The 144,179-nt window shown below is 40.3% G+C and overlaps 2 protein-coding genes across 2 annotated transcripts; both read left to right on the plus strand.

Annotated features, from left to right (window-relative positions):
- The first annotated feature begins 23,207 nt into the window (after nucleotides 1-23,207).
- Nucleotides 23,208-92,157, plus strand: med13a (mediator complex subunit 13a). Its single transcript, XM_017717462.1, is given in 31 exon segments — nucleotides 23,208-23,816; nucleotides 31,228-31,462; nucleotides 42,684-42,852; nucleotides 57,265-57,410; nucleotides 64,013-64,210; nucleotides 64,715-64,909; nucleotides 65,117-65,279; nucleotides 68,385-68,495; nucleotides 69,953-70,661; nucleotides 70,663-70,682; nucleotides 72,525-72,741; nucleotides 74,105-74,135; nucleotides 74,628-74,749; nucleotides 75,286-75,376; nucleotides 76,040-76,251; nucleotides 77,316-77,515; nucleotides 79,165-80,090; nucleotides 80,346-80,513; nucleotides 81,265-81,488; nucleotides 81,753-81,942; nucleotides 82,356-82,755; nucleotides 83,206-83,410; nucleotides 83,730-83,921; nucleotides 85,665-85,888; nucleotides 86,069-86,211; nucleotides 86,974-87,132; nucleotides 88,480-88,659; nucleotides 88,841-88,995; nucleotides 89,285-89,449; nucleotides 90,350-90,450; nucleotides 91,018-92,157. Coding segments are annotated over 31 exon segments (6,450 nt in total). The 5' UTR covers nucleotides 23,208-23,750; the 3' UTR covers nucleotides 91,151-92,157.
- Nucleotides 92,158-93,083: 926 nt separating this feature from the next.
- Nucleotides 93,084-110,425, plus strand: ints2 (integrator complex subunit 2). The gene is made up of 25 exons (XM_037547635.1): nucleotides 93,084-93,459; nucleotides 94,039-94,339; nucleotides 94,594-94,732; nucleotides 94,866-94,968; nucleotides 95,208-95,321; nucleotides 96,195-96,325; nucleotides 96,447-96,617; nucleotides 97,101-97,327; nucleotides 97,647-97,772; nucleotides 97,950-98,021; nucleotides 100,041-100,155; nucleotides 100,959-101,027; nucleotides 102,804-102,938; nucleotides 103,420-103,596; nucleotides 104,148-104,256; nucleotides 104,774-104,878; nucleotides 105,181-105,345; nucleotides 105,995-106,196; nucleotides 107,503-107,628; nucleotides 107,806-108,007; nucleotides 108,199-108,522; nucleotides 108,742-108,849; nucleotides 109,047-109,152; nucleotides 109,303-109,479; nucleotides 109,705-110,425. Exons 2-25 carry the CDS (start codon nucleotides 94,047-94,049, stop codon nucleotides 109,884-109,886), a joined length of 3,678 nt encoding a protein of 1,225 aa, XP_037403532.1. The 5' UTR covers nucleotides 93,084-93,459; nucleotides 94,039-94,046; the 3' UTR covers nucleotides 109,887-110,425.
- Nucleotides 110,426-144,179: the final 33,754 nt, after the last annotated feature.

Raw genomic sequence — 144,179 nt, forward strand, 5'->3', positions numbered from 1 at the left:
ACACATGTATGACCTGTAACATCCTCAAGATCAGTCAAGCAGACAGACTGTTAGCAAGTATTTTAAAATAAAACTGCAATAAACAGAATTAACAATAAAGAGTAAAGATTAATGAATAATAAAGAGCCTCATGAAGGAGCTAAATAGAAGTGCGAATATCAGAGAATATATACAGATAAAAATACCTATACATATGAAGGGCTGATGACATATGCTATAAAATTAAATATTATAAATATTTAATATATATTAAATATAGAATATTACAGAATTATAAGGGTATTTGCAGAGGTTTAACATCTGTACAGTTGTACAGTCAGCTGTAATTTTGCAGTTGCTACTGCACCAGGAGACTGCTCAACTCTTTCTGTAAGCAGAGTCACTTTTGTTGGCTGTGAGGTTCACAGCAGTGGTGTCATTTGCAAATGTCAGGATCTTCACCTGAAAACACAGTCCTTAAAAACACGGTCATTGCTCATTGCTGCAGAGACTGAAGAGAAGAGGTGAAAGCACACAACCTGTGGTACTGTGGTACACCAGTACTGAGGGTCTGATATATGTTTTCCAAACCACACCTGCTGTTTCCTGTCTGTCAGGAAATGTATGATCCACTGGTAGATGGGATTTGGCACAGACATTTGGGATAGTTTGACCTGAAAGCCTTACTGTCCATAAACAGAACTCTAGTGCAAATTCAAGGACTGTCAAGGTGCTGTAGCATAAAGTCCAGGGCCAGGTTGACTGCATCATCGACAGATCTTTTAACTCTGTATGAACTGCAGGAGATCCAGAGGATTTATAATGGCCTTCAGGGGGGTGTTCATGAACTTTTCTGGTTAAAGATGAGCGTTTTTTCCCCAGCAGGTGTATTTCAATGTATAGTGGTCATATTAAACTCAATCACTGTAAGGTTATTCGTTTTTAGGGGAGCTCCAGAACCCCAAGGAGATTCTGCTGTCCAGACTTGAAAAAAGGATCCCCCGCTGTTTCACCATTTCCTTTTCATGGTTTATTGTCTTGGGGCTGAATCAGTGGGCCCTGAAGCAAAGAGTGCACATTACTTAATCAGTTCATTTATTAATAGGGATTATTACAGTACTGTGAAGTTAAATTTTAATGCAAGGAGTTCTAGACTTTGTAACCTGTTCCATTGTTGTGGAATTGACTTATCTATGCTCTGCTCATGAATGTTCTTTTCTAGCAACTGTTGTGAGGTTCAGAAAGCTTTACATAACATAGGTAAAAATGCCTTCAGTCTAATTAATTTAGGATGGAGTTGAGATTTGCTACATAAGATTGAAATGCTATGTTCCTGTAGCTAATTAAAAATAGATAACATGGACACCATGACAAATAGGGGTGTGAAATTGGAACCAGCCTAGATCGATTTCAGCCAAGACTGCCAATTTTTATTTGCATTTTGGCCAGTATACAGTGCTTTGATACACTTTGATATTTTGTCCTGTGTTATATTTTATTTAAAAAAACTGACCCTCAAAATGAATGAATTTAAAGTAAAATTGGTTTTATTTAAAAAACTACTAACTGAAAAATGATGTTTGCACAAGTATTCACAAGTATGCTGTGGCTCCAAGATGCAGAAGAAAAATATTGCCCTAATGTCTTAATTGACTTACAATTGACCTCTACTTATGAATTATTAAAATAGTTAACTTTTTTCTGGTTAAAATACTTTAATTCAAGTATCACTGGTCAAAGTGTGAATCTGAAGGAAAGCTATGAAAATGAAAAACAAAGAGCATCCTAAAGAAATTACAGATAAAGTTTTAGACATGCACAAGATAGGAGAAGGCTACAAAAATATCTATGTGTTTGGATATCTTAGTAATAATAATGAACAAATGAAAGCTGCAGCATACAAGGCAAAATTCTAAATGCTTTGTGTGGTGCAAATGCTGGAATTCCTCAATGAACACTAGCCCAGCAGTGAAGTGTGGGGTGGCAGCATTATGATGTGGGGATGGTTTTCCTCAGCAGGAACTGAGCATCTTATTAAAACTGAAGGGTGGATGGATGGATGGTGCAAAATACAGAGACATACTGTAAGACAACTGGCCTAAGTTTATTAAAAAGGTTCATTCAGCAGGACAGTGATCACCAGCACAGGGCCAAAGCAACACAGGAGTTGTTTGAACAACAAGAAGGGGAATTTTTAAGCCCAGATCTCTATCCATTTAAGAGTCTGTCTCTGCTATTGTTTGCTGTCTGTTGTGATTATAATAGAAATGAATGGAAATGGGACAATGTATTTCATATGAGGAATTTGAATTTTGAGCCATACAATAAAATTTTTATTTTTAGGCAGCCAGGTTACTTACTTTTCTCAGTTAAAATTTTAAAAGTTAAAAGTTTTTACAGTCTATAAAAATATACTCATTTGGAACCCAGCCCAGCCCAAAAATATTAACTCAATAGTTATCTGTCAGCCTGCAGACCTCTAACAGTGTTTAAGAAGACACTTAAGAAGAAACTTACCAAGATGGCTTTGTTTAAGCGCAGTCTTTTATGTGAATGTTGTTTCTTGTTTAGTATAGGCTAGAATTGAGTTTTCCTCAATGTTCTGCTTCTGAAATATAATAACAATAGACAAAATGTTTCTGTGTTAGTAGGATATTATAGTGGAGAGGTAGAAGAAATGAAATGTTGAAAGAGAGGAAACGTGCAGAGGATGTTAAGTTCAAGAAAAATGTCCCTTTTCACAGATTTTTTACATTTTATGTTACATACAGTGTGTTTACTCTTCTTTTCTTTTGCTTTTTCATTATTTTTTTCCTAAGACATGCCAATCAACATTGTGTAAATCCTCACATTTAATAAAAAAGTAGCAACTTTTAATTTAAAAAAATCTTGGGGAGAATACCCCAAAACAATCCTACAAGGAACTGGACTGATTTTTGAATCTTTACATGCTGAGGCAAGACCCTTAATTTAATTAGTATTATCTCACTTTCACTCTCAAATTCTGTAAATGTTCCAGCTTCGTGTCATTCAAATTTGCACCTTTTAAATGCTATTTTATCACAATACATGCATTCACAAATGTCAGAAAAGTTTCATTTCTCAGTCATGCACAAAATACACTCCCATGATGTTTTTTTTTTTGCAAAAGACTGAAAACTCCACGAGCGGCACGGTGGCGTGGTGGGTAGCGCTGTCGCCTCACAGCGAGGAGGGCCTGGGTTCGATTCCCTGATTCGGGTGATCAGGGTACTCTGTGTGGAGTTTGCATGTTCTCCCTGTGTCTGCGTGGGTTTCCTCCGGGTTCTCCGGTTTCCTCCCACAGTCCAAAGACATGCAGTCAGGCCAATTGGACATGCTAAATTAACCCTGGGTGTGACTGTCTGTGTCTGTCTGTCTGCCCTGCGATGGACTGGCGACCTGTCCAGGGTGTATCCTGCCTTCCGCCCGAAGACTGCTGGGATAGGCTCCAGCACCCCCCCGTGACCCTGACGGAGAAGAGGCTTAGAAAATGGATGGATGAAAACTCCACTGCAAATATAAGAGTGCTGCAGAAACATTCTCCTTCAGTGGTTGTAATTAAGATCTTGTTGTCTTTTCTGATAATGTCCTTGCTTCTATAAATGTTAATATAACAGTAAAATAATGCAATATTGAATAGTTTATGATTCTTTTACTCATGTGTGCTGATGTCTGAATGATGTGATATACAATCCAATTTCCAGAAAAGTTGGGACGCTGTGCATAATGTAAATAAAAGTAGTATGCAATGATATGGAAATCATGTAAGCCATATTTTTAAAGGAAAATACTATAAAACATCATATCAATTTTATTGTTTTTTGAAAAAAAAGTACATTTTGAATTTCATGCCACCAACATATTTGAAAAAATTGAGACTTCTTTTAATATGCTAATATGTTGTTGTAATACATGCAGAATGTGGTTTGGCACTTGTCCTGCTGAAATAAGCAAAGCCTTCCCTGAGAAAGACACTAGCAGCATATGGCAGCATATGTTGGCAAAACTTTATTGTTCAGCATTAATGTCTCTTTCACAGATGTGCATGTCAACCATGCCATGTGCACTAATGCACCCCTATACCATCATGAATGGCTTTTGAACTGTGCACTGAAAACAAGCTGAGTGATCTTTAGAAATGTTATTCTTGAATTGTTGCACTATTTGCTCATGCAGTATTTCACAGAGAGGTGAACCCTTCCTCATCTTGACTTTTTGAAAGACTCAGCCTCTCTGGGATGCTCTTTTAATACCCAATCATGTTACTGACCTGTTGCCAATCAACCACCATTTTTTTGTTGTTTTTTGTTAAACATTAGCTGTTGTGCACACACTGTTTATACCAGATATGTAGTTTGCTATTTTGTTTTTTTCGGCATTCTTTCTCAAGTGAAATAGCTTTTTCAGCAGGCATACAATACTTTTTGTGAGACTACAGCCTAAATGTTTGCATTGTGCCAAATGGAGTACAGAGTGCTACAATTTCTTTTAGGGTTAAATGGGATTTCTGCTAATGTTTTGTAAACCTTGTCTAGCCTCCCTACAAAAGAATGCATTTGTAGGTTAGGCATATGTAGGTAAATGTAACCAACATACATTTTTATGTTGTGAAATGAGAAATATCCTGTGCTGCCGTGGCACATATTGAAACTGATTGGATTCAAGTGGAGTGTAGTATATGATTATCATGGTGTGGATATTTGCTTGCCAATAGATTAATGCCCTCTCCTTTCAGATGAACGTATGATCCTGGCCAGGTGCCGAGGAGTCTGGGAAAGTCTGCTTGTCATGAATCAGAAAATGTTCCCAGTGTGTCTGCAGGCATCCACGCCATAGAATCCAGAGAGCAGCGGTGAATTGCTCTCACTGCAAGAGATGTTTAAAAACATGAAAATCACATTCACCAGTGCCTGGGGAACTGCTCCTCTCCATTATCCTCCCCTCCTCTCTTCACTTCTTCCACCTCCTCTCTCTTCCCTGTGTTCTCTCTGCTGATCCAGCTGTCCTGTCTTCTAGCCTTGGGTTAAAAAACAGGAGGAAGCAGTCACACCAATCTGTTAGCTACAGAAAAACGTGTGTGTGCATGTGGTGATGTATGTGATCACCATCCTGCATACATAATATTTGCTGTATAATGTTAATCTTTGCATTTATTGCATCAATTATAACACAATCAAATATGTGTATAATATTTCATAAATATTATATTTTGATGCATCAACAACCTTTTAAACAGCTCCCTACACCCTCAGAAAAAAGTACTGAACAGTCAGTGGGTGGTACTCTTCTGGTCACTAGTGTGGTATGTCTTCAGCACCTTTTGCTAGGGAATATAATTGTACTATAATACATTACAAATACATATACTATATTTCCACGCATATGAACTTGAGTAACATCCCATTCTTAATCCATAGGGTTTAATATGATGTCAGCCCACCCTTTGCAGCTATAACAGCTTCAACTCTTCTGGGAAGGCTTTCCACAAGGAGTGTGTTTATGGGAATTTTTGACTATTCTTCCAGAAGCGCAATTGTGAGAGACACTGATTTTGGACGAGAAGGCCTGGCTCACAGTCTCTGCTTTAATTCATCCCAAAGGTGTTCTATCGGGTTGAGGTCAGGACTCTGTGCAGACCAGTCAAGTTCTTCCACACCAAACCAACTCATCCATGACTTTAAGGACCTTGCTTTGTGCACTGGTGCGCAAGGAAGGGGCCATCCCCAAACTGTTCCCACAAAGTTGGGTGCATAAAATTGTCCACAAAAATGTCTCCACTGCTCTAGAACCCAGTCGCGGTGCTTTACACCACTGCATTCAATGCTTTGCATTGCACTTGGTGATATAAGGCTTGGATGCAGCTGCTTGGCCATGGTAACTCATTCCATGAAGGTCTCTATGCACTGTTCTTGAGCTAATCTGAAGGCCACATGAAGTTTGGAGGTCTGTAGCAATTGACTGTGACCTCTGCGCACAGTGCACCTCAGCATCCGCTGTCATTTTATGTGGCCTACCACTTTGTGTCGCTGTCGTTCCTAATTGCTTCCACTTTGTTAAAATACCAATGACAGTTGACTGTGGAATATTTAGTAGCAAGGAAATTTCACAACTGGACTTGGAGATAGGAATTCCCTGAGCTCATGAGAGCAGCCCATTCTTATATACAAATGTTTGTAGAAGCAGTCTGCACCCCTAAGTGTTTGGTTTTATACACCTGTTGCCATGGAAGTGATTGGAACACCTGAATTCAATGATTTGGATGGGTAACTGAATACTTTTGGAAATATAGTGTATTTTAAGGTTGTTTTGACTCAACATACAATTGTCTCTAGGCTTTCTAATATGTTGTTGTGTTTTAAAACATTAGGTTGCATATGCAACTTTTCCTTGTATTTAATCTGCATAGTTGGACCTTAAAACCATTGTTCTACTTTTGAGGGTACATGTAAAGTACCTTTTTATGACAGTGTAGTATATAGAGGGACAATAGACTGGGGCTGTTTTTCAGGGTTTAGGTTAGGCCCCTTAGTTCCTGTGATAGGTAATGTTACTGCTACTGAATACAAAGACATTTTAGGCAATCATATTCTTCTGTCTTCTGGCAACAGTTTGGGGAAGGCCTTTTCCTATTCCAACATGACTGAGGTCCATTAAAACATGGACTGACAAGTTTATTGTGGAGGAACACCAATACTCTGCACAAAGCTCTGACCTCAACCCCACTGAAAACATTCTTATCATTTACATTCACTCAATGAGCACTTTATTAGGAAAACTACACTTTGTTTGCACAGAATAACATTTAATGTTTCTTAATATGCTATGATGCATTTTTATTTGGAAAAGAGTGCTTGAATTCTCAGCCCGCTTCTGAGGGTTTGTAGAAGCCCAAGGTGAGTGTGGTTTAATTTAGTTTGGCTGCGTGAAGCACAGATGAGGTTGTGGACAGAGTGAGAGCTACTGGGATGAGCTGGGCAGGTATGAGTCATCATTGCCACAGAGATGATGAATCAGAGAGAGAGAGAGAGAGACAGAGAGAGAGGCATCGTGGATACAGTGAGCCAGGCTCAGCAGGACAGTGATACACCCACAAAGTTATGAAAGAGATTTGTTTAGTTAGTCTGTGTGTGTGTGTGTGCGCGTGTGTGTGTGTGCCTGCTTGCGTACGTGAGTGCATGTGTGTGTGTGTGTGTGTGTGTTTAGGCTGTGGGCTCACGTTTCTAACAGTAATGCTTAAAGTAATAATTAGACTAAAAATTATATTTACACAATTTTCCTCTTCTCTCAAATACGGTCAATTAGCCAAGACATATTTCATCTTAAGTTTGCTCCTTTAGTTCTGCACTGTAGCTACACTGTATATCAAAAAGTTTGTAGATACCCGCTCATCCAGTGTTTCTTCTTATTCAAGAGTTTTAAAAGTGAGTTTGCACTCACCGACCTTTGCTGTGGTGACAGGCTATTCTGTTTCATTGAATTCTGTCTCAAGAGCATTAGTGAGGTCCGGTACAAATGTGATAATTTGTTTTGAATCACAAACGCTACTCCAACTCATCACAAATGTACTGGATGGTGATCCATTAGTCTACAGAATGCCGTTCTGCTCTACAGCCCAGTGCAGGGGTGCATTGTACACCTCTAGCTGGGGCTTGGCATTGGACATTCTGCTGGCAGTACTTTTCTATGTGTGTGTGCAGTTATAAGCTAAGATTGTGTGCCTTAAAGTAGCTGTATTCACTTATTAAATGTCTAGCTTATTTTGAACATCCAGTTTCATGCAAAAGTTTGGGCATCCCTTGAAAAATGACATGTTTGGTTAATTTTTTTGACATGATTTTTGACCTCTGCAGCAGACTATATAAATTTATCTGCAAAAGTCAATGTAAACTTTATATTTGATTAATGTCTGGACACCATATTAAGATAGTACTTATATTATGATAGTTCTGATACTCTTGGGCCATCTTACACGCACAGCATGGTTACGCTTTACCTACAGATTTTCTATAATGTTCAGGTCAGGGGACTGTGAGGGACATTCCAAAAGCTTTAGGTTTCATTCCTGGAAGTAGTTTGTGGTGGAATTTTGAGATGTGTTTAGGATTATTGTCCTAATGTAGAAACCAGCTCTTTCCAGCTTCAGTTTATTGACTGAACATGTCACTTTTGCTGACAGAATTTGCTGTTCTTCAGTGAAATCCATGTAGTTGACACTGCCTGCGTTTCTCCTTCAATAAAAACAGACAGACAATTTCCTCCAAGTCCATCTGGCTCTTTATTCTAAATAAATACAGTTTCCTGCCCAGCCGTTTCAGCTGTTTCTTATACTAATAACACTTTGGTGCTGATGTGCCAAGAGTACAGAGTCCCAATGGTGACATCCTCTATAAATAAAAATAATGTGTGGCCATGACTTAGTAAGGCATCGTTATGAGATGATTGAGTCATGGTGTCAACTTAGTAAAGCATGGGAGCGAGATCCTAATGCGTGGCCATGACTTAGTAAGCCATGATCTCATTTCCATCCCTTACTAAGTCATGGACACAACTTTACTATCTCATTCCCACACCTTACTGAGTTGTGGCCATGCATTATGATCTCCTTCCCACAAGTTAACAAGGTGTGGCCACGGATTATTTTGATTTATACAGGATATCATCAGTGGGGCTCTGAGACAGGGAGACTGAGCATTTTTTTATTGATTGAAATGGATATGAAAGTATAACTCCACCAACTCCTCAACGCCCCTCATTTTAACATGAGGAGGTGCTGCCTTCCCTTTGCAAAAATTTTGACCACAGTACTGTGATTGCAGTATTAATTGCACTTTAATGTAAAAATAAAGACTTTTTTTCTCAAAATATTAGAACTTTTTTCTCAAAGTCTACTATTTTTATTTTATTAACAATGTCCCTAAAACGCCATTATATGGTTCAATGTCAGAGCAGCAGAATAAAATTTTGTCTATGCCAACATATATGAGGGAACTAACCTAACTTTGTGTAAACAGACCACAATATAGAAATATGTACACATATGCAGTTGTAACTGGCATGTGTCTTTTTTCTGAATTTATACAAACACAATTTCATTTAATAGTAAATTTGTTTTGGCTAGTTTATGATCAGAGACCTACAGTTGAAATATAGTAAAGGAAACCTATTTGTTAACTTTTTTGTTGGCAAAAAAGTTTAAAGCAAATTTTTTATTAAACTTAAACTCGCAACTAAGTTGCAAATAAATCTTAAACTCAAACTTGTTTGCAAAAAGTTATTTCAGAGCCACTCGGTTCTACCTAATGGATACTGTTTGCCTTCAGTGTTTTGTGATTATGATCTTTTTAAAAAACATTAGCATCACTAATTAATGACATTCTATTAAAAGATTGGTTTAAAATGATGGTTTATTGGTTTATGGTTGGTTAATGAAGCAAGAGTATTGTTATGAAAATGGTAATGGGACATTAGAGCCTTAATTAATCTTTTAGTACTTTTACTTTTGATACTTAAGTAGATTTGCAGGCAAATACTTTTGTACTTTTACTCAATTGGAGGTCTAAAGGGAGGACTTCTAATCAAGTATATTTGTTAAGGAATGAATCTACTTTTTACTCAGGTTTTAGATGTTTTAGATGAACTTTTATTTAGTAATTACTATTTTATGTTTCATTTAATTCTGTTATTGCTGCCGGACATCAGACAACAAATTCATAACCATTTACTGTAAGGTAGCTTTAAGAGCCATTAAACTCATTGGAAGTTTGGTTTCTATCACCAATGTTGTGAAGAATTTTGACAGGGTAAATTTGTTTAGAAAGAAGCATTTTGTATGAAACCACTTTGGTTACATCAATTAATTAGCACACATTTAGAAAACTCAGTGGAAATCCCTATTTAAGTATTTTTAACTGCTGCTTTTGTAATTTTACTTAAGTTTCTATTTTACCCAAGTAACAGCATTTTTACTTGATAATGGGTTTAGGCTACACTCATATGGACAGACGCCATTGATTTATGTAATTCCTGTTGCAGCTGTACACATGTAAACGTATCTTCCCCAAGTTGAAATATTCATGTTTTTGTGATAAAATCTTTTATGGATGTAGTCTAATGTATTCTGACTTATAAGCCATGCAGCTGACAGCTCTGGCTTGCCAGTTAAGCAGTCTTCCCTCTTTTCCAGTGTGTATTATGAAAGCAGTGGGATATTCAATACCTTTCAGCTCGCTTCTTATTTGCAAGCCAAATCTCCTCAGACAGAGAGCATATGCAGTAACCTCAAACTGTTTAGAAATGGAAATATCTTCTTCAAAGTCAAATAAAACAGGCAGTGACAATTTAATTGAAGTCAATCACAAAGCCTCCTTTATGCTGACTGATTATCATACTGTATGTTTGCTTTTTAAAGGTATACCTTGTTGTGAGGGGAAAGTAATGTATGTTGCTCTCAATATTTAAATAGTAATCAAAGGCTATTGTGAAAAAAAGGAAAGCAAAATAAACTGCCAGCTGAAAAACTGGCAATCTGTGTTCTGTTCATATTGAATACAGCACAAAAAGATTTTTTTTTCTGAAATAGTCCAGTCACACTTTGTTTATTCATGTACTGCATTTGACAGTCTGCGGAGACACAAACTCATAAACATATATAAATACATGTGAATACTAGTGTAGCCTACAAGTGGTATGAGTTAGGATGAGAATTTACTCATAAAGTTATCAGGCGCAAGATACAGCTCTCTAGCTGCACAGCTAAAAATATATTTTATTCATAAGGTCTGAGCAAGTGTGTAAATTGCTTTGCTAGGGTGTATGTTCATATAGTCTATGGTGTATCTCTCCATAGCTAATGCTGAAATACCCATAATTGACTTCTGCTCTTTTTAGCTAGGCATGTGTTATCTTACACACACACACACACACACACACACACACACACACACACACACACACATAGAATCTTGCATCCTCTAGGGAGTTGGTCATCATAGTTTATCATACACTTTACACCAAACACTCTTTATTTTATCCAAAAATTAATTTCCACCCTGTTTCCTATGTTTTTATGGCAATGGCTTCACTGTGTTCTACCTCCCAGTTCAGTGTTTAGGGTCATTTTCTATGAAGGTTAGTACCACACAGATTTAATAACATGCTGATCATCAGCCAAAAAGCAACATCTGGATCACCCTGTATTTCTGTCCAAGAAAGTGCCCCACTCTGACCTGTCAAGAAATGATGACCACACAGCAAGTCCAGCTCCATGTCCTTAGTGACACTATCCAACAGCTCAGGCCTTGACTCTACTGCCCATCCACAGGCCACCTGGCTGGGTCAACATGCCGTCCTTGATGTTCAACCTGGCAAGGGCATGTCCTCCCATTGTTTCATATCTAATTGGCAGCCCCCATAGCAGGAGTGCAGAGAAGAAACTGCAGTGTGTGCAAACCTCTGTCAGTATCTGCCGGAACCTGGAAGGACAATGCTGTCTGACCTTTGTTGTCATTGCTCTCCTTTGGGGCCAAGGAAGAATGATCCAGCCAAAATGTGTGGGTGGCTGATCTGTCTGTCTTTTGCCGACATTTCACCATATTTGAGCCTTCTCAGACTTGCTGAGGCAACTGTTTCTCCTATTATTCCTGGGAGCCACAATCTCAAGACAATATTTTATGTGCACCTGCACCTGAGGGATGAAGATGAAAAATGTCAGACAGTTGCTGGAGACATTTTTTTCAAATATCTGTGTGCAGTCAACAGTAATGTCACTTAATCCTTTATAGAACAGGCTAAATTTAATTTCTAATTGTTTATTCAGATATGGATTTTAAATTTTATAATGATTTTCAATCATTGTATTTGATTATGTCACAATTATTTGTTCTTCAGTCTAGCTTAAATAAGCAGACATGTTTACAATGGATCACCCTCCCTAAAAAGCAGAAAACATAGAAAAGGTATGGAGCGAGTTCCTTTCATCAAACTCAAAATTCACATTGAATTTATTAATCCGGTGTTGGTTCTAATGGCTATAAAACCTTTATACAAACACCTTTCATCCATCTGCTCTGTGAGAGACAGCGAGAGAGAGAGAGGGGGGGGTGCGACAGGGAGCCGAAGGAGGGAAGTGAAGGGAGGGAGGTATAAGAGTGAGGGAGGGAGGGAAAAGGCAGGGGGAATAGTCGGATGTGAGAGAATTCCTAACAGCGGTGGGTCGAGAATAGACTGCAGCAAAAAGAGAAAGTGTGTCAGATCATTTAGCAGTGAGGAAGTTCAACAGCAGCTGTGTGTCTCTGAGAGAAAGAAAAAAAGAAAGAAAAAAGAAAGAGATACTGACAGAATATCTCTTTGTCATCAGCTGCACAAAAAAAACCCACAATGTCTTTATTCATGTAATGAGACTGTTCCTGAACAGACTGTTTTTGTATTGCGCTGGCTCTTATTCAAGTAGTAACCAAGCAGTTACACATACAACACTAACATGCCTAGGGTATTACCAAATAGAAGCAATTCTGGATAGTAACAATCCTTTCTCGCTGATCTTGAGTAAATTTGTGTTGTTGAAATCCTAAAGGAATAGTTTGGTGAAAGCTCATTTATACATGATTCATCTTACCTAGGACCAGATTAAGACGCTGTGGTGTCCCTGGGTACTGGAGCTATAGTGCCTATGCCCACAAGTCCACTGATAATAACCGAAGACTGTTTCCTTGTAAAATTACTTAGTTTTGTAAGAATATTTGTTCAGTTGATTCTTCAACAAGTATCTGTACTGAACCAGAGTTCCCAGCTGCTCTGCTAAGACCTTGTCAAGATTGGTCAGGTATGCCAGTGGGAGGGCATCAGCTGAATCACAAAGATCACCATTAGATGCCAAAATTATTCACCTCACTAATTAGAATTGGGCAAACTGCATACCTGAATCACTACACAGCCTTTAGCTGCTACTAATCTCAAAAAGACTCGCTAATGTGGTTTCTGATGCTCATCTATGGAAATGGTCAAATGTACAGTGGGGCCCAAAAGCCTGAGTCCCCTTGTGAAAATGCATTTATTTGCATTCTTTTCTAATTTAATATATGTTTTACAAATTATTCATTGTTATACTGAACAGAAATCTAAAACACAACATTTTTACTGATGTCACGGTTGGCTCCTCCCACTACTCCATGTGCTCCTTTGTTTTGGTTTAGTCCATGTGCATTTGTTTTGGTATCTGTAGTCCTGCCCCTGGTTTTGTAACTCCGCCCCTGATTGTTTGCACCTGTCCCGCGTTTTCCCTGTGTACTTAAGCCCTGTGTTTGCCCCTTGTATTTGCTGGTCTTTGTTTGAATCTCGGTATTGTTTGATGTCTTGGTCTCTGTTTGTTGTTTGCTCTGTTGAACTCGAACTCTGTTGAACTCTGTTGTACTCTGTTGTTAGTTCTATTCTGGCTTGTGTCATGTCTGAACCCCTATCTATCCGTGTTGGCTATGTGAACCTGGACCATTTTGACTATGACCCTGGATTTGCCCCTAATAAATCTTGCTTATCTCAGCGTATGCGTCCGCCTCCTCGCTCTGCGTTACAACTGAAAGGTTTTACTAAAGCCCTGCAAATGATGACCAGAATTCAAACATTCACAGAGTATCTGGTGTGACCTCCATTTGCCTATAAAAGCACCAGCACATTTTTAGAGGAAAAAATTTTGGATTTTTTTCTTTATCAAACTGCTGCAATATGGAAGCAAAAACAAAAGTGCTGGGTTAATATTTTGTTCAACAAGTCAGCATAACATTGAGTTAAAAGTGGAATCTTTTAAGTACCTGAATTAATTTTCTGAATTTCTTAGTATATGGTTTGTACCCTTTTTGCTTTGATGACAGTGTGCACTCAAGCTAGCATGGTGTTTACCTTAGATGAGGTTGATGATTTAAAAGGCCTCACAAAGGCTTTGATGTGGTCAGTGTCACAAATTTGTTTCAATTTGAATAGTGACCTAGAAGTGTGAGAGAGGGAGGAAGGGAGATAAGAAATGAGATACAAAAATGTGTAAATAGGATGTTACAGTGAACAACTCCTTAAACGCTACTAAATAGCAGAAAAGATCGGAGTAAATGGCCGTTGTCTACTAACAGTGCTGTTGATGCACCACCTACTCACTTACTCTCGCTCCCTTCCCCCTTTGAATTAAAAAATAGTCCTGGACAATTGAAGTCGCTCTGAAACCTCTGAGTCAACAAAAGGGACCGACTGACCTTAGTACTCCCCCACCCCAAGGGTGGCTGAAAGGGCCCCTGAGCTCTGTGTTGACTGACACAATCAGCCATGGTCCAGAGGATAGCTGTGCCCCAGCGGATGCCTGTGAGATCCCCAACCACATGTATAAGAGCGTCAGACATTGAGCACACACAAGAGACAGGAGAACTTATTCCTCACACACCTCCCATCATTGTAGATCCGAGTGGCCAACAGAGAGGACAGCTAGGGCCTCAATCATTCTCTGAAAAGACCTGTTAACCAAAATAACATAGGGACTTCACAGTGCACACGTCGACTGGGAAGGCTAACAGGATATTAGCCTGATTATAGTTATAGAGGGCCTGAAGAGGTGTGCATTGACTCTGATGCTGGGAGTCTTTTAGGCAGTGCTCCCCTCTAAAGCTGAGATGAAAGCTTGGCTGAAGAGTGGTTTCGATTCTTTATGCCTCTGAATATATTTTGTTAAATGAAGAAGATTTATTAGATTCTCTTTTATTATGGAATGTAAGTATGTCAATATTAGTCATATTAATACAGGAATAACTAAAGTCTTTTACATATTAGTCTGTTCTATTGCACATCTTTTTTACTTAATACAGGATTATTTAATTTATTTCTACTTTTATCAAGTAAATTATTGCATTATATTGGCAGATAATTTCATTGTTTCAAGCATATTTCGTAAAGTGAAAAAAAGTTAAATAATATTATAATAAACTTACAACAATCATAATATGAGAAATAGTCAATATATGGACTAAATTTAAGCTTTTTTCAGCTGCCAAGATACTATTTTGTATGCATTGTAAAGTTTATCTTTGTACATATAAAATATTCACAAGTTGAAAAACCTCATGTCTGTGTTTCTTTCCATTTTCATGTTTTAATTTGATTAAAATCTTATATCTTATCTACTTATGTGCAACTCCAGCCACAAACGGTTATGTGGGGCTAAAGTTTGTCCTCTGTGTGTTCTAATCTGTGTGTGTGTGTGTGTGTGTGTGTGTGTGTGTGTGTGCGTGTGTATGTGTGCATGTGTGTTTGTATGGCTGCTTTTCTCACATTGTTTACTGGGAGGAATAGTCTGCAGCCTCCTTTGTTTGAACATATTGCCCCTGTTGACCCCCTTGATCACTCACTCATTCCATTCCTGGTGAAACGGCGATGAAGGATATCAGTGCTTGCACTGTGTAAACAATCGCTCAGCTGCTGAACAGTGGCCGGGGAACCCTGGCCTTATGTTCCTCTTGCTGATCATGCCTGGGATCAGACCTTACCCCGTATGTGTCTGACAGGCTGACTGTGTGATGTCGGAGTTTGTGTGTGTATAAGTAGCTTACTTAAAGTTAAATAACGTGAATTGCATGTATTTAGTAATAAAGTGTGCAGCGCTGTTTTCGTCTTTCCTGCACTTTAGTATTATTCCTACACTAGTATTGTGTCTAACACTTTGTATTTTTGTGTGAATATCATTTCCCCAGAGGGTCTACTGAATGAGCTTTTAATTTTGTGGTGCAAGTGTACTGTAATTGCTGAGGCATGGAGGCAGGGTGTAAAAACGAGTTGCTTTTATTGAAATTATAATCCAAAGTAACAGAGGATTGGAAAAAATTTCCACGCCAAAAACAAACTAGAAGATGCAAGATACCACAAGACAAGGTAACATCCACAATGACAAAGACTGAACAAACATAGGAGTATAAATACACTGAGGAAAAATAAGAAATACCTGGGACTAATGAGGGGTGGAGCACAGACAGGTGGAGCAGATAACAAGGGGGCAGGACCAGGGAGGAGACACAGAACAGCAACAAAAACACATGGTACTAGAAAACAAAGGCACATGGCTGCCACAGAGGGGAACAAACAGACACTCAGAGGGACATGGGGAAAATCCATGACATGTACAGACAATTAATTTTAATAAATTTAGACTGAAATTTCAACTGAAATCAAATTACATTTTTACACTGCTTAGTATGAGGTTATACCAAAAAGTAGTCTTCAGCATGAAGTGCGTGAAGATGGCACAAAAAACTCTGTAAGCAGAACATGTTTATGATGAACTGCAATATTTTGAAGGAGGCATTTAGAATTTTCATCTTTTTCCAGTTATTATCCTCAATTCCCTTTTGCTTTTCCTATACAGCACTGTGCAAAAGTAAGAAACTATTAAGTACAAGTTAGCCATTAAGCACAAGTTATTTATTTTTAACAATGAAAATCTGTTATTTTCATTTAAGTTTTAAAGTGTCCAGGTGCTGCACTCCTGCACTTTCATGTTCTACCCTTTGTGTTCCATCAACATTACATCATAAATTAAAATGAAGAAAATCGTTTTTTGACATTTGTGAATCATTCACGTCCGCATCGCGATGCATCTAAGAGTCAATTTCCCCCCACCCCTATTGGCTATGATCCTTCAAGGATACAAATTATATTTACAACCCCAATTCCAATGAAGTTGGGACATTGTGTACAACATAAAAAAAACAGAATATGATGATTTGCAAATCCTTTTCAACCTATATTCAATTGAATAGACTACAAAGACAAGATATTTAATGTTCAAACAGATAAAATTTATTGTTTTTTGCAAATATTCACTCATTTTGAATTTGATGCCTGCAACACGTTCCAAAGAAGTTGGGACAGGGGCAACAAAAGACCGGGAAAGTTTAGGAATGCTCAAAAAACACCTGTTTGGAACATTCCACAGGTGAACAGGTTAATTGGAAACAGGTGTCACGATTGGGTATAAAGGCAGCATCCCTGAAAGGCTCAGTCATTCACAGGCAAGGATGTGAACAACTGCGTGAGCAAATAGTCCAACAGTTTAAGAAAAATGTTTCTCAATGTGCAATTGCAAGGAATTTAGGGATTTCATCATCTACAGTCCATAATATGATCAAAAGATTCAGAGAATCTGGAGAAATCTCTGCAAGTAAGCGGTAAGGCAGAAAACCATCATTGAATGCCCGTGACCTTCAATCCCTCAGGCTGCACTGCATTAAAAACCAACATCATTCTGTAACGGATATTACCACATGGGCTCAGGAACACTTCAGAAAACCATTGTCAATGAACACAGTTTGTCACTCCATCTACAAGTGCAAGTTAAAACTCTGCCATGCAAAACGAAAGCCATATATCAACAACACCCAGAAACGCCACCGGCTTCTCTGGGCCCGAGCTCATCTGAGATGGACTGATGCAAAGTGGAAAAGTGTCCTGTGGTCTGACGAGTCCACATTTCAAATTGTTTTTGGAAATCATGGATGTTGTGTCCTCCGGGCCAAAGAGTAAAAGGACTGTCCGGATTGTTATCAGCGCAAAGTTCAAAAGCCAGCATCTCTGATGGTATGGGGGTATGTTAGTGCCCATGGCATGGGTAACTTGCACATCTGTGAAGGCACCATTAATGTTGAAAGGTACATACAGGTTTTGGAGCAACATATGCTGCCATCCAAGCAACGTCAGGGACGTCCTGCTTATTTCTGCAAGACAATGCCAAGCCACATTCTGCACGTGTTACAACAGCATGGCTTTGTAGTAAAAGAGTGCGGATACTAGACTGGCCTGCCTGCAGTCCAGACCTGTCTCCCATTGAAAATGTGTGGCACATTATGAAGCGCAAAATATGACAACAGAGACCCCGGACTGTTGAGCAACTGAAGTTGTACATCAAGCAAGAATGGGAAAGAATTCCACCTATGAAGCTTCAATAATTAGTGTCCTCAGTTCCCAAATGTTTATTGAGTGTTGTTAAAAGGAAAGGTGATGTAGCACAGTGGTAAACATGCCCCTGTCCCAACTTCTTTGGAATGTGTTGCAGGCATCAAATTCAATTTGAATATAGGTTGAAAAGGATTTGCAAATCATTGTATTCTGTTTTTATTTATGTTTTACACAACATCCCAACTTCATTGGAATTGGGGTTGTATTATCTTTCTGATTTCCAAGAATTGCAAAAGACAGGCTACAGACGGATTGACATGAAGTGACATAATGTCTATCTTTATCTTTAAGTGTTATGCCTTGTAAAAACATCTGTGACCTGATTGTTGATTTTGTTCATCTATACCAAAACTTTGCTTTGCATTATTTCATTGAATTTGCATTGTTTCATTGAATTAAACCACTTAAATTGCTTGTTATTTTATGAAATAGTTTTAGGTTGAACTGATAAACTGTTTTTACCCTGAGTGACAAAAACAATCATTGCATCAGAGAAACATTAAAAACAGAACAGTATACCATTATTGTATAGGAACAAATGATGTAATATGAAATATGAAATATGTTATCGAGCAAGTAAAAAGTCACAGATACTTTAAATACTTTGTTTACCTGGTGTGCATTATTTTGGACACATGCTCTCGTCCACATCACACCTAATGTCCTGTGTTGGTTATGCATATACAAATAATTACTTGCTTATTATGTTATGAGCCCATCATGGATCCAATGGATCATGCATTGTGAACACAATAACTCCCAAAGTGTCCATTGTTATAGAAGGTTAACACCTGGGTAGGACTTCAGCTCAGATCAATTTTAATTGATAAATACGACAAAGTAGCACAGAGGAGGAAAGAAAGGACATCTAGAGAAAGATTTTCTTTTTTTTTTTTTTTAGCATGGCAAAATATCTCCTTACATGCCACCTATTAAATATAACTTGCTTTCATGTTTCAATAAGAAAGCTGTAAGATTAGCAGTGTAACCCACAGTGCATTGGTCTGATCTTCAGTGAGCAGATTCCAGTTCCTATGTTATGATGGACTAACAAAAAATTCAATTCAATTCAATTCTAGTTTATTGGTATAGCGCTTTTTACAACAATGATGTCACAAAGCAGCTTTACAGAAGTTTGAAAACACACAGTTACAACATATATCCCCAGTGAGCAAGCCAGAGGCGACAGTTGCAAGGAAAAACTCCTTCAGACTGGAGGAAGAAACCTTGGGAGGAACCAAGACTCACAAGGGGAGACCCATCCTCCTCTGGTCAAACAATATTTACAATTTAATAAGCTAAATACCAAATAAAAGCTAAGAGGATCTCTGTTTGAAGTCTGGACAATAAAACTTTAGTAACTGCACTGGTAGAGGCAATCTCTGACTGAGGCAGTATCTGACTGAGTCTTTATGAAAAGTGGAAGTGAGCTGAAAAAAATCTCAAAAAAATAGAAATGAATTGTTCTTAATTTTTTATTACACATATTTATATTCAACAATATTTTTACTAGGTACAGCATGTACCTAGTGTTTAACCAACATAAACCTGTGGGCTCACCCAGCTCTCAAGCTGTTTATTGTGCTGATTAGGAGAAAAAAGGCGACGCTAGGCATTTGATTGCTCACTTCGGTTAGTAGATTACTGCATTTACCTGATGACTTTCTTTAAAGTCTGTGTAAAAACATGCAAGAATGGAGACCGGCAACAATGAGCATTGCAATCACAAGAAATGAAGGGTGTAATAGTAAAATTTTCACACAGTTCTGATCCAATTAATCAACTCAAAAATGAAAACAGATAGTTAGACTTGGCCCACCACCTAGGTGGATTTAATCCGCTGATCAGAGGCTGTTGCACAGACTAAGGCAGTCTATGCTATATTGTGCACATGTTGGCATTAAAGCAAAATGGGAACATATCAAATGCATTCAACTATTCTACTTTTTACTCAAATTGTTCTGCTGATAGTATATTCTTTTAGAAAGAAAAGCAGAACAGAAGCCTCACCAATTAAATATAATATCAATATTTTTAATTGATTGTGTCCACACTTGTCCTTTATTATAGATTCTATTCTGTTCTGAAGACTTGCTTTCCATTTTTCAAAGAAATGTGTAGGAATATTTTTCCACATTTCCAAAGTTCATTCTTAGAAGTTGGTTGCATTTTATGTTTCTCACTATAGGAATAATCCCAAAACATTTAGTGATGTTGAAGTCTGCGCTCTGCGGTGACCAGTCCATTATTCTGGGAAAACTTGCCGCTTTTTTTGTTTGATTTGTACGGTGCCCCGTTGGTGACACCCTGTATAAATAAAAATAATGCATGGCCACGCCTTACTAAGTCATGAATGGGATTTTTAAGTCATTACCAAGTTGTGGCCACACATTATTTTTATTTATACAGGATGTCACCAGTGGGGCTCCGTAGATTTGCACCATTTCCTCTTTTTTGACAGTTTCCTTTTCTCCGTAATGGCTTCTTGACATCCATACATCCTTTGTGACATATAGTGCTGAGTTTTAGATCTGAAGCAAGAGCGCAGCATGATTTTTTTCCCCATTTCTTAAAGGTGAATGCTTTAAATACTGTTTAAGTACAGTTTTGGTGCTCTGTAGGTCTTTTTCTCAGTTTTCTCATTTTCTCTATAATTTTTAATACGTTTTTACTTCTTTTCTTTTGACTGCACTTTTTTATGGCAGTGGATTATATTATATCTAACCTCCTCAAAAATATTTCCTGACATATAAAAATCTTTTCATTAGATGTTTTGCCTTGACCTTACTCAGTGAAGTATTACGGTCATGGAATAAATCATTAGTACTCATGATTTTAATCAAACATAAGACATTGAGGCTTCAAACATTGTGACAGACAGCAAAAAAGAAACCCAGTTTTTCACTCATGCAAAAAAACACATGCGAGCTCACAAATAGGGAAAGTACGGTCAGAGAGTTATTCAGTATCTGGCTAATTGTCCTGTCCCTGTACAATACAGTACAAGGCATCCATTAATACACCTCTTTCTAACAGAGATCAGTGTGCGATAAAAGACGATAAAAGAGCAAGGTTATAGTACCTGAGCAATGGCCATTATCTCATTGCACTGTTTTCCTTCTTTCTGTCAAACTTGAACTGTGCTAGAATAACTGAATTGAGTTTAATTTACATGATCTTTATTCATTTTATCTGCCTCTTTTTTCCTTATGAGATATTTTAGTTAAGTATCTAGAAATATAAAAAAATTACAGATACAAATACAGATGAAGATAAACCAATGCTTGTGCTTTTGTTTGACAAAGACATTCATTGCACATTTTAATGAAGTTCACAACACTCAACACAGCAGGAAATGCAGCACTAGCAAGAGATGTGGTAGTTTTATGAACCCTAAATCTATTTTTTAATAATAAATTCTATGTTTATAGTACAGAATTGATACATATGTCCTAGAGGGGCCTGGGAACCAATGTTGGTCTGTGAGGATGTTTAATTCGGCCCTCCAGAAATTTACTATAACCCCATCTCCTCACCGAATGAGACAAAAATGTTTTTATACTACAAATGTATCATTATAGTCAAGATTGTCAAGTGTTCAGTAACAAATTCTATTGTAATGCTATAAAATATATTTTCACGCTGTTTTACTGTTTTGTCTTTTTGGACCTTGGCCTACAAAATTTTTGGGTGCTCCCGTCCATATATGTCCGTATAGAAAATTCAAGCTGCTAATTGGCATAATATTGGAAGCCTGCATATATAAATGTGTGTATGCATATTAGTATAATATACATATGTATACATATTCATATATATTCCATCACCTTATCTTTTCTCTGTCATGTGTAAAAGGCAGGGAACCTTATGACAAGAAACAATAATTAGATAGAAAAATGAACTGCAGAGACACACTCGGAACAAAAAAGGAGACACGAATAGGGACTGAGACCACGATGGACACAGGAACAAGGACAGGAGAGGTAACAGTAATGGGAAAATAGACAGCTGTCTTAGGGAGTCTAACTGGCTAATTGGCAAGGGTGAAAATGCAACTAGCTGCTTCAGAAGTGGGTAGAGCTGCAAGAGCATAACAACATCCAGGACTGCTGACAAGTCAGTGGTGCAGTTCTCGGCCACAATCCGGGGCACTGGAGTGATGACAGCTTCAGCTGCAGGAACAGAGACGGGAGAGAAGCAGTGTTTTTAACCACTGGCGAGGAAACTGGAGTGACAGCATTCTAAGCAGCAGGCAGAGAAATTGTGTTGTGGCAGGGCCTCTTCGAAGGCAGTATTTCTGACTGTGAGGAGAAATGACATCACTGATAGCTGAATAGACTGTAGCAAGTTTGGCTGCGAACTTGCCCCATTGTACTAACCAAAATATGATATGCTAAATCACTTGTGATAAGTTAATGCACATACTATGTTAGAGTGTTCTGTTATTGTCTCCATCTCCAGTCTAATTTCTTTAAATACCAAAGTTGTTAGTGATAACGATATGAATTGATAAGGATAAGAATAATGATAAAAATATGTAATTGTATCCAGCTAATAACATAATTTCAAGAAACTTCCCAATAGAAAGTGAAAACAAAAAGACTTTTGGAAAATCATAAAATGTGTATTATTTATTTATTTATTAATTGTTGGCCAAATCTGTATTTTGCAAGCATACATTACCAGTATGCTATGGTGTGTCAAATTATGATACACTGTATACATGTAACTTCAAGCAGGGTAACTCCATTGGTAAATATGCTATTTTATTTTTCGTCTGGTACCTGATGTAAAGCCTGAGTGTGAACCTTAAGTAGGTGTGGTGTAAAATGATCTTTTTCTTTTAATTTTTGTAGTGGTTCACAATCGTGGTCTTGCAGTAGCCCTGCCCTGCATGTTTTAGTGTTTGCCCTGCACCAACCAACCTACTGAAACTCAGGAAGGGCATGTTAATTAGCTGATTAGTTGGATCAGGAGAGTTGATGTACGGGGAACGCTAAAAATGCAAGGCAGGGTACTCCAGCATGAAGGTTTTTTGAAACATTTAGCTACAGTAGTAACGCATTCTCTGATTTCCGCTAGGTGGAGCGCTGCTCAAGTGCCGAGTTTAGAGCTTTGCTCAATTAGGAACAGCGTGATACTGCTCGGCAGCGCCTCCTGCCGGCCCCTAGCGGCAGCACCCCGCAGCGCCAAGCAGCGGCGGCCCTCATGACCACAGCGAGCCAATCGGCTGTGGGAGGCACAGCTCTCCCTGTGGCCGCCATTAGAGAAAGGAATCCATGAATTCAAATGGAAACCAGTAGGAACAGATACCGAAAATATGCGTGTAAAACGACCGATTTGATGTAGTTTATCGCTATCCTTCGACGCTCTTTAACGCGGAATGATTTTCGTTTTAAAAGCGCTTTTGGTTGGAGGTGGAGGCAAAGAAGGCCATTTTAGCAGAGACCGTTTTTAAGCTAAGGGGGAGGGGGAGAGTTGCCTCTGTGCTCTCCCTTTTTCTTTTTGTTTTAATAGCGTTTTCGCAGCTTTTTGCGTGTAATTTATTGTATCGTATTTTGGCCTCGTCGACGCGGAGGTTGCTGTGGTTTTAGTCCTGTTTCGGAGTGTCGTGGAGGACGAAAGCGATCGAATGGGGTTGGCGAAATACATTCCCCCAGCGATTGTTTAAAAATAATTCTCCTCAGCACTGCTTACATACAAATCACATTCGCAAATCGCTCTTTATTTCCCGGGGACCGTGATGATGGAGTGCTCTACCACGCAGTGAAAGGATGAGTTCTTGTTTTGTACCAAACGGGGCCAGCTTGGAGGATTGCCATTCCAATCTATTCTATCTGGTAAGAGATTTAAAACTAAAGGAAAGCAGCCATTTTTAACTAGCCGAAAAGAGCCAGTTAGCTACTTAGCATGCTAACGCTAGCCACAGTGTTGGGAAAGCAGGCTTTTAGGGCCTGTTGCCCACCACAGCTTCAAGTGCACAAAGTCTTTAGTGTTTATGTGTGTACATTGTAGTTGCTTAACTAAAATGAAGTGGTTTAATACGTTTTGCGTTCGTGTAATGCATCTCACGGCCATGTTATTTTATCACAAATCGTTTGCAGTGTTCGCCAAGTTCGCAAATTGACAAAAAGTTCAGTTACTTTTGAAAATGAACATTATGAAGCATCTATCGTTTTTACGCCGAATAGAGAATAGTGACACAAATGTTTGTCTTATGCATTGCTCGATAACGTCCCAAGTGACAGTGTGTTCCCATTTAAAGTCAATTAAAACTTTTTAATAAAATGTTCTTTCAGTTTGGGATTGGTTTTTACTAGTAAAAGCGCTTCAGTGAGGGCTAGTTACGGCTTCTGCTAATGGTCAGTTCAAGCAGACTGTATTCCCTTATGCCTAGTGTGATTTTGGTCCCTCGTCGTTGCAGCCCGAAGGATCAAATGTTTTGAGCAGAATCTCGAAGGAGCACAGTGACGTGTTGCCTTTGGGTTTTCGCCTCGGCTTACGTCACCGCAGAGGGGACTTCGGATTTGATACCAGTGTTAGATACTGATGGTTGTGAATCCTGCAAACCCTGGGTGGTGTTTACGACACGTTTGCTTGCTACACTCTCACAGAGCGAAGGCTTCGGAATTATATAACTTTTCGTTAATCCTGTGTAAAAGGCTCGTCTGTCGACTGTTTTATAATGAGATATAAGAATGTCTCACTCGACAAAAGGCCCGTTTTACCTCATTCCAGCACACACCACACGATGGTTTGTATTAAGGTGATGTTATGAGCTGTGGTAGTAAATACTGGTAATACTCTTTCTTTTTGTGTCCACTTCATTTACACTAACCTGGCAGTTTTAAGTGTGTAGTCACACTTTCCCTTTATTTGCATTAATCACTAGATCGGTGAAATGTTATGGCGGATAGTTTTGTCCAGGTCTGCCTAGTTCTCTCTCAGTAGAGGTATGTTTCATTGCAGCGAGGCGAAAAACCCATGAGTAATCATGTATCTGGTCTTTTTGTAGCAGAACTCAGGTAAGCTTTCAGCTCGTTTTTGTTTTTGTGAAGGTAATTTTAGCTTTGGACCACATGTTGAGCATGAGAAGGTGGAACCCGGTATTAGGTTGCAGCTCACCAAACCAGAGCTTTCCAGCCTGCTTAGTTCAAGGTTGGCTGTAGTAGTTAGTTGACACAGTGGATCGAGTGTATTTTTGAGGTGATCCTATGAAAAACGCATGTGTGTTGGCAGTGCAAAAGTCACATGGTCCTGACTTCAAAGTTGGTAGTTGTCTGTATTTCTGTTCACAAAACATAGTCCTGCATCCTAGCAGCATCATATTACTAAGATCAACTTGACTATTAAGCAGCCCAAATAGAGTCTATAGGTTGGTCGATGCTAGTCTGCAGTTTTATTGGTATAGGAAAAAATAGTCAATAATGTGCTGATTATGTATTTATTTATGTCTGTCTGTCAGTCTGTCAAGGCATTTTCTGTGATCTCCCAACCATAGGGCAAAGTGTTTGTTTATTCCACTGTTTCATGAGGGAGCCTAGTGTTATTTACTTGTTGATTTGAACTGACAGTCATTAAAGCACTAATTGATTTAAGGTATAAAAGGGAATTGAAATATTATATTAGCTGAGATTATTGGATATTGGAATGTTTTGACCCATACAGGGGTATTAATGTTGGCTATGAAATTTTCATATTAATTGGGCCCTAGTTCAGAGCTATCTTTGCAGCTTAGGTTTTTTACCTGGGATGTTGCTTGACATTTGAATGAGGGCTACATTATGTGTTTTGTTCTGTTTGCAGTATTCTTCTCAATGTATTGAAACCACATTGGTAAACCTCACAAATGTAAATAATTTTGGCCAAAATATTTTTGACCAACAGATTTATTCAGAGTGATATTTGGGCTTTTGCCCAGTGTGTTGCTTGACTTTGGAACTTGGTTGACTTGGATTATTTTTAAATTAAAATATTCACGCTGAATGTCTGAGATAATAATGCTAAAAACAGTTTCCAAAGGTTTTCAATAGGGTCTGGCTGCAGACATGCACACTCAGCCCCAGGGACGTCATGTGCACATGCACTCTCTGCCACAATGGCAGAAGCAGCCCAACAGCACAGTAACTTTTGGCTGCTGCTGCTTGGCAATATCATCACTTAAAACATTTTTTGTCCATAACTCGGCTAGAGAGTTACATTTAATGTACCTTCCTGACGAAAAAGTTCATAGAACCCATTTAAAATGTCTGATGGTTTGTGCTGGTTTTCAGTAGTCGCTCATGGTGTTCTGTGTTTTCCTGATGAGTTGATATTACAGAATATTATCAGAATGCTCAATCAGATGCTTTTGCACTGATTCAGTGTACTTTTGATCATTTCCTAATGACCTCTAACAGCAACCATTGAGCCAATTTCTGTTGGGAAGCAAATCCAGGTTTTACTCCTAACGGCCCTGCAAACACAGTTACTTTGTGATAACGTAGTGTTTTGGTGCCCACAACGTCGTCTGCAATGTAATTCCTAAGAAGGTTATGATCGTTGTCTGACAACTTTGTAGATGGCATCAAAAGTAATCTGCACTACGTTGACGACCACCTATACTCCTTAAGTTCAATTTTAATCAATATTACAATTTTTGATAACTGGTTCGGATCTTCAGCATGGCTCGGTTTCAGCGGTAGCTATTTTGTGTTTTTCTGTGAATAAACCCAACATTCATTATTATAGTTTCCATATTTAATTACCTTATTATCGATATGGCAACATTAATATACAACCCCAATTCCATTGGACGTTGTGTAAAACATAAAAACAGAATATGATGATTTCCAAATCGTTTTAAACCTATATTCAACTGAATACACTACAAAGACAAGATATTTAATGTTCAAATGGATAAACCTTATTGTTTTTTGCAAATATTCAATCATTTTGTATTTGATGCCTGCAACACGTTCCAAAGAAGTTGGGACAGGGGCATGTTTACCACTGTTACACCACCTTTCCTTTTAACAAACTTAATAAATATTTGGGAACTGAGGACACTAATTATTGAAGCTTCATAGGTGGAATTCTTTCCCATTCTTGCTTGATGTACAACTTCAGTTGCTCACCAGTCCGGGGTCTCTGTTGTCATATTTTGCGCTTCATAATGTGCCACACATTTTCAATGGGAGACAGGTCTGGACTGCAGGCAGGCTAGTGTAGTACCGCACTCTTTTACTATGAAGCCATGCTGTTGTAACACATGCAGAATGTGGCTTGGCATTGTCTTGCAGAAATAAGCAGGCACGTCCCTGAAAAAGACGTTGCTTGGATGGCAGCATATGTTGCTCCAAAACCTGTATGTACCTTTCAGCATTAATGGTGCCTTCACAGATATGCAAGTTACCTGTGTCATGGGCACTAACACACCCCCATACCATCAGAGATGCTGGCTTTTGAACTTTGCGCTGATAACAATCCGGACAGTCCTTTTCCTCTTTGGCCCAGAGGACATGATGTCTGTGATTTCCAAAAACAATTTGAAATGTGGACTCGTCAGACCACAGGACACTTTTCCACTTTGCATCAGTCCATCTCTTATGAGCTCAGGCCCAGAGAAGTTGGCAGCGTTTCTGGGTGTTGTTGATATATGGCTTTCAATTTGCATGGCAGAGTTTTAACTTGCACTTGTAGATGGAGCAACGAACTGTGTTCACTGACAATGGTTTTCTGAAGTGTTCCTGAGCCCATGTGGTAATATCCGTTACAGAATGATGTTGGTTTTTAATGCAATGCCGCATCTGAGGGATCAAAGGTCATGGGCATTCAATGTTGGTTTTTTGCCTTGCCGCTTACGTGCAGAGATTTCTCCAGATTCTCAGAATCTTTATCTTATTATGGACTGTAGATGATGAAATGCCTAAATTCCTTGCAATTGCACATTGAGAAACGTTCTTAAACTATTGGACTATTTGCTCACGCAGTTGTTCAAAAAGTGGTGAACCTCGCCCGTCCTTGCTTGTGAATGACTGAGCCTTTCAGGGATTTGCCCTTTATACCCAATCATGACACTCACCTGTGTCCAGTTAACCTGTTCACCTGTGGAATGTTCCAAACAGGTGTTTTCTGAGCATTCCTCAACTTTCCCAGTCTTTTGTTGCTCCTGTCCCAACTTCTTTGAAACGTATTGCAGGCATCAAATTCAAAATAAGTGAATATTTGCAAAAAACAATAGTTTATCCATTTGAACATTAAATATCTTGTCTTTGTAGTGTATTCAATTGAATATAGGTTGAAAGGGATTTGCAAATCATCATATTCTGTTTTTATTTATGTTTTACACAATGTCCCAACTTCATTGGAATTGGGGTTGTACATTCAGTGTAGCTCTTGTTGCCCAGCAATACGTGGTTTGCTGTTTTTCCTCATGAAAACTACAAAAACACTGTCGTTGCAGTGTGTGCACTGACGTCATCAATATGCTGGCGATGCATGTCAGGCTAAGAGTGCATGGCTGCAGCCAGACCCTTCTCAAGGTTTTGGAAAACTTACTTCAGTGCTTTAGTGATGATGATGATGATGAGGGAGGGAAGGCACGTGGTTTGCTAGATTTTTTTTGCAAGCATTTTAATGAGCAGTTAACACATAGTTGGGTGATTGAGCTGCTACGAGTATTATAAAAGATCTGATGTTTACTTGTTTAGCAGAGTGCAAGTACCTTATTGATGATGAAAGTTCAAGCCCACAAGTTGTTTATTTGTTGTTAGTAGGTAGAAAAGTTTGTCAGTGTGCTTAAAAATGATAATGGTGGCTTTTTGTTTGTTAGAACTGTCGAGTCAAGACAAGTCACATTTGTTTTCTTTGTCCCAGCAGAGCTGTTTTTAAGCTTGTTTTATGTATTGTCACAATATTTTCCTTACTGTAGGCTGTCTAGTACTCAATTTGCTGACTGAAAGCTGTTGAGTACCTAACAGATGCAGGAGGAGAGCTGGGTTGATATGTGTCTCTGTAGTGTGAACAACAAACAGGATCATTTCAGTGTGGCAGAGTTGCCACCATTTTGGGGAACAGTGGTTAGGGGAGGTGTGGGTGTATATGTTTGTCTGTCAGGGAGTTGAAATGCGTCATTTCACCTGTTGCTTTTGTGATTTTCAAACAAGGCAGCTGTTCCCCCTTATAGTAGTGCTAAGTTGGTCAAATTGCGACCAGATTTCTTTTCAACTCCGTCAATTTGCTTGTAGTTTGTAGTTGACAAATTGTCACCATTGCATTTAAAAAAAAAAAAAAGCAAAATAATGCGCTCTGTCTCACTTTTGCTATCTCTCTCTCGTCATTATAAATTACACACAGTATATTTTTCTCTGTATATCATGGAACAGTGACTATCTGCATGTGTCATCACAAAGAGAGCATAATTTTGCCTGTGTAATTAGATTTTGTGTGTTTGTCTGTGATGCACTGAATAAAAATTACTGTGTACATAGTTTTTATAGTAATTTTTAAATGCAACATAGGCTTCTTATTTTTATTTATTTATTTATGGTCTGTTCCAGCTTATCAAACTCTATCCAGAAATGTGGTCCATATCATGTGTTGTGAAAGTCTTCAGGTATCATGATATATTTTTGCCATATTGCCCACCTCTATGTCGAAGTGGTGTGGATTTCAGGGGAAAGACAGCAGTCTTTCATTTCTGGAACCTTGTTTTTTATCTTAATGTGCATCGTGTCATTGATTAAACTGTAGTTTGTTTGCCTCAGTTGCAGTGGTGGTGTTTTTAGGTATACACAGTAATATCTTGTGTATTGAATAACGCAGCATGCCTTATTGTTGAATATCATTGTATTGTAGTTTGTAGACTTTTTTTATTCAAAGGAATTAATTAGAAGAAATGGAAGAAATTTTTAGCTGTTTAATACAGAAAGGCCATGGTTTATTTGCACAATACTTGCATACTCTTTTGAAAAGATGTCCTATTTTTATGTCAGTGGATTTCATTTGTCTTTTAAATATAGATTTTTACCTTAAGGTTATTTTAGCCTAAGCTGTCATCCTGCTTTAAACACTCAAAAGTCACAGATATTATTGTGTCAATCGTCAGATAATTCAGTCAGTATATTTTTCCTCATTGCTGATTTTAGAAAACACAGCACTCCCCATTCCCCCTGCATCACTGCTCATCCAGATGTGCACTTTGCATGTTTTTGCAGGTGTTTTTGTTGGTCCCTTTTATGAGACAGAGAATGGTCTCCAGTTACTGCAAGTTTCATTGTGCTTTAGCAGAAATATTTTGCATTTCTGACAGAACCTTATATTTACAGTTTCTTAAAATATTGCTCTTAAAATTTTTACTAGTATGTAGTAAAAACATATCACATATACATATTTAGAATTACACTTGACCAGTATAATGAAAAATGCACATTTCCTATTAAACTTTTTTTTAACCTTTTTTTTTCTTGCTGTTCCTGAAAAATTTCTGCTGTGCTGCATTTTTGTGAAGTCAACACATGAAAGGAAGCTGTTCAGAATGTGCTAAAGAAATGAAGCAGGTTTTTGTTTGGATATGTTCAATTGTTTATATAAGCCTCTGTGATCATTTCAAATTATGAATTGCTTGTTCAAAGCCAGTTAGTATCATCTTCATGATTACACTACTCATGGCTTAGATTAGGAGGACAAACACTTGTGTAAGGTTGCTAAATACAGACGTTTCTGCATCCCAATTGTAGGTTACCTAGGTTTTTATACATACAGTACATACTCATGCACACATACACACAGACAGTGATCCACTCATCACAACACTCATTAACACAAGACCACCACATCAGTGTTACTGCAGTGCTGAGAACGATACGCCACTCAAATAGTGCCTGCTCTGTGAGGGTCCATGGGGGTCTTGACCATTGAAGAACAGGGTAAAAGGGGGCTAACAAAGTATGCAGAGAAACAGATGGACTACAGTCTGTAATTGTAGAACTGCAAAGTGCACCTATATAGTAAGTGGAGCTGATAAAATGGACAATGAGCATAGAAAAAAGGTGGTCATGTTATGCCTGGGATGTGGTATGTATGTATGTGTGTGTGTGTGTGTGTGTGTGTGTATATATATATATATATATATATATATATATATATATTTTGACCAGTTTCAGTTTAAAATAGGTGGTTGCACTGAACAGTGTAATGACTAGGTTTGTTGACGTGGTTATTAAGACGTTAGACAAGCATGAGCTGACTCTGTATCTCGCTCTCTTTCAGGCTGACCTGACGGGAATAAAATGGAAGCGATATGTGTGGCAGGGTCCCACCTCAGCTCCTATGCTGTTCCCTGTGACGGAGGAGGATCCCATCCTCAGCAGCTTTAGCCGCTGCCTGAAGGCAGATGTGCTGAGCGTGTGGAGACGGAGCCAGCGGCAGGGCCGCAGGGAGCTGTGGCTGTTCTGGTGGGGTGACGATCCAAACTTCTCTGAGCTCATCCACTCTGAGCTCACAGGTGAGGATGCAGCACTCACCTTTTCTCAGTCTGTCTGTCTCCCCCATTCTTCCTTTGTTACTTTTTCCCACACCCACAGTTTTCACACACAGTTGATTTGACAGAGTTGCACCTGAAGCAGATAGTGCAGTTGTGCTGTTACTATAGTTGTAGATAAAAGCAGCAGTCTGCCATCTGTGGTTTCAGCAGGTTTCTGTATGCTTTTTTAAAATGAGTGTTCTACAAGTATATGTATACAGAAAGCTAGTCATCACTGTCCTGCAGTTCTAGACAGATAGTAATAGAATGAAATAATGAAAAATCTGTTCATGGTCTATTTATGTATAGATAATCTCTCATTTAGCTTTTTTCTTTAGAAAGCTGTAATACTATAAAATAAATGACAAAGGGCTGCTCATGTAAAATTAGCTGTCATCACCTATAGACTGTCCTCAGGCTAACAAAGTAGCAGTACTGCCTTACTACTTGTGCTGATGGTTAACATTTTTACCAAACAAAAAAGCATTCAGCTTTCCAACTTGTCATTTCACATAGTCGACTCAAGAGAGAAAGCATTGCAATGTTTCAGTGAACTCTTCTTTGGCTTACATAGTGCTTGGTTGCTCCTTTGAAAAGCGTGTCACAGGTGGTTGATGCTAGGTCATAATAGTGTTGCGAGACTGCCACAGATATGTGTCTCTGCACAAACCATACAAAACCAGAATCTGAAGATTTCCAAGTCATAATTGAACAGGTGTCGTTAAGAATGTGTGGAAGTTGGTCACTGGGCATATGTAAAAAGCTGAACATAGACCTGTATGAGAAACATGAAGTTTATTCTGCATTTCGTTAACTTTCTAAGTTGAGTCCTACTAAACAGCTTTCTTTTTCTCCATCTTTTTTCTCCCCTTCATGGCCCTAAAGGCTTGGCCCATTCTAACTTCACTCATGTAAGAAAGAAGACAGACAAAAATGAAAGGACAAATAATAAAATAAAATAATACTATGAAAGCAAAAGAAGAAGAGAGGTCATTCTTCTCATTGTGTTGTCCTATAATTATCTGCATGTGTGACTGAAGATGATTGGAGATAGAGGAGCATATGTACAGGGGCAAGAAAGCACTCCATAATAACCCTGGCAGAAGTTGCTGGGCAATATTGTGTATTGCATTACATTACTACTATTTATGAACATTTGCTTAGCAGTGACCAAACTACCGCAGCTGTTATTTTGGACTCAGCAGACAGGTCCGTCTTTGTAGTTTGTGTATTGGTGTGCTGTGGTAGGTGAAACAGTTGTGCTTGTTCACTTTATCAGCATGATGGGTCATGATAAGAAACATGTGAAAGTCTGTGCTCTAATAGCTGTTCTCCGAAGATTCACATAGAAAATGTTGAAAATAGTGAGACAAGGAAATTTCAAGACTACAGAAACATCTTTGCACAGTATTAAGGAGTAATAGGTTCAAGGAGTGTGACAGCTTGGCCTGTCCCTATCATAATGGCTCAGCTTGTTAATTACTTGTGAGCTAAAGCAGTTATTGAATCTATTAGGAAGGAAGAAAGAGACATTTAGTTATTTTATTGTCTAACTTTAACAAAGGATGAAGGTTGCTTCTTGGAGACAAGAAGTCTGCAGGCGAGAGAGCAGGGATGGACATGATTTTAATTTAAACCATAGTCATTTAAATTATACCCCATGTCGCAAACACGTTAAGAAGGCATTATATTTGAGGACACATCAATCACACAATCTATATGCTATGGACCTTCATTCTTTTTTCCTGCTGTGCGCAAACTGGTATTCAAGGATCATAACTGGAATATTAGATACAGTGTGCAGGCTATCGTGAGACTGTAAAATTAAGTTAAGTGATACTTTTTTGATCCCACAACCGGGGAAATTCCACCTCCACCTCCTCCGCATTTAACCCATCCGTGAAGTGAAACACCACATACACACTAGTGAATATACACACACACTAGGGGCAGTGAGCACACTTGCCCGGAGTGGTGGGCAGCCCTATCCACGGCGCCCGGGGAGCAGTTGGGGGTTAGGTGTCTTGCTCAAGGACACCTCAGTCATGGACTGTCGGCCCTGGGGATTGAACCGGCAACCTTCCGGTCACAGGGCTAGATCCCTAACCGCCAGTCAGATAAAATCTGCCCCAAAATCAGATAAAATCTGTCAGAGACATATCTAAACATTTGACGAGATGTTCGGCCGTTGGGGCACATTGTTGGCCCTTGTGTGGTAAACGGGTCTGTGGAACCCATTTTAAGTGTTTATCAAAAGAAAAAAAATAGGCTATTATTATTATTATTTCAACCTCAGATTGCTAGTCCTTTCCTCATTTTCTGAGAAGGACTTTTTTTCAGTGACTTCACACTGTGCACCCCTACACATTTATATTACACGTGATGTTAGGGTGAAGCTGCAGGGAATAAAGGTGTGGAGGTGCTGTGTCCCTTCACTCTGTTCTCCTCCCACATGGCCTGCTTTTAGCGTGTTTGTCTGTGTGTGTGTGTGTATGTGTTTGTATGTGTGTGAGGATGGTCAACATGGAAAGGCTGCTGATTGGCTACAGCTGCTAAAGGAGAACCCTGAGCTGGCCACTTTTGAGATTTTAAACATCTGGACTGTTTACATAAATTGTTATTGCTGTATTGACTTAAAAAAAAACAAAAAACAGATGACCTCAATCGCAGCAGCAGAGCACCTTTGGGATGATCTAGAATAGAGATTTTGCAAAACAAGTCCTCTCATCCAACATCAGTGTCTGGCTATTCAAATGCTCTTTTGGATGAATGAGCAAAAGAATTCCCACAGATGCAAAAGAAAAGCTTCTTAGAAGAGTGGAAGCTATTGTAGCTTTAAAGGGGGGACGAACTACTTATTGATTGATTTAGAGTGGGATGTCATAAATCACTCCTGTGTCATAATATCTTTGTTCATGTAGAGTGTGTTTGTGTATACATACACAAATACATACATACACACGTGCGTGCATACATAATACATACAAACACAAAGATAAATAAGCCAGTGGTCACTTGAAAAACCTGAAAGCAGCAGAACAACAAGTACTCAGAACAATATAATAAGCAATAAACTGCACCAAAGTCAACTCTGTTCATACACACCACTAAAACTACTCAGTAAGAAAATAAGCACAGATACGTGCATCTTAAATTTACACACATTTTGCGTGGGAGCATCATGATAGCGGGCTGTGTCTCTGTAAGCTGTACATGGGCATTACATGTTATCAAAGGAAAGATAAATAAATGCTGTAAGAGATTAAATTCTATTGTTAGAAAAGAATTTAATCTCTTGCAAAAATGGAATCTAAGGAGAAGAGTTTCAACAAGACAAGACTCCCAAACAACAAAATACAACCAAAATAGGACCAATTTCTAAACACAAAGGTGAAGGTACCGTAGATGTCGTTTACTGTAGATGTCTTGAAGCTGTATTTGCCAGTAGCTGCTTTTACACAAGGTTATAAAGTAAATTTGTGTTGTCTGAATATTTTTGTTCCCTGTGTATTTCATTCTTTGAACATATGTTTATGCTAATGAATGAATACTTTTTTTCTAGTCAAAAGACAGTATATATGCAGTTTAATTATTTTAACTAGAAAAAGAAAAATCAAACTGAGTGCTTGTTTCCCCTTGCTGTATATGTGAGCCCTCATATTTATGACTTATTTGAAAACTTGCTGGGTTGCACCTAAATTACTGTCACATTATGCTGTTCTGAGTAAAAAATGCAGGGAAGCTTATGCAAACTATTGCCAAAGGAAAGGTGTATGAAACATGTCTTGAGTTGATATGTAAAATTGGCTGACCAGGGGTGCCCGGGTCTGGTGTCGAGCAGAGCTTGGTGATTTTCTTGTGCATACCTACTAAACCTGGTGCCTAACTGCTGAGTCTGATCGGGTATGTTCAGGCAAGGAAAACGTCCAGTCTCTGCTTAACTAAGGTCCTCCAGAGCCGGATAAATTTATAGTAAAGAAAAAGTATTCAGTTATGTCATTGAGCTGTAGATAAGCCGTGATACTTGTAAGAGGTACTTTAATATAACCTTTTTTATAGATCTTTTTTTTTTGTTTTTGTTTTAACCTGAATTTAACTACTTTAGATTTAAAAAAAAAAGATTGGATTAGTCTCCCAATATGATCTGAAGAGACCTCCAGCTTGGATAGTGGCTGTAAACAGACTTGACCTTTTTTCAACTAGCACATTTGCAATCTGCTTGTATATCACTTTCTTTCTTCTCCACCTCTTTTTCCCAGTCCTCACTTCAACAGATTAGCAGCCTGTGAAAGCCTTTTAATTTTGAGGCAAGTGCCATTTCTCCCAGCTCTTAATCCCTTTCCTCCTGAGAAGGGACTGAGTAAAGAACTTGAGGGATCTTCTGACACCTTGTACTGAGCAGTAAGAGAGTGAATAGAACAGGCTGCTGCATGTTTTTACACTTTCAGAGTGGTTGGCTCTGCTCCCAGCAGTATGGTGTAGAGAACCAAGGTCCCTGTGGCTATGTGATGGAATGGTCCAGAGTTAGCAAATCCTCTCACTAAATTAAATGAGCATCTTCTTGGTAGGCCGCAGACGTCTATTCTCATGTAAATGGACAGTTGCCTCCCCTCCCCCCTTCTCCTGCTTCTTCTCTTTTTATCCCTTCATAAAGCCTGCTGATGTCTTTTCTATCCAGGGGCATCCAAAGAGCAGAGGATAAATGAGCACACTCTCTCTTGCTCTCTCCCTGTCTCTCTTTTCTCACTGTCTGATCTTTTTTGCATAGAAATTAAGGAGCTGCAGTCAGTCTGAGCGGATAATTGCTGTAGGGTTCATTTCTTACGGTCTTTCTCCACATACTCATCTCCTGTGCTCCCTGTCCCACCTAATTCCATACAGTTGTCCCTGTGGTGCAGCTTCTACTAGCTCGATCACACTTTCCCCCTCCCCCCCATTTGTCTCCTTTCCATGCTTTCTTCCACACCAAGAGTTGCCTGTCCCCTGCTCTCTGGTTGCTTCAGGTTGTAGTCATTAGTGCAAAGATGGGTTGCTTTCACAAGGACTGTTAGCTGCAACAATGCATTGTTATGCAACAATGTTTTTATTTGTAGTTTCATAGATAGATCATTCAATGCAGAAAAAATATAGAATATATGTGCCATTATGATGATAAAAAGGCTTTTGGTGTTTGTTCAGGTGGTTTGTATTAACTTGCATACTTTATTCTGCTGATCTGTAGACAGACCTATATGTGATAAATTCAGGACTTGCAAGACACAAGGATGTTGAAATATTAAGTACACTGAAGATCAGAAATCATTTATTGGCAAGCTGTCTGTGTTGTGAACCTTGAGTCTGCTGAGCTAAGCTGCTCACAGGAGTTTATTGAAAACGTGTTGGAACATATCTAGAGAGAGAGAAAGGAAGCACAGACGAGGGAGAAGAGACTGTAATTTCTTCTGCTGTTTCTGACATGGCAAAGAGCATGAATGGAGTGCATTGGAGGATCTGTCGCTCGTGGGCCATTTTGTAATTCCCTGACTCTGCTTGACTTTTGACCTAACTTTGGAATGTTCTCTCAGCTGCTTACTTCGCACTCAGCTCCCTGACAGGAAATGTTGCCAGATCCGACTGGAAATAATGCAGGCAGCTTCTGAAGAACCTTAAGTCTGGGCGTACATTACATGACTTTTAAAGCCTTAACAGATTTCTAAAATGGAGCATCACAAACTTAACATCAGTTTGTCACAGAATTTCTTGTCTTTTTGCCATGAGTATGCTCACACTAGATGACCAGGCAAAAAGAAAGCATAATGCACATAATGAATGTCTGCTAACTCAAAAACACACATCTCCACAGAGATCACATGACACAAACAAAGCTAAACTTACTGGACTGGACCTGTTTGTGGTTTTACGCATAGTAAAAGCACCAACCTGGGGATTAAAGTGGCATTGGGAAATGCTGATATCATAGTGAGAGCTGGAGAATTGTTTTACTACAAACTGGCAGCTGTTTTGGAATTGCAAAAAGAGTGCTTTGACGTCTAAACATTGTAAGCATGACGGCTCTTTTTGCCTGCATTTTATGCACAGCTCCTTTGTCATCATGTTTTGCTGTTTCTGCAGTGTATGTGCACGTCTCCTTTTTATTCACTCTTCTAGCTTTCCGATTGACGGCTGTTTTAATTACTCACAGAGTACATCTCTGACCTTCTCACATTTGCAGGACTCGAACATTTTGAGTTGTAAATATCAAACATGTTTGTTAATATCAGAGGGCCACTGATCAGTTTAGAGTTTGTTCAGAGAGCTAAAAATTCACTTGTCTTTTTCCTCTTGCGCTGCCAGGTTGTCCATGTAGTCAGACGAGCAAGTTCTTGACCTGGAAAATCGCTGTTGTGAAAATTTGTTGCAAGGGCTAAATTTGGGTTAAAATCCAGCAGAAACGTTGTGTAGTATAGGCAGTGCTAAAGCAAGATTGTGTGTGTGTGTGTGTGTGTGTGTGTGTGTGTGTGTGTGTGTGTGTGTTTCAATGCGAAGGGCAGAAAATTGCATTTTCTTTCAGCTCTCACTCCCCACAGGCTTGTTCAAGATGTGGCAGTTCACTGATTATCGTTAAAGTTCTATAGTAGTTCTGTCCGAACACTTTTTATACTGTGCTGTTCACACACTTCCAGGTTGTTGTGATTAGTAGCAAAGATAATGAGAAATGCAAGAAAAGTCCTTCTGCATGTCTGTGATTTTGTAACTATTTTAGTTGTTTGACTTTGTTTCTCGTTTTTTTAAAATGTCTTATTTCATTTAAATTCTGTTACTTTTTTATTTATTACCTCTTATGAATCTTTTCCTTGACTGTTTGAAATGTTATTATGCCTGTTGAAATTTTAATTGGTTTATTGTCTTGGTTTTATTTTGTATTTTTCCTCTTAATTAATGATGAATGGACTGAATTGATTGATGGTCAATGTTTATTTGGCAGCTTTTGAGTGTGTGAGACTCCACTGTTTGCTTATACTGCCCCTGTTTACTCCTCCCTTCCCAGTAACACATGAGGAGAGCCATGCATGCTACCTGTCTTTTTTTCTTACTGGCCTTTCTCTCTCTCTCTCTCCCTGCCACACTCTCCTGCTTTTCCTTTCTCTCTCACAGGAAATATTCATTAATTAGTAATGGAAGCTCTGCAGTCCTAGTAGTGCTCCGCTCACGAATATGCAGGGCGAGAGAGAGCGTGTGAAGGGCAGAAAGGATGGAGGGAGAGGAACATGACAGCACAATGAAAGGGAGGGAGGCAAGAAGAGTGATTAGGTAGGGAAGATGGGTTGGATGAAGGAAATGGAGAATGAAAAGTGGGAGAGAGGATGCAGAATGTAATGAGAGAGAGAAAGGAGATTGGTGGAGGCTGCTGTTCTGTGTGGCTCTGCCTTTTTCTGTCTGGGCCATGCTGAGTCCCTTGAGGCCTGTGGATCAGTAGACATTAATCTTTCTGTTTAATGACCTACCGCTGCTCTAATGACTCCCGCACACAAACCTGTGGCTGTAGGGACACACTCATTCTCTCGCTCTCTTGCTCCCTCACTCTCTCTGCTTACTTCCAGCACATTAATTCTGCTTTTAGGGGTTTGTATGTATACAACAAAGGAAAAGGTGTAAGCTACTCTCTACTTGCCTTTCTTTGGGCTAAACTAAGGGCATTGCACACTTGACTCAGATCTTCCTCTGAATTTGAGTGCTTTTTGGTGCTAACGCCACCTTAAAGTTGTCATTAATGTTTTGAGATTGAAATGAATATGCATACAGTAAACATATTTCATTTGTTGTCTGTTTTGTGGAATGGGTGACATTTTATAGTATTTATTTAGAGGAGATAATTTTAGGGGCAGTAATGACTTCTTAAATTAAGTTTTTAGGAAGATTTTAAGGAACATAGTAACTGGTGTTTGAGGATTCTTTTTGGCCATTAATCCCTTTTAAAGCATGTTTCTCCCTCTTTTCACTTATATCTCTGCTCCAGCATAGTCCACTTGATGTTAGAAAAAAGACAGGAAAGGACAAGCTGCATTCACTGTATTGTGCCATGTGTTTTCTGAACTCCTCAAATACTTCCTGTGATAACTTTGTCATTCACCACCAGCAGTGTGCTATCCAAAGGAACAATAAGGTAATTATTTTTAAAGTTACAAGTATATCTAAAAGGGTAAACATATTTATTTATTTCAGTTATTTTAGGGGATGCTACTAAGTTTATGGCGCTATGAAGACATCAATGCGCTGAACAGTTTTCTTGCAGAAACTTAGTTGCTGGGAAGCCTTATTGATCACAAGCGAACACATTTGCAAGATCATTAAAAAGTGTCATTTTTCTAGTGTCTCTTTTTGTTTCACTGCCTCTCTCTTGCTGGACCATCAGACACAAGGTCCTTATTAACACTTGATAGAAGCCAGCCGCCTCTTTGTCAAGAGAGCTCAGGAGGGGCTACTATCTGGCAGCAAGTGACTGACTTAATCTAACCCACCGAAATGTGATGGTGTTTATGTATGAGGGATCTGTGCAGTCACTTACTGTCCTGTTCTTTGAAAAGCAGGTTTAGATGATGTGGAATCCCTACATTTTCTGCTCTGGTTTGCTCAGGATCTGATAACCGAGGTGATGCTGTTTTGAGTACACAGTTTAAAAAAGATGGTTCTTCAGTAAAGACAGCGGTTCTATATAGAATCAAGAACATTGCGTTTACATACTTAATTGGTTCTTTGCTTGGTATAATGGTTCTTTATATTGATGGAGAATGTGTTTTATGTGGTTTGGTATTGAACCTTTATGAAATGGTACTATATAGCACCAAAAAGGGTTCTTAAGTTGTTACAAGTTTGACATTGCAATGATGGCAGAACCCTTTTTGGTATCTTCAGTGGTTGCCTTACTGGTAGAAAAAAAAAACCCCACAAACCGGAAGGTTACGGAAATTCCGTAACCTTGTTTGCAGCACAAAACATCTCCAAAGAATAACATTTGCCAAATTGCCATTTTCAAATTATTAAGTAAAGACAAAAAATTTATGTTTTGCTGGCCCATGTAGATTCAGTGAAAGGTGTGACTTGACATGCTACTCCGCCAAAAGTTAGTACTTGTTAATACTAGTACTTGTTAAATTGTGGAAGTTGAAAATGTATGCAGTGCTAATGGACATTAAACATTTTTTTCATGTTACTGTTTTAGGACTGGCTTCCTTTGGTGAGCGAATTAATGGCTCCCCTCATAATGGGAATGAACTTGAACTGCTACCACATTCATAAGGTCATACTTTGCGTAATCCCCCCCCCCCCCCCATTATTTCAGAAACCACTAGAATAGTTGATTTCTCACATTTACAGATTTTCTTTACCATTTACAAAAAACAACCTCTCATCTAGGTGATAAATGATTAGCACAATGTTTTCTTATTAAGAACAGTCCATTGCAGCTTAGGTCAACTTTAATTTGCTTTTTAAATGTTAACTTATTTGATTAAAATATTTAATGAAAGTCACATGTTGAGAAGGTAATTCAATCAGTTGGTAATAAACTAACTTGTTCGTTGGAAATTGTTAATATAAACATTGGTGTGGGTTCATGGCTGTTTTTGTTTTTAAAGCGCACAACAGTGACTTGCATGCTAATAGCACCCGCTTTGTGAATACACTTCAGACTGCTAAATAAGCCTGAGTAATTATTCATAGTCTGAGTGAAGGCATGCATGTTTAGCACATACAGGATTTGAAACTTTATTTGTATATCATTAGCGACATCTTTACAACCTTTACTAGGACTGGTTTAGACCAAATCATCTTGAATATTTGAAAGGTACTTTTGTTTCTCTGATTACTCTTTAAAAACAGCCCAGAGTGCTTTCTTTTGTTGCTGCTCTGCAGCACAGTCCCTGCCATCTAGTATGGAAAACCCATTGTATTGTATGTAATTGTAGAATTTACGCAGCCAGTGTTTTTCTGCAAGTGATGGATCTGTTTGGTTTGTGTGTGTGTGTGTGTGTGTGTGTGTGTGTGTGTGTGTGTGTGTGTGTGTATATGTGTAATTGTGAACGAGACTGGTCGAACAGTGATGTTTTTCAGATTAATGTTTTTCTGTTTAAATAAACATTTGAGCAGAAGCTGGTCTTGACACGTGATGGTGTGTGTACACCCGTGACTGTGAGCCAGAGGTATTAACTGTTGTTTCTAAAGGAACCTCATGTGATGTGTACTCTCAGTCTGTAGTCACGTCATGCCACACCATGTACATGTGTATGTTTTGTGTATGTATTTGGTATTGCGGCTGATGGAACCTGCAGGGAGCTGTGCAGTGCAGAGACATGTTTGAAAGGAGCTTAAGCTCTGGCAGGTCTGAGCACTGACTCCTAATGAGATTACTGAAGCATGGAGGCCACAGTCGACTGTGAGCCAGAACCACACCAACAGCTGTTATTAATGCAGTCTACAAGGAGCTCTGCTTGCAACAGCTGCAGCTAAGTGAAGCCTTCACGTGTGCACTTGCTTTCTGTGTACATAGATGTGTGCACAGACGGTTAAAAAGGAAATTGGCCTATTATGGAACATCTGAATGCATTTGTGGTAGAGATAAGAGCAGTATGTAAGCCAGAGTCCTTTGACTGATTATGTGGATCTACTGTGGAAGCATCTTGGGTCCAAGTGGAATAGGCAGAGTATCACTTTATTGATTGTCAGACAGAAGCTCATCCTAGTTATAGCACAACACAGTAGCAAAAATCTCACCACATTGGTGCTGAGGTGCTGTTAATATTATGATTTGCCTAATTTAGACAAATGTACAAGTTAAGGTGTAAGGATGTGTGGAAAATTATACAACATAGAGTATGAAAATATTATGTAAAAAGATTGTATTAAAATGTAATAATTATTATTATACGTTGGATACCTTAGCAGATTATCCCTTCACCCCTTACATGAGATCTAGGTTCTATTCCTGCTCAATTCCATGTACGTAATTGCCTGGAGATCTACCCAATAACAAGAGGAGTCTTCACTTGTTCACTTCACAAGTTCACTTACCACTGTTAATCAGTGCAAATGCCTGTGAAATTTGTGAATTTTAGAGCACAAGTTATCTTTGCTTTAGTTATTTTTGCATCAGTGAAAAAGTGAGATGAACAAAGTGTTTTCATTTAGAGGCTGTAACTGTATGCATATGTCTGTGTGTGTTTGCCAGCTGAGGATGATGGCGTGTGGGAGAGTGGCCTGTCATATGAGTGTCGTACGCTGCTCTTCAAAGCCATCCACAACCTGCTGGAGCGGTGCCTCATGAATCGCAGCTTTGTGCGCATTGGAAAATGGTTCGTCAAGCCCTATGAGAAGGATGAGAAGCCCATTAACAAAAGGTAAGGCTGCCTTTCCTGAATTCTCAGTCAGACATCCACATTGAATACAAAATTCAGTAAAGTGTCTTTACTGTTTGGAAGCTCGATCGGAAGTGATTTATTTGAGCAGGTAGTCTAGTAGTGCGAGTCGATAAACCAGTCACTCTTTAGTCTGTAATAAGTTGATTGCAGATCCTCAGATATTTTCAGACTTTTGCTCAAGTCCGGCAGTGAGAGAGGGTCAGTGATGTAACTCATTGAGTGATTTAGGAAACACCTAATGACAGAGCTAGGGGAGGAAAAAAAATGTAAGAGAGACGTGTGTCACTGTGCTGTGTGTGCAATGGACTATGGAAACAGAGGGGAAGCTGTTCTGAGTTCAGGCAAATAGTCACTGTCTTTACAGTCTCAAGATTAACCAGTTAATAGTAAAATATTTCTCCAGTTCTGACTGTGATATCTGAATTTTAACCTCACGGTAATCCCCAGTTTATGTTTTCACAATATTTCTAGCATGTGCATAAGAGCAGGAACAGGTTCGGTTTGTTTGTATCATGTGATAACGGGAGAGCTGTGATTTTAAAAGATTTTGGTAGCCAGAACACGTAGGTTTTGTACCCCCTTTTTCATTTCTGATCATCTAGTGTCTGGGTCCTCATAACAAAATAACCAGATATTCTGTTGTGTTATAGGCTAGGCTATACCTGTAAGTTTTGTGTGTCACTACTAGCAAGTGCTGTGTGATATTGGGGTAGGTTCATTTGATGTTTTGCACTATTTTTGTCTTTGTGGTAATGAAGTCAATAAGATTGGAACAGAAGCTGGGAGATGAAACCTATTAAAAACAGGCTGATTTTGTAACCTAGTTTTCATTAATGATCTGTGTGGACTTTTTCCAGATATGAGGTCTTTAAAAGGCAGATTTATGCTTTCCGTTTCTCTTTAGGCCAAACTAGGGCTGTCATAATTAAAAAAAAAAAACATTTAAATTAAATGAAAGAATGCTCGGTTGAATGCAGAAAATGTGTATTCATCTCCAGGTATGTTCCAAGCCAGGAGTTGCATGCCTGTGTTACTAGGGGGTCGACATTTATCTGTCTGTCTGTCTGTCTGTCTATCTATCTATCTATCTATCTATCTATCTATCTATCTATCTATCTATCTATCTATCTATCTATCTATCTATCTATCTATCTATCTATCTATCTATCTATCTATCTATCTATCTATCTATCTATCTATCTATCTATCTATCTATCTATTTATTTATTTATTTATGGGACAATACAAATTATTAACAATTAAGCACAACGGTAACCAATATTGGGGGCCAAATGGGAAAATTTCTAAGAAAGCAACTCATACTGACTGTGTACATTAGTCAAAATGATGTTTGTTAGAACGTTATTTAAAAAAATGGACGAATGAGTGTCTGAGTCTGAGGTTGGACATGTGAGGACAGTACAGCAGTGATGCTCTGTTAGAAGAAGAAGAAGAAAGTGAAAACTATATTCCAGTTATTCAGTGTCCGTACACATTCTGTGTAAATGAAAGCCTAGTAAACACAGTTACAGTGAACATCTGAGCGATCATGCAATGTTGTCACTTCTTTGTAAAATGCAACAACAAAGATTTATTAAACGTGTGACTTATTTCAAATATTGTTTTATGTAAATAAATAATTATATATTAACAATTTACTGCTTTCTGGAGGTGTGGCTGCATAGTTGGCCATAGGTGCATGACACCCGCTGAAACTCTGCTTATAGGCACATCGATTCGAATGTGTTCATTTTACCAAAGGAACTGTATGGATCCATGCACTGTGTTTGCTCCAATAAACAGGAAGAAGTGAGGTTTCAGGCAGAGTTTGAGGTGCATGCACGAGTCTTGTTTGTTTGGCTTGAGTGTTCTTGTGCATCAAAACAAAAACTGTGAAAAATAGTCATCTCATGGTGTGTGTGTGTGTGTGTGTGTGTGTGTGTGTGTGTGTATAACGTGAGTGGAATTATATGACTGTGGTGTGCTTTCTTCCGGCTACCTTGTTCAATATCATGTTTCACAAACACCAAGCAGCACAAAGGGCGTCTTAATGTGCAGCTGTGAACAGTGGAGGCCTATGTACCATTTATTTGACAGCCGTCTTGTGACCCTCGTTTTGAGAATTTTTTTTAATACTGACCTTTTGTGAATGATAAAATGATAAAAATGCATAAAAATGCATTTAATATTTTAATATTTAAGTTTTTGGCAATAAGCAAGAAAGAAATTCCTTTTTTTATTTCTCATGCCAACTAATGTCCTTACTAGTCAGTGATGTCCCCCAGTGTTACAAAGAGCAGGGCATGAACTTGGCAGCTAAGTTGTGGGAGCTGGTCCTATATCGCTATCAAAGGGTAGCTTCCACCCAGAGCTTACTTCAGTAATAAAGTGAGTAGGATGTGAACTTGAGCATGAGAATAGCCGTGTCAGTAGAGTGCATACCTTGAGCTTCAGTTTAGGTGGTCAAGAGTTTTATGCTAGTTTCATGATGAGGTGGAAAAGTTAGAATATTGCTAAAGCTAAAATGCGTAAAAGAGTGATCGATAAAGGTTTTTCGAATTAACAATAGCATATCAAGCAGTAATTGAGAAATGAACGGTTCTACAGATGGTCCAGTCGTAGTCCATAGCTTTTTTTGAAGGTCGTTTTCAGAATTCTGAAATGCCTAATCCGAAGCTCTTTTGAAAAAAAAAAATGGCTCTGCACATTGTGGTTCCAGAATTGTCTGATGCATTTGCGTATCCACATGCAAGGTGGACATCAGCAGGGTGGCACCGAGATTTCAGCCCTCATTAGATGGGCCATTGCTCATCCTGCCCGCCATCTCTGAGCTGCAAACAATCCTAAAAGGATAAATAATTGTATTTAAAGCAAAAACTGAATTAAATCTTTCCATCTTGCTTTTTTCAATGTAGCCTCTAATCAGGGTAGCCTATGTCATCTAACGTTTGTCTACATAACTGTAATGGATGGAAACATGACTTATTTTACGTTTATTTCTGCAGAAATTTCATAAATGCACATCACATTTGCGAAACGTTTAATTGGAAACCCAGCCAGAGAGAGATATGGATGTGAACAGGCCTGTTGTGTAAAGAAGCAGTGGAGTCCTCTTTAAGCTCACACGCCACACATTCTCACTGACTATGATGTCTGAGCTTTGAGAGTGAAGTGTTGCTCTTTATTTATGTCTTGCTGTTATCAATTCTCTCCTGCTTTCTGACCTCACCAAATTCCAGCATGCAGCTCTCTTGCACTCACCTCTTGGTGTAACCACTGAGAAGCATACACACACCCACACAAATAACCAGCCTACTAGACTGCTTTCTTCTGGCTTTGACAATCAGCATCTATGTAATTTAAATACTGCAAATGTGTACCGTGTGTAGTAAATGTATACCAGTGTTCTTCATTAGTAAAAGAAGAAAGTGTAAGTTTGGCTTAATTTCTATGTGTGTGTGTGTGTGTGTGTGTGTGTGTGTATATATATATATATATATATATATATATATATATATATATATATATATATATATATATATATATAATGATATATAAGTTTATTTATTTTTATTTTTTACATGGGAAGATGGCGTCATTAAATTTTACCAGAGGATGTCTGTAATATTTATCACTGTTTGATGCAGCATAAGAAATCTTGTAATAAATTAGAGTGGCAGCACTGAATTTAGCAGTTACTTTTTTACTGCCATGACATTTCACATGGGATTAACATACCTGGTATTATCTGTACAGTTCGTTGTATAGAATGTGTAAGGTTTTTGCTGTTTCAAGAGTGTGTAAATCTGACTGACCAGTGACCAGGTGGTTTCAGATGTGACTAAATTCAGAGGAAGGTCAGTAAACATTACCTTACATACTTTTGGTTTTGTATTCCTGGCGGTAGGCTGGATTTCGTAAGTAGCTTTTGAGCATTTTTCACCATGATAGTGTTTCTTTTTTGTCTCTGGAGAGCCACTGTAGTGCACTGTATTGTAGTACCCTGTAGTCTTAGTAGTAACCACAATAGCCAGTACAATTTATTCTGGACAGGTGTTTGACCTTTGTCTTCAGCTGCAGTTACAGTACACAGCTGTCTGACCATTATCCAGTAGTATATACTAGTCAGTGACTGTTTGAACGGAGTGCTCCAGCAGCCAGTGAAAACAATGCAAAATAAGAAAATATAGCAAGTAAAACAAGACTCGTTTGTAGCAAAGTTTAGGACATTGGCGCACTAGAATACATGTACATCTAATGCTCCTTAAAATGACTACATTAACATACCTACATCCATGAACCCTCGCTTAAATATGTTGCCTTTTAACTGTGTCAGTGCAAACAGTAGTTAAAACATCACCAGAGAACGTGTGTGTTCAGTTTGTTTAGCAACATTCACGGGGTTGTGTAGTTTATATAGACTTATATAAGTCTTTAGTGGGTGATCTTTTTATCATTTGTTAGGACTTTCAAAGGCATGTAGTGTATCCAGAGCTTTAGGCCAAAACCTTAATCATGCAGATTGTCCTTTAGATATTAATTGTCCAATGAAGTAGAAAGGCAGGACAGGTACTAGTCAGTTGTGCAACAAGATGGATTGCAAAGGCCGTGATTATACCATTTAAGGTCCTGCTGAAATTGGCAATCTTATTAAATTGGAACTAATCTGCTGATATGTACTATGTACCCATGATTTTATTGGTATAGTTGAAAAGATTGCTGATACAGTGTTTCCCACAGGACTTCGTGGGACTATGGTGGGTGTGCCTTGCTCTATCCCTCTTGGGGGCACAATGGTGTGCCCTTCAGACCTTGAGTTAGACCATCTCCGTGAAGTTCTGGTTAACCAGTCATGCGCTGCACTATTATCCCCTAGCTAACTGCTAAGAGACGCTAGATGGAGCGAAACCGCAATGTGACTGCTGCATCACCCTGCAAGGAAAGCAGCTAGCAACTCCAGCTGGGGACAGACAGACTATGAGTAAGGAGAAATGATCCAATGTACTATAAAACAGAGGTTCTTGATTTCTGTCTGGTTAGAGTGTCAAGGAGGGGTGGGGGTCTGACTGGTGGTGAAAGATGCCTTGCCGAAGCAACGGGCAAAAAAGAATGTCAATTATTGTATTATAAGAAGTGTAAGGATATTTTTGGTTCATCATGAAACTGTGGCAGGCATCTATAGTATATGTAAATAATGGCATACATTGGCTGATAATTGTTTTTTTGGTCACAGCACTGTTGGGTTCTGAATCATCTATGATCCCCCCAATGATGGAGAAAAGTCTTTTTGAGTTGTTTACTTGAAACTATTGTTTAATGTTTTAAAACAGTAATATTGCCCCTTGCTCCATGTATCTCTTTTTAAACTCTTAACCTCAGTGTGCTGCTGTGGTTGATTTAAGGAGTTTTCTGGGTTGGTATGTAACCTGAACACACTCTGTCTCATGCTCCTGCGCTGGCTTTGGAGGTGTTAGTATGGTAACACCTCTTTGTGTTGTGCATAGTGTCCACATCACTGCTTAACGTGACACTATCCCAATACTGCCAAACCAAGTGGAGATCTGACATTTTGTACCAAGCACCATCAGCTACTGCAGAATCGAATGAGTTTACAAACAGTATACAGTGTATGTGTGTCAGAAAAAAAAACATGCAGTGCTTGTGTGACTTGCCTTTATGTCAGTGTTTCGTCAGTTTTCTCACATGGCATATGTAACTCTGAGCTCCTGCAAGTGTTAGAAATGCTTACGTCACTCTTCTCATACAGGTCACGCACCGCTTGCCTTCTCTCTCGCTCCCTCTCTTGCACTTGTCATATGAGATAATAAATCTTTGTAGAGAGGCAGCAATGAGATGAAGAACATCCTGGGATCCTGTTACTGAGGCCTGTGTGTATGCTTGGAGAGGGAGTGAGCCAGGTGTGCTCATTTATGGCCAGGGGAGCAAGAGGCCCAGCTGAAGGGCAAGTGCATGTGTAAAAGAAAGCATAGCATTGCTCCACTCTTCACATTTTCTTTGGTCCCATCACACAGAAATCCTCTCAGTTACTGCTAATGTTCTATTAGATTTTTAGAGTGCACTTACAGTGTAGCAAAAAATGTGAGTAAGATGTTATTAAGCACTTGTTACTTTTCAACGGCTGTATTTATTTTAATCATTTAAGAAGGAAATGATAGGTTTGCCCACAGCAAATGCCAAGAATAGGCTATGCATGTGGTCATTATGAGGTAAATGGCCCCCTCCTTCGCTGGGTGGCAGCAGAAAGCAGAGGTGTGTATGTGTTTGTATGAGATGGTTGCTGTTAAGTAGGACAGCACAGGATCAGGCCAGACAGCTGGCAGACTGCGGCTATGCTGCTAAATTTATCCTACCTTAAACCTTACCTATGTTGCAGATAAAAACACGTATGTGCACTTGTACACACACTGATAAATGTAGAAAAATGCTCACTTGCAAATATGCACTTGTGCACACTTGCAGTATGCATATACCCTGCAAAAGTCAGAGACCAGTCTTTGTTTATTTTATTTGCAGTGAAAATGGCCTTTAAGTTATTTGCTTTTCAGTGTCAGGGCAGGAAAAACAGAAATCAGATGTTGAAAAGAAAATTGCACAGAAGTCTGAAAAACAAATTCAACACAAAACAAGAGTATTGTCTGTTGTCAACTACTATAAGCAAGTCTTTTTTTTTTTAAAGGCCAATTTTAAAATGCACCAAGTATAAATAGGGATTTAGGTTGTGCTGTTTAGGAGTCTTGAGTTTTTATTTTTATTATTATTATCATTTGTTATTGTTGTTGTTATTATTATTATTATTATTATTATTATTATTATTATTATTATTATTATTTATTATTATTTTTTCTGCCTTGTGTACCTATTAGGGGTGCAGGGAAAATTGATTCTTAGATGAATCGCGATGCGGACGCGAACGATTCTGAATCAGTTCACAAATGGCAAAAATGTACTAATTTTAATTTATAACGTAATGTTGATGGAACGCGTAAGACGGAACTTGGAAGTGCAGAAGTGCAGCGCCTGGACAGTCTGTGAGGTACACATAACAAAAACACAACTGGATGAGCAAGAAATCCGACCAGCTCCCTCTGCATTAAAAGCTAGTTTAGGTCACAACCCAGATGTTAAGAAGAGCCATTTTGTCCTTTCAACACAAATCAGTTTACCTTGGCAGCCACGACATTTATGACCAGTATGTCTCAGTATGTGCAAATGTCCTAGTATAAGTTAGGTTAAAAATATAAATGAAAACGCAGACTTACTTCGCTCTGGTTTAAGCTTTAGTCATAGTCATAGCACTATGTTACGCACGTTCCGTTTGGTAGATATTTTATTTATGTGTAGACACAGCGATCCCCCACTCTACAACAAGACCAAAACTGAAGTTATAAAATCACTAAAGATAACTGGTAGGATGGCTGTAACGTGCTGCGTGGACATCCACTGCCTTTGGGTCTTATTTCACTGTAACGGCGCAGATGAGCGGTAGCAGCGTCTCGGTTACTCCAAGCCATAGCAGTGAATGAGAGCCTTCTACTTCACTTGCCACATCACTTACATTTGATTTATTAATAAAAGATATTGGAAGTAAATTTATTATGAATCATTACAAATACTTGGCTTTAAAAGTACCATTTCCTGAGACAGTAGGAAAATAGAAATCCTGTATAGAAAAAAAGATGCATCAAGATGAATCGATGGTTATTGTATTCCCACTAGGCATTGGAATCGGTGGATTCCCACCTCTAGTGCCTAACAATTTTTTTATAGTATAAAATCTAGTTATATTTGATTCAAATAACCTAATCTCATTGCAAGCCCCGTATCAAAAAGTGTGTGTGTGTGTGTATGTGTGTGTATATATGTGTGTGTGTGTGTGTGTGTGTGTGTGTGTGTGTGTATATATAATATATACATACACACACACACACACACACACACACACACACACACACACACAAAAACAAACTATATTTCCGTTCTCCGAGCAACTGTCAAACCCAGACTCATCCATCGGATTGCCAGACGGAAAAGCGTGACTCGTCACTCTAGAGAACCCCGCTCTCATTTTACGTAGCCTACCACTTTGTGGCTGAGTTGCTGTCATTCCCGATCGCTTCCCCTTTGTTATCGTACCACTGACAGTTGGCTGTGGAATATTTAGTAGTGAAGAAATTTCACGGCTGCACTTGTTGGACAGGTGCCGTCCTGTCAAGGTACCATGCTGGAATTCACTGAGCTCCTGAGAGCGACCCATTTTTTAACTAATGTTTGCAGAAGCAGTCTGCATGCCTAGGTGCTTGGTTTTATACAGCTGTGGCCATGGAAGTGATTGGAACAACTGAATTCAATTATTTGGATGGGTGACTGAATACTTTTGGTAATAGTGTGTATATTGTGACACGCCATATTACAACTACAAAGGTATTCAGTGTTTCTTGCTCACACACATGAAGATGAAAAAAATACAAGCACTCTTTAATACATTGGTAAATGCAGCCAAGTAGCCTCTCTAGCAACAGTAATTCCTTAGAGACCAGGGTTGTGATATGAAGAGGGGTATTTGTGTGCGTATGTACACTCAATGGCCGTTTTATTAGGTACACCGGTACACCGGTTCAATTGCTTGTTAACACAAATGGCTAATCAGTCAATCACATGGCCGCAACTCAATGCATTTAGGCATGTAGAGGTGGTCGACAACTTGCTGAAGTGCAAACCGAGCATCAGAATGGGGAAGAAAGGTGATTTAAGTGACTTTGAACGTGGTGTGGTTGCTGGTGCCAGACGGGCTGGTCTGAGTATTTCAGAAATTGCTGATCATCTGGGATTTTCATGCACAACCATCTCTAGGGTTTACAGAGAATGGTCCGAAAAAGAGAAAATATCGAGTGAGCGGCAGTTGTGTGGATGAAAATGTGAGAGGTCAGAGGAGAATGGGGAGACTGGTTCGAGATGATAGACAGGTAACAGGAACTCAAATAACCACTTGTTACAACCAAGGAATGCAGAATACCATCTCTGAATGAATAACAAGATGGGCTACAGCAGCAGAAGACCACACTGGGTACCACTCCTGTCAGCCAAGAACAGGAAACTGAGACTACAATTCACACGGATTCACCGAAATTGGACAATAAAAGATTGGAAAAATGTTGCCTGGTCTAACGAGTCTTGATTTCAGCTGTGCCATTCAGATGGTGGGGTCAGAATTTGGCGTAAACATGAAAGCATGGATCCATCCTGCACCAGGCTGGTGTTTGTGGTGTAATGGTGTGGGGGATATTTTCTTGGCACACTTTGGGCCACTTAGTACCAATTGAGCAATGTTTAAATGCTGCAGCGTACCTGAGTATTGTTGCTGACCATCTCCATCCCTTTATGACCACAATGTACCCATCTTCAGATGGCTACTTCCAGCAGGATAATGCACCATGTCACAAAGCTCATATCATCTCAAACTGGTTTCTTTAACATGGCAATAAGTTCACTGTACTCCAGTGGCCTCCATATTCCCCCTCTATCCAATAGAGCACCTTTGGGATGTGGTGGAACAGGAGATTCACATCATAGATGTGCAGCTGACAAATCTGCAGCAACTGCATGATGCTATCATATCAATATGGACCAAAATCTCTGAGGAATGTTTCCAACACCTTGTTGAAAGTATGCCACGAAGAATAAAGGCAGTTCTGAAGGCAACAGGGGGTCCACCTTTTACTAGCAAGGTGTACCTAAAGTGGCTGGTGAGTGTATGATTCATGTTGCTGAAGAGAGACTAAATTCAGTATTTTTTTTTTTTTTTTTTTTATCTGTGGCTGAGCTTTGTTGACCATTTTGCCCCGTGTTACTGAATGAGTTTCCTGATGGCCATTTTGTGTGTAACATTGAATGTGGAAATTAGTACTTGTACTACAGTAGATTTTCCCAGCAGCACATCTGCTAGACATCAGTGTTAGCCAAGCCCACACATTCCAAGTCAAAGAAGGTAGATAGGCTCTACACCTCTTTTATTACACACACAAAGAAACAAGTTCAACCCTGTCTTCCTCCCACATATGTTAAAGCTCCCTCCTCTTGCTCCCACACTGCAAACTCAAAACCAAAGGCTCACTATAATTATTAAAGTTACCCCAGCTGCAACTGTCTCCTCCTTTCCTGGCTCAGATAAACAGACTCGGGCAGAAAATTCAGGAAAATCCTACTTTGTTGGGGTGTTGAAGTTGTTTCTCCCACTGCCCTCCAAACTCTTTTCCAGTTCACCTCTGCTCCCCCTCAGCCTTTTTCCATCCGACAGACACAGAATTCCACACATTCCAAAGCTTCTGTCTTGACATTATTATTGCTTCTGTGTCTCTCTCACGCCACTGCAACCAACAGCAGAATATGTCGTACTGTAACCCTCTTAAGTCTTTTCTCTTTCTGTGTGCCCAAACTTTGCTTTTCCCTTTTGGTTTTACTTCCTGACTCCTCTGTGTATAACCCTGTTCCCCCAAAATCATTATAAAAGTGTTCTTGTTTTCTCTTTCTCGTTAATTTAGCTGGATGTGGTTCAGGGACTGCAGGGGCATAGTTGTAATTTAAAAAAAAAAAAATTTATAGCAATTAACTGTCATGCTTTGTTTACCATAATGTAATAAGACCAAACTTTACGAAAATATCAACAGCGTGTGCATTGATTTTATTGGCATATGGCACATTTGTCATTTTTATTTTTTGAGAGTGGGGCTATACTGGTTTTACAGTTTTTAAAGAATACAACTGTAACCATCAACACTTAAGTACGTTAAGTCAATGCAATAGCATTTAGAATTTCTACTTTATTTTGCTGCTTTCATTTTTTGTCAAGTGACACTGCATGAATTTAAAGACCTGCCTATAGAAAAGGAGATTATCGTAGCAAAACTAAGTGAATTGACCATGTATCATTTCAAGTTTGTCCTGAATCATTAGGCCTTACGTTGGTACTTTTAGACTGGTGATGTTACAGACCTGTTACAGTCTTGGTTTTTGGAAAGAGTCCATGAATGGGATCTCTATCCAACCCCTAGTGCTTAGGCCAACAGACTGTCAGGGCTACTGTAGCTTTGTCATTGTTTTGAGTCAACAAGAACTGGTTTAATCAGATTATGTCAGTAGATTAATTTATGCATTCTTATGTTACAAATGTAACACCTCCCTAAAGGCACCCAATATAAATTTAGGGGGCGTACATCTCCAAAATACCAGCCACTGAAAACTTCAGGTATGGTTTAGCCAAATAAGCTAACAATGTATGAATATTTAAATGGTGCCTCCATAAATGTTAGTTACCTTATTGAATAACAATGTGTAAAGGGCGAAATTTAGAAGAAACAGCCAACACGTGGTCTAGAGAAAATAAATGAGGCGCTATTTATTTAGCTCTCTGAGTTTATCCCTCAGTAAAAAAAATATATAAAACTGAAATTAAATGAAGAAAAGAAATAATTCCAAATCAAGTCTCAAATAAATCAAATGCCCAACTCTCAAAGATAATAATAATAAAAAACCCAACCCAACACATCCTTTACACCCTGGTTAATGAAATTCAATAAAAGAAATGAATAAAACTACCCTTCATTTAGACAGAGTGTATTAAACACTCGGCTCAATAAACACACACCGAAAAACTCCCATGAAACAACAGTTCCAGCGCTTTTCGTTGGTGCACTTAAATTGACTGATTCAACCGAGTCAGTTGACTCGTTACTCACTGTTCAACAAAACTCACTGAGGTGGCGTCTCCGGTAACCATGACAACAGCACTCAAGGTTCACGAAGTTCTCCGGTGAAACGCAGCAGTCCCAGCACTCACAGCGGGCGACAACGCAGTCCCCGCATGACATGAGGTTCAGGACGCCGTACGAGTTCAACCAACACACGAAGCCCGGCCGCGCCGCTCCACACAGGTGTTAGTAACCGCAGCTCCCCCAGCTCTCAGTCTGTTGCTGTACACCAGTACCCCACAGTCCGGCTGAACTGCTTCTCCAGCCGTTCCGCAATAAAACTGAACTGAAACACTGCGGATGAGCCGCTGTATAGCGTAATACGGCCGTAACTTTGTGGTAGAACAAAGAAAAATCTATCAAACGCTCCGGAGAGTCAGAACACAAACTTCTTTCCTCCACTGTCTCTCAGTCCCCCTCCCAGGCAGTGACGTTCCCGTCTTAGTTCCGCCCATACTCAGCGCGGATTGGATAGAAAAATGTCTGTCAAGCTTTCCACTCGTATGACTGGCTGAGCTGAACAGGAACCCAACAGATAATTGGCGCGAAAACAGAAAACACTTCTGGGAAATGGAGTTCTTGCACACTTACAAGGAAAAACAAAGAAAATAACACAAATACAAATAAACAGGACATTTTTAAGGGTCCTACACAAATAATTGACAAACCAGTAGTGAGTTGAGAAACTAATTAAAATTTGTTAAATTTTCAGTACCATCACTGAAACGTGGTGTTGCGTCAATCATGCAACCATATTGGAGACTGACTGAAGTTTATAGGGGGGGGCTCCATGTGGGCGCATTTTGAATTAAGATCTCATGGAAGATCAGATGTAAACTGTGCCACAACCATCGCTCAATGTCTTTTCTACTGCTTTAAAAAAAAGTGCGGTGTTAAATATACTGAGTTTTGGTTTATTAGACAGGTATATTCTTGCACGTCATTAGGCCTGTGACTGATCCAAAGTCCACTTTTTCTGAAAAATGTTAAAGATAAGACTCTTTACTATAAGAATCTTTACTAAAACTAAACTTTACTCTTCACTAAAACACAGAAATAATGAACAGACGTAAAAACTGTAAATAACACAACACAAGTAAAGCTTCAAGTTTAATTGAGCTACAAAGATGATCCTTTGCTGGGGACAGCCCTAGTCACAAAATGTTCAATTAATTTTTTGACTGAAGTAGTACAATCAGATGTGGTCAGAAATCAGTAAGTACATTATTGGATGCAGTTGTCCTTCTTAGTCTGTTGAATTTGGCCTGTAGTCTCTTTGAAGTAGCAGAAGTGTCGTAATCCTTTAAAAGTGTGTTGCTTGTTAATTGAGTTAATGATCCTGGAGTTTGTATTCACTTTGTCTGATCTCAGCCTGCATTAGCCTGCCCTGATTTGGAATAGACCTAATAACAATATAAAAAAATAAAAAATCAAACCCGATTCTGATCTCTGAAATGTGTAATAAATAAATTTAAATGCTCTTTTGTCATTTTATAACTGTCTGATTAGCCTGACCCTCAATAAACTTTGTGAGTAAACCACCTGCAGGTGTGAATTAACCCTTGCATTGCCAGTATGGTGTCTTTGTTTTGATAAAGATTTTCAACAGTATGTGGTGCTTAAATGTAGTTTTAAATATGAGTTGAAGCTAAATTAAAAATTTTCTCACTTCTCCAGTTTTCCTACAGTAGTCTTCATGGTCTGTGTCACATTAGGGAATGTGTCCTTTGATTTTGAAAAGTCCGAACTGCTACACGAACGTGTGTCTTGTGGGCAGAGGAATTACTGAAGTACATCAGTATAAAACAAGATCACTAAGCTGGCAACATGTGCCCCCCCAACTGCTCCTTTTCATTTTCACCCATTGCTGTGCATCGTTCTCTCTTGCTTGTCTGGCCTCATGTGCTCTATGACGAGCTTAGGAGGGTATTGGTATCTGTTGAGACAAAGTGATGAAAAGGAGTGTATGGCTGGCCAGTGGCCACTGACAGCAATTAGATCATCTTGCATAATGATCTAAAAAAGACTACTGCATGGTGTAGTTCTAAAACATGTTGCCGATTTAGAAAGTGCCATCATTGGCGTTGTTGTTAAGTTGGATGTAAAGAATGTGGAAGTGTTTCCTGGAGAATGTATTTGTAAAATATTTGAATATCATTTTTATAGCCTTTAAGACTCTTAGACTGTCATTTTACAGGATGTTGTGTTTGTGCTCTTCTTTGTCTTATTTATCTTTTATCATTTTTTTCCCCCTCCACCTTTCCTTCTTTTTTTCCCTACCCTTGTCCTTACGTCCACAGCATCTCATGACACGTGTTGCTGTCCATGAGAAAGCAGTTGGATATGTTGAAATTGCAAATCAGAATCCTCTGATCTTAGAAAGTGCACTGTAATCAGTTCGACGTGTGCATAGTTGTGATCACTGAAGTGCTTGTGCCTTAAAGTATGTTGGGCCACAAAATGCTGCATTGTTACATCTAAGATGTTCGTTTGGATTACACAGACCAGCAGAATAGAAACTGGGAACATCTCTCTAGCAGGCGCCGTATTGTAAGATATCTTGTATATAATGTAAGGTGTACATAATGTTAAAAAAAGTAACTTTATGCTCTCTCTCTATCTACAGCGAGCACCTTTCCTGCTCATTCAGCTTCTTTCTTCATGGAGACAGCAACGTATGTACCAGTGTGGAGATCAACCAGCATCAGCCCGTTTACCACCTGAGTGAGGAGCACCTGACGCTGGCCCAGCAAGCGTCCAGCCCCTTTCAAGGTCAGTGGGTCTAACTGGCAGTCTTGATCTACATGCTATTGCCTTCACACCCTAGAAGCACCTTAGGTTGTTCCTACCATTCTGCTTTACCAGAAGACTCAAGAATAGCTTTAATATATGGCAATTATTGTACTGTACCAGTAATAGTAATTGTCCACAGTGGTTTGTGAATGAGAAATCCTCAAAAAGTGAGAACCCATATTATAATATTTATAAAATGCATGCTTCATCTTCTTCTCACGGTGTCCTTTTTGCAGTTGTACCTGTATTAGATCATGGCCTCTTCCTTCTTCTCCATGTTTCTTGCTTTTTTTTTTTTTTTTTCCTTTCCAGATGTTCTCTTCCTACTCTTAATTATGTGATTGCATTCTCTGTTAAGTCTGCACTCTATTCCCTTTTCTTTGTCCTCCATTTTCACTCCTGTCTTCTGTCCCTCCACTTCTTTCTGCCCACCAGCCAGTTCTGATCAGAGAGAAGGCTGGTGTAATTAGTCAGGCCCAGAGGCAGCACAGCAGACTCCATGTTGAACAGTTCCTCTTTAACAACACAATTACAATAGGGAGGGGCAGAGCAAGGACCCTGAGTACTGCCCAGAGAGACAGGAAGAAGAGGGGAAGGAAGACAAGTTCATTGCTACAAATATCACCATGTTTGCCTTACAGTTGTCAGATGAGCTACCTCAGTGCCTCCAGTTTGTCTAGTCTTTAGATAGTGCTGTGATTTTACCCCGTTTTGATCTGCCTTGTCTGGGAGAGGTGCTATAAACCTCCTGCTTCAGCATTACAAGGATACCCATTTAAAGCTGCATCAAAAGGGAACATTGGGTGTAGTCACAAGTTAGGATTGTGTGGTGGTGAAAGTGTTATTGAATTTAATCTAGACTGGTTTGGATTCATGTAATGCAGACTGCTGCTTCAGCCTGTTGCATTTGCTTGTAGACATTATTAACCAGATCTGCCACATGTTTTACCCTCCACCCTCCTGAATTTATAGCAAACTTCATAGCAAATTGTCAAGGTCTAAATTGTTCTGACTGAATGCAGAATGCATATTGAGTTTGAGGTAGAAGCTTTCTGATGCTGCTGGAGAGATGAAGTGAAACTGATTTGATTTATTTTAGGTAATTTTGAGAAGAATTTTTTTATATGGAGCTGTGAATGTATCGGATTATGAATATTTGTCATTTTCTTTGACCCCCTTTGCCTCACTCATTTGCCTAAGTTAATGATGGTCATCTCTGAAATTTGACCTCATAAAAGAGCCCAGAGTGAATATAGTGAGCACTGAGCTCACTTACAACCCCAATTCCAGTGAAGTTGGGACGTTGTGTAAAACATAAATAAAAACAGAATATGATGATTTGCAAATCCTTTTCAACCTATATTCAATTGAATAGACTACAAAGACAAGATATTTGTTCAAACGGATAAACTTTATTGTTTTTTGCAAATGGTCACTTATTTTGAATTTGATGCCTGCAATACGTTCCAAAGAAGTTGGGACAGGGGCATGTTTACCACTGTGTTACATCACCTTTCCTTTTAACAACATTCAGTAAGCTTTTTGGAACTGAGGACACTAATTGTTGAAGCTTTGTAGGTGGAATTCTTTCCCATTCTTGCTTGATGTACAACTTCAGTTGCTCACCAGTCCGGGGTCTCTGTTGTCGTATTTTCTGCTTCATAATGCGCCACACATTTTCAATGGGAGACAGGTCTGGACTGCAGGCAGGCCAGTCTAGTGCCCGCAGTCTTTTACTCTGAAGCTACGCTGTTGTAACACGTGCAGAATGTGGCTAGGCATTGTCTTGCTGAAATAAGCAGGGATGTCCCTGAAAAAGACGTTGCTTGGATGGCAGCATATGTTGCTCCAAAACCTGTATGTACCTTTCAGCATTAATGGTGCCTTCACAGATGTGCAAGTTACCCATGCCATGGGCACTAACACACCCCCATACCATCAGAGATGCTGGCTTTTGAACTTTGTGCTGAAAACAATCCGGACAGTCCTTTTCCTCTTTGGCCCGGAGGACACGACCTCCATGATTTCCAAAAACAATTTGAAATGTGGACTCAGACCACAGGACACTTTTCCACTTTGCATCAGTCCATCTCAGATGAGTTCGGGCCCAGAGAAGCCGGTGGCGTTTCTGGGTGTTGTTGATATATGGCTTTCAATTTGCATGGCAGAGTTTTAACTTGCACTTGTACATGGAGCGACGAACTGTGTTCACTGACAATGGTTTTCTGAAGTGTTCCTGAGCCCATGTGTTACTATCTGTTACAGAATTATGTTGGTTTTTAATGCAGTGCCGTCTGAAGGATCAAAGGTCATGGGCATTCAATGTTGGTTTTCTGCCTTGCCGCTTACTTGCAGAGATTTCTCCAGATTCTCTGAATCTTTTGATGATATTATGGACTGTAGATGATGAAATTCCTTGCAATTGCATGTTGATAAACGTTCTTAAACTATTGGACTATTTGCTCACGCAGTTGTTCACAAAGTGGTGAACCTTGCACCATCCTTGTTTGTGAAAGACTGAGCCTTTCAGGGATGCTCCCTTTATACCAAATCATGACACTCACCTGTTTCCAGTTAACCTGTTCACTTGTGGAATGTTCCAAAAAGGTGTTTTTTGAGCATTCCTCAACTTTCCCAGTTCTCTTTTGTTGCCCCTGTCCAACTTCTTTGGAATGTTGCAGGCATCAAATGCAAAATGAGTGAATATTTGCAAAAAACAAAGTTTATCCATTTGTTTATCCATCCATCCTTTGTAGTGTATTCAATTGAATATAGGATGAAAAGGATTTGCAAGTCTTCTTCTTCTTCTTCTTCTTCTTCTTCTTATTATTATTATTATTATTATTATTATTATTATTATTATTATTTTATTTTATTTTTTTTTTATTATTTTTATTTATTTTATTTTTTTTACACAACGTCCCAACTTCATTGGAATTGGGGTTGTAACTGATCTAAGTATAAATGACACAGAGGGAGAGGGAGCGAATGAGGGACAGAGCAGCAGCAATTTTTTTCAAATTTTGGAACACTGCTGAAGCTCTGCTGGCAGGGCGATGAAATTTGCACCAAAAATAAACGTTTACAGGCTAATGTTTGTAAATGCCTCTATCATCCGCAGCTTTTGTTTCATGTCAATAGTGTGCATGTCTCACTGGTGCCGTCACAGACACATGATGATGAGACTGTGAATCGGCAGCCACACAGATTCAGGGCACGTTGTCTTGTGTAATCAGAAAGGTGTCGGATATTAAAAAGTGCTCCTCTGCCCCTGAGCTCTGTTCCCTGTGTGAACTGTGTTTGTTTTGGTGCGTCTGGTCTGGGTTGCTGTGCCTCTGGTGTTGTGCTTGCTGCTTGCATTATTTCTGTAAACAGGTCTGGTATTAGAAATGCCACAGGTCAAGAACAATAGTCTTCATGCCTGTAGTAAGAGGGTAGGGTTCATGTGGTTAGAAACAGGCATAAAAGAGGAGTTCAAATGGATTTCCATGATATGTCTAATAATGACTGAAAGCTTTTATTCTTACAAGCTGCAGCAATTAATGCAAAACTGTGGTGGTGGACATGTCACTGCTATAACCAAGAATATTGAATTTGCTTTGAGAGCACACCAAAGTGCATTTCAAATTATAAGTAGGAACCACTTCATTTTTATGCAGTTCAATAATGGCGTATGCAGTTTGCTCCTGTGTTTATTAGTGTAGCCTTTTAAACCAGCTGGCAAACAGCAGTTAGCAGTCATGTGTGCATTATGTGTGATTTTTAAGCTTAAGTTCTGTTTTTTGCTTGTTGTTAATGGTGTGAACCTAGTTGTTCTTCACTCACAACAAATGCTGTTGGTATTTTTTGTTCAGTTATGCACTGCTTGCGGTAGTCTTATGTAGTCAGTTTCACCACGTCAGACAAGTGCAAAAATATACATCTTTTTTTTTTTCTTTTGTGTATATATATATATATATATATATATATATATATATATATATATATATATATATATATATATACACACACTGCTCAAAAATATATAACTAATATAATATAACTCTAAGTAAATCAAACTTCTGTAAAATCAAACAAATGGAATAGACAACAGGTGGAAATGATCAGCAATTAGCAAGACACACTCAATAAAGGAGTGGTTCTGCAGGTGGGGACCACAGACCACTTCTCAGTACCTTTCTGCTTTCTGGCTGATGTTTTGGTCACTTCTGAATGTTGGTGGTGCTTTCACACTCGTGGTAGCATGAGACGGAGTCTACAACCCACACAAGTGGCTCAGGTAGTGCAGCTCATCCAGGATGGCACATCAATGCGAGCTGTGGCAAGAAGGTTTGCTGTGTCTGTCAGCGTAGGGTCCAGAGGCTGGAGGCACTACCAGGAGACAGGCCAGTACACCAGGAGACGTGGAGGAGGCCGTAGGAGGACAACGACCCAGCAGCAGGACCGCTACCTCCGCGTTTGTGCAAGGAGGAACAGGAAGGGCACTGCCAGAGCCCTGCAGAATGACCTCCAGCAGGCCACAAATGTGCATGTGTCTTGTTAGAAACCGACTCCATGAGGATGGTATGAGGGCCCGATGTCCACAGATGGGGGTTGTGCTCACAGTCCAACACCGTGCAGGACGCTTGGCATTTGCCAGAGAACACCAGGATTGGCAAATTCGCCACTGGTGCCCTGTGCTCTTCACAGATGAAAGCAGGTTCACACTGAGCCCATGTGACAGCCGTGACAGAGTATGGAGATGCCGTGACCGTGATCTACTGCCTGCAACATCCTTCAGCATGACCGGTTTGGCAGTGGGTCAGTAATGGTGTGGGGTGGCATTTCTTTGGAGGGCCGCATAGCCCTCCATGTGCTCACCAGAGGTAGCCTGACTGCCATTAGGTACCGAGATGAGATCCTCAGACCCCTTGTGAGACCATATGCTGGTGCGGTTGGCCCTGGGTTCCTCCTAATGCAGGACAATGCTAGACCTCATGTGGCTGGAGTGTGTCAGCAGTTCCTGCAAGATGAAGGCATTGAAGCTATGGACTGGCCCGCCCGTTCCCCAGAACTGAATCCGATTGAGCATATCTGGTACATCATGTCTCGCTCCATCCACCAACGCCACATTGCACCACAGACTGTCCAGGAGCTTGCGGATGCTTTAGTCCAGGTCTGGGAGGAGATCCCTCAGGAGACCATCCGCCACCTCATCAGGAGCATGCCCAGGCATTGTAGGGAGGTCATACAGGCATGTGGAGGCCACACACAATACTAAGCCTCATTTTGACTTGTTTTAAGGATATTACATCAAAGTTGGATCAGCCTGTAGTGTTTTTCCACTTTAATTTTGTGTGTGACTCCAAATCCAGGCCTCCATTGGTTAATAAATTTGATTTCCATTGATGATTTTTGTGTGATTTTGTTGTCAGCACATTCAACTTTGTATAGAACAAAGTATTCAATGAGAATATTTCATTCATTCAGATCTAGGATGTGTTATTTGAGTGTTCCCTTTATTTTTCTGAGCTGTGTGTGTGTGTCTGTGAGTGAGTGTGTAAAATATATAATTTATTTATTTACATTTTTTTTTTTTTTTTACAGTATTATGAGTATTTATTAAATGAACACCCCAGGTTTCTAGTAGTGAAAATTGGTCAAAGGCCTATCCTTTCCACTCATTCCTCCTAAGTGTACATTCCTTCCACACTTCCATCCCTTTCCATGGTAAAGGTATGTATCCAACTTCACCTTTCTGTCACTCATGGGTTATGGATTAGCGTCTTGGAGGCCACAGAATGACTGCACTAATGGAAGGCCTTCAGGATGATTCTTCTCTCTTTGTCTCCTCTTTCAATTCTGAAAGCTCAGTTTTATCCAGCTGACCATGGATCAATAACTAGGCATGAGGGGTTGATGATTTTTTTTCACCAAAGTAGTTTAAGAAATAAAAACACATAGGCATAAGGCAAGCCGGTTTGCTGTAAGGACGCTGATTTGTTGGAAAAGCTGAAGAACAAGCATGTATTATATCTTGGTTAAAGCAGGTTTTTGTAAATGAAAGAAAAATTTTTTTGATTGCTCAACACAAAGCCAGCAAAGGTGGAACTACCTCTGTCTGACGTGTGCTCTCTCGTTCCTCAGGCACATCTCTTACTGTTTATTTGGGTCAATTTCTGGGCCATAAAATGGGCCATAGCACTCTTTGGCAGTTACAATATGTGTATATTAGTGATGATTAGTAATGAGAATGAAATTAGAAGATTAGAAATGAGCAGATCAGAGGGACAGTGAAGGTAGAGCAGTTTGGAGATAAAGCCAGAGAGGCCAGGTTGAGATGTGCTGAGGAGTAATAGTGGATATATTGGTCAAAGAATGTTGGAGATGGTGCTGCCAGGTAGAAGGAGAAGAGGTAGACCTCAGAGAAGGTTTATGGATGTAGTAAAGGTGGACATGGAGACGGTTGCTGTGAAAGTAGAGGAGGCAATGGATAGGACAAGATGGCAGCAGATGATCCGCTGTGGCGACCCCTAAAGGGAGCAGCCGAAAGAAGAAGAAGAAGTAATGAGAATGAAATTTTTTTTTTTTTTTCTGTCCAGTGATTCTGAGTCCCTTTGGTCTGAATGGGACACTGACGGGGCAGTCCTTCAAGCTGTCAGACCCGCCCACGCAGAAGCTCATTGAGGAATGGAACCAGTTCTACCCAATCAGCCCCAGCTCCAAGGAGAGTTCAGAGGACAAGATGGAGGACATTGACTGGGAAGATGACTCTCTAGCTGCTGTGGAGGTGCTCGTTGGTAAGAAGACTCCTCCTGAGTTGCTTTAGTGTTTTTCAGTAAACTGAATAAGATGGTTAACAGTGTCTTTACATGTTTTTTATTTATAAGATAAGTCAGATGAAGACAATTTAACACATACATTACTGTCAGAAATAAGGAAGTAATATATATAGGGATATGGAATTTAAAATGAACTCAGATTTTTAGCTGAATGTACTTTGCCAAAGCCCTTGCCACATCTGTGTATGTACAGATACACAGGATGCAAATAAAATTTCAATGGAGTTTCAGTGGAGATGACGCTCTGCTTTATCTCGGAGTCAAACTCAAGGGATTGGATATAAGTGGTACAATAACATCTAGAATCTCAGAGTCTGAGCCAGATCTCAGCTCAGTATCCTGGCTTCCATCATTTATTCTTTCACTAACTTACTTCTCAGCTACATGAGATTAGAGATCATGAGTGACAGCATTCTTTAGATAGCATCTAAGTGTTGTACACTAATTTGTTTGTTTTCTCAGGTGGTGTGCGCATGGTGTATCCTGCCTGTCTGGTCTTGGTCCCGCAGTCAGATATTCCCACAGTAACACCTGTTGGGTCCTCGCACTGCACTGCTGTCTATTCGGGTGGCCACCAAGTGCCTGCTTCAAACAGAGACCCCACCATCTCCTCTGTCACACTTACCCCTCCCACCTCACCAGAGGAGGCCCAGACAGGTACACGTTTTTCTGCATCTTTTGCTTTAGTCAGCACTAAAGTGTAATATTTCAATTATATTTTTGGGTTTGTTTTCAAATGTGATCCAAGTCAATTGTCTTAATCATCTCATGAAATGTAATGCTTTTATTCCTCAATGTTTCTGTTTCTCTCATTCCTTTGGTCTCACACTGCCTGTGTTTTGTGTTTTCTGTCCTTTGTTCCAGTTGACTCTCATTCTGCACAGAAGTGGATGCGGTTGCCATCAGCAGTTGACGGCTTCAGCGTAGACAACACGAGTCACCATGGAGGCAAGATTCCACGCAGGATGGCCAGCCAGGTGGTGGAGCATGTCTGGCAGGAGTGCAACATCAGTCGAGCACTGAACAAGTATGTGCTTTAAAATCCCTGTCAATGTGGTTTCAGATACTTAGATTTTGTATGAATTGATACGATATACTGTGGAAAAAGTATTTACCAGTGTGATATTCAAGAAATATATGAATTAATACAATTTAATTGTAGATTACGAGCTGCCACTCGGCGGCACGGTGGCATGGTGGGTAGCGCTGTCGCCTCACAGTAAGGAGGGCCTGGGTTCGATTCCCCGGCCGGGCGGTCCTCTCTGTGTGGAGTTTGCATGTTCTCCCCGTGTCTGCGTGGGTTTCCTCCGGGTTCTCTGGTTTCCTCCCACAGTCCAAAGACATGCAGTCAGGCCAATTGGACATGCTAAATTGCCCCTAGGTGTGAGTGTGTGAGTGACTGTCTGTGTCTGTCTGTCTGCCCTGTGATGGACTGGCGACCTGTCCAGGGTGTATCCTGCCTTCTGCCCGAAGACTGCTGGGATAGGCTCCAGCACCCCCCCGCGACCCTGACGGAGAAGCGGCTTAGATAATGGATGGATGGATGGATGGATGGAGCTGCCACTCAGCACTAATGTTAAATTTGTAACCTGTAGCTAGCCAGCTAACTGCTAGACCATGCTTTTGAAACACAAGCTCCTGGTATGAACTGGAATGGTCACATTTGTAGACACTGTGGAAAAATGTCATTTACCTTATTGTGTTCTACACCTCTACAAGGTACAGCTGTGGGGAAATAAGGCTTGATGTTTATTGCTGTTTTTAAGGTCGACTGCTATCTCTCGTGGTCTCGTAATTGAAGTTAATCACTTATTGATCCTGCAACAGGTGGCCAACACAAGTAGGAAGCAGCGACTGGGCCAGTGGTGTAATGAAGCTTCATAAAAATTACTGATAGCTTAGTTAGAAAGGGGTAAATTGTCTGCTTTTTCAGAGCTTTGACTGGGACTTGAAGCAGCAGAAGAGTAGTGACTTTGCAAGAGAAAAGAACACGCGAGTGGCTGAAGAATACATATTGATAACTGTGATTAATACTTAGGTCCAATCCCATTTCACCCCTTAGCCCTCTGTTTTGTGCGTTCATGTCTAGGGTTAGGGTTTTTCAGACTCTAAACTCCATTAAAAATGACGAAAATCACCATTTTAGTTTAGTGGTGTTTCAATGAACACTATATTTCCAAAAGTATTCATTCACCCATTCAAATCATTAAGTTCTGGTGTTCATCACTTCAATGGCTGCAGCTGCATAAAACCAACCATCTAGGCATGCAGACTGCTTCTACAAACATTTGTGAAAGAATGGGTCGCTCTCAGGAGCTCAATGAATTGCAGCATGGTACTGTGATAGGATGCCCACCTGTGCAACAAATCCAGTCATGAAATTTCCTCACCACTAAATATTCCACAGTCAACTGTCAGTGGTATTATAAGAAAGTGGAAGTGATTTGGTAATAACAGCAACTCAGTCATGAAGTCGTAGGCCACGTAAAATGACAGAGTAGGGTCAGCTGATTCTGATGTGCAAAGTGCGCAAAGGTCACCAACTTTCTGCAGAGGCAATTGCTACATACCTTCAAACTTCATGTGGCCTTCAGATTAGCTCAAGAACAGCGTAAAGCTTCATGGAATGAGCTTCCAAGGCCAAGTAGCTGCATCCAAGACTTACATCACCAAGTGCAATGCAAAGCATCAAATGCAGTGGTGTAAAGCGCCGCCACTGGACTCTAGAGTAGTGGAGACGTGTTCTCTGGAGTGATGAATCACACTTCTCTGTCTGGCAATCCGATGGACAAGTCTGGGTTTGGTGGTTGTCAGGAGAATGGTCTGACTGCATTGTGCCAAGTGTAAGTTTGGTGGAGGGGGGGGGGATTATGGTGTGGGGTTGTTTTTCAGGAGTTGAGCTCGGCCCTGTAGTTCCAGTGATGGAACTCTTAATGCTTCAGCAGACCAAGAAATTTTGGACCATTTCATGCTCCCAACTTTGTGGGAACGATTTGGGGATGGCCCCTTCCTGTTCTAACATGACTGCGCACCAGTGCACAAAGCAAGGTCCATAAAGACATGGGTGAGCGAGTTTGGTGTGGAAGAACTTGACTGGCCTGCACAGTGTCCTGACCTCAAGCCGATAGAACACCTTTGGGATGAATTAGAACGGAGACTGTGAGCCAGGCCTTCATGTCCTACATCAGTGTCTGATCTCACAAATGCGCTTTTGGAAGAATGGTCAAAAATTCCCATAAACACACTCCTTGTGGAAAGCCTTCCCAGAAGAGTTGAAGCTGTTATAGCTGCAAAGGGTGGCCCAACATCATATTAAACCCTATGGATTAAGAATGGAATGTCACTCAAGTTCATCTGCATGTGAAAGCAGACAAGCAAATAATTTTGGCAATATAGTGTATTATGGTTGTTTTCTTCATAACAAACATAACAAATCGCCAATAGCACGCTAAAGTCTTGGTAGTCCAGCAGCATTGGTGCCTGAAGTGCCAGAATGTCACTGCTGCACCATTTAAGGTGGGAAAATTTGAACAAGAAGCAAATAAATAGCTGACTTCAGCTTTGTATCACCAAAGAATTAGTGGTGGGTGAAAATAAATAATTGTCTTATACCCCCCTCTTCAAAAGCATGTGATGCCCTAAATGTAACTAAAACCTCTAACTTTTCCCTTCTCTGCTATCGCTAAAGATGGCCGGGTCACCTGCAGAGCACAGCTAGTGAAGAATAATGAATACCATTGACATACCATTGTCACTTCTGTTCCAAAGGCTTTAGGTGACACTCGAAAGCAAGGGGTAGGGCTAAAAAGAAGAAAAGGGATTGGTCCTTAGGCTGATATAACATCACCAAATTTAGTCTTGCCCAACTCAAATCAAACAGAAGAACATGGTAGGAAAAAAGTAATTTTAAAAATCTCTCCACAGAAAAGACTTTGTTTTTCTGCTAGTTAATATTTAAAACATCACAAAATCTTGAAAAAGAGTAAGACCGTGCCTTTAAGCCAGCATAAGTAGATTTTCACTTTAAGAAAGAACAATCATAAACACTTTTGAGCACACCCATTAAATGATTTTACTCACAAATTAATATTTTTAATTAAATTTATTATTATTTATTATTATTTTTTTAAAGACGCAAGTTCTCTGCCACAGCCAATGGGACCGGTGAAGAAGAGGTGCTGGAGAAAATGGGCTCCTGGGATTTTGTTGAATCAACACAGAGAACAACTTGCAACTGCTCAAGGTACACACACAATGCATGCTGTACAATAGACACAATGTCATCAACATTTGGTCACATTTGTTACTTTGCTGACCAGATTCTTCACCCGTGTGAATTATTATTTTGGTCACTGTTTGTTTAGCATATTATGCCTATGCCGTTGCAGTTACCAGAATTCTCAGATACGAAGACCAAATGGCTACAATTCTAGGACAAAGAAATTGGTAGAAATGACTATATTGCCATGACAATGGGGAAAAATAGGCCATTGGTATAACATTGACTATAAGACCACTGTGGAAATATAATGGCAATATTAAGTTATTTGAGTAATTTATTTCAGGCTTCTGCTACAACATTAGACTTAGATCTTTACTCTGTAGACATACCTCTGTGTTGTCAGTTTTAGTGCAGATGTGTTTTTTGTGCTTTAGAGCAGTCATGATAAACATGATAACTGAGGTAGGCTGTATAAACCTCACACCGACTGGCAGCAACCTACTTGGATAAAATGTGCGAAAAAAAAAAACAGTACTATTGATGCATACTTAGCAAGCATTCAGGGATGTGTAGCATCTGTGACTTCAAGATTATTTTTTTATTTATTTATTTTTTGTGTGTGAGTTTGTAAAGTCATTCTTTCCATCAGCTGACCTTCATATTAACTTTTGAATTTATCATTCTGTTTATTTGGTTTTATTCTTTGTTAGAGAGAAGCAGAAAGGAGACTTGGGTCATGGTCCAAAAAGGCCTGTCACAATAGTGAAATTCTAGCTGACAATTAACTAGAATAAAGGAACTTCCCACAACCCTCTTTCGAGGAACTAGGTCTGTCATACCTATTGCATAATCGCTTAATCACAGTTATTTGAAGGGATTGCAATTATTTAAGCTGACTGCAGTCATTTTCGACCAGTTGTTTGGATTTCAGGCATGTCATACTGCAACAAACAAAATGTGAAAGTAGGTGCAGATAAATGTCAATAACCAAATGACCAAGAACAGACAAGTAGGTTTTTGATCATTGATTAGTTATTTATATGACAACGTGGGTGGAAAATGTTGGTGTGAATGTGTTTTTGTGAGTTTTGTGTGTGCACCGCTCCGACCACAGAGTAGTCTGTGGTTGCTGTGTTTACATATGTAAACTTAAGTCCTTCAGGCCTGCACCTCAACGGCACACCCAATGAAAGAAATGTAAAGGTCAACCCTAAATTTAGGCTTTAGGCTTGATTCCAGTTGTGACATTTGCTCCCTTTGGTCAGGGGTTCATGGGCAAATATTTGAGTTCTCATTGGGAGGGAAGAACAGCTGGACAGACTAAAATCCTGCTTAATTTTTGTTATTTAAAGGATTGCCTGATAATGTCAAAAAAAGCAGAAGTCTCCATTTCACACGACTACTATGTGTACTTTTTCATCTTAATTGGACATTAACTTGATCTTTAATTAAAACATGTTTTTCCTCTCTCCTCTCAGGCACAAAGCCCTGAAGCAGCGAGTGGGCAGTACACAGGGCCAGCCTGTTTCAGCTGGGCAGGTGCAGCAGCAGCCCACCAAGCACAAAGCAGGAGAGAAGCCTGAGAAAGGTGACAAACAGCAGAAACGTCCACAAACGCCCTTTCACCACCGGAGCTCCATCTGCGATGATGTCTCAATGGAAACGGATGCCTCGGCAGGCCAACGTTTGTCTCTCAGAGGTCAGGACGGGGGCCGATTCCCTGGCCTCCGGCCTTCCGATGTCTGTACTGTGCCGAAACCACCTCAGCTGCACACAGGGGCTGGAACAGCAGGCAGTGTTGGTGGCCCATCAGAAATGGTGGGCTCCCCTCAGCCACCTCCACTCAGCCCTCACCCCTGTGAGCGGGGTGAGGAACCATCTGAAGCCCTAAAGAATCCCTCCACACCCCACAGCCAACACTTCTACCCTCCTTCTTCAGAGCCTTGCCTCCTGCCCCAGAAGGGCCCAGATGATCCTCGTGTTGATTCTCTCGCTCCTCCCTTCCATCCAGCTTTTCCCGAAGCCATGGAGCCCACGGTGTATGTCGGGGCAGCAGTAAGCCTGGAGGATGATGGAAGTCATGTGCCCTGGAGATTCTTCAACCTCCCACGCAGGAAAGACTTGGATTTCCCTACACCCTCACTGCCTATGGACAAACTGAGAGAGGAGGCCTTGCTGGCAGTTGACGGGGAATATGTCAGTCACTGAGTAAGTATCTAACTGCATGGTTAGTTTACACACTAGTAGCGGAAATTCTTCTCAAGCTGTTGGTTGGTCATGACCATTATGTCAGTAAGCTGGTCTCTTGTGCCTTCGCCTTTAACTTAGAATGTACACCAGCCCACTTGCCAAGCTTCTGTTTTCTCTCGGACCGCCTGCAGCAGTGCCTCCCCTGGTCAGTTGTATCAGATGACTTCACAGTCTCTGGGCCTGGTCCTCACACTCTGTTTGCTACTGTCTGCTGCTTAGTGTGAATGATTCATAATATTTACCAAATCCCAACAGTGTCTGCAGTTCAGGCATGAGTTTATGGGATACATGTATTAAAGAAATTATTTGCTTATGTATACACAACAATAAGTTGTTTTTTTGTTGTGCAGTCCTGTTATGATATTGTGTAGTAAATTTTTTTTTAAAAATTTCCTTCAGTTGTTAAATGTAGTTGATTTTAAAAATAAAAGTACCTACCTACTATAAATTCACTGTAAACCTGTACAAATGGGTTTGCTGAAGCATCTAAAATTGTTGAAATATAACCTAAACTGAACTAATTAATTGCCTATGAATAAGGTAGACCAGTCAAAGGCAACCAAACACCTATATGCTATGTACATGACAACACAATCACTAACTTGCAGCCTAGCTATGTTCAGTGTTCAAAGCCTCAAGTCATAAAAAATGGATATGCTGGTGTTCTTGAACAGGACAACATTCCTGGATTTCTTGTTAAAGAAAATAATTGCTATGTCGAGCAATATCGTTCAGAAAAATCACAGTAAGAAGTTTTGCTCAAAATTCTTTAGCTCTACGAGATATAAATTTGGCCTCAGTCATGCTCACTGGCTTGTCTAGATGCCTGCATATATGTATATAACCTTGTTTCTCAGTTTTCTACCAAAAGCAATTGAAAACCTTGAGTGAAGTCAGTGACAAAGGAGTGTGTTGTTCTGTTCTTTCAGATTTTTAGTTTATCATAGCTTAAACATCAGTGTACTTGTTGTTGGACCTTCTTTGTTGGTAGCAGTGGTGATGTGGTAATTGTCTAATCTTTAGTTTGCAGTGGTCAGGATCAGACTCAGACATTCTTTTCTCTTTAGTAGGTTTGTTTAGAGCACACACACACACACACACAGGCCCCCATCTGATGCTGGGCAGAATGTTCTATATCTGGTGGTTGTGGTGCGCATACAGCACATTAATCTCTGGCTATGTGCCCTTTTGACATCATTCATAACTAATGTGCATGCATAGCACTGCTGCAGACTGGGGAGCTTATTGATTCCTTCTCTGATAACAATATGTATCGTTGTAATACATGTAGGCACGCCTACTTCAGTGAAGAGCTTTTATGAAAGATATAGAACGGGCAAAATTGAGAGTGAAAGAGCAGTTTAAGGATGTCACAGTAGGAGAAAAACAGACAGTGGTTGCACCAGCTGGAAGTATTATGAAATCCGAGAAACCCGTGCTGCTATGGGTGCTGCCTCTCCAGTGCTTGTCTATTCTGAGGGAGTTTAATCCCTGCATTATCTGGGTCTCTTTGGAGGCTAATCTCTGGGCAGTGTCTTGTCATCCTGTGTCAGAGTAGTAGTGTACTGATCTGTCACAGAGAACAACAAAATCTTTTGAACAAACAGCACAGATAGAGAGTTTGATCTTGAAACTCAAGACTTGCTGAACCTTGGCAGGTGCAGGTTGTTTTGGTAAGCCTCTAACCTATTTTGTACAAGCTCTTAATTACACTTCCAGTCTCAAAGTATGAATGAAACCTTTCCAGACAAAATGCTTATTTCAAAACTCATGTCTGTGTACTGTTTGTTGTGTCTGCAGGTTAATGGCCACCTCCAAGCATACTCTGAAAGTATCAGAGGAACGCATCCAGACTTACCTGCAGCGGCGAAACCAGCATCTAGCTGCAGCCATCGCTGACAGCGACCATGAGCCTGAGGTGGATCCCTACGCCTTTGTAGATGGGGATGTGAAGTTCACCTTCTCAGATAAGAAAGATAAAGCAGGCGGGGAGAAAGAGCAAGGAAAGAAACACAAGGTAAGGGTCTCTGACCCCAACCTCACTACTAGTTCCAGCAGTGTTCTCCCAAAGGTTTTTGGTTAGAACAGAGGTTAAGGAAAGGATTTGGAGCATGCAAGTCAATATGACTGGGTTATGGGAGGAAAAGTATTGTGTGTTCTCTCTCTTTCTCTCTCTTTCCTTCTCTGTCTGTCTCTGTCTCTCTCTCTCTCTCTCTCTCTCTCTCTCTCTCTCTCTCACTTCCCCCCCCCCCCCCCCCCCCTTATAAGAGGCAAATAAACCCTGTTCACTGAACTGTACCTCTTAAGCATATTATTCTGTATTCCTCCTGTGTGAGATCTTTTTATGAGTTTCCGCACCCCACATGCTTGCTGTGTTTTTTCACTACTACTAAAAGGGAGAGTTTCTTTGCGGCTACTCTGAGCTTTCAGCGCATAAGACCTTGGGGGAAGACCTTTATTGCGCTTACTGTATCAGTACTAGGAGAGAAAGTCAGAAGGATAAGGAGAGAACTAAGAGGCTGCTTTTTCATGCAGTGTGGCTTTTCTGATAGTGTTTTAAATGCGTTTGTAACCAGTCTATTTACACATAAACAAACACTCACACTGTGCAACTGAAGAGTAATTTGTTTCACTACTCATTGTGCTCAGATTATGACCTGCTTAGCTCTTGTTGTCCAGCCCAGGGCTGAAATATTGATTATTGGCTTTCTTCCATTAGCATGTGTAGTTGTTTCTTGTTGTTTGTGGTCTGGATGTGGAGTAGGTCTTCAAGGAGAAGCAGATTAGAGTCTGTAGTCACTGATAAAAAGCCTGCAGCAGAATTAAATCAATGACATGTTCCTCTCGCTGGACATGCTCCCACCTCTTCTAGAGGATTTGCTCCAATTGCAAATACAATTTTCTCTTTCCCTCACTTGCTTAGTATTTTATTTTATTATATTTTTGTATAATAATTAAAAAAAAAAATGTTATCCATCCTTTACATTGTGGGAAAGTTTCATAAGAGATGGACCAACAGAAACTGTCCAGAATTACATGGAATACAATGCTTTTACATTAACCTACGTAAAACTTCATGTTTTTTCCTTCACTTGTAAAAAAAGGAACTTCACTGGGTTTAAAAAAAGCATGCATTTTTGAGAATTATCATTTATATTTTATTTTAAAACATGAAATGAATATACAAGCCATCTTATCAATGTTAAACACACGTCTCTACACTTTACTCAGCATGCTAGCAAGTTAGGATGCGTTTGTTGTGTGTTTGTGCTTCTAATCACAGTTTCATGAGTGTTACAGTTCACAAGGTCAGAGGCACAAGTGTATATTCCTGTGGGAATAAAGTGCAACCTAATTCACTGACTCTGTCTCTTGCTCAGGGGGAAGATGGAAGCGCTGGTCCATCAGATGGTAAGATATTATGCTTCTCATTTCTAGTCAGAGATGCCAGGTACAATGTATTCAGTAAGGAAAATGTAAGGTTAAGTGAGCAACATATGCCGTGAGAGAAGGTTGGTTAAATGTTTACTAGTTTGTAATAGTATTGTCTTTTTTGACTTCACTGGCTTAGCTAACCACCCATACTTAGTACATAAGTTATTCTTAATTAGTGAGCTATCTTTAATCTTTCTTTATGGGTTTTTGCCAGATCCAGATCAACTGTTTTCTGCCTGTAAAGTTTTAATGTGTGCTGTATCTCTTGAAATGGCCTTGTCCAGGTTGATGTCAAACAGAATGAATGTTGAATGCACTCCCTTTACACTTCCACACCTGGAAGTCTGTAATTGCCAGATAGACAGTGCTAAGGAAGACAACTTCTGTGTCCATTTCCTCCCTTGTCTTGCTACCTTTTTCACATTTTTTTTTTTCTACTCTGATGATCCCTCTCATTTTCCCCTGCAGATGCTCAGCGGGGTGCAGCCCACAAAATCGCTGCCTCTACCAGTCTGATCCATGACTCTGACCTGGCTGTTTCTATCAAAGACCTGGATAACATCTTCAATTCCGATGAAGATGAGCAAACGGTTAGCTTCAGAGAGACATCTCCTAATAAACTGCTGCACTGTCTTACTTTTTTGCACATACACACACACTTGCTCTCTCTGTCAATGCTGAGTAAGCAAAAGCAAAGCTTCAGGAGTGGAGTATCGTATCAATATACAGTGAATATTCCTTTAGGCATATTTAGTGATATAATTTGAGGGCATCATGTATGTTAACTGCTGACAATTCTTACTTGCACAAGAGTCTAAACCCTGCACTTTCAGCTTATATTTAAATAGGAAATCTTTTTCACTCTGCAAATGAATAGCTTGTAAAGATTCCCATTCTCTTCTTGAATGGCAGTCTTGCTGTGAGATTTTGCTCTGAGCAAAAATCAGCTGATACATTTTGTAGTAGCTGACATGAGCTTGTATTCCAAGCCCTTCATTATCAAATGACTGCCAGCAAGATGAGTTCAGTCATGAGCTAAATAAAACACTGTTGTAGAGTACACAGTTGCATTTTAGAACAATTTCAGTAATTCTTTTTCTTTTCTTCACCCCATTAATCTTTTTAGCCTGGTGCCAGGAGAGCAGTGAATGGAACGGAGGAGAAGTTTGGCAGTAAGGAACCGAAGCCAGCTGCCCTGGACCCTGTGTCATGTATAAGTGAGTATAATCTCCGATTCAACAAATCAGTCTACACAGAAGCGCAAGCTAATACAATACATACTGCATTTAGACAGGCAATCAAATCAGTGTTTTTCCCATCACATATGCATCTGGTATTGTCCCTGAAGTCTAAGCAACAAACATTTTTGATGCTTTTTTTCCCACTATTAATTTCAGCCACAGATTTCAACAAATTAATCCCTGCCAGTAGAATATCTAAACACACGCCTGTACACCATTGATTTCTCTATGATGCACCCACTTGTTAAGTTGATGAAATTGCTTTCCAAGGATCTAGAGGAATGTAGCCTTGCACATGCAGGCTTTTGTTAACAATATAAAGCTGGTTCAATATCAGCCTACTAAAATTATAGTAGTAGCTTTTCAGAAATTCATTCATGTCTTAATAGCATTAGTGACATATAAAGTCAAGGCCAGACCTTCCGTGGTGACTTAAGTAGAATCTGTCTGTCATTAGGAGAGGGAACTGTAGTGAATGAATTGTGTGCTGGCTCAGAGTTAAAATGAATGTTTATAGACTTTGTGATATGTTTTATTTGATAATGAACAATCATATAGCAAGAAAAACATATTGGAGCACTGTAGTGTGTCTTCTTCTGTTTTATTATTACTTTTTCATTTCCCTTCCTGTGCTTACAGGTTCAGCAGACCTGCACCAGATGTTCCCTACCCCTCCATCTCTGGAGCAGCACATAATGGGTTACTCACCAATGAACATGGGCAGCAAGGAGTATGGTAGCATGGAGCCTGGGCCTGGCCTCACCTCTTTGGATGGCCCATCTGCTTTGGCAGGCCAGTTTAAAATTGAGGTGGAGGAGAACTTTTGCAGTCCAAAACCATCAGAGATTAAGGTAGGTCTTCTGCTTTTCCAGGTTATCATTCTACAAGCCAGGAAGTCATGTGCACAACAAATCACATATGCCTAAAAAACAAAGTGAATCACCAAATCAACCAAACGTTTTGGCCATCTCATGATGGCTTAAGGTACTGTTGTGACCAGGCAAGATCAGAGCCCTCACGTAAACAAACCGTCATAGATATATTCATGGCTGTAGTCAAATAAACAAATATTAAATCTTTAGGGCCAGTTTTTAGACCCAGGTTAAACCTAACCCTAGACTGAAAAGTTTAAAATAATTCATTTTTGACACTGCAGTTTAGTTTATGATTAGGTTTAATAAATATCCTGGGAAGTAGCCCTTTTTTCTGTTCATAAAATAAATATTTTCATGCTAGGATATTCAGATATTGTTAATTTAAAATGTTCAGAGGGCAGAAATGTAGGAATGCACTATGTTATTGGAATCATATCAGTATCAGCAAATAATTAATCAGTGACAATGATTGTTTGATGATGCATTAGTATGCTGAAGTACATTGAAATCCTCTACAAATAAAAAAATTACATTTCTCTGTAATGCCAAACCAAGTGGATCTAGTCCCACATTCTACATTGCAGAAACATCTTTATGCATCGGTATCTGCATCAACAGATGTATGTACATGAGAAAGATTTTTGGAATCAGCCCAGAATTCCCATATTGTTGCATTTCTACTAAATTGTTCTGTTCATCTTTAGTACATGTCTGTGATTGTTGCAGTAATCTATTCAGAAAACCTTGTTTGATTTGCTGGTTTAGATTTCTCTTGTGGAATGAGGTGGTGATTTTGACATCTGATTATCTGATACTGATAATCTGGCTTTCTGCTGCATATATACATATATGCTTTTCTATACACATACAACCCTGTTTCTTTTCATCATTAGACAGTATTGGAAATAATTAGCTTTAAGCCATACCTGCCTGTAGACATAGGCCCTGAAGCTGACTGCTTATTGTATCATAATATTTGATCTGAAGAGTTTTTTTTCAGTATTTTTTTCTAATTCTTTTCCTGCTAATCTGTCTTACAGGATTTCTCCTTTGTGTATAAACCCGAGTTGTGTCAGGTTTTTGTGGGCTGCTCAATGTTTGCCCCTCTGAAAACGCTACCCAGCCAGTGTCTGCCTCCCATTAAGCTGCCAGAAGAGTGTATGTACCAGCCCAGCTGGTCCCTGGGCAAGCTGGAGCTTCTCAACACCGTACCTACCATGAGCTTCCTGAACAGGGACAGGTGAGTAGCACACCTGCAGTCAAGAGAGGTCCTTCCACATAATTACTGCAGAGTTGCATACGAATCCTAATAATTATACCGAGCAGCTTTTAAAAAGTCACACAAGTTAGACGTTAGGCTTAAATGAATGGATTTTTAACGCTTGATTTAATTGGAAGTTACTCCGGCTTAGCTTGGGTGCTGATGTTTGTTATATTTATGAAATGCCTTCTCTAATGATTGCTGATTTATGTTATTTCGCTGCTTACTGCAAAGGTGAAATCTCTGGTATTGTATTATTTAAATGCAAAAATAAGATGATGATGCTGGAATTCTTGCTGCTTTGCAAATTCCACAACAAGCATTTTTATTGTCGCTTGTCTCAAGCATGAGGAATTTATAAATTTGCTAAATTTGTGGCTAGCATGAATTACGTTTATGAATTATTAATCTAGTAGTGCATATGAGGCGAAATCTATATATGTGTATTTAAGTGCCATAATGTTGATACCGACACTGATCTGGCTGTTTGTTGTGCATCATTTATTTGCATTTCTACAAGACATACACAAACATCTTTTCTTTTCATCTTCAGAAAAAGACTGCTGTCTTTTGATCCATTTCACTTCTCCCATACACACACTTTATTCTTGCACAATAGGTGGGGGCGGGGAAGAGTACAAAGATTCAAATTTTGTATTATATTCAGATATTGTATTATACCCAGCTATTGCAGCTGTCTTCCAGTTGGCCTTTTCAGTAATTTAAGAAAGATTTAATGCATTATGCATGTGCTGGTGAATTGCTTTCTTCTGTAATGTTTACGCAATTAAGGAACGTGGTAACAGAGTTTATTAAATTGATGTTTATTTATCTTGAAGTAATCTCTAAATACTTTTTTGAGAGACATGACTATTTTTGTGCAGTTGAATGGAGTTCATAAGTAAGCAATAAAAATGACTAGCTATTTAATTTTGTGTGATGTTACACGGGTAATAGTTTTCCAAATTGAGTAGAATATTTTTGCTATTTTCTAGATGAGAGCACTTCCTTTTATTATAACAGAAGAAAATGTGCTTGAAACAAAAAAGAGGGGAGGGAAAGTGAGCCGGGGCTTGAATGAGTGGTAGTAGCGTAGCATGAGGCTTGGCTGTAAGCTTCAGACTGGTTAAAGTTAGTCCAGAGCTTGTTAGGCTGTTTTTAAAACTTACTACAGCTCAGATACACAGCCCCCTCTTCAAACGGCAATCTTTTAGAACCCCGCCAGTTCTAAAGGCCACTAAGAAACACACAGGCGTGTACATATACACAGTGTGGGAAATGCTTTCATTCCAGCTGCCTGTTGGCCTGTCTGTCCAAAAATAGGCTGTCTCTCCCTAGTGAAGGCTCCTGTAGAATGGCAGTACAGTACTGCAGCTGATGAGTGAGTGAGTGTTTATTGCAGTTGGGATATTTTCAGAAGCAGCAATCATGTACAAAATCAAAATCCTGATTCTGTTAAAAAGGCAGTTTAAACTCCCAATGTATTATATACATTATATACTCAGTTCAGGATTTTTCAGAATATTGTAGCAGTGTGGTTGTCAGTTGATCCACTCTTGTATTTAATGTGTAATATTAGTTACACATAATATTGTCTCTTCTGTTCTGCCCTCACATCTTTCTTGCAGTAATATCCCTAGTGTGGGCAGTGCCATGGAACAGGACTACAGCCAGTCATACACCCCTCAGACACACACCCCCTTTATATCCAACAGCGCGCCACCCAGCAACAGTGGCACGGGGATCCTTCCCTCTCCTGCCACTCCACGTTTCTCTGCCCCAACCCCCAGGACACCTCGTACCCCCCGCACCCCGCGTGGCCCTGCCAGCGTCCAGGGCTCCCTCAAGTATGAGAACTCGGACCTATATTCGCCTGCCTCCACACCCTCCACCTGTCGGCCACTCAACTCTGTTGAGCCAGCTACTGTGCCCTCCATCCCGGAGGCCCACAGCCTCTACGTCACCCTTATCCTGTCTGAGTCGGTCATGAACCTGTTCAAAGACTGCAACTTTGACAGCTGCTGCATTTGCGTATGCAATATGAACATCAAGGGTGCTGACGTGGGTGTGTACATCAGCGACCCCAACATGGAGGCACAGTACCCGTGCAGCTGCGGCTTCAGTGCTGTTGTCAACCGCCGGTACGGCAATGGGTCAGGCCTGTTCCTGGAGGATGAGCTGGATATCATCGGCCGTGGCTCGGACGTGAGTAGGGAGGCAGAGAAGCGCTTTGAGGCACTGAGAAGTTCCTCGTTGGAAAAGAGTGGAGGAGCAGTGAAGGACAAAGTCCCAGATGAGCTGATCTTGCTTCTGCAGGATCAGTGCACCAACCCTTACTCACCGCTTTTGGCCACAGAGCCAGAGGGAACTGCCTCCAGGGTGCCAGGGGGTGTAGTCGTCCCTCCATGTGTGCGCGTAGAGGAGAGGGACTTCCACAACGACTGCTACCTTGCCCTGGAACATGGACGACAATTCATGGACAACATGTCAGGAGGCAAAGTGGATGAGACACTAGTTAAAAGCACCTGCCTGCATCACTGGGCCAAATGTAATGGTGAGTAATTTGAGCCTCATTTAATGAAGATTGATCATCTCTCACTCACACTGTGAGTGTAAATGAATGATGATGTCAGCAGAAATTATGCAAGTTGATTACTTCATTATAGTACATTTGTAATGGATGTCATTGTCGTAAGTGTGTGTGTGTGTACACCCCAAATGAGAAGCTTGTTTTCTTAAATGCTTATATTCACAGGATAGCTGCTGTTATTGTTGTATTGACTTTTTTTTCCCCCACTCATGTTTTCAGCGGTGGATGTGAGTGCTCTGTGCTCACAGGATGTGTTGAGAGTGCTCCTGTCCCTCCAGCCTGTGCTTCAGGATGCTATCCAGAAGAAAAGAACTGTGCGCTCATGGGGCGTCCAAGGACCCCTTACCTGGCAGCAGTTCCACAAGATGGCTGGAAGGGGGTCCTATGGTAAGCAGCAAGCAACATGTCATGTAACACACAGTTTGCTTTCCACACCTGTCGTGCGCTTCTTGGGCCATTGTGGCACTCTGGGTTTATTTTTGACATGTTGGGTTAATGATGTGAACATAAAAGCATCTCCCTTTCATACAGCTTTGGTGAGAAATCTAGTAACAATCATGGCAGCAAGTCAGGATTTTATTGTTGATCTCTTTTTTTCATGTGTGTAAAGTTTATTTTAGCAATAAACAGACAAAGATAATTTGCATTGCCAGAAAATGCAACACGAACAGGAACTTCTTTCGCCATACGACACATATGTGACACCTGGTATGAAATGATGAGTGTTGCGGTGGTTCTGGCTCACCACACGTGCTACATCACAGCTGTTGTTAAATCATCTTAACAGTTAGGTGGTAAGACTACAGACATTCCACCATTACGACCGCTAAGTACTCTTCTTGAAATGTTGATATTCTCTGTGTTCCCCATGGCAGCAATCCAGTGTAAACAGACATGTGTCCACCTGCATTCTGGAAGGGCCCCAGCACTACATGTTTTATTTTTTTTACCCTCTTGAACTAACTCTGAAGCTAATTTTCAAGCTTTAGCATGTAGATCAGGTGCTATAGAACAGGGAAAACATAAAAATCCTATGGTGCTGTAGATTACCTGGAATGCAAATTAGCATTGCTGGATTAGGGTCAGACTCGGAACGTATTCAGTCTTTTTAAATTTTCACCCCCTTCCCCCCTTTTAGGCACAGATGAGTCCCCAGAGCCTTTGCCCATTCCTACATTCCTGGTGGCTTACGAGTATGACTTTGTGGTGCTGTCTCCCTTTGGTCTGCCCTATTGGGAGAAGCTACTGTTGGAACCTTTTGGCTCCCAGAGAGATGTGGGCTATCTTGTGCTCTGCCCAGAGAACGAAGCACTACTCAGTGGAGCCAAGAGTTTTTTCAGGGAGCTAACGGCTGTCTATGAGGTGTGTATGATGGAGAAAACTGCTTGTTTTCTTCCTATTAGTGATATAGATATGGCTTTGGTTGTGTGTTATTGATCCTGTTTGTTGAAATTGCCTAGAACTGTAACTTAAGTGCTTCTTAAGTCTGAAAACTGAATCTGACCTTTAAGGAAGTAGAGATACTTATGCTACTCTGTCCTGTGATTATAGGAAGATTACAGCTTCTAGCAAACAGTGAACTTGTTAATGATTCGTCTCTGCTTTCGTCTTGTCTTTGCCCAATAGTCTTGCAAGCTCGGTCAGCATCGACCAATTTCCAAAGTGCATGCTGATGGAATTGTGAGGGTGGGAGGGGCTGCAGCCAAGAAGCTGTCAGAGCAACCAGTTTCTGATTGGTTCCTGAAGGGAGTCAGCAGCACCAGTGAAGCCTTTGCCAAGCTCAAGTTGTTTGCTCAAGTCTGCAGGCATGACCTCGGTAAGTTTTTCTCACTGAAGATTCTTTAGAACCGTAGTTACAGCAGTTATTGCAGTCATTTTGTTATAAAGATGAAGAAAAGACTATGTAGGTTGTGCAGACTAATCAGAGCAACTGTGATATGAAACATTGAAGCAAACAAATTGATGAAACAAACACAAACTATAAATATTTTGTGCAAGACCAATATAAAGGATTTTTTCTCATGCCAAGGGATGCTTTTTGATTTTTTTTTTTTCTCTAAGCTTTTGCCATCCCTGGGCAATGAGCAGAAAAAGTGTCACTAGAAAACTCAAAGAAATTTGTTACCAGTTATCATTAGTGTTGTTGATTGCAGCAGTTAGTTGTTGCATTAGACATCTTTGAGAACATTAGATAATAATGGTCTTTCTCTTGCTCTCTTTCTCTCCCAGCTCCATACCTCGCTACACAGCCATTGGATGGTTCCTTACTTACTCAGCCAAGTCCACCCCCTTCCTCAACACAGTCATCATCTGTGCAGTCCTCAGGCTTAGGCTCTTCTAACCCCCAAACTTCCCTGGGCTCTGGAGGCTCCTCTCTCACCAATAACACTGGCCCTGGCAACAGTGGCCCAGGGTTACCAGGCAGTACCAGTAGCACTCCTTCTTCAGGTCCTCAGAACAGCAGCATGCAGCCTAGCAAGCCAAGCTCCTTCCCTCCCTTTGGGGCAATGGGAGCCCAGAGCAATAGCTCACAATCTGGGGCTCTGGCTGGCACCCAGAACTCAAACCTCTCCGGAGACAGCTCATCCAGCACCAGCCAGACTCAGGGGCCTTCTGAACCACCCGAGAGGTATGCAAAACCTTTCCAGGCATTTTAATTTCCATGTCATTACTTTCATTAGCAAAACTTTGTAAAATGGTAACCCTGTAGAAGGAAAGAACATGGATGGTTTCTGTTTCTCCATTTCTCAGAAATTGTTTAAACAGTGTCAACAGTAGCTGTCAACATTTTTAGATATATACAATCACCTATTCAGTAGAACAGGAAAATAAATACATTCTGTGTAGTTAATTCAGTTAAATGAAACAATAGATGTTAGAGTGGCCTTTTGGTAACAGTGTTCAAAGGACTTTTGGTAATGAACCTGTCCAAGCGTTATTTCAGCATCCTGTTGCTGACTGAACGGGGGTGTTTTTTAACAATTGTAATGGTGTTGTCACTACCTGTTAGGATTATGCCAGGTTGTTTGCATTACCCTGTAGAAGTGTCTATAAAGCTGTACTTTTCCTTTATTTCTAGCACCATGGAGAGGGAGAAGGTTGGCATACCCACTGATGGGGAGTCTCATGCCATCACATACCCCCCTGCTATTATGATCTACATTGTTGACCCGTTCTCATATGAGGAAGCGGACTCGAGTGTATGGACACTTGGGCTCTTGCGCTGCTACCTGGAGATGGTGGAGTTCCTCCCTTCTCACATACGCAACTCTATCTCAGTGGAAGTAAGTGCAAAGCACCACTCCAGCCAGTGTGCTATATGAATGTCATGGGGCAGATGAGTTTAAGACTTGACGCCTCCTGGAGTGGAAAGAATTTAAATGTAGTTACATTAGTGCTTTTGAATACTATGGATACATGTGGTGAAGTAAATCATCCACTCTATTCTGAATAAGGTACCATGATGTTTAATTTAAAGTGCATGCATGAAACTATTCTGCTCTCATTCCTTAAAGCTGATTTGTAGTTCTGATTTGATTTAAAAATTCTGAATGATGTCACTAGGATTTGCAAACTCTCTTGATTGACCATGTCTTCTCTCAGATTATCCCATGTCAGTACCTCCTGCAGCCGGTCAAGTGTGAGGAGAGGCAGCTGTATGCACAGCACCTGAAATCTCTGGCCTTCTCAGTGTACTCTCAGTGCAGACGGCCTCTCCCTGTGTCTACCAACGTTAAATCGCTGACGGGCTTTGGTCCTGGCCTCGCACTTGACACAGCCCTCAGGAGTCCAGAGGTGAGATGGAGAACAACCCAGTTAGTGTTATACTTTCTAAAGGTGCTCAGTAGACAGATTAATTTGTGCAACAAAGAAGTAGGGACTGGAAAGACAGCACCTTTTTTCCTATGTGTACACCTGAACAATGTTGATTCAAGTGTCAAGTAGATCAGCATCCTGGATACAGCATTTATCCTATGGAAAAAATGTAATTTGTTTTGTTGTCTGTTGCCAGACTCCCACGGATAGCGATCCTTAATATATGGCAGATCCATGTATTCAGGATTAAATTAGGTATGATGAAAATAAGATCTTAACTAAAGCCAGAAGTGGTCATGTGATAAAAGGATTCTTCTTTGATGCCTCCACATTGTCTGAATCTGACCATGACCATGATCATTCTGGAAAGACCTCTGTAATTGTTCAATGATGGAAAGGAAGTCCTTTCACTCATCACTAAGAGTAATTTCCCACAAATTTTCCCCAAATCATACAGTGTTTCTTTCAGCAGGAGCCATTTACTCAATTGTCCTGATCTGCAGAGGGAAATTTCTCACTGCTTCAGTTGGATCAGGCCCTGGGAAAAGGATTTTAATCCAATATGAGAATTAAATCTGCTCTTACTTGCTTGGATAAAGTGTTTTTGTTATGCTATTGCCCAGGTCATCCGGGTAAAACACTTTTTAGAAACTTTCACCAAATGCTTTGCCAAAACCCTTTTTCAGCTGTATTAAATTAAGTAGTCTGTGCTAACAGGGTTCAGTGAACAGCCTTAATACTGTCTAAATCAGTATCTTTTCCTATAGTATACAGCGCAAATAACCATGTGCTACATTACTATCTTGTTGCACATTTGATTCACTATTGTTGACTTTTTCTGCAGTTATTGTTTTCATTAGGTATATGTAATGGGTTGTTTGTACAACTATATAACTGGTTAAGCAGCATGAGATGGCTTTAAACCTTACATGGGATTCCAGCTTTCTCTCAGCTTCCATCAGCCTTTTTTGTTATTAAAGCTTTAATTGCATTTTCAAAAAAATGTAACCATGTCAGAATTGTTTTTGATTAATAATAGTTTTAATATGGAATTCAGGATGGAAAGTTACCCTTTGCAAATAAATCACAATAAATTCTTAAAGGCTGCTAGATGTAAAATGATTAGTGGAGATTAGAGACATTTTGCTCAGGCATGTCCTAGATTGAAGTGTAGAGGTACTGTTAACCTGTCTGTAGTGGCTTGCAGTGTTGCTGTTCCTGGATCACTGTGGCATCAGAATGGTACTATTTCCTGAAGTGGAATGCAATGGGGCATGGAGAGTGTTACACTAACCTCCCTGTCCTGGAACAGGACAAAAGGGAACTCACAGCACCACTAGTTTTCTTTCCATTATCTGCATGGGCAGCTCTGTGAGACCTCCCTGATGGGATTCAGCCTGTCTGCTGCTGGCAGTGTTGGGGGTTTCAAACCTCTTGTCTGCTCTTGGCCCAGCCACTCGCACAATCCAATTTTGTCTGCTTGCTCTCCCACACTTTTTTTTACTCCTCTCAGAAAGGAGATGTGATTGCTTACTGAGGTGGAGTGGTTTATTTAGAGAGCAAGAGATGACCATGACCTGCCCAGTCCAGAGCAGGCCAGACTGTGGGTAGAAATTGTGTGGTGTCAGAGGGCCTTGACCTTTTGGCTTTGCTTTTTTGTCTTTACATTTTCTGCCACATTTGGTGATGTTTGACCTGACTTCTGCTTTTTTGCCTTTACAGAGGCCAGAATGTTTGCGCATGTACACACCACCTTTCATCTTGGCACCAGTGAAGGACAAGCAGACTGAGTTGGGAGAGACGTTTGGAGAGGCATCGCAAAAATACAATGTGCTATTTGTGGGTTACTGCCTGTCACATGATCAAAGGTGGCTACTGGCCACCTGTACGGACATGAACGGAGAGCTGCTAGAGACTTGCATCATCAGCATAGATGTTCCCAACAGGTCAGAAAGCTGAAGCCCTGTTACTTTTAAAAAATGTTTTATATATATAAACCCTGTAGTCCATTTATTGACCATTCACACATGATCTTAGCGTAGTCGACTAGCTAAAGTACTTTTGGTCTGCTACAGATGTCTGTATTCAGCAACTCTTACTAGTTTTTTTTCCGCATGTGTATTCAGAGCGAGAAGGAAAAAGGGCTCAGCTCGACGGCTGGGTCTGCAGAAGCTCTGGGAGTGGTGCTTGGGTTTGGTGCAGATGACATCAGTGCCATGGAGGGTTGTGATTGGTCGACTCGGGCGGATAGGTCATGGAGAGTTACGAGGTAAAGACAATTTTGCTGTGGCAAAATTTGGCACATCAAAAGCAGAGTAGAGTTCAGTGCTTTTTCTCTTGAGTAAGTCAAAAGTTTGATTAATGGTATATTAATATTTTAATTAAAAATGTAATGGCTAAGCTACAACCATTATCCTCATTTTCCTGTATTTTATCAAATGCTACCTGGAAGTAAGGGGAAGAAACCCTCAAGGTGTTTAAATTTTATTCTTCTGAAACGCTGCTGGGATGTTATTAATGCTCTTGTAAAATTAATACTGATTAAATGGTTTCCCCATAGCTTCTGAATTGTGCCTGGTTTGTATACCATGTTCTGTTTTTCATTGAAGTGTTTTAAAAATGAAAACTGTTTTATGAAATACTTTAGTTTTGCTAGTTGTTTGGGTTTTTTCTTAACATTTTCACATTCTGTATGTTTAAACTTTTTAAGCCTGTCATTTTCTCCTGTGCTCCAAACTTAGCAGTACTGGTGTAAACACAAAGTGCAAACTGAATACATTTGTATTGTTCTGGGCAGTTGACTAGCATGTTGTCGTTTATTCAAGGGATGCAACTACGGAATTATGTCATAAGTTTGCTGATCTCTCTCTCTCTCTCTCTCTCTCTCTCTCTCTCTCTCTCTCTCTCTCTCTCTCTCTCTCTCTCTCTCTCTCTCTCTCTCTCTCTCTCTCTCTCTCTCTCTCTCTCTCTCTCTCTCTCTCTCTCTCTCTCTCTCTCTCTCTCTCTCTCTCTCTCTCTCTCTCTCTCTCAGACTGGAGTATACTATTGAGCAGGAGGAATCTGCAGTCGCTAAGCCGCCGGCTGAAGGAGATGTGCAGAATGTGCGGCATCTCATCTGCTGACACTCCCAGCATCCTTAGCGCCTGCTTGGTTGCCATGGAGCCTCAAGGCTCGTTTATCATTATGCCAGGTAATCTCACCCCTTCTATTCCTTTTCTTGACAAAAGGGTTGTCTGTGTGTGTTTATGTATAGTATGTATATTCAACACACAGCTATTAAAGTCTAAATAGCTGGTAGCACAAGTGGGTACACCTCACAGTCAACATGTCCAAAGTGTCAATATTTTTGTTTGACCACCATTATTATGTAGCACTGCCTTAACCCTCTTGGACATGGAATTCACCAGAGCTGCACAGGTTGCTACTGGAATCCTCTTCCATTCCTCCAGGAAGACATCACAGAGCTGGTGGATGTCAGAAACCTTGCGCTCCTCCGCCTTCCGCTTGAGGATGGCCCCACACGTGCTCAGTTGGGTTGAGGTCTGGAGACGTACTTGACCAGTCTCATGCAGCCCCAGACAATGAGGCTACCACCACAATGCTTGGCTGTAGGCAAGAGACTGTTGTCTTGGTACTCCTCACCAGGGCGACCACCACACATGCTGGACACCGTCTGAGCAAAATGGGGTTATCTTGGTCACGTTCATACCACAGGACATGGTTCCATCTTTTTGGACTGCTTGTCTTCAGCAAATCGTTTGCGGGCTTTCTTGTGCATCAACTTCAGAAGAGGCTTCCTTCAGGGACGACGGCCATGTAGACTGAGTTGATGCATTGTGCGGCGTATGGTCTGAGCACTGACAAGCTGACCTCCCGCTTCAAACTTTGCAGCAATGCTGGCAGCACTCATGCATCTGTTTTTACAAGCCTGCCTCTGGATATGATGCTGAGCACGTGGACTCTTTGATTGACCGTGGCAAGGCCTGTTCCAAGTGGAAGCTGTCCTGGAAAACCACTGTATGACCTTGGGTCACCATGCTATAGCTTAGTTTTAGGTGTATGCAATCTTGTACCCAAAACACCAAATTTAACAGCCATACTCTCCATTCACACCTGGACACTAACAAGTCACATAACACCAGGGAGGGACAATGACAGTATTGGGCACACTTTGGATATGTTCACTGTGAGGTGTACTCACTTGTGTTGCCAGATATTTGGACATTAATGGCTGTGTATTGTTATTTTCAGAGGACAGTAAATCTACACTGCCATACTAGCTGTACACCAACTACTTTGTTATATCCAGGTTTCATTTCTATAGTGTTGTCTCGTGATAATAAAATATTTGTAGAAATATGAGGGATATACTCACTTTTGTGAGATACTGTAGAGTACTGCAATAAATGTTTTCCTTCTCTAAAGCTGTTGGTTTTTTTTGTTTGTTAGTTTTTTTACACACTTTAAGCCTAGCCTTAGATTGCCTGAATTTTTAGAAAGGACACTTAAATAAATACTTGTTGACTATTTTTTTTAGACTCTGTGTCAACTGGTTCCGTGTTTGGCCGCAGCACGACTCTAAATATGCAGACGTCACAGCTCAGCACCCCTCAGGACACCTCCTGTACCCACATTCTAGTGTTCCCCACATCCGCCTTTGTCCAGGTCAACAGCTCCAGCTACACGCCTGAGGACATTGCCTTTAACCCCATCAACGGTAGGGACCTTGAACAGATGTAATGAATGTTTTAAGGCACTCAGAGTACTTTGAGCCACCTCTGCTTTGCCGCTACTAATGTGCAGTAAATAATGGAATTCTCAAGAATCCCCACATACACTATATGATATCCAAGTGATTTGTTCTGACTTTGATTGTTGGCTTTTGTTGTGATCTGTAGATGGATCAGATCCTATCGGAGGTATCTTTGACCTTCTGGAACAGGAGAATGACCTGGTTGACCCAGACATCATCAATATCCTTCCTGCCTCCCCCACCACCTCCCCTGTCCACTCTCCAGGATCACAGTATCACCATGGAGGAGATGGGAGCAAGGTATGCAGAACATGTGGAAACGGACACAAGAAAATATACATATCTCTGAAGAAATGTTTTGATGTAATTAAAAAAAACTAATGTTCAGTGAGAAGAAACAAAATATGTGATTATGTAATATACTGTATGCAATTTCATATCAGTAAATTCCACTTGTTTGGAATGCTAGAGAATCTATTAATGCAGCTGAGAGCTTCAGACATTTAATACTCAGAAGAGCATTGAAATGTTTTACGTCATTCCAAAAAGTGTCTAGGTTTGACTTCCTCTCCCATCTGTCCTTTTTCAGGGTCAGAGTACCGATAGGATGGAGTCACATGATGAAGCTCCCAACATCTTGCAGCAGCCTCTCGCTCTTGGCTACTTTGTATCTACGGCTAAAGCAGGCCCACTGCCCGACTGGTTCTGGTCCGCCTGCCCGCAAGCTCAGAACCAGTGCCCTCTTTTCTTAAAGGTAATACATTTTCTTTTGTGCACAAAAGCACATACATGTTAATTGTTTTCATCTACAGATTAATGTGAAACAAATCTTGTGAGAAATATTGCTTTAAAACACTTGCACAATTTTTTTTTTTTTTTTTTTTCCGACAAGGTTTTCTGTTTTGTTCCATAATTAAGTGACAGTGTAGTGTGTTCCTGGACTAACCTTAATCTGTGTTCTGGATATTGTTCATTAATGTCACTGAGCTTAAGCTGATGTCTTCATTTTATTTCATACAATGTCATTGTTGCTTTGGTGTCTGAGTGGCTGGCATATAAAATGTCCATTTGTAAGTAATTTTCTTCTATACGCTATTAAACTCTGATGCCTATAAAAAGATTAGGACATTAACCTTTTATAAGACATTCCTTAGGTGTAGCCTTCTTGAAGCATAGTGTGATGTGTAATGGTGTGAGTCCAGTAAGAAGCATGCTGCACCACATCACAGCCTCCAACTGATTTCACCGACATCCACCAGTCATACCTGCACCTGGTCATATGACCCTTTATTCCCTGCTCATACAATATTGATTGCTACTCCTTAAATAATTTAGAGTGCTCAGTGATTGGGTCAGCAGTGGTATTGGTGCATGAGAGAAGAGCACAATAGAAACGAGTAAGACACCTTTTGTCATGTATAGGATAGTGAAATAGAAATATTCGGACAGAAGACTAGCTGTCTTAGCTATTATTCAGCTAAAAGAGGGCCATGGTTTCAAGCACACATGAACTCTTGTCCAGGACATAGAAGGGCTTTCAGTGGAGTACCCCCACAACAGCTGTTGATCACGTATTATTAATTTTCAGTACTTTGTTTATTTATTATTTATTTATGCTGATAGTGTTGGATGATGTATCTTTCATACCCCTCAGGCCTCTCTACACCTTCACGTATCTTCAGTGCAGTCAGATGAGCTGTTGCATGGCAAACACTCTCACCCACTGGACTCTAATCAGACCTCAGATGTGCTCAGGTGGGAAATTCTGTCCTTCTGCCATGGGCAGCTGCTCTTGTTTTTGCTAATTCCACTGATTTTCAAGCTGTCAGGGATTTCTCAATATGACACCCCAGGCTCATAATTGAAGTTGTTCTTAGCACCTGAAACATTTAAGTGTGTCCTGGAAACACCAGGTATATTCTGAAGGTTTGTTGTAAACAGAACAACTAAAATTAATTGCATAATTCCTATACAAGTTAGTAAGGTTAGTGATGTTAGCATATATGGATATTGCAGATAGTATTAAGCTGTGTATTTATCTAGCAGTTACCAAAGTAAAACAGAGAGAAGAGGAAAGGATAGACATCCCTTCTTCTGAGATGATAAAGGCAGTCTGATTAAATCAGCTAGCCATGTAGTAAAAAAGTTATTTAAACACTGACAATACACAGTAAAATGCAGGAATGTCTGATTATAGCTCTATAATACTAGTCTTTGAACTTCTCTGGGGCTACAAGTAATACTTGATATGTGTATGATCACAAATGCACTGAATAGGTTGTGGTAAAATGATTAACACCTGTCCTTTTTCACGTCAATCAGATTTGTGTTGGAGCAGTACAACGCCCTCTCCTGGCTGACTTGTGACCCTGCAACCCAGGACCGGCGCTCATGTCTGCCCATTCACTTTGTGGTGCTCAACCAGCTCTACAATTTCATCACGAACATGTTGTAACACATATAGATGAGAACTGAGCAGAAACAGAGCAGGGAAAGAGGGTGAGAGAAGACAAGCTCCAATGGGATTTAAACCCAAAAATCCATTACTACAGTGCTGGACATTTGAATCTGGGATGTGAAGCAATTCAGCTGTGGCAGTCATCATGCTTAAGACCTAGCACCACAGAGAAAGACCAGCTCTCTGATGTCAAAGACAAAAATACAAAAAGAAAGAATTGGAAAAGTTTTTGGGGTGTAAAGGCCAAAGAGGAGCCAGAAAGTATCAGAATCAGAAAGTAGCTTTCTGATGCCATAGTACCATTGGGGTTTTATGGCACTGGCCAGATGTAACAGCCATTGTGAATGGAGAGTCATGTTTTGGAGGAAAAGGGACATCTGTTATTACAAAGTGAAAGAATTAATTCTTGGTTTTAAGACCTAAAATGAATGAATTCTTGGTTTTAAGACCTGAAATTCCCTGTTTCTTTTGGATGATCTTGCATCCAATTGAAATGCCTGCATTTGTCTTATTTATTGTAAGTTTTTAAATGTATAATTTGTCTTATTTCTTAATCTCTTTTATATATAAAAAATCTAGAAGGTTTATATCGCCTTCCTGCTTTCAAGCAATTGGTCAAAAATATATGTAATCGTCTTAATTAAAAAAACGAGCAAAAACCCACAAAAAGGAATAAAATAAAGTTGCAGTAGGTTGCTTTTAGAGTATTATTTTTTGTAAGGGAGAGAGAATATTTGTATTGTCATGATGTACAGAGGTGGTAGAATTGGGGGAATTATGTCCATGCCTTTGTGACTGGACAGATCACAGCTATGCTATAGCTGTAGAGGACTTGTACAGCAATGAAGTTCACTGTGTCTAAAATAAAGAGGTACATTGTCGTATATAGTATTTTATACCACACATTTAGACACGAAAACGGCAATATATAAATAATTATATATGAATGTCGCGCCACTCAGTTGGCACGGCTTCTGTTTTAGGAATAAAGTGAGTCAACTCAATTATTTTCTGTGCTTGTGTTTTTTGGGGGGACGGACTGTAATGTGAAATATGACAGAACTGTAAGGCTGGGACCACATGCTGTTTTTCCAAATGTAGCTTGTTTCAAATTTTGTTCTATGAAACTATTCATGAGTAAGCAAGCTAGATTTGGGTTAAACCTGAGTTCAGTTCCGAAAACTGACTCAGCTGCAGAATTGGACCCGAAGTTAGCCTGCCAACCCCTTAATCCAACTTTCTGGTATGCCCCACCGATTTGGCGTTGTTTAATGAAGAGGTTAGAATGATACTGAAGATCCACGACGTGCCTCTTGTACTTTTAAACACGCACACCATTTTCACCTCACCCTGTCTCCCCCTATTAAGGCATTATTTTACCCAGTTTTTGTGTAGTAATGGACACTTTCAGACCAAGTTCATTTAACCTGTAACGTACTTAGCGAGGAAATGGGCTAGTGGTTGACCACAACTGGGTACCTGTTGGAAATGCGGTGTTTGCGCACAGAGAAAGATCTACATTTTCCTGTATCTTACTCGGTACAGAATAAAACTATGCTGAGATTCAAACAGCCTGGAAATTCTCTTGCAGCCTCACACGATTCCAACACTTTTTTTCAAATTTCAGTGTAAACTGAACACTCGCCATACCAGAAACGTTAGGAGGATCAGTGGTGATAAGATATTAGCCAACTAGCCAACATTTCTTAAATGAAATGTAAGGCACCGCACACGCTAAACTGTCAATAATTCAGTCGGTGAAGCAAATTTATGAAGATCTTTTTTCCCACAATGGAATTAAAAGGGACAATTAATTTCTAACGGGATGGAAAATCTTAACGGATGTTCGAATACCTCAGTACACCGAGTCAACTAATATTGCTTCCATTGCTCTAGCCTGTAGTTATTGTTCTGGTTAGCCTCCTAGCTCGCCTTACTGCGCTCCCCCTTCACTTGCGCTGCAGCTCCCGCAGCAAGCCGGGTGTCGATCTCTCCGAAAATATAGTTTGTTGTTAAACGAACTTTAGCAATTGGTTTCAAAATACGAAATTGTGATAATTCGATAACCATAGAACAACTTTTATAAGCACACCAAACTCCGTTAACTTTTACTACCTGAAATCGCTGAATGGATTTCGTGGTTAGCCGGATAGTTCAATGTACACAGTTAGCTTGCTAGCTGGCTAGGTGTGTTGGCCGTGAATGCCTCCGCTTTTTTGGGCTGAGGCGAGTCACGATTCATCGAGGTCTGCTTGGGGCCTCGCTAAAGTCTCTTCGGATTTTCGCCAGACTTTTTAAAACGCCAGGTAAGGTATAACGTTACTGTAATCAATATGTCAGTCTCACACATGGCCAAGAAAATAAGTAAATGTTTTGCCGAAAACGAGCATGTTATTGCTTGGGCCGCAAACTAGCTCTAGCTAGCTAACTAACCTGTCCGCAAAACGATATCACTTGTGTCTGTGTTATTTTATTTAGACCGCCTAGTCATTCCTAACCATGTTCAGAGAACTAGACATTTGAAGGTTTGCTAGTTAACTAGCTAGCAACGTTACTGTTAGCTGGTTAAGTTAGTCGCTAACGTTAGCTAGCTAGTTGATATAACCTAGCTTTGACGGATAGGTTCAAGTCTCCCAGGAGTGTTACAGAGTGGTCTTAGGCGATGTTGCTTAGATGCTTTAACGTAGTTACTGTACTTTGTGACTTTACATTGTATTAAGAATCACACTACATTGCTATTTTTACACAGTAACGTATTAGTGCAGTATTGTGAAGCTGAAACACATGGAAGTGTAAACATAGTTTCAGAGAACTACGTTAAATGCATCATAATTCGATGATTAAAGCAGATTTTTGGGATGTCACTTTTACTCTTTGCGTCACAGATTACAGAATGACGGATATATCAGGTCTGCAGTTCGTAAGTCCTTATGCTTTTGAGGCCATGCAGAAGGTGGACGTGGTGCGGCTGGCAGCTCTAAGTGATCCGGAGCTGAGGTTACTGTTGCCGTGCCTGGTGAGGATGGCATTGTGTGCCCCTGCAGACCAGAGCAATGCGTGGGCCCAGGATAAGAAACTCATCCTGCGTCTGCTGTCCGGGGTGGAAGCAGTAAACTCCATAGTAGCGTTGCTTTCTGTGGACTTTCACGCCCTGGAACAGGATGCCAGGAAAGAGCAACAGCTCAGGTAAAGCCATGATGATAGACCATACTTAAACGTGTGTCGCTTAAAATGTACAAAAGAAAAGAATTTGGATATATTTGTTTGTTTAAAACGGTTACACTGTGAGAAAATACATGTCAGCTTTAACACGAAATGAATTATGATTAGAACACATTGTCTTTGTCTACCTGAGGGTTGGTATATTAATTGAACATCTTCCCTTTTCGTTAGACTCCGTAAAACGGTCTTAAACAAGATTTCTCATTGTCTCGATACAGGCAAAAAGCAGGTGGCTCTAACGGTGAGAGTATACTGGTTTCTCAGCTGCAGCATGGTCTGACGTTAGAGTTTGAACACAGCGACCCGCTAAGGAGACTCAGACTGGCTCTCAGTGAGCTGCTGGCCATCATGAACAAGGTGGTCACTCATCTATAAACTGCATCAGTGTTTTATGTGTGTGGCATATTAACAACAGACCCAGTGAGCATTTTGAGTTTAACTGATAGGGTGTAGGAATTTAAAAAGTCTGTTCCATGTGTTTGTCATGCAGGTAGCTGACTCAAATGGCGAGTTTTTTCTGAAGTCTTCTGAGCTTTTTGAGAGCCCTGTGTACCTGGAGGAGGTAGCTGATGTTCTCTGCATTCTTCAAGCAGGTAAAAATCAAAGCTGCAGCACACAGATCTTCTGTTGCATCAGAATGTTTGAAGTATATTTTAATATTATGTAGTAAGTAGATTTAATCTTATAATAACAAAACGGTAGCTTTCAAAGTTATTTTTAGTTATGTGCAGTAATAAATGAATTATTATGGACTATGGGTGTCAAGTACTTTTAGTACTTAAAGTAAACCAAGGCTTGTTTCACCCATTTATATGCTTTGTCTTTCTTGCAGAACTGCCCTCTTTGTTGCCTATTGTAGATGTGGCAGAGGCTTTGCTGCATGTGCGAAATGGAGACTGGTTCCTTTGTCTTCTTGTCGCCAATGTCCCAGACAGCTTCAATGAAGGTATGTAAACTTAATTAAACAGTAACTCTTTTTGCCTTGCAGCTTGTCCATGGATTCATGTATAGACATTGGCACTCGTAGAATAAAAGTGTATATGTATGTAATGAAAATCTCTTGGTTATTCATTATTGTAAGAAAGATGAGAATACACCTGTGGCATGTGATAAAAGGTTGTTTATATGCACAAATCAGGAAATGGCTACAAAAAGATACAAAATGGTTGAAAATGTCAATTTCCACAGAAATTAGGTAGGTCAAGGGGCACATTTTCCAAACTACAATCAGACAGCATCTACATCAGAAATAAAATGATAACGTAAAAATGCTTTTTGATGCAATTGATCAACACGTTGTAGTCTCTTATGGAAATTGAATGACTGTAGCCTATTCCTTTGAGAGACATCATAAGGAATAAAAGAAATAAGGAAAAGCACCATGCTTCTCATGCTTGCATATAATTTTTTCAGTTGCTTATTTGCCTGCGAATGTATTCTGTATTCATAATTAATTTGAGGCCTTTCCCGTACTCAGTTCTCAAGCTTTGGCTTTAGTATGTTTTTAATGCTGCTAACAGAAACAGATTCATTACAGACTAAAGTATTATTGGAAAAGTCTCTGTGCAGAGACATTCGGCATAATCACATTTAACATGAATGGTTACTAACACTGTTATAATTCTACTATACATTTAATTTCTTATTACAGGTGAATTGGGACCGATATTTTCGATTTTGTCATAGTGACGTAATGGTCAGTCATAAACATCTGCTAAACTGGTTGTCAGTGATGGAGTTTTGAATGACAGAAAAAATAGAAAGGTATTGAATAATTAGGGACTGAAACGTGTGTGTACGTGTGTGTTTATTCTCCTAGTATGTCGCAGTCTAATAAAGAATGGTGAGCGTCAAGATGAGGAGAGTGTGGGTGGAAGACGCAGAACTGAGGCTCTTAGACAGCTGTGCCAGATGAACCCATCTCAAGCTCTCAACATCAGAGCCATGGTGGTGAGCATCCACAGCAGTGAAGAAGAGCTCCTTTGCTGCAACAATAGCCTGGGACTCTCTCAGGTGCAGTTCTACAGCCCTAGCTTAACATTATACCATACTCTTTCTTCTGTATTCCCAGGTGGAGGAGTGTCATCTGCCAGGATTAGGAGTGGCTCTGACACTTGACTATAAGCCTGATTGTGCAGACGAGGCTGTTAGTCCTCTGGTGTCTTATGTCAGTGGCCTGCTCTTGGGCACAAATGGGAAAGTGCGCACCTGGTTTGGCTTGTTCATCCGCAATGGGCAGCAGGTGAGGGACTGCAGTTGCTGGTCACATATGTACAGTATGCACTGCACACAAACAACTACACAAATGCTGCATAGTTAATTGGGTTGTATATTTGGTAATTTCAATTAGTAATTGAACTACATATACATACATATATATATATATATATATATATATATATATATATATATATATATATATATATATATATATATATGTAGTTCAATTACTAATTGAAATTACCAAATATACAACCCAATTGTGTGTGTGTGTGTGTGTGTGTGTGTATATATGTAGTTATATATATATATATATATATATATATATATATATATATATATATATATATATATGTGTGTGTGTGTGTGTGTGTGTGTGTGTGTGTGTGTGTGTGTGTGTGTGTATGTAGTTCAATTACTAGTTATTACCATTTATACTAAAACATTACATCTTTGTCCCTGTCTCTCCCTTTCCTTCTCTTCTTGTCTTCCCTTCCCCCCTCAGAGAAAGAGAGAGAGTAGTTCTGTTTTGTGGCAGATGCGCAGGCAGCTGCTTTTGGAGTTGGTGGCCATCCTACCTCGCTCACGCAGTACACATGTACCCAATGACACAGAGCTACATTCTGAAATAGAGAGCAGTTCAGGTTATTCAGGCCTGAGAGAAGAACATGTGGTGAAGGCAAGCGCGCTACTCAGACTCTACTGTGCTCTCATGGGCATTGCTGGCCTTAGGTACTGTTTTCACACACTCACTGAACAAAGACTTGATTGATCAGTCAAGTAGTCTGGCTATACTGTCTTCTCCTCACTTACACACAGATGAAACTCTAAAAATGCATATTATTTGTAAATAGAAAAAAATTATAAATTCACTAAGAATAGTTTTTTATTCATTTTGCAGCTCTTAGGTAGTGTTAATAGGAGCTTTAGCCTGTTAACATTTGTTATTACTGCTGTGATGCCTTCTAAGCTTTAATATCAGTATGAGCACATAATCAGCATTTACACTCATGTAGTGCTTAGTTGTAATGTTCTGGATCCTTTCTCCCAGGCCCACAGATGAGGAAGCTGAGCAGCTCCTCCAACTGATGACCAGTCGCCCCCCTGCTACTCCTGCTGGAGTCCGCTTTGTCTCCTTGTCCTTCTGCAAATTACTTGCCTTCCCTACTCTTGTCAGGTATATTTCTGCATCTTTGTCGTTTATAGTCCTGTTTAAGTGCATGCAGTGTAGCAAAACAATTAACAGTATGGTAATTTGTGGAAATAATGATGTTCCAAATATGGTAAAATGGATAAAGAATAATCAGATGTTATTGTATTCTGTACATCTTTAATGTTGTCCAACTCTCTGTAGTACTCCAGAGCAGGAGCAATTGATGGTGATGTGGCTCAGCTGGATGATCAAGGAGGAAGAGTACTTTGAGAGGTAAGGAAAGTGTCCATGTGAGACACAAATAGAAAATGTTTAAATTAAAATTTAAAAATTTCATGTACATATTAGTCATGTTCTTTTTAGTTCTTAGTTTTAAGAAAGAAGTGTTATTCAGATGCTAGAATAGAAATTTATGATTGCTTTCTCAGACTGTGATCTTATGCATTTTCTGACAAATGACAAATATTTGAAAGTAAGTTTATTACACAAGAGTTATTTGTCTCTTGGAGTCTCTAAAGGTTGCACCAGCAGGGCTTACGCCTGGTCGGTCAAAACTTTCTGGGTGTAACTTTAACCATTGCACCTACTAGTTGTATGCTGAATATTTAAGAGGACCAGGCGTAGCTTTTAAGCCTAACTAGGAACAGGCATAACAGAGCTGTGGTGTTTCAGGGATGAATTGAGATGGAGAGGGTCACTAACCAAAAATATGTCTTTGGATAGTTGTGGTTCAGAAAGTTTAGAAATGCTTCCACTGAACCAGCCAAAGTTTACTTTTTTTTATTTAAGCTGTTAAGATGTTTTTCCATCAGTGTGACTTTAAGCAGACTGTAACTTGATCAATTTGCAAATTTCATTGTTGGTGAATTTAATTCTGCTTTTGCCAGTAGCACGTGTGCATGCACAGCTGTTTTGCAATACTAAGACCTTAGGTATAATTTTGGTTAGTGCAACAAATGTAAAACTCTGTCTAAAAATTTGTTTTAGCTATGACAGATTTAACAATTAAGACAGATTTATTTAAGATATGTTGCAACTGACTTCTGAAGGTCCCCTGAGCTTTCTTTAATTTTTTTTAATTGTCTTTTAACTTTCTTTTTCTGTTCAGCAGTCTGTAAGACTTGTGCACTAACTGGTTGTAAACTGAATTTGCACTAAAACAGTGCATACGTTTTATGCCTAGCTGAAAGTGGGCATAAAGTCAAATTCAGACCTTTTCTAAGCTATAGTGACTGGTTTAACTTGTTTCAGTGTGTTTGGTAGCTGTCATGAGTGGTAGTAATCTTTACCTTGAGCATACTACAAGCAGAGGCAAAGCTGGCAGTGTACGGTTTTCAGACTGTGGAGCTATTTCTCAGACTTACAGACGTGTGTTTTAGCTGTGGTTGTTTCAGGGAGAAGGGTCATGAACCATAAACTGATTGGTTGGTCTCAGCACAAAATTATTGAAAAATCTGACATGTGCTGCTGTTTTTCCCAGCCTTCACATGTTTGTTGTTTTTTTTTCCTTCTAGCTTGATCTGTTTTTGTGTCAGTCTAAATAATTAGTTTCATTTGTGAGTTTCACTGTTTTTAAAGCTCCTTTTGCTCTTTTTATTTTGGTAGCCATAATTGGCAGGTTAGCTGTAGCCAGTAGTAGGTCTACTAAGCCTAGCTTTGGTTGGTGCACTATGTGTTGGTAATCCCTGGAAAAAAATAGTGTTGGGTGCATCTGTCTTAGTTAAGATCTGTTTTACATATATAATATAAAGTATGCAGAGGGCAGCAGAGAGTAGATTTTTAGTGGATCTGTGACTTAAAAACTACTGACAGGATGGATAATTCAAACAGGCAGACAGACTAAATATTTTAGTGTTTTGTAACATGATTTCAAATATAAACCTGTTTTTTTGTTGTGAAAGGTTGTTTGTGTAGTTTAAAGACTATTAGGCTAAAAAGCCTGAGGGGCAACAGAATAAAGTGTTGAGACAGACTTAAATTTAACATATGCTTCATTTTCAGTGAGTTATTACTGCATAATTTCCTTTGCTTGTGACTCTCTTAGGCACAATCTGTAAGTTTGTATATTTATGGTAATATGAAGTGTGTGTGAATGTATTTTTTATATGAGGGTTTTTTTTTGAGGGTTTGTGAACTTCCAAGTATGAAACACTGCAGTGTTTTTTCTTTTTTTCTTTTTTTTTTAATGTTTTCATTTGCTGTGTTCAGGATGTTACCCAGTTTTTCATCTCTCTCTCTCTCTCTCTCTCTCTCTCTCTCTCTCTCTCTCTCTCGCCCCCCGCCCCCCCCCAGTGCTGCTGGTGTGTCTGCATCCTTTGGAGAAATGCTATTACTGGTTGCCATGTATTTCCATAGTAACCAGCTCAGTGCCATTATTGAACTTGTCTGCTCCACTCTCGGAATGAAGGTAAGCTTTTAGGATCAATATTGCAGAGCAGAGGTTAGCTTTACACTGCACAGTAAACCAAAAACACATCTTGACCACACAATCTCTTAGGGCATTACACAGTAAACACAAGAGGATGTAAGTGTGAGGGAGCAAGAGGAATTAAATAATGACTCTGGCTGTTCAACGATGTTGCCATTTTTGCGTAAAATTAGTAGCAGGGCTGGTGTATGGTTTTTGTACTTTGGCATTTGTGGTTTGTAGATTAATTAAGACCACTAGCTGAAGCTACATATGTTAGATGAGTTTGTGTAAAACAATTACTTAATTGATTTAGCTGTGAAATATAGTTGAAAAATACTGCCTTTTACTCTTTATCATTTATGAGGGCAGTCATGGGCTGGAGGTTAGGGAACCGGTCCTGTGACCGGAAGATCGCCAGTTTGATCCACAGAGCTGACAGTATATTTGAACAGGACACCTAACCCCTAACTGCTCCCTGGGCTGCTCACCGCTCTGGGCAAGTGTGTTTACTGCCCCTTAATGTGTGTGTGCTGAGTAGTTTGTATGTGGTGTTTCACTTCACAGATGAGTTAAATGCGGAGGTGAAATTTCTCTGCTGTGGGACTAATAAGGGTCTCTGAATCATTTATTTTGTTTGTTTACCCTTTACAAACTAATTTCAACCTGCTATCTTTATGTGCAGCCTACTCTTAACTTGATAAAACCTGTTTTAATCTGATACACGCACCATTGCAGTTCTTGATATCTGGATTTTGTGAGTATGATTGCATGGGTTTCTTACCCTGACTGTTCTTCCTCAGATTGCCATTAAACCCAGCTCTCTGAACAAAATGAAGACCATCTTCACCCATGAAATCTTTACTGAACAGGTACAGTACACAGTATACATGGTATTTAAGTGGAGCAAGTGGAACAAGTTGCATGATGTATTAAAATCAGTTTGTATGTGCCAGCATTCGTGATAGACATGGTTACAAAAAGTCTTTCATTGCTTTGGCAACACGTATATACTGCCTTCTGATACTTTTGAAAGAGCTCAAATTTAGACTCCTTAGTCCATGAAACACATCTCAGATGTCCAGTTTCTAGTGCAGTGGTATTCCTAGTAACAACAGCTACACATTTTTTCAACACCCAAAGCTTTGAGTTGCATTCTAATAGAGAAAAGAAGGACAGAAAGACCCCTGTATTTTTTCCAGATCCGAAGCGAGAACAGAGTAGTAAATTGTAATTTTTTTTTTCTGTCTTTGAAAAAAAAATGAAAGCTTCAAGCACTGCTTATCTGCTGCTGCCATTTTTGGTAGTCTCTTCAGAAATATCTCCTTTAGCCATTTGAGATGCACGTGGGAGAAATTTTAAAGCAGCTAAGGTGTTTGGGTAGGTGCTTGTGTGAACGTTGATGTCTCCTTAAAGGGTAGCACATATCAATGTCACATACCTTTTGGAAAACCTTTTGATGAGAGTCACAGCTGTGACTTGTTGAAGTTAAAGTGGCAGTAGTGTAGACAAATAATAGATTTGATATTGCTTTTGTTTGAGGCTTTTTGTGTAAATTTCTATTAAATATGATTCCTGATATTTTCTGGCAGTGAAAAATGATTGACTGGAATCTTTTGTTTTGACCGGAAAATGAATGAACAAAAGGGGGGTCTCTGACATTTTCATATGCGTTGGACAGGGGCCAAAGATCATGAATCAGCACTCTTGTTAATATGGCTGTCAGTTTTATGTACTACAGAAATGATCCATGGTCATGCAAAATTTGGTGGTTTTGTCAAAATACTTTTGATCAAGTATGTATTGTTTCATTTTTGTCCTGTGGTGTAGATAAACTGTAGAAGTGTTTGACAAAGTTGCATGTACAAACCTAGTAACGTACCATTGTTAGCTGTGACAATGTGCAATAATGTAACTTAATATATTTCTGGTTTTTAAATTTTGTGACAATAATAATATAATTAATAATAGTATTTATATAGCACACTTATGATACTATCAACTCAATGAGCTCTACAGAAAATAAAACAAAATGAATGCATAAAAAACGAGAAATATTCTGTATTTCAATACAGAAAAGTCTTAAGATATTAAAATTAATTCAAAGATGCAAAGATTTTAAAAACTTGAGCATTGTGAGACAATAATAGTTGTTTTCTGTGTTTGGTTAAAATATGTGCAATGCAGTTCAGCATATTGCAGTCTCTTATTTGGAAGCCCAGCCAAGAGGGCATTACAATAATGTAATAGTAAGGTCACAAACACAGAAATCAGGCATGATGAGTCAGAGAAGTCCTGAGTCCATATATAAAGTATAAATGATAAAAAAGAGGTTTTAAACGACAGACATTAAACCAAGATTCATCAAACATGATAATGATTGAAAATGCTCAGTTTTAGCCTTAGGAATCTGGCTTGAAGTGCCTGCAAGAATAACCCATTGTAGGCATGTAGCTGATTATATATATTTTTTTCTTGAACTCCTGGCCATGGATGGCTCTGTTATCCTTAAGAATCGAACTCGGGTCCCTCTTAGACAATCGTTGGGCTCGAGAGACCTGCATTTCGTGAATGTTTATGACTATGACTAATTTAATTGATTATTTATGACTAATTTTATTTTTATTTTTTTTTTTTTTTCATTATAGGTGGTAACTGGCCATGCAGTGAGAGTAGCTGTCACCAACAACCTAAGTGCCAATATTACAGGGTTCCTCCCCATCCATTGCATTTACCAGCTTCTCAAAAGCAGAGCATTCACCAAGCACAAAGTTTCCATTAAGGTACAGAATGGTTCTTCAGTTTCTTTTTAACTTATTTTCTTTTATGCTAGCATTGTATTCTGTTTACTGATCTGTTATCTGTTGACATCCTCTGATTGTCTTCTGTCCTGAACTTAAGGCAGATACTCTCATTGATTTAATTAACATCATCAATATTTGGGTTGGTTGCCATGTCAAGATGTTAAGTGTTTTTGTAACAATTACCATATCAGTCTTTACAAAATCAAATTAATTAAACAGTGGTGCCGAAATGATACGTTAAAAGTACTGATGAGTTGACCTGTAAGGATAAAGAAGGAATTGAATATTTAAAGCCTTAGTTGGTTGCTAAGCCATTCTTTCTGTTTTCAGTAACAGAACATATCTCTCTCTCTTTTTTTTTCACCTCTCTCTCTCTCTCTCTCTCTCTCTCTCTCTCTCTCTCTCTCTCTCTCTCTCTCTCTCTCTCTCTCTCTCTCTCTCTGCCTCTGCCTGCCTCTAGGACTGGATCTTTAGGCAGCTGTGTGAGACCACCACACCTCTTCACACTCAGCTGCTCCCCCTCATTGATGTTTACATTAATTCTATCCTTACCCCTGCATCGAAGGCCAACCCCGAGGCTACCAACCAGCCAATCACAGAGCAGGAGATTCTAAATGTCTTTCAGGGCCGGGCAGAGGTGAGTGGATCTTAAAGCTAATTTGCTTTTTAACATGGTTTATAGATAGTGACAACTGTATTTTCACAGTTATGGGGTTTTTTTTTTTTGATCGGTTTATTTAACAGTCTCTCTCAATGGAATGCTTAGAATTTTTATGTCGTAGAACATGCAGTATAGTTTAGTGTGCATCAGCGTTTCTGCTGATAGACGAAAAATTTCAGTTAGAACAAAGAAAAATCTTATTATTTTGCTGCTTTGAAAGATCTGTTTCAATTCATCATAGACTTGATATTAACTTATTATGTAATGTGTATGGATGTTACCTATGGCTTCTAACAGCTGTAAAGTGAGAGCTTTTGTCTGCCATGGCAACTGACACACACTGTAATTGTGTTATATGTCATGAATACGGCATTGATGCTTATCGCTTTATCTCGTCATGGTAAATTCACCAAGGTCTAAAGCCACTTATCTGTGAGCCCTGATGATGTGCAGCTTTATTCTCCCTTTTAACCTCTGTTTAACCCTCTCTATCTCTCTTTCTTTCTCTCTCTCTTTCTCTCTCTCAGGGAGATGGTGGAAAAGGACGTTCTCAGTATAGCATCACCACTCAACTGTTGATACTTTACTATATCCTGTCTTATGAGGAGGCTTTACTGGCCAACACTAAGGCACTTGGTCAGTATGTAACTATATATATATATATATATATATATATATATATATATATATATATATATATATATATATATATATATATATATGAATATATATATGTAACTATATATATATATATATATATATATATTTTAGCATTTTCATTTTATTGTTCTAAAATAATTTTATGTATGCAGATTCCTTTATCTTTTTGAAAGTGTTCTCAGTTGAGTCAGATGTACCATTACAACGGACTGCAAGATTTTACGCTGGCATTCTTTTATCGCTGCTCTTGAATACACTTTATTCTTGAAGCTGCGTGTTGTACATATTGTTCTTCGTTCTTTGTGTCCACCCCGTTCCAGCTTGTTGATCTTAGTTATTCTCTCTGCTTACACCCTTATGCTATTGAAGGAGTGATTTCCTTGACAGCAGTGTTATTAAACTGCAGCAAGTAAAAAGTCACCTGTAAACAGACTGCACTGAAAAATTGCAGCTCTGGTTAATTCACTATCTTAACGGTATTCTCCTCATTTAGCTCTCATGCAAAAGAAGCCCAAATCCTACTCTGCTGCTCTTATGGACCAGATCCCCATCAAGTACCTCATCCACCAAGCCCAAGGCTTACAGCAGGAACTGGGTGGTAAGTTATTTTCCAGCCAACATCTAATAATAAACTGAATAGTTATGTAATTGTAGTTACTTAGTAATAGTATTTTTTTCATGCAGTGTTTAATGTGTATACAGGTTTCTTTTATGTACCAGTTATATTAAGTACCTTCATGTAAACGATTATGAAGATATGAAGTTTGCGTGCATGTTTTTTTTTTTTTTTAATGCTCTCCTCCTATGCCCAGTTTTCACTTCCACTTGCTCTCTCTCTCTCTCTCTCTCTCTCTCTCTCTCTCTCTCTGTCCCTCTCCCTCCCTCTCCCCTCTTCCGTAGGGCTGCATTCTGCTTTACTGCGTCTCTTGGCCACTAACTACCCTCACCTGTGCATGGTGGAGGATTGGATCTGTGAAGAAGAAGTTACTGGCACACTCCCCCTCCTGCGTAGGATGCTGCTCACCACCCCAGCCTTCAAGTACTCGCAAATGCAGGTGCACAAGGGTGAGTGAAGCCTGCACTGACTGAGCAGCTAGTCACTAGGGCACTGACTAGTCACCATTGTGGGACATTTGCAGAAATATTGTGTTGCAGGTGCACATGTGGATTTTAATGAAATCAGATCTCTGGTGATTGGGTATGGGCAAAGGCTTCTTGGTTGTAGTGTTAAAAATGGGAAACTGTGCAAATGGGAAACAAAGCAGCAGATCAGTAGCAGCAGAGGGTAGCTTTTGTACTTCCTGTGAGTGCCATGCCTCACATAAGCTTATTTATGAAAGCAAAAGAGCCCCAGACTTTCATCTCTAGCACTTCAGAGGACATGCACAGAGGAGCTTGTATATAATGTTAGTGTTGCAGTTACAGTCTCTCTGATATTAGCTTTCTGACTTGTTTCTATGTTGTTGTGGTGGTGGTGGTGGTCTGAGCTTTGGTATTTATGAGTTAGATTCTGATCTGTGGAATGATGCATGTAGAGGATTTTGTTCATCACATAGTACAACAAAAAAAAAGAAAATATATATTTTTAAATCATTGAATTATTAACAGTTTGACATTCTCATTGATTCTCTCTGATTGTTTTTTTAGACAGTAGTTTGTTAGCTGCTAAGTTCTCCTTTTACTGTGATGGCTGATAGTTATGGTCTTTCTACAGCCTTTCAGAATGTGATACAGAGTGGGCACAGGCTAATGAGGATCTTGGAGCACCTGATGCTGCTCAGTGCAGGTGATCTGATCCCTTATGCGGAGGCCCTCACAGGGAGCATGAGCTTGCTGCTGGAGGACGGTGTCTCCCGCAGAGTCCTGCAAACCGTCAACAAACTCTGGATGGTGCTCAATATCGTCATGCCTCGTAGGTGAGAGAATAAGTTTGTGTGTCTGTCTGTGTGTGTGCATCTGCATGTGTTTTAGTTATTAATGTTTACCACAGGAGTAAAATTGTTTTAGAATATAGAGTCTAATACCTTAGGCATTAATTTTTAAACGGGCAAACTGAATGTATCAAAATATTGAAAATATAAAGATGACAGATTACTCATTTATATAACAGTACATTTTTTGAGTTTAGACATGTATACTCACACCTTGAAGTTTAGAAATCAAGCTTTGATCCCCAGGGAAAATTTAGAGTGACTTTAATGGGGAAATTAGGAAGAAGAAGAAAAAAAACGGCACGCTGACACGCTGACTTAAACCTGCCAGATTAAACACAGGGGAACAAGTAATCGATGCAGAATGCTCCAGTACATTGGATCAAATGCAAAAATGATTTTAAAAAGTGTTGTCCTGAGCCTTTTTATTTATTTATTTACTTACTTACTTACTTACTTACTTACTTACTTATTTAAAATCTTTTTTTTATGCCAAAGTCAGAAGAACAATCTTTTAAGACCACTCATCAACAATAAGTACAGGTCATTTTAAAACCTTTCACTGGCCATCATATGTGTCCTATCTGCTATATCAGCTCATGAGGTTTCACATTGCTGCATCATGCTCGGACTTTGACGATCGTAATTTTTTTGATGTTCCCTAATCAGCTCCTAGTGGTTTCAGTCCACAAACATCCTATAAGTTTAAATACACAAGTGAGAACTGATCACCTTAATTACAGTGATCATTTACACATACTAACATTTTGCATATATCATTTGAAAACAAAGATTCAAAATAAATCATACAAGTGAAAACTAAATTTTACTGCTCACGAGACTTTATTTTCTTTATTTTTGTGCTTTAGACTTAATTTAAACCTGCCAGGTTAAGATGTTTAAAATTTTGATTTATAACTTGTAAAAATGTAGAACTTTTACAGAGTAACAAACAAGAACGAAGAGTTTACTGTCTGATCACGTCAGATTGCTGCTGTAGAATGTGTGGCAATGTAGAAATCAAGGTTAAACACCTGATTCAAATATCTCAGTTCTGCCAGTAAAAATAAAGTACTTCTTCAAACTTCTATAGATTGGCTGAATAAAACACTGTGAACTACTTGTAATCCTGCTGGTACTCACTTAGTTTTTATAATAAACTTGTAATCTGTCTTTTTTTAATGTAATGGATTAGTTATCCTGATTTTGTATCCTGATCACATAGTGCCATTACACATCCTTTACTACTTAATCCTGTGTGTGTATATGTGTGTATATATTTCTCACTCAGGCTGTGGGTGATGACAGTGAATGCTTTGCAGCCTTCCGTTAAGCTCCTCAGGCAGCACCGCTACACACAGAATGATTTGCTGGTGGACCCCCTCATTGTGCTCCGCTGTGACCCCAGAGTCTTCAGGTATTTCTAAACTTGCTTTAATACTGTATTTAATTAATAAATGCAATAGCAATAAGCATGATTAACATGCTTCACTACTGCAAACAGAACCACAAGAATACATTTTAGTTTAAAATTGATAACCACCCTCTCTGCTATAGACATCGAACCTTCGTATTTCTGTTTGTTTGTCTTCAGGTGTCCTCCCCTGATGGACATCACGCTTCACATGTTGAATGGATACCTGTTGGCTTCTAAAGCCTACTTGAATGCCCACTTGAAGGAGACTGCTGAGTTTGAGCGGCAGACTCAGACAGTCTCAAACCTAGGGCTTACAGGTCAACCAGACACACCAGAGGTCACCAGGGAGGAGCTGAAAAACGCTTTATTGGCTGCACAGGTACTGTACAAACACACTAAAGTAATGCCAGTCAATAATAAAATTATCAGGCACTCTTAATGTTGCAATTGGCCTGAATTCCTACATTAATTCCTTATTCCTTATTAACAAGATGGGTAAAATGTGTGTAATGTAGCCATGTTGTGTAGCATACCTGTGATTGATATTGTCCTACTTCTGTGCCCTTGCAGGACAGTGCAGCAGTGCAGATCCTGTTGGAGGTATGTCTGCCCTCCTTTCAGGAGGAGCAACAGCTGGGTGCAGGAGGAAGTGACAGCTTGCTAAGGAGTGTTCGGTCTGTGTCAAGCCTGTCTGAGAGGGAGCAGGCGAGTGCTGGAGCTTTGCAGGGGCCCCTGGGGTCACAGCAGGCCAAGGCAGAATCCATGGGGCCTCAGGGGGCACAGCAACTAGATGGGCTGCTCAGCGACCTTAGGGAAGTGCAGTGCCTTATCTGCTGTCTGCTGCACCAGATGTTCATTGCAGACCCCAACATTGCCAAACTAGTGCACTTTCAGGTAATTTCTCTGGTGATCTCAGAATGCTGCAACCACAGTTAGGAAATGTAATTTTTCGCACTTTTGTGTGATAAATCATTACTACAAAAAGGAAAGCAATATTATAATTAATTTAAATTACAGCACATTGTTGTTTTTTTTTTTTTTTTTTTTTGGCCCCAAGATAAAATAGGAGAGTGTACTGAATGATGTAATGTGATATGTGTGTTCTCTCTCCAGGGTTATCCTCAGGCCCTTCTTCCTCTGACTGTAGCTGGCATTCCTTCCATGCACATCTGCCTGGACTTCATTCCCGAGCTGCTTGCACAGCCTCAGCTGGAGAAACAGGTACCCTGTCCAATCATCTGTTGACCATGGCCTGACCTGGCCATTCATTCACACATCTAAAAAATGTTGATTATCCTCATAAAAACATCAGTTATATCAAATCAGTTATAAAAACAGGACTTAATACATTGGTATCGCAAATTTAACATTTGCCATTTGTTTTGCGTTATGTCACATTTGCCTGCTTTCTCTTACAGATATTTGCCATCCAGCTGCTGTCTCACTTATGCACACAGTATGCTCTGCCCAAATCTCTAAGTGTGGCACGTTTAGCTATAAGCGTAATGGGTACTCTACTCACAGGTAAGAATGAAGCATATGTCAGTTTCTCTCCTTTTTTCCTTTGCATGATGAGTGCTGCCCTGTTTTGGTCATTGCTAAACATTACAACAGCTATTGCTTTGAAAATAAGTTTAAAAATAAATACATTTTTTTTATACTATCTGTATTCAGTACTGATGCATGCCAAGCGCTTTGTGTTCTTCATGCCCACTTTGCCATGCCTGGTATCGTTCTGCCGGGCATTTCCTCCACTCTACGATGATGTGGCCTCCTTGCTGGTGCAAGTGGGCCAGGTGTGTGCTGCTGATGTTGCCACTAAGGCCCGAGACATTGATCCATTTATTGCCAGTAAGTTTACATTGAATGTAGCTTTGGGTTTATTCAATGTTTACTTGGTTTACAAAGGTTTTTTTGTAAGAATTGTCCCAACCAGAGGGGATGTGATTATTTTGGACTTTTTAAAGAATAGAATGGAAGGAGAAAAGTAGAGAAATTTGCATGTGATGTGCAGTATTACAAGTGTTTATTGGAAGGCATTACAAATTGCAACACACTGTCCATTTCTGTTTTCAGGGCTGCAGTATTTCAGTGAGAAAACAAAAGAAGAACTCGGATCAGATATGGAATTGTCCAAAATGGCTCTGCCTAAGAGATCCACTGAGGAATTGAGTGGGGCTGACCCTGATGTTCAGCTGTGCTACTGTGTAGAGGCCACCTTCATGGACATCATTAGGTTCAGTATACAGGGACTCTAAAGTCTAATGGAGCAAAGGTTAGGAAAGGAGTAGTTGTCTTCCACGTTCACTTCCACATAATGCTTGCCGTACTCAAAGAGTTAAGAGTTGCTAAACAGAAAATCATAATCATTAAAGAAAATATCGAAGGTAGTCAAACAGAAAATATGGTAACTTTGACTCCCCCCCAATTATTTAAGTTTAGTAAGTTACAGTGCTAAGTTGCTTTTTTATGAAGGTAAGAAAGTTTCTTAGTAGAATGACCCATAGATCCGCTGTACTATTATATACTGAACAAAGAAAATCAACCTTTGATTCTATTATTGGCTGCTTATTATAGAAGAGCAGATATGTTTTCTCCAGAAAACTGGTTTTGGAGGTTTCTTCAGAACAGTGATATGTTTGGGGTAGTAGTGTTTGTCACACTGTTTACTTATGAGTGTGTTGCTTGCATTCAGTGGTGGCTAATGTTATTGGTCCGTTTTCTAGACCTCTTTATAAAGTCATGGTATTCTCCAAGTGTGTTTTTGAACATTTGTAATAAAACTTTGAAATCTGAACAATCTTGTTGCTTATTTTAAACCAAGATCTTGCAAGTGCATATTAAAAGAGGAAGGACCGTAGTGCGATTTTGACGGTTAGGGTTTTGACGATTTTTCACGTCATCAGTGACATAAATTTTACAATGAGATACGCTTGTCGGCCATTTGGGGGCACTCTTGCTACATGTTAAAACACGTTCATTTTGCACCTGGCAAAGAGCTTCTCTGAAAGGCAATTCAAATGCCAGTGTAATAGTGATTGCCTCTTTGCCAAAGAATGTTTCAAAGCCTTCTTCAACTGTTTCTAAAACTGTGTGTGTAGAAATAATAGCGTTTATACAACTGTTTCTTTAAGCAATTTAAAATGTTTAACTATCATTTGAAATTTTGCAGTAAATTGACAAAAAGGACCTCATCACCCTTTGAGTGGCACTACAATGGAATAAATTCAGCCAGAATGTTTTTCTTAAGAACAAAAAAGCAGAGCCATGATATTCAACCACAGTAGAATCCACCGTCATGAACATGCTTAAAGTGTTAGTACAAGTACATGACTAAAAAGGTGAACCAAAAAAGGCCAGGAAAAGTGTGTAGTGCTCATAAATCCATCCATCCATTTTCTAAGCCGTTTCTCCGTCAGGGTCGCGGGGGGTGCTGGAGCCTATCCCAGCAGTCTTCGGGCGGAAGGCACTCGAAGTGCTCATGCATTATACATTTTATATATGTATAAGTATATATGTATATATTATACTATACTAAGGAATAAGCACAGTGTATTAGATAAATAGATATGAATATTGCGTATATATTCTATACTGCGCATTTTTTTCTGAGTATGCTTAAGAAAAAGTGCTTTTTGCACAGCCATCAATTCTAAAGGGCGACTTTGCCCTCAGGGTGGGTTTTTGGGGTGGTGGGGTGGCGGATGGTGGTTGGAGCGGGAGAAGAGATACGGTAAGAGATGAGCGTGTTTCTAAGCAGCAGCCGTGCTCTTCAGAGCTGCACTTTTGTTTCTGTTGTACCGTAACTCCGAGCTGCTCTGAACATTGCCTCGGGCAAGCAGAAGGAGACATCACAACTCGGTTTTGTTTTCACTGCGAGGCACTGTCGAGTTTAAACGTGTTCTTCACACAAATCATCTCCATTTTTTTCTCCATCTCGCTCACCTCTTCCTGCACTCCTGTTTCTCCCTCTATGACAGAGGCAGGTGGGATTGTCTAGAACACAATCTAAAAGTGTTTAAAGAGCTCTGCGAGTGGCTGCGTTAGATTTGACTGAATCTTCGTGAGGTCATAGGCTATCTGATGATTTGCTCATTTGACAGGATATTGAATTATCCGCCTGTGTATGTGGGTCGGAGCACCGCTGAGCCGCAGTGAGTGGGAAGTGAGTGGTTTCGGAATGATTGCGTGTCAGTGAAGCAGATTGACCTTTTGCTTAAGAGGCGTGCTCACGCTGCCTCCCTCCGCCTCCAGCCACGCTCGGTATCCAGGAAACTGTACTCGGATCAGGATACAGTTATAATGTAATTCATTCTTTGATTTGGTAATTGGCATCTGCTTAGTGTTCCATTGCTGGCAGCAATAAAAGTTGATATGGGATATTCATGCCATCTAGTGATAATGGATTTGAGATTAAATTAATTCAGCCTATACACGTATTTACAACAAACTAACACAGGCCATATCAAGACCTTTTAAGGTTAAGTCTAAGCATAAACTGAAAAGAAATGTGACTGGGAAATAACCATCGACACTGTCAGACACAAGGCATAGCTGTTCTCTGTAAAAACTGTAGAGCCTGATAGTTTATATAGGTTCAGGCAATATTGTCAAGTGATTTTTAAAGCCTGAATAGCCAGACTCTATATAAGGACACTTTATAATGATCTCTAATACCGTGACCAATCAATCAGTAAAGTCTTTGCTGAATTTTAAAAATGCTAGCATTAAACTTTGAAACGGTGAAAAGATCGTGGCATTTGAGCGCATGGTGTATGTCTGCATGGAAGAATGAGCATGCCTGTCTGTGTGTGCACATGTGTTTCAATTTACGCTGAATTAAAACAAGCTGCGGAACAAGCCATGATGTCACCGTGGGTTGCCTCAGTGGGCGAGAGCTATTTACAGGCTCATGGAATTGAATTAACATATTTTAATTCTAGCCTCAATGACCTCGACGGTGTTTATATGTAACGGTCCAGCATTTGATCCGAACCTGTTGTTCGCATGACATCACGTCTTTAACTTTGTCCTCAGAGCGTGCAGCCAGTAGGATGCACTTTGTGGGGTTCAGGGTAACCTCATGGCTAAGAGTTACCATATGCCTCCCGACGATTTGCGCGTTTACCGTCCAATTAGCCTTGCCGGTTAAACCTGAATCTGAACGTGGTGGGATTTAACCTTTACTCCCTAGAGGAGGTGTTGAATGGGAAGGCGACGCTGAGATGCCTTAAGGCCTTTCCGCTTAACGCCATCTGGAAAACGCGCCATGTTGTTCTCACTCACACCTGTTTGCATCACGGTCCGAAGCCCCTGTCGGTGGGAGCTGTTCAATCTGCGGCTTCACCACTCACAGCCGGTGGTAAAGCGAGTGCAGCCAGTTCAGTCGCGATACAGAGTTCATGTGAGGTCACTAAGGTATTGATGTGTTACACTAAAGCGGGGTTAATGGGAAGAACCTATAGAGTCGCCTGAAAGGAAAGAACACATTATACGGCTGAAATTGAATATCTGTCAGTTAAATAAATGCAGTTAACCGAGACTGCTCAGACGGAATTGTAGGCTTACTTAGGCCAGAGCAGATTTGTGCTTTGAACTAAAACAATATCCTGCCCTGACTCTCGATGCTGTCTGGACTTCTGCGGGGGAAAAGCACATATGGTTTAAATTATTACAGTACACAGTGCTTATATAGCAAGCTGGATTATCGCTTCTTCATTTGAATTAAGTGTGTAAAGTTAGTTCAATGAACCCACTACGAGCAATTTAAAACACCCATTAAAAACCACCGACCTTGTTGACAGCTTGATGCTGCGCAGGGTATCTCCCCCAACCACCAGCGGCACAGGGCTCCTCTTTCAGCCTGACAGATGGCTCCGACGCTAGGAGGATATCCATATTAATTGCACAATTACAATGCACTGCATCAAGATTGTGTCATTAACATTGTGATTGAAAAAGCAATTATGGTTTTTGATTATCATCATCCACTGTAAAACTGTTATTTTGTTGTCGCCTCTGGGTGCCTTTTTCCCTCCTCCTCTGACAACAAATTGATCTCCGCAGCGCAGAGTCTGGGAGGCTGACACTCCTTCCTGACTGGCACTTAATTAGCTAGCATAGCATTAGCATAATCAGCTCCTCGAGGGAGGTGGGGAGAGACAGGCGTTCTGATGAAGACCTGGGCTCGTATGCATCCTGAATTTTTGACTAAGAGTGCTGATCTGGGATCAGTTTCATCCTGCTATGTAATTGAATTCAATAGGGTTTGAGCAAGAAAATCAGTCCTAGAATAGCCTGTGGCAGAAGTTTGATACATACCAGTGTCTGATGTATTGGCTAAAATGCTAAAAGTATAACAGCGTGATACTTTGCCACTTCAAAAAAGGAAAGAAAGAGCTCTATGGATAGCACTAATACTCTCAAGAAATTAATATAGAGGAGTGCTGATTTAGTACCAGTTTTTTTGCCTGTGTCAATATACAGTTGTATTGTCCGGGCACCCATGATTTTTGAAATAAAGAGAAAGAAACAATACCTCTGCATCAAAATGTTTTTAAAAATGCCACTTGATGTTAATGCTTTATATTTGATTCATTAAAAAAATTTAATTAATTTTCCCTTAACTGAGTCACTAGGACTGGTTAGGTAGGACAAGAATTGCCATAAGGAAGTATCAGCTGATGATAAATCCAGAGCAAAATAAGTCTTCAAACCATGTGCTTGCAACATGCATTCTCCAAAAATGTCATTTAGAAATGGCAGTTAAGGGGAACTGTGAAAGTCAAGGAAAGACCTTGAGGACCAAGAAGACAATCCAATAAAAAAATTATTTTTTATTGGATTGGGGGGGGGACTGTTAGGTATGGCAGAATGAACAAGTGTTAGGTATGGAAGTGAATATACACTGCTCAAAAAAATAAAGGGAACACTCAAATAACACATCCTAGATCTGAATGAATGAAATATTCTCATTGAAAACTTTGTTCTGTACAAAGTTGAATGTGCTGACAACAAAATCACACAAAAGTCATCAATGGAAATCAAATTTATTAACCAATGGAGGCCTGGATTTGGAAAAACACTACAGGCTGATCCAACTTTGATGTAATGTCCTTAAAACAAGTCAAAATGAGGCTCAGTATTGTGTGTGGCCTCCACGTGCCTGTATGACCTCCCTACAACGCCTGGGCATGCTCCTGATAAGGTGGCGGATGGTCTCCTGAGGGATCTCCTCCAAGACCTGGACTAAAGCATCCGCCAGCTCCTGGACAGTCTGTGGTGCAATGTGGCATTGGTGGATGGAGCGAGACATGATGTACCAGATATGCTCAATTGGATTCAGGTCTGGGGAACGGGCGGGCCAGTCCATAGCTTCAATGCCTTCATCTCGCAGGAACTGCTGACACACTTCAGCCACATGACGTCTAGCATTGTCCTGCATTAGGAGGAACCCAGGGCCAACCGCACCAGCATATGGTCTCACAAGGGGTCTGAGTATCTCATCTCGGTACCTAATGGCAGTCAGGCTACCTCTGGTGAGCACATGGAGGGCTGTGCGGCCCTCCTAAGAAATGCCACCCCACACCATTACTGACCCACTGCCAAACCAGTCATGCTGAATGATGTTGCAGGCAGCAGATCGCTCTCCATGGCATCTCCAGACTCTGTCACGGCTGTCACGTGCTTAGTGTGGACCTGCTTTCATCTGTGAAGAGCACAGGGCGCCAGTGGCGAATTTGCCAATCCTGGTGTTCTCTGGCAAATGCCAAGCGTCCTGCACGGTATTGGGCTGTGAGCACAACCCCCATCTGAGGACGTCGGGCCCTCATACCATCCTCATGGAGTCGGTTTCTAACCGTTTGTGCAGACACATGCACATTTGTGGCCTGCTGGAGGTCATTTTGCAGGGCTCTGGCAGTGCTCCTCCTGTTCCTCCTTGTACAAAGGCTGAGGTAGCGGTCCTGCTGCTGGGTTGTTGCCCTCCTACGGCCTCCTCCACATCTCCTGGTGTACTGGCCTGTCTCCTGGTAGCGCCTCCAGCCTCTGGACACTACGCTGACAGACACAGCAAACCTTCTTGCCACAGCTCGCATTGATGTGCCATCCTGGATGAGCTGCACTACCTGAGCCACTTGTGTGGGTTGTAGAGTCCGTCTCATGCTACCACGAGTGTGAAAGCACCACCAACATTAAAAAGTGACCAAAACATCAGCCAGAAAGCACAGGTACTGAGAAGTGGTCTGTGGTCCCCACCTGCAGAACCACTCCTTTATTGAGTGTGTCTTGCTAATTGCCAATAATTTCCACCTGTTGTCTATTCCATTTGCACAACAGCATGTGGAATTGATTGTCAATCAGTGTTGCTTCCTAAGTGGACAGTTTGATTTCACAGAAGTTTGATTTACTTGGAGTTATATTGTGTTGTTTAAGTGTTCCTTTTATTTTTTTGAGCAGTGTATTATGTTTTTGGATTCAATTGTGTGGCAGCCAGTGGCACAGGAAACTTTGCACAGGTAATGCAAAGAATGGATTACATAAAATATCAAAATTTTGGAACCAAATGTGAATCAGTAAAGCAACTGAAGCTGAAAAGAGGCTGGCATCTACAACAAGACAATGACCCAAAACATACCTTAAAATCCACCATAAACTACCTGAAAAGTTGAGAAATGCAAGCCAAAGCCTTCAGAATGGCCCTCACAGTCACCTGACTTTGAAGTCATTGAAAATCTGTGGGTAGATTTTAAACATGCTGTGCATGCAAAAAATCAACAAACTGCATAATTTCCCAGGGGTGTCCAGTGTGAAATATTATGCTAAGAAGATATTAACTAAATCCCAGCCAGATTTTTCACAGCTATAAACTGGAAAGTGTTTCTTTAAGATGCTTAGTTACTGAAAAAAGAAGTGTTTGCACTTTAAATCTAAGCCAAAGACTTTAAAAAAGAGAGTTTGCATCATTAAAAGCTGTCTTTTATTTGATCACACTAATTAAACTTTATGACTCCAAACTGGTGCACACAACCAATCAAAGCTGCTGCAGAGCCCCTTGTTTCCTAATAGTTCTCTAGACGGATTCCTACATTTTTAGCACACAAAATTAGTTTGAGTTACACCTAAATAGCTGCAGGCATTTATGCATATATGCATGCCTAGGACCTATCTGTAAATGCGATAAAATACTAATCACTGGGAGAAAGTGTATGTTGTATGGTTTGGCATTGCGGAGCAGGCAGGTTCAGCTGGGAAGCTGATGTAAAGGTTGGAGATGAGCTGGTGGGTAAGCTCAGCTGCTGTCTTTGATCCAATCTTCAGTGCTGTTATTACGTCAGGTGTGAAAGCCTCTCTGCACAACAGCTCCAGGTCTGCCCCTGGCCTGCTCAGCTCTGAAATCATATCTCTCTTATTCACCTCGTCTGTCTGTATGCAAAAGCAACAAAGCACTGTTTAAAAACTGCCTCTCCAAGGAGAAATACAGAAGAGAAGGAGAAAGAGTCCTAGCAGTGCAAGGAGTGTAATGTTTAAAAAGTGAGAGAGATAGGAGAGAGTGCATAAATGAACACATGGGTTTATGACTGTTTAATAACTAGGCTTTTTCCTTTGAGAGCTATTGCATTCCACAGCTGAACTGCAGTTCTCAAAGGGAAACTATGTAGTCTAATATGAACCATTCTACTTAATTGGTTCAAGGTCAGACTTGAAAACACATTATGGACTTTTAACTGATTTGGACTTAATATATACTAAAATCCTTTTGCTTTAAATTACCTTTTGTCTTAATTATGTAGCTGATTTTATGGTTATGTAGGCTTCCAAAACTACCAAATGTTTTGATAGTGACAATTTAAAATATTTTTGAGCAGAATTCATGAACACTAGTTAGGAAAACAACTGTGAAAACATATGAAAACACAAAAATGTTTACTAATTTTGGAAACCATGCATTTTAGTACTGACACTTCTTATGGTTGCAAACTGATTTTCAGGCTTTGAGACACATTTACTTTAATAAAATGGGATCTATCTGCTCTCCATGTGGGGCATGAGGGCTGCAGTCCCACTTCCTGAACTCTAAAATAGAGATGTTGCTAAAATAGTGACATAAAAACATTGAAAGCATTTTTTTCCATTTAAATTAAACTTAAATTAATTAAGAAATATAAATCTTTCAACTTTAAAAGCCTATACCCTGTAATTGATTATTTTGTATATATTTAGCATCAAGATACTCTCATTCATCTCAGTTAATGGCTTGAATTTCAATAGATCATACTATAACCCTTGTAAATTTGTAAGTTTTTTAATAGATTTTTTTGTGAGATCACACTTTGAACCAATGTAGTAGAATAGTCCATATATGACATGTATTGACAATATACAGTAGGTTGGCGAAGGATTGAGGCTACAGCCACTAAATTGTATTCATGCTTGCATATGCAAAATAGCAGTGGTATTGGATGAGAACACTGTGGAAACAAAATTATGGCACATTATTAAACCAGACTTGGAAAAAAAAAAAGATAAAGTACTTGGACAGATTAGACCCATAGAAGACCACGGTGGTAATATGTCATGGATAAGAATCTCCGATAATCATTTTCTATAACTGGATTTTCAATACAGGTTTTAAAATGAACCATGAAAGCTAATTATACTTCTATTACGAGGAGGATTTCATTTTTTGTGGTACCAGTATGGCGATTAATTCAAAATTAGATTATGAACCTGTATCAAATTAAAGATAATGAAACGTGAAATAGACACCCTGCTCTTAACCTACGCCTTTCTCTGTCTGGGAAAAGAGGGGGGGGGCTAACCGACGTTTGTAGGTATGAAATGACTATAAGTATAATTACTGTTGCAATGTCAGCTTGCCCCTGCCTATATTCACCTTAATTAAGAAATGAAGGGCATAAACTAATCTTAGTTCTTAATCTGACATGTGTACATATTCTAGCTTTATCAAGTACACCTGCCTTGTATCTACACTAATTGGCCTTTCTATCCGGTACTTCCATACACTGCCCTCTACAGATACTGACACCCCTAGAAAACATGAGCACAATAGGCCATAAATAAAAAATAGTCTTTGTTGCTTGTCCGCTTGATCTTTCATGCAAAACATTAAAGGAAATCTAACCTTTATTTGAAGCATGATTGAAAGCAAAAATCTAAATCTCATTATGAAATAAAGATTTTTCTCTATTTTGGTACCCCTTTATTTAATACTTTGTGCAGCCCCCCTTTGCAAAGACAACAGCTGAGTGTCCTGCGGTAATGAGACTGGCAAGGGATCTAAGACCATTCCTCCATGCAGAATCTCTCCAGATCCAATGTTTCATGATCCTCCTTAGCTCATCCAACAGGTTTTCTATGTTTCTCTGTCAAGGGACAGGGATGACCATGTTAAAACCTTCCTTCTATGGTCAGTGAACAATTTTCAGTGTTAATTTTGACATTTGCTTTGTATCATTGTTCTGATGGAAGATCCAAACACAGTCCAGCTTAAGTTTCCTGTCTGAGGAAGTCAGGTTTTGATTTACTTGATGGAGTCCATGATTCCATGCAGGTTCTTCAGGGCGTTTGGAAGAAAAACAGGCCAAGGTCATCACAGCCATGTTATTGTATAAGTGTATTAGGCACAGCAGTGTTGCTGAAGATTTTTAACACTGTGTATAATCACTGGTCACTTTATTAGACACGCAAGCCCCCACAGTCCCCATAATATGATGGCTGCCTGTCTCATGAACTCAACATGTGAGACACTGTTCAGACTGCTCAACTCTGAGATAACTGACACATTCATTTATCAGTCTACTCATGCTTAAGCAGTAACTTCAGTGTTTGCAATGAAGCTGTGTGTTGAGTTCTTCTTTAGAGTTTGTCTAACAAGTGTCAGTTACACGTTATTTAGTGTTTCCTTTTAAATATTTTTATTTATAATTTAGTTCCAAAAGTATTTCCAAAAGTACTCTCATCAGGTTCAGCTAAAAAAAATACTGCCTTTTCAAAATGTTACATAGACTGAATACAGATCATTTCTGTATTCTGAATCCTTGTATTGCAATATATCCCAGATGTACCTGGTAATAAACTGGCAACTCAGTGTAAAGCCACCAAACGAATGCTTAAAACAGAATCATGGATCAGTGGGTTGTTTATGAAGTGCTGCAGAGGGACACCTAGAAGAGACACACAATAGAGACAAGACCTGCAGTCCTAGTAAGGATCTGCTGCCCCTCTTGCTTCATGCGCTACTATTAATGCCATAATTCTTCCCTTGAATATGCATGCAATCATAGATTCTTTCTCTCTATTTGAATTACATGAATATGCTGTCTGGAAACAATAGAAAAATTAAGGAGATGATGCTTGAGAGACAGAAACAGAGAGAGAGAGGATCAAATGCAAAAGAGAGTGAGAGCAGCACAGAAGGGGGGAAAGGACTGAATTATTAAATTTCCATCCCTATTGAAACACTTGCGATCATGCAGCGGTAATAAAAGCTGGGTGCGGTGTAGGCCCTTGATGCAGAAGGGGCCACACATAAAACATGAAAAAGGCGTAATTGCCACTTACTTCATTTGAATTGCTAACGAGGGAGCCTGACATTTCCACATCACCCCCCTTTACTCAAGGTCTGGAGGGATGAAGGCCCTCTTGCTCACTCGTGAGAGAGAGAGAGAGAGAGAAGGAAAGAGGACGAGAGAGGCCCCTTTCCACAAACAGCATTTAAATGAGGTCACAATGCTGTGTGTGGTGTGTGTTTGGTGTGAATGTGTGCACACATCATTGTGTGTGTTGTGACCCCAGTAAAATTGTATTGAGATATATTCCTTACCTGAAATGTATAATAGCAAATGGAGCAAAGGGATATCTCTTTTAAGCTGTAGAAATGTGCAGGCCTCTTTTCATTCACTAATACATTTAATCCTGTTCATTGTAATTGTCATTACTTTGCAGTAAAACAGGTTGGCTTACACATTATGTTTAAAAAAAAAATGGAAACATGCACTGTGCTGTAGCTCATTCCAACTGACTGCAGTACAGAGAGAAGACTGTTATTGGATTAAGGTGGAGTGGACTGCAGCTCCTTTAGAAGGAAGGAAAAAGTGCAGGCTATTTGCCAGAATTCACAGAGGCGAGCAAATTGAATTCCTGGGGTTCAGTGCAATAATACTGAATTAATCAGCTTCCCTACAACACTCTGCATTTGTCTTCATGAACCATGCCCGCGTGTAATTGCTATTTTGACACAGAATGTGCGCATGTGTTTGTGTTTATGTGTATGCTTGTGCATTTTTTCAGTGGTGCACCGGAGGCAATTTTCACCTCTTCTTGCATCATTTTTCCTAGTGCAATTTTCTTTCTAAGGTACCCAACACCATATTCTGCCATTTCTGTCATATTATTTAAAAATATATAGTTACATTTTCATGGGGTCTCCATTGTGTCTATGTAGTGTGTTCACTGTTGCACTACTGTACAATTGATAAATTGTACCTCTTCGGTAAGAAAGGCTTACATTTGAAATAAATTAGAAGTTTAGTTTACTTTATCAGACATTTAGCGCTACACCATCTGTCTGTCATAGAAAAATAAATGCCTTCTCTCTCTTGCCATAAAAGTAAATGAGCTGTGTGTAGTGTGCGTTGGCTGTTGTAGGTGCTTCAGAGGGCCGGGTCTCTGAGGAGTGTTCAGACAGCACAGAGCCTCAGAGGCCCAGACTGCTCCTCCTCTCCAAGCCCAGACCCCCACACCTCATGCTGCTCCACCACAGGGGCTGCAGATGAAAGAGATACTCTGTGTATGTGTGTGTGTGTGTGTGTGTGTGGTTCTCCAGCTTATCCAAATAATAACAATTGCTGCCAGGGCTCCACCATGCAAGCTGCTGCCAAGCAGATGGGGGATGGGGTGATGAGGTAGGACCAAAGAAAGAAAGTGGGGTTAGAGAGATGAAGGATACACCACATAACACAAAGGATGTCTTGCAACTGATGTGCACACACACACACACACACACACAAATTACTGAAAAAAGGTGTTTTTTCTTTAGATATTTCTTTGCATTATAAAATAATGGTGCCAAATGGAATCAAAAACATATATTGAACATTATGTTTTTTGTAGATGGTTTAAAGAACATCAACAAATGTTTAGGTCTTCCCAGAATTATTTCTGTGATCCAAGGGCATCCTCTATGTCCATCCCTTGTTTTAAGCCCTCTTTTCCCTTATCATGCTGTAGTGAGTTGACAAAAGGGAGCAAGCAAGAGAGAGAGAGAGGGTGAGGAATTCTATTTGTGTGGCGTGCCTTTCCCCTCTAAGCTGTCTGTTTCTTTTGGCGAATACCACCGCCCGTGTTCTCTCTGTTTATTAACTGCCCCTTGGGTCCTCTAACTTAGTCTTGCAGACCTCTTCATGAAGTTTAACAAGATTTCTCTTCTTCTGGAAAAAAATACAGCTTGATTTAGTTTCCAGACACTGTGCAGAGACCTCCGGGCTTCTGGATTTCTCCTTGGTTCTTGAGGTTGGTGGAACTTCAGTGGCCTGAGTTAGCCAGGTTGCTCTTTATCAGCCATATTTCAACACCCATGGTGCATAGGGTCAACAGAGGGAAGGGGTTGTTATATCAATCATTTTTTTATGCTTGGCTTTGCCCTCTCAAGACTGTTTTAACAAGCTGAGTGATGAATTTTAAAGCATCCTCTCTTTTGAAACCACAATGGATGAATCCTGTTCACATTACCAGACACCCACAGTCTTGCAAAAGAAAAACTGTATTTGCATACCATGAAAGGTGTGCTTAGGGCCTAGGATGAACTTCAGATTAAAAAAAAAGGGGGGGGGGGATGATGATCACTATAGTGACAGGTGCAATTTGCATGTGGGCCTGCCTTTGATTCCAAAACGTTCGACTGGTATTGGACCAGAGGAAGACAGAGACAGATCCTGTCAGTGTAGCAATGCTGTTTAAAACAGCCCAATTAGGGTGACGGATGTCTCCTGCCTCCCCTGTCATCTCTGGAGAGTATAAATGTACAACTCAAGCAACGCTACAAACAAACAAACAGACAGTCAGGAATTTTTCATTCTTTTCCTCCCCTCACCTCTCCAAATGTTCTTCATCATTCCTGACACGGCAGGCTATTTTTGGAGAGGGGGAGTCGGATTGATTCATAATAGATGGCAGCTGTGTAGGCATGGATGTTGCGAGATGATAAGGAGATGGAGGGGTGTGTGTGTGTGTGTGTGTGTGTGTGTGTGTGTGTGTGTGTGTGTGCGATGCACATGTGGGGGGATGGGAGGGGGAGAGATTGCTTTGTATTGAGCATGGTCCCTTGTGGTACGTTTTGGGGAAATGCTGTGATGTATCCAGTGGTCCCCTGGGAGCCCTCAGAATTTTCCTGCTCCCAACTGCTAACTACAAAGAGGCATGCTCCTCTTACTGCCAATCTGACTGACAAATAGCAAGCCAGGTAAAGAAACCTTTCTCCTGACAGCAAAAGCCCAGCTTAGTTTGGTAGCTTTTTCCAGCATCTCTTATACTGATTGCACTTCTTGCATTCTCTACATGTTTCCTCTACATAAAACTCTAAAAGGATCTTGTTCAGTGGGTCAAACCTGTAGCCTGCCACATCATGACCAAACATTCCTTCAGGAGACCCAAAGATAATGCCACCGCATTGGGTGAAGCAGACAAAATAATGCTTTTGTGTATTTTATAACCAATAATCATGATATTTTAAAATATACAAAATATTTAAAATGTTGCATGGCTGCCTTTACCTTTGAGAGTTTTGACATCAATGTTCTTCACACTGACATTGTGGGTCTCATGGAACAATCTTCTGGTGATTTCAGGAGTGACCATCCCTCCAACTGCATGACCATGACTGCATCCTTATTACTAACATTGCTTCTCACATAATATTCCATTAATATCACTGTGCTTACATTTTCATGAGTATTAGTTTTATAAATAAAAAAAAAAGTATTCTGCTGCATATGTTTCAGCTGTTCAGCACCTCATAAGTTGGGCTTAGAGAACTCATTATTAAGAATGGTGCCTGAGGACAGAATTAAGCTATTTATGTTTTTGCCATTCTATATTTATAAATAAATTTTATGAGGTCAAAATGGTCCCAGAGGCTAATTTGTTTTCTGAGCTGTAAATCATGATGATAATTATGTGAATGGTAGGTTAATTTATCACAAGTATGGGTGTGTGTATCCTGTACTTGAGTAAGGCACTGCTACACAGTTGTGATCTACAAGTTGCTTGGTTGCTTGCTGTGCTAATCACGTTGCAGTGAGCACATGCTTAAACAAGTGACTCCATTCCATATTTGTTTGTTTTGGTCACGATACTAAGTCATGTATGCACTCATTTACTCATACGTCTCCTGATAGACACACACACAGAATTCTAAATTATGTTTAGTGATGACAAGAACTGATTTCCAATTTTGTGCGAATCACCTGCATCACTGGTGGGCAACTCAGGCCACTTGGCCTACATTACAACAGCAATGTGACGCTGTAGATCAAGCTGACAGCTGTCTTAACCTGACAGGGCACCTCTACTGACAAGGAATTAAAAGAAATATTTAGCTTGAGCAGCTCTTTCACTCCTGTGGTGGATCAAGGAAATAGGCCCTACTCTTCAGAGAATTGCTCTGTTCCATTTTTTTGCAAGTGATGATGGCAGACAAAAAAAAAAGCAGAGAAGAGAGCGAGACAGACAGAGAGAGGCTGGAAAGGAGAAAGCTTCCTATTAAAATCACTGGCACTGGCAACATGCTGTTCTGTTTGAGCGTGATTTTTCACTCATCATTTGCATGTGGATCAAAATTTACCTTTCAAGCTTCTAATGGAAATAATTACAGTAAGCGTTCTTTTAGCAGTTGCGTACTGATACTGCTTTACATTTTATAAGAAGATTAGATATGGATGTATTTAAGCATATGCGTCAATCTGTAACATTTCCTCCATGTGCTCTGCAGGGGAACAAAAAACAACCTGCTTAGTGACTGCACCTTCAAAGCCACCCCATCATGTTATAATTTCTCCTTTATAGTTTTACTCATGCCTCATAATATATCCCCTGCCGTCTCTCTTATTTTACACATCATTTGAACAGGGTCTGTAGGGTCAGGCATCAGACAGTAGCACTCCATTAGTAAGTCTGCTGAGTGAGTGTGTATTTTTATCACAGGCTTTGTCAGGCACGATGAATGGAGGCTCATTAGTTAGCTGTAATGCCTCTCACACTGTGCTCTGTAATCATGCTGCAGCTTGGCACTTTGACAAATGGCCAGAACAGCACAGAGTGCCGGGGCTGGGGGCTGCCTTCAATGTTAACATGTCAAGAGGTGTTTCAGATGCTGTGCTATTAGTCAGTGGTGAATGCTAAAGATTTGTGTGTGTTTGTGTGTGTGTTGGCCTGTTGCCTGTAAATAAGAAAAGGGTTTCATAACTGTAGCAATTGTGACTCACCGTATCTATTGGGTCACATTACCATTTAATTTGTTAAGCTAATCTAGACTGTATATTTTGTTTGAAATGATCAGTTTCCAAACCCCATCAGTTATTCCATTCCAAAGTTGTTTTTTATGCCAATAAACATTTTACCCAAGGCCTGAAGAATGAATACCAGCATTTACAGTCATTTCAAACTGTGAGGTAGTGCATAAAAATGTGATGAGTATGTGCAGAGAATTTTTTAAATGTCACAAATTCTCCTATTCCTCTCTCCGACATGGACCGTGGTTGAAACAAAAGGCTTCCTGGAGCACCCAGTGCAAATTTCATACCCTGTGATATTGCTCATAAATGTACCAACCACTCCGAATATCAGAATCAAATTCTTGGAGATGCAGGGAAGTCATGAGTAATTAAAGGGGTTTTAATATTACTAAGACTTGTATTTGACACCCTACTAAGCCTTTTGTTCGAAAATGAGCTTTTTTATTGACTGATGATTTAGCTAATCTTGAGTGATCTCTGGATCGATGAGAAAATAAAGATGCACTGACAGAAATAAAATACATTCCCCTGCAGCCTCAGCCTCTGATTAAAAAGGGGTGGGGTGGGGGGATCGATATATGAAATTTATGCTGGAGATCAGGCGCCATGTAATAGGGACGTTGTTAATACTCCTTCCACTTAAGGTGGAGGATAGAGCATTCATAAAATGACTCATCGCTTTAAGTCTTCTTTAATAGGGTGTCTGGGAAAGCCATTATGTACAGCATCGTTAAAGAAGATCTCAGTTCATGTCAAATGAGCTTGTTACAGCATCGATTCTCTAGTGTCCACAGTAAAGGCTGAAATCAGTTTAGGAAGTTTTATGTTTTGGTACAGTTTTATTCAAATTGTTTGTCATAATGATTTTTAATGCTTACACAAAAACACAATGTATTGAAAACATAATAGATTTATATTGTGAAATATAGTGACAAAATGTAACACTATATATTATTTTCATAGGGGTGGGAAACAGCAGCTGACTTTAACCCTTTCTTCCTGCTGCCTTCCTTTTGGCTCTTAAATGTGTGCATTCCAGTTCCATGGAAACTTTGCTCTTAGGCAAGGAGCTACAGGGAGCCTCTTGCTAAGTGAAGCGCTGTAGTCATAGTCAGGAAATGACCTTGTGTTGTATAAAAGATTTATCAGCAGTGCAATCTGTGGCCATCACATGGGCCTTTGCACCCAATTTTACTATATAACCAAGGGCAGTCTAAAAGAATTTGCAGCTAACAAATGTTTATTTAGCTAAGCCTTTTATTCAGTCCATTACATGGATGTACTCAGATTTAAGTGACAATGCAGTCTCTTTTACAGCAATAAACAATACATAGACCATAAGCTCACAGAGTAATTAAAGTATTATATAGGAATTATATTTATACACGTTATACATAAGGGCATACAGTGGTATGACATTACAGTGTGACAAAAAAGTTACATATTGGGGTGACAATCTCTTGTGGGAAAACATGCAGTTGTCTCCTTACAGTCATTCAAGGAAATAATATCAAGGTCCTTACATTTCTCCTTCTTTAGTGCAAGGACTTTGTGTATGACTGCTAGCATGCGCGTGCGCAAACATGTTCTGAAAAGACATCTCAGCCTCTTTAGTCTCTGTCTCAGGAGGACATAAAAAGTGTATCTTTTCACTCGTGAAGGTCAATTCATTTCACAAGTAATTGCACTTCAAGGTTCTTAATTTTAATTAGATAGTTAATCATTTAATTCCCTTCCATATCAATAAAGCCTGTCAAGATTTTTCTTTATTAACCTCGTAATTGTCAAACCTCATTAGGGCAAAATGGGCAGTAATAGTTTATAGCAGAGCACAGGTAATGATGGGCGGACATAACGGCCTTACAGGGCCTTTAATTTCTGCTTTCTGCTGCTCACGCTGTGAATTACTGGGCCCTGGATGGAGCTGTTTCTGCCCTATTAGACCATCACAAATCCCCTGTTGTTGGAAATTACACTCTAAAATCACACAACCTAAACTTAATCAATTTCCCTCAGCAGGCTCAGTGAACACCTATTAGGTTGCATACATAAAGTAAATGTCAAATTCATGACTCATGAAAGGTTGTGTGAAAAGTAGGCTAGTCTTTTACGCATATAGCCTCCTATTCCTATCCAGACTTATTTCTACCAGAATGACAGGGGTTTTATTTTGGGTTATTTCACCCAAAACTTTATTTCAAAGCTCTTTTCTGGTCTTCCTCTCGTTGGTTGCCACACCCTATGCCTTGGATTACACAAATAAATCTTTATAAGGAAAAAGTGGCAGTAATGTCTTCGAAATACAAACCCTGTATTGCCGAGTGACAATTGACCATAACACTGAAACACAACTACATTTATATAAAAAAACGTGCGTGTTTAAATATATTATACTTTCCTTCTATGGCAAACGAGTGAAGGCCAAGTGTTTCAAAGACTGAACAGGCCGTTGTACATAGCGTCAAAACCCAACTCAGACAAATGATCTAAGATGCGGTCTATATGGAGAGAATTCTATTAAAGAAGCTGTCTAATCCTGCAGGCCCAAGCCGTGTAAATTTCCAGCTATATTTCAAGTTGCACTCCGCGCCTGCGTCGTCTGTTCGGCAAAGCGGCGTTCGTGAATATTTCAGTATTTAGATTACCTGCAGCGGCACCGCTGAAGATTTGTCGGAGCACATCAGACACGAATGTAACGTAAAAACCAAGCAGGTGGGTTCTGAATAAAAGATGAGTCGAGAGGTTTAAGATAAGGATTGTGCATGAATTTTTGATCGGGGTTCTGCAGCTGGAATGCCGCCTTGGAATGACACAACCGACCACTGGGTGACACTGTGGGGCCGCGAATACTTTCCTCTCCAGATTCTCAGGAGTTACATTTCTGTATTTCGGTCAAAATCTAAATGAAGTCCTAAGAATGTAATGAAGAAATGAAAATAAGTGCTACACCTTAATTAGTTAATGGTGTCAGTTGGCAAATCCATGCTGGGCAGTGAGGGGACCACAGACGTAAGACATTCGCATGTGCTAATGTGCTTAAATTTCTGCTCATTTCTAAGGAGCATGTTCGATCTGCAGGTCATGTTCACTACTATTGCACAGGAACTAAATAAAATATATATTCATGTTTAATCAAAAATCACTTACATTATGGATATATGGCCCAGTTAACTAAAGGCACTACGACGCTAAGATGATTCATCAAAGCAGTTCTCCCTCAATCTCTGATGCTATCTAGGAAAGCCACCCCCACCCATCCTGCATTATTTAATAAATGCCTCAGATGAAGCCTTGTCTGGGCGATTTCACATCATAACGTGTCTGTGTGTGGGCAGTGCGTTGTCATAACGGGTTATATAAAGAGAGAAAGCTGAACTCTGTTAGACTGCTGCTGCTGGTCTGCTTGTCTTGGCACAGGGCGAGTTTGCGTTGGATCAGAGGGACGACTATCAGAAACTCAATGAACCATATTGCAGTGTATGAACACCGCTCATTTTCATAAGCACATACAGGCTTTAATTGTGAAATGGTTAGGGATTTTGCGGTCCTGAGAACACACACACACAATCCAAGTCTCTCGGCTCTCTCCATTTAATCACTCGCAGCCTAAAATACAAAAGCAAACACATAGAACTGGCTAATCCATTCCACCCATCTATAGAATCCCCTTCTACAATGAAATGAAGGTGTCTTTCTCAAAGTCTGTAAATAACTCGTTTTTTTTATTTCTTCAGTGCTCTTGCTCAGTTTTACTGACTCATAACCGCCGTTGTTGTCCCTGAAAATCTGGGACTTTCCAATAATAATAATAATAATAATAATACTGGCTGGACTGGGTAAATTATTATAGTTGCTGGTTGCTGTTTCTCCATTTGCTATTTCTTTATTTATTTGAACTGTGTTTTTACAAAGAGCGGACGAAGAGGCCTTTAACAGGACATTTTCTAGCTGATCACAGAGAGAGGGGGGGGGGGGGGGGGGGGGTATCAGAAGTTCTTCATGGTGAACTTCCATCCATAACTGATCTCTCTGTTTCACGTCTCCTCACAGCTTTAGTTGTGTGCAACACATGTGCGTTTCAAGTTTTTGTCCCCGGGCCCTCCTTGACTTCCTACTCGTTTTTACAAGACAGCATAACCCTTTTGCTCTCCCACTTTTCTCCTCTGCTGCTTTCTCTCTGTGCCCCCCCAACTTCCTCACTATCTGTCATGTTTTCGTTCTATAACCCAGCGTGACAGTACCGCGTAAAGATTCTCACTGCCTCTGGGGGAATGTTTATGTTCAGAATGTCTGTCTGTTCATCTTGCCTTCAATAAACGTCTCCTCCGTCTGCCTGTATACAGCGTGTCTTGAAGCAAAGCAAAGTGCTGGCTGTGTGTTTCTCTCTCAGGAGGGAATTGATAATGACTGCGGTGCGACTTTGCGAGAGGGAGACGCGTCGTCAGGCGGACTTGGCAAAGGAAACACTCAGCGCCAGCTGCCACTTCAAAGTTCCAGCTCCACTGAATAGAGACTTTACGTGTAGGCACTTTCAAAATAACAGCAAGGCAGTGGTGCAGCTGCTCTGAACGTGAAAGGACTACTTTTTGACAGCCGATTACTTGTAGGACCGCTCCTCTCTATTCCATTCCCACCACGCTCTGTTCCATTCTGTCAAAATTGTAGAACTGCGGTGCTGCGTTTTTCCAAAATGGCATGAGGTGTAAAACGTTTAGCCTATTTGCAAAAGGCAGTTAAACTTTCAGGCCTGTAAAAGCTAAAGTCAACGGTCATCAGGCAGAGCTTCTAAATGAACTTGTCAGTGAGGCTGCAGAATTTCAGAGAGACCGTGAGTAAGCCTTTTCCTGTCAGTTGGGTCTAGAACTTTCCCCTTTGCTGAAGGGAAACGGTTCCCTGCCGCGTCTCACTACCTCAGTGCTTTAGAACAGCACGCTGCTCGCGGCAGCCAATGGCGTTCCTGTCTCTTCTGAATTTTTATTGTGTCAATCATATGTCCACCACTGAGAAAGGCCGTATGTCATTGTGCTTGTGGTTGGCAGACTGAGGTTTGTGGGTGCGTGTGTGTGTGTGTGTGTGTGTGTGTGTAGGACTGGAGTGGGAACATGATAAGTGGTGGGTGGGCGAGAGGGAGAGAGAAAGAGAGAGAGAGCTATTAAGGTTTTATGGCTTGATTCATCTATCCTGCCATAATTCATTCAGGCCTGTAGCTAGTAGCAGCGATCTGTTCTTCACTTCTTGTCTATTTGGGGTAGGCTACTTTACCGTTCTCTCTCTCTCTCTCTCTCTCTCTCTCTCTCTCTCTCTCTCTGTCTCTGTCTCTGCCTCCTGTTGCCAGAGAGAGCTATCAAAGGGAAGTCATGTTGATGAGGAAGCAAACATGCTCTGTTACATTATTTATTTTTTTTCGGCTGCTTAACACAACTCTCTTGAGGTGTGTGTAGTGCACACATTGCCATTTCTACAAAACTGCTGCATGTTTGTCATGTCAGCTGAGGGACATACTAACTTGCTTTGTAGTATGTAAGAATCCAGAAAATTTATTTTCATTCTACAGAGATGTATTTACTACTAACCAGCAATATTGAAGAATATTTAAGGCTTACATGTTTTATTCAAAATGTTTCTTATCCAGTTTGGAAAATTGGAGAGATTAGAATATTCTAGGCGGCACGGTGGCGTGGTGGGTAGCGCTGTCGCCTCACAGTGAGGAGGGCCTGGGTTCGATTCCCCGGCCGGGCGGCCAGGGTCCTCTCTGTGTGGAGTTTGCATGTTCTCCCTGTGTCTGCGTGGGTTTCCTCCGGGTTCTCCGGTTTCCTCCCACAGTCCAAAGACATGCAGTCAGGCCAATTGGATGTGCTAAATTGCCACTAGGTGTGAGTGACTGTCTATGTCTGTCTGTCTGCCCTGCGATGGACTGGCGACCTGTCCAGGGTGTATCCTGCCTTCCGCCTGAAGACTGCTGGGATAGGCTCCGGCACCCCCCTGCGACCCTGACGGAGAAGCGGCTTAGAAAATCGATGGATAGAATATTCTAGATTAGAATTTCAAACCTACATAATGTCGTGGTACAGTGGATCAGACACAGCAGTGTAGAGTTATGAAATACTGTAGATACTTGCTAGGTTTTTAAACTCACAAGGACTGTTCTAGTACCACCCCCGCCCTCCATCATCTCTACACACTCACCTCTTTTGATGCTCTACTTGCACTATCTGGAACATTGCTGCAAACACTGTGTTTACACTGTTTTACTACCTCAGTAACTGTTGTGTTTATGTATGTCATCTGACTGTGAGATTTACGGATTACAGCATGTTAAATATCTCTGCACCTTATTCTCACTACCCGTATCCAGAAATGTGAGCTGTATTGGTGCTGCACTGTGCGTTTACAGTGTCTAAGGTCTGTTTAATTTATTACATTGTGTCTAGCTTTATTTTTTTGTCTGCACGTTCGCATTTTGTACTTTTTGTTCCTTGTTGCACCGTGTTGTTCCTGGAGGAACGTAATTTGTGTACTTGTGTACTGTGTACTTGTACATAGATGGATGACAATGACTTGACTTGTTCACTCTCAAGAATGACTTATCTTGTTCATTCACCTCGTAGATGTGAAGTTGGAGACAATAAATCATCAGTAGTCATTCTCTAGTCCTTTATCAGTGGTCACCAGGACTCTTTTAGCTAAATATTTTTGGACAATTCTCTGCCCAGCAGTAACAGTGAGGTGTTTAAACACTACTGCAAAACTTCTGTCTGTGTGTATCACACACACACTCACTAATTATGAGTCACACTGCTGTGCTAAGAATGGTTCACCACCCAAAAAGTATCTGCTTAGTCCTGGCCATTGATGCATGGAATAAAGAAGGCCCAACAAAATGTGAAACTGATGGTCTACAGTCTGTAAATGTAAAAAGTGCACTTATATGGTTAGTGGACCTGATCAAATAGACACTGAACATAGATACAAGGTTGGTGTATCTAATAAAGTGGCCAGTGAGTTTATATAAAACAGCATGTGGCACAAAAACAACTCTAGTTCTTACTATAAGAGAGACTAGTAGCGGTATTTGTAAAATGTCTAGTACTATGCAAATTCTCAGCAAATCATTGCTGATTGATCGAAAAGGTGAGTTGTATTTTATATCTTTTAAACTCTGTTATTGAGTTTGATCAAATTTTTGTTACAGCCTTAATATGAGTAATATTAGAATCTAGAATAGGTTTTTAAACTGTATAATTAAAAAAAATAAATCTCACCCTTTTGCTTTTGCTTAAGCATGTATGTGAAAATATGCATGAGCTCTCGGTTCTTTTTTTACTGCCAGGAATTTCATTGTAGTGAAAAACAGGACAAAAAAAAAACAATGCATAAAATATCGCTTGAACTGTACCCTGCTACCGAGCTTGTGTGAAATGTCTAGTGTTGAACGTGAGTCATTCTTTGATGATGCAGGTGGAGGCAGGCATTAGCTGGCCTGTGGAGGCCGGCAGGTAGCACATAATGACAGCACTGTAGGAGTGGGCAGGTTACCAGGGCAGAATTGCTCTCTTCCTTTGCATAAGTGCCTCTCTCACTTGCTGCAACTGTGATGAATAATATATGGTGCTCTGTCTGCCAGTGCACCAGTCCAGGATCAAAGAATGGCCTCTGCAGGAGAGAGAAGGGCTCTTGTGTGTTTATGAGTGAGAGAGCCCTTTGCTTCTTTGTATAGTGCATCTATGTTTGTCTCTATATGTTTGTACATAAGGATATTTCATTAACTCTGTAATCACTCTATAACTATTCAGGAAATTGTATTTGCTTTGTTATTGCCCTTAAGGAGCAGATCAATTAGTGTAGTGATGTTCATTCACCTTTTTCTCATGACATCCTTGTAGATGAAAAGAAATTTCAGTCTGGGCCAAAGAAAAAAAACATGCTGAATAATTTACAGCCCAGGCTAACCCAGGAAAACCCTCTACAGCTCTACATTTCCTGCTAAGAGAGCCTGAAAAATCCATCCAAATGCCCAAAGCGAACTGTTGACCGCATGTTGATTAGTCCTGTCAAAGCAAGTTTGTGTCTAATTTACAGCCTTTCTTATGTTTTATTTTTCCTTTTTCCTTCCGTCTGTTTCATTTTCAACTGCCTCACCATCAGCTCTGTTTTATGTTCATGTTCTTGCTGAAGCTTCCTGTCAAGGTTAAAATGCACACACTGCCTCTCTCTGTCAACCTTTGGCAATAAATGCAGTTATGTCAAATGCTCAACATCTTTACTGACATCTAGACCCTCTGGAGTTTTTTCTACTGTTTTTCTACAGTGTGTTCTACAGTTCTGCTTAAGTGAGGCATTTAAGCTGCTCCAGCAGGCTAGGCTCTGAAGATCTAAGGTTCTGAAACGGAGAGTGAATGTGACGTTTTAGGCCGTGATTAGCAGAGAGCAGTGCTTTGCTCCCAGCCTTTCAGCTTCCCACCACTAATCATCTGGTTTTGACAGATGATTTGTGGTTATTACATGCATTTTTCAGCAACTGTGTGTACATGTTTGTGTGTGTGTGCTGGGGCACGCTGAGATTCCTATTGACGTGTGACAGCTGCGTTCATCAGCGGAACATTTCCAACACTACGTCAAGGCGAGTTACTGTCAGTGCAAGCAGAAAAGGCTGTCTCATTTCTCTTTCATCAAGGGTGGATTTGAAAGAGGCCAGGAGGAGGGGTAAGGGGCTGAAATAGAATTCATTAATTCTAACGATTAGCTAGTCAAACTGTTCCTTTACAGTCCACCTCCCACCCCCAGCCCTAAGACACACACACACACACACACACACACACACACACACACACACACACACACACACACACACACACACACACACACACACACACACACACACAATCTCTCTTTTAACCAGAAGGAACACAAACCACATCAGTGGCAAATGAGTGCAAATGCAATGTGGCAGTTGTATTGAGCTTAATTTATTAGCAGTGATTATGCCAGGCCTTCTCCTGCCTGCCAGCGGGAGGAGATGACTGAGCGTAAATAAAGGAAATCAACGGCTTTATGAAAAGTGGAAATTACATTAATGCTGACGTGCAGAGATGGTGACATGATGAGATTCCGCTCCACACCGCTGCGGCCTGTCTCAAAAATGTGCTGTTATTGTGTCGTTGGGTAATGAGTGCTCACTTCAGTGCTGGAGGAAAAAAATTATTTGTGTAGTTTTGCCACTACACAATGCCATCGAAGCAAAGAGAGACATCAATAGGTTTTGAAAATAGCGATAATGATGTTTTTTTCTGATGAGGCACTGCTAGAATAGGGAAGAGCAGCCCTCAGGATGCCTATCTCTGATGATATGAAGAAAATCACGATCAACACAAGAATGAAATGGATGATCTTTCTCATCTTTTTTCTACTAAAATTCATGAAAGGGAACAGAATGAACAGGTGATGTGCTTGGAGATGAGGTTTTGTCATTAGGTTGGCTGAAATGACTTCAGGTGCTGAGGGTCAATATAAGTGACCCTATTCAGAGGAGCAGACAGCATAATAGTATCATTCTCTCCATGCCAGTGCTTCCCTGGACTGAAAGGCCATTTTCATTCTATTCCACTGCATGCCATTCCATTCTATTCTCTTCCTCTTTGTGTTGGAATTCTAGAATGCTCTACAGAGGGTCTTGATCAACATGTTTTCAGTAGTGCTCTGGGCTCTCCAGCTGAGATGAGAAGGGAATGGCTTGTGCAGCACTGTTCAGTGCCCCAACACGCCTCTGCTCTCTACATGGGCATTGTTCTTTAGCTTATCCACATTCAGCTAAGCTACTGACAGAAGCACTTGCATGTTCTTAGTTGCAGCCTTGAGGCTGCTGCTAGCAAACTGGAGGGATGTAGCACAGCCCTTCATTTTAACCTCTGTGCTTGAGGCAGCCATACAACAATACTGCCTTTACCAGTTACACAGTCTGTATGAATTTGTGGCAGTATTTTAACTCATATTAAATACTCTTTCAGATGTATGATAAAATATTGTGGCATCTGGGGCTGCACTGGCGTGGGGAGCTTAAGGGGCATTTTTGGTGGCTTTTGGAGCATGCAGGTTAAAAAGGACAAATTATTGTTGCTGTAATGTGTTGTTTAGAGTAGTTGTATAGATAGACAGACAGACAGACAGACAGATACATAGATCTTTATTGATCCCAGAGGGAAATTGCAGTGTTTCAGTAGCAAGACATATAATTACACATAAGCTTACATAAACTATGCAGAAAAATACAATATAGAAATAAATCTAGACATCAGTTAAAGTACAAGAGAAATAAAATAAAGTATAAAAGTATATTTATTTACATATTCACATGGGATATGAGACAGATTCGCTGTATTTACAGACAGCAGGCCCTGAGTGGTATGAGGTAGTCGAACAGCACATATTAAAGACATGACTGACTTTAAAGTGTAAAGCGCATAGTGAAAAGTGTCATCAAAGTAATAGTTGTGATATATTGCACAGTGTGTATTAATCAAAGAGGAGATACAGTGAAGTGGTTCAGCACAGTTCAGACAGCAGAAGATCACTCCCTTCTCTGCAGTAAGGGGAATTTTTGTAGAGCCTTATAGCAGTAGGTAAGAAAGATCTCACATGGTGCTCTTTAAGACAGCACAGCTTTAACAGTTGACCACTGAATGTGCTTCTCCATTCATCCAGTGTAGCATGCAAAGGGTGTGAGGTGTTGTCCAAGATGGCTAGCAGCTTGTTGAGTGTCCTCTGTTCTGCTACAACCTTCAAAGAGTCCAGCTTGACTCCTACAACAGAGCCAGCCTTCCTATTAAGTTTGTTGGTTTTGTTCAGAGCACTTTTTTTTAATGCTGCTGCCCCAGCACACAACAGCATAAAATAGAGCACTCACTACAACAGACTGGTAGAATGTCCATAGGAGCTTAGTGCACACACCAAAAGACCTCTGCCTCCTCAGGAAGAAGAGACGGCTTTGGCCTCTCTTGTACACCGCAAAAGTGTTACAGCTCCAGTCCAGCTTGTTGACCAAGTGCACACCCAGATATTTGTATGTCCCAACCACCTTCACGTTTATAGCATCAATCGTGACTGCTGACAAGAAAGGTTTGGACTTTGAGAGAGTCCAGCACCATCTCCTTAGTCTTACTGATGTTTAGCTGCAGCTGGTTCAGCTTACACCAGTTCACAAAGTCCTTCACCAGCTTCTTGTATTCTTTTGTTCCTCCTCCGGTCCATTCTTTGTGCTCCCCACAATGGCCGTGCCATCCGAGAATATATGCAGATAAATAACTCTGTGTTGTACCTGAAGTCATAGGTGTACAGGTTGAACAGGAATGGAGCTAAAACAGTCCCCTGGGGTGCCCCAACACTGCACATAGCCTTGTCTGAGACACAGTCCTGCAGTCACGCATACTGAGGTTGTCTAGTCAGATAGTTCATTGTCCATGAGATGAAGGATTCATCCACCTGCATCAGCCATAGTTTCTACCCTAGCAGTACAGGCTCTATTGTGTTGAATGCACTGGAGAAATCAAAGAACACGATCCTCACAGTGCTGCCTGATGTGTCCAGGTGAGAGTGCATTCTGTCCAGCAGGTAGATAACTGCATCATCCACTCTAATGCCATCCTGGTATGCAAACTTCAGAGGGTCAAGAGCTGTTTTGACCAGAGGTCTCAGATGAGCTAGCATCAGCCTTTCAAGTGTCTTCATTAAGTGGGATGTCAGTGCAACTGGTCGATAGTCATAAAGTTCGTTGCCTTTTCTTGGGGGCAGGAACCACACAAGATGTCTTCCACATAACTGGGACTCTCTTCAGGCTGCAGCTCAGATTGAAGATGTGCTGAACAATTCCATACAGCTACTCTGTACACAGTTTCAGCAACCTGGGTTCATTTCCATCAGGTCCCACTGCTTTGCTCTACTTGAGTTTTTTCAGTTCAACCTTCACCTGATTAGCAGAGAATATAACATCACTGCACATTCCAGTTTTGGGGAGAGGGTGAGAGGTGTCCATTGCAGAGGCTGGTTACTGATGGTCACAGGTGTGAATGGCTGTGGTGGAGGAAGGTGAGGCAGTAGATGGCTCATGGTGTAGTTGTGTAGGAGTTTTAATCTGCATAGGAGACAGACACAATGGAGCAGAAGAGGAGCCATCGTCAAACCCCACAAAGAACTGGTTCAACTCATTTGCCCATTTACACTTTCCCTCTGCTGGAATAGGGCAGCATTGGTTGAAGCCAGTGATGTCTTTTAGGCCTAACCAGACATCACGCATGTTATTCAGCTCTAGTTTGTTTTCCAGCTTGGACTTGTACTTCTCTTTGGCCTTCTTAATTGAGGTTTTAAGCACCTTTTGTACCCTCTTCAGTTCCTGCCATGAATGTTCCTTTCTTCTGGTACAACAGGGACTTTAATTCACTGGTGACCCAAGGTTTGTTGTTTGGAAAGCATTGGACAGTCCTGGAGGGTACAACAGAGTCCACACAGAAATTGATGTAGTCAGTGATGCATGATGTTACTGCATCAATGTCCTCACTATATGATTCACACAGGACATCCCATTGTGTAGCCTCCAGACAGCCCCAGGTCACCACTTGTGGTCACTGTCTGTCTCTGAACCAGGGGTTTATACCATGAGTTGAGATGAACCAGGTTATGATCTGAACGGCCCAGTGGAGGGAGAGCTAGGGATTTATAGGCTTCCTTGACATTGGCATACAGCAGGTCTTGTTCTCTCTCTTGTCTTGCAGTCCACAAACTGGCTGAAAGTGGGCAGACATGATGAGAGGGTAACATGGTTGAAGTCTCCAGACACTGCAATGAATGCACTGGGGCTGTGATTTTGCACCCTCGCAATGGTCGAGTGGATGACATCACACGTGTCGACCACGTTAGCAGAAGTTCACAGTACACAGAATGGCGCGAGAGGACTCACGTGGGAGATAATACGGACACATAGCTACAACACACAGTTCAATATCTGGCTTACAGGTTATTTCTTTAACCGTGATGTGAGCACCATCTGTTTGTGGTATGGCTGAATACCTAATATTGATTAATGTTAATATCAATATGAATGCTTTTATTTTAAGATCAGTTCATTGACACACCCACTGTGGGGTAGGTGGAACGCAGGTAGGGAGCGTATTGATTCCCAGGGGATGATAAAGGGGAGCACACCCAGGTGAGTCTACTTCCACTTTGGTCAAACAAAGGGCCGGTGGGAATTGTTTGGCATATTGCTGTTGCTGTTGGAATCAAATAAAATCACATTTATTTGTATAGCGCTTTTTACAATGGATGTTGTCACAAAGCAGCTTCACAGAATTCCAGAAAAGACAAAGTTTTAACAAGAATGTAAAAAATGTAAAGACCCCCTGGCGGGTAAGCCAGGGGCAACAGTGGCAAAGAAAAAAGTCCCTCAGAACTGAGGAAGAAACCTTGGGAGGAACCAGGATCACCAGGGGGGACCCATCCTCCTCTGGTCAAACTACCTACAAGTGATTATACTACTAATATTAATAGCAGTAGTATTGGTAGCAGGAATAGCTAGGAGTCTATGAGAACATCAGTGTAGGGTGGGCAGCTAGTCCAAGGCAGGTGGTGGTAGCTAGGGCGTGGGCAGCTGGTCTGAAATGGGTAGCAGGAGGGCTCAACAGTCAGTCGTCCTTCAAGGTCCGGCAGGGACAAAAAAATTCTATTCTGTCTGTTTGTACGTAAAACAGGGGATGTAAACATTTACAGAGTGTGGCTAATGACTCCGGCAGATCTGACTATGACAGCTTAGCTAAAAGGAGAGAACCAGAAGGACACAGACACGGCAGCACTCTGAAACAGTTTGGCATCCCTCCGCTTCACCGTCCACAAACCTGAGTGACCGCGTGCGAGCAGCGGGACGACAGCACTAGCGTCTCAGTTTACTATAATTCCCTGTGTCCATGGACCCCTGGATCTGCTGCCTTTATTTAAGGGGGAACATTAACTACCAAAAGCTAAACTGAACAAGTGAGTTTTCAGCCTAACTTTAAAGATTGAGACTGTGTCTGAGTCCCAAACATTTTCTGGAAGATCATTCCAGAGTTTGGGGGCTTTATAAGAAAAAGCTCTTCCACCAGCTGCAGCCTTATGAATTCTGGGAACTATAAATAAGCAAGCACTCTGGGATCTGAGTAGTCATGATGGCTCATAATGGGAAATAAGGTCTTGTAAAGTACTCAGGAGCGAGCCCATGTAGGGCTTTATATATCAATAAAAAGAATTTTATAATCAATACAGAATTTAACAGGCAGCCAATGAAGTGATGATAGCACTGGACTGATATGATCAAATTTTCTAGTTTTAGTGAGGACCCTGGCTGCAGCGTTTTGAACTAGTTGAAGTTTGCTTAAATTCCTGCTCGTACATCCTGACAGTAGTGCGTTGCAGTAGTCTAGCCTGGAAGTAATAAAGGCATGTACTAGTGTTTCTGCATCACGCAGGGATAGGGCATTTCTTATCTTGGCAATGTTGCGAAGCTGCAGAAAAGCTGTCCTAGTGATGCTGCCTATGTGTTGATTGAATGATAAATCTGAATCAATTATGACGCCAAGATTTTTTGCTGCTGAACCAGGTGTAATTGGAAAGTGTGGAACCGTTTGATGATGGTTTTAGATTCTATGATTCGACAATACCAAAGCTGTGAACTTAACCAGAAGCCCTCAGTCCTTCTGAGAGTCCAGCCGGCTGGGGGAATCTCAAATGACCATAGAGACTAGGTCTGTACTGTAGGTTTTTCCTATTTATTAATAGAATAGCAGAGTTTATATACACACAAATGGCATGACCATTGCATGATCATGTGACAAGACAATAGAGAGAGAGCATTGGATGAAATAGAGTTATAGGTGGACATGGGCCCCCAAGGACGTTTATGACGTCCGGATACATGGAGCCTAAACAACAGATAAGTGTTAGATCATTGCCGATCGGATAACGTTGTCACTATGAGTCACAACTAAGCATATGGACACACAAAAATGAGCTGAGGCCTCTGTGTTACACAGGCCTGAACCCCATAGGTCATGATATAGTCATGATCAATTGTGCATTGATTAGTATGCACTGACATTAGGATCTAAAAGGAAGAACTTAATCTGTTAAGTTTATACATGGTCTATAATTGTTAGGAGTAAGCTGGTCATGAAAGCCAGGAGTCTGCAGTTACATTTAAGACTACCTTTGATTGTTTTTAGTGCATGTGCATCGGCAGGAGTAGCCAACCAGGTGAGAACCAAAGAAGTGCATGTAGCAGACTTAACGGTAGATTGCTAGGTTACTACTACTGTTCATGCTGGCTAACGGCTGTTGTGAAGCATGGCCTGTCTGGTAATAGTTCCTTAGCTACTGTTGAACCTATTCGGTTATTTTTGTGTAGACTGGTGTGCATTGGCATCAAAGGTGACCTGACTGGTGCTGGTTCAATGCTGCCTGCATATTTATTAGGTATGTGTTAATTTCCACCCGCCTTTTATTAGTGTATGTTTATTGTGCTTTGAAGGTACACTTATATTGTTTGTACCTTAATAAATGAATCATGTACCTGTATGGTACTTTTATTTCTAACAGTGTATGAGTCACCTGTAGCTATTTTATGAATTAAAGTTTTTTTATTAAGGATGCTGTGTTGGGGTTTAGGTTTTAGATTTTACAGTTGTTAACTGTAATTTTTGTGGAAGGGCTCCGTGGGTTTGGGCACTTCCTTGGCCACACTTATTTTTTGGGCCTGTGCTATATTAATTAGCCTCAGTATGGTAGCCTGAATCTCACACAGTTATTAATAGTATTTATAATATTAAAGGTTCTTTGTTCTTAATGCCTTTTTTTAAATAATGACTTAAAATAAAATGTGTATTGTGAATTAATATTCAGATTGATGCACGTGTATTATTGGCTGACTCTTACAGTCTTTCAGTTGAGTGGTCTGCGATTATCCATTGACAAGTCAATAAAAGTATAAAAAGTTGTAAAGAAAAGTTGTGTAACTGCTTTAGACCCTGCCTCAATATCCAGAAAAGAAAGAGAGTGAGTAAAAAGATCTACAAAAAAATAGAAGACGTAGACCCGGAGCTAGTGGAATATACAGGTGTTTAATTAGACTAATCGTGTCTGAGGAGGGTCAATATGTAACTAGTAATCAGAAGTACCTCCCCTCCTCATATGTCCTGTTCTCTTTTATTACTCCCTCTGTGATTTTGTGTTGGGGTACCACTGGCCTGGGCATTTTTGCTACCTGTTTGAAATAAAATTTGGCCGTATGCACAATGTTTCCACATCTTCTTCTGCACGGGTGCTACATTGGTGTCAGAAGTGGGACCAAGGTGGAAGTTGGGCATCATATCAATGAATTTGAAGGCAGACAGAGAAGACCAAGCCCAGAGGAAAGGGGTACTGAGTGCTGTGCCTGCCCCCTTCCTGGAGGAGTCCTGCCAGCAAAGAGTAAGGCAGCTGGCTGGGGAAATAGCACAGGGGTCTAGTCAATGGAGCCCAGCTGGAACCTGGCAGGTGAGAGATGGCACATATCCTAAAAGCAGCTGGGAGTTGTACTCTGCCGCTGCAAATGGTCGCCTGGCATTACTGCTGGACGGCAGCCATCACTGCGACACTGCTGTGTTGGGCACTGGAGAGGAAATCACTACAGGTGTTTGTGAATCTGGTGCCAGAATGGTATAATGACCTAGCAGCATGACCACAGTCCTTCTGTGATGCTTTGGGCAAGTGTGGTTGGCCAGCCAGCTGCTCATGAAGAGGCAGAGGCTGAAGGAAGTGCAGGTAAATGTGTGGCTGGCAGAGCTGAGCACAATGGTGAAAAAGGTGTATGTGGCATTAAAGAAGGATGCACAGGAACAGCTGATGCTGGAACACTTCCTATATGCTGCTGCTGAAGGAGCTGAGATGGCGCATGCAGCTCACTGCACTGGCCAGCCTTCAAGCATCCACTGCTGAGGCAGAGAGGGCAGAACTCATCCTGTAGGGGAACTGGCAGTTCTGGAAGAGCTGCTCACGTAGCCTCAGGGTCAGTTGGTGGATCTCCAAGGGCAGAAAGCTGTCAGGATGAGGGCACCATGGCTTTTAGAGGGGGAAGCCACCAAGGCTGAAGAAGCTGAACACGCAGATGAGTTCCGGTGGATGGATTGCCAAGGGCGGCATACACAAACAGCACCCTCGTCAGCATCAGTGACACAGTGGATAAGGAGTATTGCTGTGCATAAGAGGAGGATGCGGTGTGGAATGTGTGTTGCTGTGACAAGTGCATAGCAAAGAAGGGGCCGTCACAGCAGTTGCATGCCCTGCTTAGTCTTTCAACTCTGGCACACCAATTGAAAGGACACCCTCGATGGTGTTCGGCTGCTTGCCAGAGTCCAAGGACTGAGGGCTCCCAATGCTGAGGAGTGGGAACCCTGTAGCACTTGTTTTGGCCAGTATGATGGACAGGCTGGGACTTCACATGCCACAGAGACTTTGTCCAGGATGGCTTTGGTGGGGTTGTTGTGTGGCATTATAATATTCAGAGCATTCAGTGAGTTGCTGTGCTGCTGTGCTCATGTTTCTGGGACATTTTGAACAACATCCACTTAAACAATTTGATCAATTTCACTTTGAAATATCTGTACCCATGCATTTAGAATTAGATTTTAAAATGTTCAATGTGCAGATGCAATGATTTCTGGTTTGATAACCCTCGTAAGGTCCATTTAAAATATAGCTCATTGTTGACTGGCATTGATTTCTTCCTCTGCTTCTGTTTTTGTTCAACACATTTCAGTTACTTGTTTTGAGCTACATTAAATTGATGGAATTACCATAAATACAGGCTAAATTGAAAAATAGCAGAGGAGTTGAATTAATCAGCTTGATAACAACTGGCTCTAATTACCTTGATCAATGTGAGATAAACATGAGTAGAGATTTCTGAATGGAAAGAGTGGTCAGGGAATGTGAATTACTTTAGGGCCTCTTGAGAGTTACCCCAACTTGGTTAGAGGTTTTAAGTTTTAAGAAATTCTCTAGAAAGTTGACAGGGTATTGTTAAATTCTACTCCTGTAGGCACAGGCAATCTGCTAACAACTTCGGACATACATTTGTGCCCATGGTAGGTTGGCTTCTGTGTGGGTTTTATATTTGAGCAATATATCTCTCATTCACTTAGTTTACACAATAATGCTCTGCATTAACTAATGAAACTAACTGAAACAAAAATTATTTTCCAATAATAATGGATTACTTGAGTGACACAAGTGGAATGTCGAAGGCAACATATCTCCAAAGGAGTGATATTTGGAGGTGACGTGTGATTGCTTGCTGCATTTTCAGTTAATCAGTAATGAGCAGCAGCCTGTCACAGCCACCCTGAAATCCATTACTGCAGCCCATGGTGTCAGTCTCCTCCACTAATTCAACGTGACTCGCTGTCTCTCACTCCCATCAGTGTAAAAATGGAAATGAGGTGCTCGACTGCGCTCATGAAACGTCTCTGTTATAATTAGAAGAACTGTACTTCAATCACAGGAGACAAACATTTCTTTTATCTCTCATTAGAGTGAAGCATTAGGAACTGTCTTGTACCGTGCTGCAGTTTCTCATCGTGCTATGGCACATTTGGTGAGAGGAGGATAGAGTTACTTACCCTTTGTGATCTCTCTGTGTCTCGGTCTGCCTATTTATCTCTCTCTGCCTCCATCACTCACAGCTTTTCTACTAAAGTAAATGAGACCAAAGAGAACCCTTTGATCTCAGCTGCTCTTCTCAGTTTGGAGTATTTTGGTGTTGAGATCATAGTGTGGGTATTCTGGCATGACAGGTGAGCTCAGTGTATTACCATATATAAGCTGTAACGGAATGATGTTCCGAATTGTCAGGATTATTCAGAATCATGCACTGTATTGTAGGAATGTGTCTGAACTTAATAATGAGCAGATGTTTTCTTTTCTCAGCCTGGGATTCAGGAATGACATGACAGAGCACTGCTGAGT

The sequence above is a fragment of the Pygocentrus nattereri genome, chromosome 18, assembly GCF_015220715.1.
Source record: "Pygocentrus nattereri isolate fPygNat1 chromosome 18, fPygNat1.pri, whole genome shotgun sequence".
Classification (NCBI taxonomy): domain Eukaryota; kingdom Metazoa; phylum Chordata; class Actinopteri; order Characiformes; family Serrasalmidae; genus Pygocentrus; species Pygocentrus nattereri.

What these genes read in the sequence shown, in the direction of transcription:
- ints2 (XM_037547635.1), top strand. Translation starts at nt 94,047, where the DNA reads ATGACGGATATATCAGGTCTGCAGTTCGTAAGTCCTTATGCTTTTGAG. An exon ending in TGCTGGCCATCATGAACAAG is followed by an intron (nt 94,733 to 94,865) that starts GTGGTCACTCAT and finishes TTTGTCATGCAG; the next exon opens with GTAGCTGACTCAAATGGCGA. An exon ending in AGCCTCAGCTGGAGAAACAG is followed by an intron (nt 108,850 to 109,046) that starts GTACCCTGTCCA and finishes TTTCTCTTACAG; the next exon opens with ATATTTGCCATCCAGCTGCT.